Below are 110,435 nucleotides of genomic sequence, written 5' to 3' on the forward strand. Positions count from 1 at the left end.
TTTGTTTAAAGATAGATAGAAATTAAGATTTTTCTAACTATATGGTTAATACAAACGTCAAACATCGTGACAATTACATGTAAGGTAATATCTTACATGTAGACCCACGAAAGGCTAAAGACACACCAGACAAAATGTATTTTCGTATTATTTATTCCAGAATACGAATAAAATTTGAACAAAGTATAGTAAAACACTGTTCGGCTTTAGACGCAGTTTTATAAGGAAAAGTAGGAGAAGTTTTGAAGGTTCACTGCTGCTTTGTCGACTATGAGAAAGCGCTCGACACCATCAAACATGACAAACGTATAGAACTATTACATCTTTTGGGACTTAACACTAAGGACATCTATATCATTAAAAATCTTTATTGAAATTAAATTGCTCACATCAAGAGGTACGGTGAGTCAAAACATAACTATTTCTAAGGGGGTCTACCTATACACTGAACAAATTTCTGTAGGGGCATCTTTGTAAAGGAAACAGAATTTTAAACATATTGAAAGAAACATATTTAAATAATAAGTGGAATCCTGATGTAGAGACTAAGATCCGAACTGAAATAGCAAGATCTAAATTCATAAAAATGAGAAAAATTTGAGAAAGATGAGAAAGAGAACTAAAATGCGACAGAAGGGAGATGAGTACAGAGAAGTCTTAAGAAAAGAATTTGTAGAATATTATCAACAAGAATATTCCGACATGAACACAATTAATAAAGTAATGCAACGCTCTTGAAACCAGGACTGACTGTTGCAAAGAAAACGAAAAATAAAGAAGACAGAATAAGTGATAAAACAAAACGGTTAATGGAAAAGAGACGCACATTTCTAAGCGAAGGAAAGCGAAACACCGATGGTTTCAAAGAATTAAATAAACAAATAAAGAAGGGAGTAAAGGAATATTTAAGGATCTACAATGAAAACAAGGTAGAAAAAATAATAGAAAAGAACCAAGGCCTGAAATGCTTAAGATCAAACTTAGGAAAGCCTATAATAATCTCATTGAAGGATAAAGATGGAAAATAAATAAGAGAAAAGAACGAAATTCTAAAAGTTACGCAAATGTTTTACCTTAATTTATATTTCTCAAACAAGAACCCAGATAACACTGCAAAGGAAGAACTTAAGAGAAAGATAAAGAATGTCAACTCAGAAATACTCCTTAATATAGAATCCGTCAAAACAAAACAAGCTATGGCACAACTAAAGAACAATAAGGCTCCGGACCCAGACGGAATACTTGTAGAAATGTTGAAGGAGGGGAGTGAAATTATTCTCGAAGAAATGAAAAATTTTTTCAACGAATATCTTCACAGAGGAGAAATCCCAGATGATTGGAATGAAAGTTTGACAATACTTCTCTTCAAAAAAGGAGACAGGGGAGATGGGAAGAACTTTAGGCCAATCTCAATGCTGTTTCAAATGTACAAACTGTTTATGAGAGTAATAACTAACAGGTTAGCGTCGAAGCTCGATAGCTATCAACCGGTAGAGCAGGCAGGATTCCGAAAAGGTTACAGTACAGGGGATCATCTTCTTACAGTCAGAACGCTAATAGAGAAAGCCAATGAATATCACTTGAATTTATACATTGGCTTCGCTGATTATGAAAAGGCATTCGACTCCATAGAACTTTGAGCAATAGAGAGACCTATAAACAACTGCAGGATAGACTCCCGATACAAAATGCTCATACATACTAATTACAAAAAAGCTAGAATGAAAATACAAATAGATGCGAAAGCCAAAACTATACCAATCAATAGAGGAGTTCGCCTGGGAGATGTTATCTCACCAAAGCTATTCACACTTGGACTGGAAGACGTGTAAGAAGACATTAACTGGGCGGATAAAGGAATAAATGTTAATGGAAGAAAACTGAGTCATTTAAGATACGCTGATGGCATTGTAATATTTGTTTCGTAAGTTTCGACGAACTACAGACCATGATGACGCAACTATTTCAAGCTTCGGAAAAAGTAGGTCTTAAGATGAACTTGTAAAAAACAAAAATAATGAGAAATACACCGAACATTAGACAAACAACGTTGAACGACATAAATTTAGAAACAGTAAGCGAATACATCTACCTGGGACAGATATTAAAAGTTAACAAAGAAAATCAAACTGCCGAAATTAAGAGAAGAATAAGGTTAGCGTGGGCAGGATTTGGAAAACTGAGTTGGATCTTGAAAAGTACTAAAATAGAACAATATTTGAAAACCAGAATTTACGATCAGTGTGTCCTCCCAATACTCACGTATGGTTCACAGACGTGAACGCTCTCCAAGTCTAATATGGATAAAATAGTAAAGGCAGAAAGAGCGATGGAAGATAAACAAATGGATTAGAAGCAAAACCAAAGTAAAAGACGCAAGAGAACATGCTGCCAAATTAAAATGGAGCTTCGCAGGACAATGCCCGACTAAGGGATAAAAGAAGGAACCACGAAATAGAAGAATGAACACCATGATTAGGAAAGAGAAGCAGAGAAAGACCACAAATGAGATGGGCTGATGACATTAAGAAGATCAGAGGACACAAGTGGAAGCAAGTGGCGCAAAATAGAAAACACTGGATTGATTTGGGGGAGGCTTATGTCCAAAGTTGGATTACTTAAGGCTGAAGAGAGAAAGATTTTAAAATGCTTTAGCATCCGATAGTTTGTCACGAAATGTTACCTATTCTTTAAGCTACTTTACCGGGTAGATGGGTGGACGTTTAAAATAGAAACTAATAGAAATGTGACTGTATGGACGCATACTGAGAATACCTTGTAATACAGAGGTAATGAGATAAATGGGTTTAGAGATGGACTTGTTAAGTGCTTCGTAATAATAAGTACAGTCTGCTACAGCTTATAGTGGAAGACAATATTAAAGATAAAAGAAGGTTGGCAAAAAAAACTTCTGGCTGTGGGTATGGGTATGTTCTGCAGATGTATTTAGGATGGACGAAAATAGACTTCCAAAAAAAACTGTTGAATGCAAGAATGCAGGGGAAGAAACCTATTGGAAGAAAAGAATCAAATGGGAGACAGTAAAAAAATAAAGATAACGGTAAAAATGTTACTGAAACCTAAAAGATCAATAACATAAACTCCTGTGTTAAGGGTAACAACAAGTAACAAGGGAAAATCTAACTATAGGACGAACTGTCCGATAAGGATGTCCATCATATGAAATAGTAAACCTGAACAAACACAAATAATTCTATTACTATCTATTAAAAATCTATTACCCTTCTGTTACACTTGTACCCAACCGCCTGCTCTAATTAATCACCACATTAACACAACTAATGATATAGTTAAATGTTTAAGAAAACATGCGGTGAATGTTATAAAATATTCATTCATTTAGTAGGTTATAAGAAAACCAATTCTTAATATTTGTGTTAAGAACTTTCACTTTGAATGATGCATTATTTTCGTAGCGTACGTCTTGAACGTTGGAATTTTCCATGATATATTTATCGTAGTTTGCAATAAGTGGTTAAAAATGGTATCTTCTAGTGTAGTTTTCTGTAATATATTATCAACTAAAGAGGGCGTCCAATAAAGTATATTTTGTGGGCAACACTTGTTACAGTCTACTTCACGTTTATATTTATGGTTGGCAGGCGAACAAGTTTAATATGAGTTGATTTATTTTATCGATATTAAATAGATATTTTTATTTGATAAGTTGCTACACGGATTTCTTTTTCTTGGAGCAACCGTGAAGATTGTCCATCATAATGCTAAGCTTTTTTGAAAATCTGCTATTTCCTGTTTTTTAGCATCTTAATGCCTCCCAGAAGAGTTTAACGAACGAGTCTGTACCGAGCCATGAATCTTTATAGACCAGGGAACTAATGAATTTCCCATGACACTTTTTGATACAGATATCTAACATGTGCTTTTCATAAATTTGGTGATAACAATAGTAAGAAACAGAATATGTAAAAGATTAAATGTCCTTTTTTACTTATAAAAAATATATAAACTAAAAGAATTACTGAAAAAGCATAGAAAATCTTTAAAAATGACACTTTGTAAAGTAATTTTTTTTCATTTGCTGCTTCAAATTATTGCAAAATTAGCTTCAGAAGACGATTTTTTGAAAATTATTAATAACTTTTCTAAAAATGCAGAGAAACTTTCATTTCGCGTGAGAATAAGGACAATATTATAAATATTCAGCTTTAAACATTAGCCTTAAACATAAAGAAGATTCATTTAATATTTATTGCAAAGTTGACATTGTTTATTACAAAAAGCTTTTATATAAAACGTTGTTATGCCTAAACTAGTGTCATTTTAAGCATATAAACAATTAAAATAACTCAGAGGCAATAACATGTAGGTAGGTAATTTTTTTATTCGCCAAGTTGGCATTTTAACACGAATTAGAAAAAAACATAATGTCCTAAGACTCTTATAACCCGAGTTAGCCATTTTTTTCTCAAAAATTCACCACGAATTTTTTTATCAACAATAAGCAATTTAAGAAGAACCATTTGAAGGATTAAGAGTTCAAGTTTAGGTTCAAGGGCTCCGGTTATGACCTAAAGATAAAGGATTTAAAAGCAAAACGATTTTACTATGTCAATAACTGAATTCATAAGTTAGAATTTATAAAAGTCACAATATCTCCGGTTCTAATCAACGTAAAGTGATGTTTTTTTTTAAATTGGGGTTCTTCGTGGCATTGATCATAAAAATGCGTTTAGTTAATTTGTGAATTGTTTATTTAACCGAGTAATTTGTTTAAATATTCTTTACGACCGACTATCGGAATATTGTGAAGACATAATAGGTAAATATCAGTGTAGGTTTCGTAAAGAAAGATCAACGACCGATCAAATATTCCTTCTAAGGCAAGCTCTGAAAAAAACATATGAGTATGGCATTGATACTCATCACCTGTTTGTTGATTTTAGATATGCCTATGATAGTGGTGAAAGAAACGCACTGTACAAGGCCATGATAGAATTCAGCAACTTGGTAAAATTGGTGAAAGCGACCCTCTCGAGTGAAGTGTAAAGTTAGAGTGCAGAACGGAGTTTCCAGAACGTTCCAGTCTCAAATAGGACTTAAACAAGGAGACAGCCTATCATGGCTTCTATGGAGACTTATCCTTGAACAGACCAAGACCCACCATAGGTTGTGGAGCCAATTATGATGATGATGAAATTGTTTAAACAGATTAAAATAAAGATTTGTTTTGCAAAATTTTACTTTTCTCTTATTACTAGTAGTAGAAAGCGTTATGAAATGATAAGCAACTTAAATATTTAAGTATTATAGTTAAAAATAATATCCTTTAATAATAAATTTTACAAAAAATTTATTTTTTATTTGAAATTCAAATCTGTACGTGTTAAGTTTTCTTGAATGATGGTTATTATTTTTACAATTACTTTTAACACTTATGCCACATTGAACTGAAAATTCTTTTTGAAACTATACAATTGGGATAAAATGTAATAATTACATGTATCAAAGGCCATTCGGAAATAAAAGGCAATGGAATCGTTGACAATTAGGCTAATTCCCCATCTATGTTCGGAGAAAAACTAAATAAAAATTTAATTCCAGGGACAGATATTGATACCGTTAGTAGACAATAACTTAAAAATAATGGGCATTCACATTACAGAGAATGTAAGACTGGCTTAAACTTTTATCATTGTAACCCTAGGATACCCACAAGAAAATGGTTTTACACAGAATCTAATCGACATTTTATAAAGACCATTAATCGGCTGACAGGAAATCATGCTCTTACGCCATCTTACATGCATGGAATCGGCTTATCAAATACTCCCAATTGTACTTGTGGCAAAATGGGCAATCTAACAAATATTATATTAGAATGTGATTTACAAATTAATAATATATACGACCTTGATAAGGAATTAATAAATTCGAATTGTTAATCTTAATCTTTTAATATTTTCAAATAATATGGAAATTCTTCATTGCATTCAAACATGTTAAAATATGTAAATACAAATTGTAAATAGTGCATAGGCATAATCTGTTAATATGGTTTGAAAAAAAAATTAATATATAAAATAAACAAATTAAAACATATAAAGGATTTAAAAAAAAATGAAAATAAAAAAACAAAAAACAATAAAATATTAAAAGAATAAAAAAACAAAACAAGATTTATATACCTACAAAAATAATATTAGGTTTATGTAGTATTAACATTCTTATAATAGGAAAAATTTTGACTATAAATCTGCAATCAATAATATTTGAAATTCAGTCGACTTTAAAAACAAACAAAAAATAGAGTGGCTAATTGGCTCTGCCAAAGTCATTTATCAGAAAAAAAAATACAATTACTTTTTCTCAAAAACAATACAAATATACTTTACACAAATTAACTGTTATAAACTTTGTATAATTATAAATAAAATTTATGAAATTAATCTATTTATATATAATTAATATATTACAATTTACGTACATAATTTTACTATTTCTATTTATAATTATACAAAATTTATAACAATACATTTGTTTAAAATATATTTGTAATGATTTTCAGCCAAGAAAAGTAATTGTAAGAATAATAAGCATAAATCAAGAAAAATTAACACACATATTTGTTTTTCAAATAAAAAATTAATTTTTTTGTAAAATTTATTTTTAAAAAATATTATTTATTACTATAATACATAAATGTTTAAGTTTGTTATCATTTCATAACCTTTTCTACTAATAATATTAAGAGCAAAATAAAATTTTGCAAAATAAATATTTATTTTAATTTAATTAGTCGGTTAAATAAACAATTCACAAATTAAATAATTGAATTTTTATAATCGATGCAATGAGGTACGCCAAATTAAAATTTTCGTTGATTAAAACCGGAGATATTGCGACTTTTATAAATTTGAATTTATGGGTTAAGTTTTTGAAATAGTAAAATCAAGACGTAAAAACAGCTAACTCGGGTTCGAAAGATCGCAGGACATTGTATTTTTTTTTTTAAATTCGTGTAAAAATGCCAAAATTTCGAAAAAAAAAAAAATTACTTTCTATATGTTGATGCGTTTTATTTTCTCAAGTTATTTTAAATATTTATAACCTACTTAAGTGCTTATGATGCTAAATTCGGTGCCCACCGAATTTATCAAAAACAGTTGTTAGATACCTGTATCAAAGAATGCCATGCAGAAGCCTTTTTATTTGCTAATTTGTCTATTCTATTATCAATCAACTCATTTATCGACCTACTTGATTTTGCTCGTGAAATTAAATTGAAAACGGCCAATCTTTTGGATTTTATACTACATGTGTTTAAAATTAAAATGTTTGATTGAAGCCGGACTCCAACCACGATCCTAATTATCTATACATCTCGAAGTGTCAATTGTCAACCTACTGAGCCATTGAATGACACTAAGTATGTAGGACTGCAAAAATACCAACTTGTAAGGCTCTTCAACCATAAGTTTTGCCTTTCACCTATTAATCTTTATAGACATGCCGAATTTATCATTACGCAATACAAATACAAACAATCTACCAAGTGGAAAGATTCTAGAAGAAGTAGAAGAGAAAAATCAAACAAAATATTGTGGAACACGGTTGGATGTTCTAGATCGTTAGAAAAAGCAACGGCAATCTTTGTGACGATTTGAAATTCAGGTAACATTTCTTTGCTAAACAAACTTACTATGAGTTCAAATTAAATGTACAGTATTGTGCAAATTAATGGAATCATTGTGACATTTTTCAATATTTACAGTTGGTAACACTGTTCACACATTTACGCTTGATCAAGCATTGAAACAAAGCTACATTGCTACTAACAAAGTGACCATAGCCGTTATGATATCCAACCTCCGATAGGAGATGGAACTTTAAGAAGAAGAAAGCATTGAAAACATAACCTTACTTTTCTCTGCCTTTTATTAGTAAAACATCAAGTCAAAGAATTGTTTTGGGGATGTTTTTCATACATGGAAGTTGGATCTTTGGTACCAATCGAATTCATGATAAACAGCCAAAAATACAAATCCATGTTGGAACAGCGTTTGGACACAAAACTCCAAAAATGTTAGCCCCAAGGAGGAGCGAATCTTTAATGATGGATTTTTAAAACATAAAAAGATTAGTGTTTTGAATTGGCCCGGTAATTAGCCAAACCTCAACCCCATTGAAAATTTATGGGCCATTTGCAAAGGTAGACTGCGCACAATGCGCAGTCTTCTGGAAGACTTCTGGAAGAAGAAAGAGAGGAAGACCCCGAAGGTCATTCAGAGATGAAATCGACGAGGCTATGGAGAAAAGAACCCTGCGAGATGGAGACTGGAATGACAGGGAAAATTGGAGAAAACGGTTGAGTGAAGGAAGACAGTGAAAACTGTGGAAATCCTTAGTAGTAATAGACTGCGCACAATCGACTGTAATACAAAAATAAAAATGAAACAAGTGGTCATTCAAGTTTGGTTGTTTGGTTTCGAGCTGAAAGGATATCTGGGAACTGTCAGAAGCTCGTAGAATTTAAGCCAAAATGGGTGAAAGTAGTAATTGCAGCCAATTACAGCTAAAGGGGGACATATTTCCTACTAAATGATGTAACTTTACCCTTATACTTTTGTTAAAATATAACTTTTTTCTAAATAAACTGTTTTTTTCATTAAGACAGCCTATGATTCCATTAATTCGCACAGTACTGTAAATTGATGTCTTTAGATCCAGGTTAAGTTATTTTTATGCATTAAAACTTCAATTTAAAAATGTTAATTCAAAAGTTTCAACTTTATTCATCTAAACTATACAAATACCTTTATATAAATCTGAAAATTTCATAAAAACTGAGCTAAAATATCTTCTTGTTTAAAACATTCAATATTGCAACCATAACAAGAGTGTTATAGAGGAAAACCGTAATATACGAGTAAAAATTGTCCTAAATAGTTTTCGGTAATGTGATACTTTCCACAGAACATGATATTTTGTGTTGAGATCTTTACCAGGACGTTTCTAAATAGGCAGAAGCAAACAAAAGGCAGTACGCAAATAAATAATTATAACTAATGTACAAAAATTTACAAAAATACAAAAATTCGTTGTTTGAGGGCGACAACTACTATACAGAGTAGGTGATTTATTTATAAATTTAGCACAACATATTAAGACTATTCGATCGTCCAAACATAAATTCAGATGCATGTGTCTCCCAAAATTAATACTTTTTGTTAACTAGATCCTTAAATGTCTTGTTGGAGAGTAGTAAATTGACTTTAGGTCATAGCAAAAGAATTTTCTACAAATTTTTAACATACAACAATTTAATTGTCATATAAAAATATTTTTGTCGATTTTGTTAATGACTAAAATATTGCTCAGAATTAAATTAATTTGTTTTACATTTTAAAAATGTTTTACCAAAACTTTTTTACAATTTTTGCAGCAAAGCCCTTTTGCTATTCAAAAATTGTTTTATAAGTAAATTTGTTCTGAATTTTTTTATTTTTTGGAATAAGCTGCAGAATTATAACAAGCAAAAAATCACCCACTCCTGTATGTATCAAGATTAACCTCGTTAAACTGATCTTTTTACATATTATACAGGGTTAAAAATATAAACTTTATGTAAGTTTAGGACTATTGTATCTTTAAGTAGGTAGATTGACACTATTTTGTGAACTCTATTAATTAATATCAAAACAATTTGTTAGACATTTTTAAAAATTAAATAAAAATTTAGGGTAACCAATTGAAAAATCTACCGTCTTAAAAGTAAGAGATCCCCTCCACCAGAATCGTTTCTAATGTTATGCCATATTACTGGTGACGTCACTCTCATTTTTTGAGGTTAGACATGTCTTGATAATAAACAAAGCGAACATTTTATTCCGACAAGGGTTGTTTTTATAAATTGGGATTGTAATTCCAATATATTTATAAGATTTTTTGCTATAATAATGCTATTTAACGAAAGAAAAATGTATTCATATAAATATAGTACTGAAAATTAAGTTTATTTCGAATCAAGCTCTGGACTTAACCTCAAAAATAACGTTTTGACGTCCCCGCTAATGTAGCACGTTGGTGGAGCAATCTTATAACATATTTTTTTACATTTTTTTATAAGTTACATATTCCGGCATATTAATCAATAAGATTTTACGTTTATGAGACTTTGTAAAAATACAAATACTTCACTTAAATATTAAGTATTTCTATCACAAAAAATGTGTCACAAAAACCTGAGAAAACGTACTAATAATTTTTTTCACAAAAAACTTAAATCATAGTAAATAAATAAATAACAAATAGAGACAGTCAAGCTAGACTAAGAGTATTTATAGTTATAAACATTAAAAAGTGTGCTTAGTTTAGTTTCAAAAGTTGATATCAAGTGATAGTATCAATTAGTTATAGGTGACGGTAAGCAAATCTTTTTTATACCAATATTAGAAAGAAATTATAACTAAGACATAAAAAACACAATAGCGAAAACTGGATAATATAAGTTTTATACGACCATGCTATGCAGTTTTCGGTGTAAAACGGAACATTGCAAAATAAACAGATATATAAAACAAACATAATCAAAATTAAGGCTTAAGAAGCCAAAAAACTTGAATACTTGCCCCAAAATATCCACAATAAGGCTAGCCCTCCAATTGCGTTTTGTAGTCGCGCGATTGTTTAGTCGCAAAAACTGAACACATTGTTTCAAATGCAAGTCAACCCATTTGCGACTAAATCATCACAGCGATTAAGAAAACGCAACTTGTCTTATTTTTACCGCAATTTTTACCACTTACCATTGTTTAGTCGCGATTCTGAAGCCAGCTAAGCCTGGTGTGTCTTCAAGAATATTTAATTTTCAATTTTTTTAAAATGTCAGACAACGAGGAATATGCTGGAAATGTTGGGGGCATTTTTAGTACTATTGATTCTGATTTTAAGTAACATTGTTCAAATAACATGTAAAACTGTCCTTTAAAAACTCTTTGATCTGTTAACGGATGAATCCAATAACGATGCTTTCTCGCCCGACGCAAAAAAGTGATTACACAAGTACTTTCGAGGTCATTTACTGGAAAACTGATGTAATTTAGCGATTTATAAATCGCAGTGAAGGATTTTCTATGACAGCGATTTTTTTGTCGCCTCGACTAAAAATCGCAAGTGGAGAGCTAGCCTAACAACGAATCAAATTATCCTGACGAGATTTCGAAACGTTCGATCACAAGAATCGTGTTAAGAAGAATTTCAAAGACTGAAAGAATGACTATTATATGATTTTAATCTATAACAAAGTGGTTACCCGAAATTTCAGGGAACGAACAACTTTTTGTTATGCTATGCCAATTTTGTTAAAACATTCAAAGAATAAAAGTTGTTGATCCAGATACTCTAAAATATTCTACAAGATCATTTGACCCAGCATTTATCACATATAAATTAATATTAAAATATGTAATAACAACTTTAGAAACTTTATCGTCAATTATTATCGGTACAAAAAGCTTGAGGGTTCAAATTAAGGGTTGCGCCCTAGTTTTCTCACCCCCGTCCTAGCCAAAATGTACGACGTAGCAAAAAAATTAATCTTTATACTGATTTGAAACTTTGTGTAAGTAATTATGTCAACTTATCGAAAATGGGGAAACAGTTTTCTGAAAATTAAAAATTTTCCCTGCTCCTGGTACCAATATCTTTGTACGGCATTAGGTCGCAGGTTATTATTTTTGTATTACTTACATAAATTATAAATGTCGTACAAAAATTTTGGCCAAACAAACTTACCTCCTTGAGTGGTAAGTTTATCTTACCTGTGACTCACACGTATCGATAAGAATTGACGACATAGTTTCTAAAGTTGTTATTATATATTGTAGATTGTTTTAGATGTAATTCATGCTGGGTCCAATGACCCGTTAAAAATCTCCCATGGACGTGTTGACTAAAATAAAAATTGTGATTACAAAAGGAGAAACAAGCGAAATGAAGAAAACAAGAAAGTTTTGGGGCATCAGAGTAACTATAGTAAAACTAATTACATTGGTAAAAAACCCTCAGAAAGAGGAAGTCACGATAAAAATGATACGTGGCAAAAAAGTAAATTCAAGTGTGACGTAACAGACAAAGGAAAAGTGTTTGGCACTGCAAGTAATTCATCTTTTTTTTATTACTAATACTGTCAGGTAATGAATATATATATATATATATATATATATATATATATATATATATATATATGAGAATTAACCAGTGTAAAATAAGACGATAGAAATAAAAATACCAATGTGATTGGCCTGGGCACCATTCAGTCAGTTTAAGCTACGCATTTAAAACCAAAACATCCAGAGGGAGATCAAAATATACGAGAAGTTCCCAAAGTAGAACAGATCAAAACATACGAGAATTACCCAAAATAAACGACTTTACAAGTATTAAAGATTAAATAGAACACAATATATTTTGGCGACCAAAAAAGAAAGAATGAGGAGAAGTACTTTCTAATTTAATCAAGGTTAAATATGAACACGTGAATATTGAGATACAATAATTATTCATTCAACAGAATATAATCAGGAGACTTAATAGAACAAAGTATTCAGTAATGTCTAAAAAGAACCTCATTAGAATCCATTCTTGAAGTTTCCGTTAAGACATTCTTTTTTAATGTTTCAAGTGTAATGTTGATATTGTAGACAATATAGTTGGATCTTTCTAATTTCTCTTGTAATGTTTGAAATTAAACAAAGCACAAATTTTTTAACAATAATGCAACATAGGGGTGGGGGGACATTGTGTTTCAATATATTAAACATTGTTAACCATTTGGTAGATTATTAGTTACTGGGGACCTTTAAGCAGAGACATAAGAAAAAAGTAGGTCCCTTAAGCTAGCGGGGACACATGAGCGGAATCCAATTTAACCTACGTAATATTTTTTCACCAATTTTTCACTAATTTATTACCACCCTAATAATTTTTCACCACCAAACCAACCTTAAGGGGAGCGATTCTGCTGGCTTAAGGTTCAAGCTAGCAGAATTCAAAAAAAAAACTTTTTGTTGATGGCATATTTTTTCACCAATTTTTCACTAATTTATTACCACCCTAATAATTTTTCACCACCAAACCCCCCTTAATGGGAGCGATTCTGCTGGCTTAAGGTTCAAGCTAGCAGAATTCAAAAAAAAACTTTTTGTTGATGGCATATTTTTTCACCAATTTTTTACTAATTTATTACCACCCTAATAATTTTTCACCACCAAACCACCCTTAATGGGAGCGATTCTGCTGGCTTAAGGTTCAAGCTAGCAGAATTCAGAAAAAAAACTTTTTGTTGGTGGCATATTTTTTCACTAATTTTTCACTAATTTATTACCACCCTAATAATTTTTCACCACCAAACCACCCTTAATGGGAGCGATTCTGCTGGCTTAAGGTTTAAGCTAGCAGAATTAAAAAAAAAACTTTTTGTTGATGGCATATTTTTTCACCCATTTTTCACTAATTTATTACCACCCTAATATTTTTTCACCATCAAACCACCCTTAAGGGAAGCGATTCTGCTGACTTACGGTTCAAGCTAGCAGAATTAAAAAAAATATTTATGATCTACCACAGTGTTCTGCTAGGTTTTTACGAATTTATTACAACTTTAGTAATTTTTCACCCCTTACTACCCCTTTAACAAAAATTAAATAAATTTGTTTTTTCAAAAATACTTGAATACATTTACACGGTGTGTGTGTGCGTGTGTGTGTGTGTGTGTGTGTGTGTGTGTGTGTGTGTGTGAAAAACACTTCTGTTGTAATAATTGGTATATTTAATTAAAAATTACTACTTACCTATTACTTATTAATTACTTACTAAAAGTACTACAAATTTCACTGGACTGATAAGTCCGAAAACGTTTTGAGCTTAATCCTTTAGGATTTTTAAAATTTAATTAAATATACCAATCACAACAGTGTTTTACTTCAATGTTCGAGTTTTTTAACTATATGATATACAGCCAACTCACGGGAATGATCTCTTTTTAAGTTGTAAAATTTTGTTAAAAAATAGGTAGTGTACAAAACAACAATATTGCAATGTTTAGCATATAAAAAAGTTGGTGAAGTTGGTGTTTGTGTAAATTCTAGCATTTAAAGATGTAAACTACTTTCCTTATTTGAATTTCTAGTATTTATGGGAATTATCTTCCACACTGACACATACGGATTTCAAGATTGGAGGGTTATTGGAAAACAGATCCACTATTCAGCTTAAAATCTTTTTTGCAGAACATCGGAAGAGATCTTTTTCTTATAATTTTAAGGTGCTTAGGTAATCTTCATCCATAATCCAATGGGACCGAATGTTATTCCTGAAGATCGGTTTTATAGAATAAGAACAGTTATAGACTTTTTAATAATAAAATGACTGCTCTGCGTTATCCAGTAAAATAATTATCGCTAGATGAATCGATGGTACCGTGGAAAGTTAGACTTAGTTTTAAACAATATACTAAACAAAAGACATAAAAGACGATATCAAGGTTAGAATTAATTCGTAAATTAATTTATAAAAAAGCAAAGAAAGACGGAATATCGCACGCGAACATTTACCTATAAATAATTGCTAATAAATCGGACAAACGCGAAACGAAAACGAAAAGATGCAGAGTATGTCCTATCCTAAAAATAAGAAAAAACCCAATTTATGAGTGTGTGGATTGTGCCGAGAAACCAGATCTCTCCGTGGGCGATTCTTTCAAACATTTTCATAAACAAAATAAATAAGTTAATATTTTTTTGTAATAACCTTTAATTTTTACCTATATTCAACTGACAATGAATGAAAAATCGACAAAGAATTAAAATACAAATATCTTTAAATTTTTAAAATGCTGCTAATATAAATTTATTTTACTACGCAAATAATCTATATCAGCTGTTCTGACCAACCGGTAATTTCGGTCTCATTTGAATATACCTACTTAAAATGTTTTGCAATATAAATTCTTTATGTTATACACCTAATCTTAAAATTATGTTTTGACCAATCGTTAATACTCTTCTTATTTAAATATTATTAAAATATTAAATACCTAAATTATTTTTCAAATTTTCATCTACCTAATGAATGCAAATCTTTTAACAATAGGGTGCAATAGGTGCGTACGATCCCGACGACCCTCCTTTACAATCAGATAAATAATGTAATAGACGTAATAAAATTATTTCAATTTGAATATTTCTTACCTGGTAATTTATTCTATGAAATATAAAAATTTATAATACGACTCGAATCAGAGTCAATTTTTTAAAACGGGTAAAATTTATAGTTTTTGGAATAAAATGTTTTCATATTTTTAATATTTAAACATTGAAAAAATAAATATTAGTTAGTATAGAATAACATTTGAAAATGTTTTTCAATTAGGGTAGTTGAGAAAAACATGACTAGGCTGGTAAAAATATAGTAAAATTCTAGCAGAGCACTCTTGTGTTTTCAAAAAGATTTTTTATTCACCTAGCGTCAATGTGTATCTTGTTGAATGTTTCCCATTATCTGAAGCTTAGGGGGTCAAAAATTATAAGGGTGGATCAAATTTAGTAAAAACCAGGCAAGCAATTTATATTTTCAGTTACAAGTAGAATGCAGTAAAATTATAAAAATAGATTTTTTATCACCTTAAATTTTAAGGTAGTAGAATTATTGACTCCTCATAGAGGGTAGTTGAAGGGTGAAAAATTACTAGAATGGTAATGTATTAGTACAAATCTAGCATAATACTGTAGTATCTCATATTTCCGAAAAGATTTGCTTTGCATTCAACCAGCGTAAATGTGTACATGGTGGAATTGGTGAAGTTCGTTAACATTTAGTAAAAACTAACCAGAGAGTTTCTTATTTTACTTATAAATAGTATTTAGTAAAATTATAAAACAAAACTTTTTCACCTTTAATTTAAACATAGCAGAACTATTGACTTCCACTAAGGGTTAGTCGAGAAATAAAAAATTACTAAGTTGGTAATAAATTCGTAAAAACTTAGCAAAATACTGTGGTATATCATAAATAATTTTTTTTAATTACGCTGGCTCGAATATTAAGCTAGCACGAATGTTTCCAAATAAGATTGGTTTAGAGATGGAAACTTATCAGGGTAAAAATACTTTTTTATGTCAGTTATAAGTAGAGGATAGTGAAATTGTAAAAAAAGATTTTTTTCACGTTAAATTTTAACCTAACAGAATTATTGACTTATCACAAGGGGTAGTTTAGGTGTGAAAAATTACTAGGGTGGTAATAAATTAGTAAAAACTTAGCAGAATACTGAGGTATTTCAAAAAATACGTTTTTTTCTTATTTTGCTGGTTCAAATATTCAGCTACTAGGAAAGTTTTCGAATAGGTTTATGGGAGCAAAATTATCAGGATGGTCAAAGTTTAGTATAAACTTAACAAAACACTTTTTTATTTCAGTTATAAGTAGTGGACAGTAAATTTAAAAAAAAATTTCTCCTTAAATTTTAATCTAACACAATTATTGACTTTTCACAAGGGGTAGTTAAGGGGTGAAAAATTACTAGAATGGTAATAAATTCGTAAAAACCTAGCAAAACACTGTGGTATATTATAAATATGTTTTTTAATTCTGCTGGCTTGAACTGCAAGCCAGCAGAACCGCAAGCCAGCAGAACCGCAAGCCAGCAGAATGGCTCCCCTTAAGGGTGGTTTAATGGTGAAACAATATTAGGGTGGTAATAAATTAGTGAAAAATGGGTGAAAAATATGCCATCAACAAAAATTTTTTTTTGAATTCTGCCATCTTGAACCTTAAGCCAGAAGAACCGCTCCCATTAAGGGTGGTTTGGTGGTGAAAAATTATTAAGGTGGTAATAAATTAGTAAAAAATGGGTGAAACTATATGTCATCAACAAAAAGTTTTTTTTTTTTTTAATTCTGCTAGCTTGAACCTTAAGCCAGCAGAATCGCTCCCGTTAAGGGGGGTTTGGTGGTGAAAAATTATTAGGGTGGTAATAAATTAGTGAAAAATTGGTGAAAAAATATGCCATCAACAAAAAGTTTTTTTTTGAATTCTGCTAGCTTAAACCTTAAGCCAGCAGAATCGCTCCCATTAAGGGTGGTTTGGTGGTGAAAAATTATTAGGGTGGTAATAAATTAGTGAAAAATGGGTGAAAAAATATGTCATCAACAAAAAGTTTTTTTTTTGAATTCTGCTAGCTTGAACCTTAAGCCAGCAGAATCGCTCCCATTAAGGGGGGTTTGGTGGTGAAAAATTATTAGGGTGGTAATAAATTAGTGAAAAATTGGTGAAAAAATATGGCATCAACAAAAAGTTTTTTTTTTGAATTCTGCTAGCTTGAACCTTAAGCCAGCAGAATCGCTCCCCTTAAGGTTGGTTTGGTGGTGAAAAATTATTAGGGTGGTAATAAATTAGTGAAAAATTGGTGAAAAAATATGCCATCAACAAAAAGTTTTTTTTTTTGAATTCTGCTAGCTTGAACCTTAAGCCAGCAGAATCGCTCCCCTTAAGGTTGGTTTGGTGGTGAAAAATTATTAGGGTGGTAATAAATTAGTGAAAAATTGGTGAAAAAATATGCCATTAACAAAAAGATTTTTTATTTTATTATTCTGCTAGCTTGAACCTTAAGCCAGCAGAATCGCTCCCATTAAGGGTGGTTTGGTGGTGAAAAATTATTAGGGTGGTAATAAATTAGTGAAAAATGGGTGAAAAAATATGCCATCAACAAAAAGTTTCTTTTTTGAATTCTGCTAGCTTGAATCTTAAGCCAGCAGAATCGCTCCCCTTAAGGTTGGTTTGGTGGTGAAAAATTATTAGGGTGGTAATAAATTAGTGAAAAATGGGTGAAAAAATATTACGTAGGTTAAATTGGATTCCGCTCATGTGTCCCCGCTAGCTTAAGGGTCCTGAAAAAAGTAGAGATACACTAAACATAAATCAGTTTGTTAATTTAATATATCCAAAAGAGTAATTAAGTAGATGTGAGGAATATATAAATTTATATTACAAATTTGAATTTTCATTTAAAAATGTTTGTTTTTTGACTAGTAGAACCACAAGTTTTTAGTATGTTGTATTGCTTTAATACTTAGTTTATTTTAAGAGTATGACAGTACAAGGAACTGAAATGAACTGGGTGTTGTGGTCCATTTTTTTAATGAAACAATAATTCATTACTATAAATTTACACTGGATTTATTATTATTATTGAAACACAATGCCAAACGATTATTAGAAGGGAACAAAACTGTTGCCAAATATTGAGATATATAACTAGAGGATATTTTTTGATTAGTGTTGACCGTTAGAACAGTGAAAATAATAATAATACAAAAACAATTTCTTTACACGTTTTGAATTTTAACATTATATATGATATAATTATTAAAAACATGTTTTAAGCAATAGCTGCATAATTTTGTATGTTATTTTCTGTATGCTTACCAAATTAGCAGCGATTTAAATACAGTGCTCGCCAGCTAGGCAGATGCTTATATTCGTACGGCTTCAATACAAGCCTTATTACAAAAATTGATCTTACATTAAATTAGCACTGACTATCAAATCAAGCTGTCACCTCGGAAAACAAGGATGTTTTGTTTTGTAATGTAACGTTTTTTGAAAGCATGGGGAGAAGCGGATAACAAAAAGTTATCAATTCTCATATAATAAATAAATATTTTAACATATTTTGATTTTATTTTCAAAGTTCTGAACAGCACAACACTAACTACAAAGTCGTTGGGAAGTTGTATTCATCAATAAGAATAAAATATATAGATTTGTTCATATAAAATATATACATAATGCACGGCCATTTTGACAAATAAATTGCACATTGTCCATAAATAGGAATATTTTGAGATTTTTCTTGAGGTACCTGTTTTATAGCACGTTCAAAGACACCAGATCAAAAATGAAATCATTTGACTTTATTATTATCAAGTTGGGTTGTCTCTATTTAAAAATTGTCAAATCTTCTTTTTAAGTACTCACATTTTCAATGTAAGTTTATGTGGTTTAAACAGAAGCCCTACTTAATAATGAATTAGAAAATCGCTTGAACTTTGACATTTAATTGCACAGTTCCAATGGATTCTTGTTAGTGATAATATCTAACCATATACAAAAATATACATACTTGTTTTTTTACAAAATATTGTTAACAGGTAAATATAGAGAAATAGCAAATGTTTAGTGAGAAAAAGTAAGTTATCACAGAAAATTTCACGTTTCACTCTTTGTGAAATGTTATGTTTATATTTAAATAGATTACTTTACTTTTATAGGTAAAAAGTTAATACCTAATCGTCAAATTTTTTAAAAACGTTTTGTTTGTTGTAAATCAATTTTGTATATGTGAACCCATCATGTAAATTTCTGTATTGTTTCATTTTTGTTCTGTTTTCAGCTTATTAACTAAAATTCATTTTATTCGAAGAAGTACTAACTTTAACGTCAATAAATAGTACAGTTTCTTTGACAATCTAGGTTGAAGAATTAAAAAAAGAAAAAAACTTTTGATAAAAATTTGTAACATTTTCATAGGTCTGAAAACCAATGTTGATATTAGACAGGTCACAAGGAACATTTTTTAACTTAAATAGTTTATAAAACAAAAAATGAACAACGTGAAGAAATATTATTTGAGGAAAGGGAAGGCAAATAAAGAAGGAAGCGAAAAATGGACTAATAAATCCATTGAACTGATTCTCTGATATGCAGGACTGGCTTATAAGTCATAATTATTTTACTTAATGAGTTTAATGACTAAAAGAATTTCCACAGTTTCAAGAATAATATATTTATAATACGTTTGCTGTTATAGAATCTTCAAAAAATTGAAGAAAAATAAATTTAACAGCCTTGTCAATATAAACATTAAAATTATGAAATAACTGACTTGCTAAAACTAAATTATTAATAAAATTAAAACTTTAATCTCAAATTTTATATTTACTCTATTTTAAAAAAAGCTTTTAAAATAATAAATGTAAATTATTACTAAAGTGCCATTTTACTAAAAATTTATATTTTTAAATTATAATTATGATGCATGTACTTTTTTTATGATACCAAATATAGTATGAATGCTAGAGGTAGACATTAAAAAACAAAGACAAATTATTTCTTTCGAAATTGCAAAGCAAATAGAAGAATGCAAAAAAGAAAGTGACGCATGGATGTACAGTTTGTCCATTTTATATATAAAAAAGATTTATGATTGGCAGGATTCCTAAAAAGTATAAGTTAGAGAAGAAATGTCTTCAAAGCGAGAAAGGCAAAAATGACCTGTATTGTAAAAGCTTATCTTTGCTGAGTAACCTGTGCCATTGAAAGATAATATAAAACAGTGAAACAATGTTTAACAAGACAACTTGTAACAGACAAGGAACAAATAGTGATCTTTAGGGCGTAACTATGTAATATATTAATCCCTGTAACCACTGGTGTTATATCTTGATCTAAATAAAAATGACTAGTTTGAAACATTAGTACAACTCCGTCACAAAACGAAATTTTATAACCTGCTATTAAATACTTTTAAGCTGAAACAAGGTCTTCAATCTCTTCCAATCCTCTTATGGATCTGTTGATGCTTTAAAAGATGTGCCTTTTGTCTAAAAGCTTTAGCGCAAGTGTCGCACCTGAAGGGCTTTTCCCCCGTGTGCGTTCTGAGATGAACCTTAATGTTACTTTTGTTTAAGAAACCCCGATTGCAAATGTTGCACCTGTGCACGGGCTTTTCTTTACCTAAAAGTCCTAATGTTTGATCTGTTTGGAACACACTCGAACTGGCTTGCTGTTGCTGTTTCTTCTGGGCTCTGCTCCTGGACTTTTTGGGAGCATTTGTGGTGGTTGTTGTATGAGGGTAGTTTTGGAGCATATCGGGACTTCTTATCCTGTGATCCTCACTTAAACTATGGATATACTGGGGAAGAAACCTACCGTTTACGGTGACCAGGAGATTATCGGTTGTTGAAACTACATTGGACGGCGGACTGCTGGTGGAAATCATATCGTTTCCATAGTTTGTGGAACTGGGAACTTCTTGCTTTATAGGAGGGCCATTCTGTAGCCTATTTTGCAACAAAGGCATGTAACCATGCGTCAAAAGTGTTTGTAGTGTGGATCCACTTTGCTGAACTTGAACGTTATTTTGCTGTACCGCGGGAATAACGAATTCTGATAGGCCGTCTTGAGTAATAAGTAAGCCTTTTTGCTGATCATCTATCCAAGCATCTAAGTCCATCCAACTACCCCTAGAACACGAAGGTTCTTCACTATCTGGATTATTATTCGGAACCGTTGTGTCAGCTATTGCTGAGCCTATGATAGCAGCTATATCATCTATGGACGATATGTCGTAGTCAGCTACTTCAGTTTTTATGTTCGTGGCAGAATCCACGGCATGCTGACTGCAGTCTTCGTATTTTAAAGAAGACACTGAATCTGGGTCTACACATTCTGTATAACTGTCACTAGAGAAAAATGCTTTACTGTCCTGATCACTGGCTGAGTCCGCATTAACGTTACACGTAGAACTAGATACTATATTCTGTTCACTAAAGTTGTTATAATTACTGTTGGATTCTTCTGGAATTCTTTGGGATATGGTATGATAATGATGCCCTTGTATGCCATTTATACTAAGGTTGGCAGTATATCCTGTGAACGGAGGCAGAGGTTTCAGCTCTGCTAGACTAGTATTGATATTTTGCGCACTGAGTAACAAGTTATCCAAGGCCTCTATAGTATCCTTGCTTTCCATTTCACTGTCATCCTCCAATGAAGACTCTAGGAGAAGCTTGTCGGATCCTAAGTTGCTGATATGACCTTCGAGAATCAATTTATGTGCGTCAATGAATTCCGGTTGCATGTTGGTGCCCCAACAAGAGGAGATGAATAAGGGATCGACCTCATCGACGTGGGTACCGTTGTTGACTGCCATGCTTGTACTCTGAGAGAGGCTCGGATATTTCATTATGTCCATTAAAGGTTATGATGGTAAGACTAGGTTTCGTCAAGGCCGCGGCATCTGGACTAGATAGTTGCTAAGTGGCCATATAAACCTGCAACAAAACAAAATAAAATCAGTATCTTGAGTTATTACATGCATAGATATATTCTGCATACATTATTGATTATGCATACATATATTTACATAGAAATATATAACCGTTTATGGATAGATTAGGACAGAAGAGAAGTCGCAGTTTAGTCTATGTTAATCAAAATACTAGAAATTTTAAATTAATACGTTATGTAACTCTAATGGCCTAAATAAAGTTTCTCAAACATGTACTATAAATATTACTACTTTATCTCTTTATTGGCAAACGGTTTGTGTACAAATCCATACGCATAATCAGCTTTTGATCTATAACTAGGCCAAATGCCAGATTTATTTGCACCTATTTAAACGCAATGCAGGTGAATCAAATGATATGCTTGAATTTCAATTTAGATAGCATATTATTACGCAAAAAAATTTAATAAAATTATCAAATCTGAAAGAAATGGACGCCCTGAAACAGAAATCGAAAAACGAATCATAAAAGGAAAAAAAAATAATAGTCGCCCTAAACTCACTACTCTGGTCAAAAACTATTGCTAAACATAAAGAGATACAGCTATATTAAAGCATTTTTAAAAGCGTTGTACTTTGTAGATGCAAAACCTGACAATTCATTAAGAGAACGGAACAAGGGACATTTTCCTTGTTCGGGAAATGGATTTTTGAGAAATGAGAAATAAGATAAATCATAAACAGAACAACCACCCTTAAAGAAAAAATACAGAAAAATCAGCTTATCTGGTAAGAACATGGAGAGAATAACAGACTATCGCATACTTCTTCTTCACTGGCTTTACAACTCGGGGTGAGTCTTCGCCGCATCCACTATCGCCCTCCATCCTCTACGATCTTACGCTTCTATTTCCCATTGTTGTACCCTAATTGTAGATAAATCGGCTTTAACATCATCCTTCCATCTTTTTCTCGGTCGGCCTACTGATCTTCTACCATCTGGTCTTTCAAAAAACACTGTCTTTAACATTCTGTCATCCTCTGATCGTACCACGTGACCTGTCCATCTTATTCGGTTTGCCTTGATATGTCTAACTATGTTTTCAGTTCTATACAGAGTCACCAATTCAGCATGGCGGCGTCTTCTCCAATCCCCTGTGAATTCATCTCTTCGAGGGCCAAATATTATTCTGAGAGCCTTTCTTTTAAATACTAGAAGCTTATTGATTTCCCGCTGGTTGAGAGTCCATATTTCACTGCCATATGTAATAATTGGGCGAATAATCGACTCGTACAGTGTTAATTTAGATTTTATTTTTAGCAGCTTCGATCTTAATAATGTTGGAAGGGAGTATAATGCTCTATTTCCCGCAGCTATCCTTGCTTAGACCTCTTTTTCTATGTGGTTGTCCGCTGTGATTATCGCCCTCAGGTATTTAAACTCCTTTACTACTTTAAAGTTGTGATCATTAATACTGATGTTCTGCCTATCGAATATCGATAGACTATCGCCTACCGAAGGTAATATTGAATTGGCAGCCCCCTAAGTGGAAGTGAAAAAACGAGGAAGAACGAGAAAAACATGGCTTGGTGGTGTTCAAAAGGCAATATCAGAGACAGATCTACAACCAAGGGATTGGACCGATAGACGTGAATGGATACTGGGCAAATGGATATTCCGAAAAGACAATCAAAGATAGCTTCTTCGATCATGGACAGGTACATAAAATGATAGACGGCTTCAGTTTATTTAAATATTGGTGACAATAATGTATTGAAGGTAACTAACTATTAATATGTACTGGAGAAGGACTAAAAATATGATTCATTATGTAAAATTAGGGAATACCATATTTGATTTAAATTGTTAATATTTTCTGATTTAAAAAAGGAGACAATTTAACACATTTCAAAGTCCTCTTCTAGAAGAATTTTTTCGTAAATAATATTTTGAAATCGGAAAAATTCACTTGTGACTCAAGGAGATAGCATAGCCTTGGCGGGTAGACACCCCCTAGAGTTGGTAAAACACAATTTTGAAATCTCAAATGGAAACCCCCATATTTTATTGCAGAATTGGATTCCTCATAACAAAATAAGTACCTTTTATAAAGAACATTTTTTTCGAATCGTTGAAAGATGGTGTTAGAATCCAAAACGGTTTTCTTTTTAAGATTTTAAAGCTACTCCCCGCCCCACCACTAGAAAGTGGTTGTGCGGGGTCGTGTTTATCGCCATTCGATAGATTTTGAAAAAATGTTTTAAACAAGTGTTTTTTGGTTTTTTATTTGGAAGTATATTTCTCGAAATATTGAACCGTTTAAATAATTTTCCTAGGGTATTACGATTTACGATAAATCGGGTTCTCCAATTCTAACGCCATCTGTCAACAATTAAAAAAAAAATGATTCTTATAAAAGGTACTTATTTTTTTATGAGGAATCCAAATCTGCAATCAAAAATATCCCATTTGAGATTTTAAAGTTGCCCCCTCACTGCCTTAAAAGATGTCTGTCCACCAAGGCCTCGGTAACCCAAACTTCTTAGTGGTACTATCTTTCGAACCTGTGTTGGGAACATGCGCTGAGAAATTTTCAACTTTTATAAAATAACGAAGGCTTGGGGTTCACTGGCTCTTGCTCTATAAGATCCGAACAGTTTTAGTGTTCGTTATAGCAATTTTTAACTGGTAAATTGTTAAAAATTTAGCATATTTGTCAGTTAATGGTAAAAAATAAGGCAAGAAAGCACAACAAGGAGTTGACAGAGGAGTTGTCACAGGAGTGTCATATAAACTAACTTTCTGAATAGTAAAAAAAATGTAACTGTACCCTATTGGATGAATCAATTCTAGAATTACCGAAACTATTTGAAAATAATATATATAAAATATATGTTTATATATATATATATATATATATATATATATATATATATATATATATATTATACATTCTTTAAATATATATGATAAAATTACTAATTTCTACATCAACCAAATACTTAGTGTATGGGCGGCTTTAAAATTTCTTTTAGGTAAATACCAATAAATACTTTTTTGAAAGTTTTTACAACTTTTGTAAATAATATTGATATTAATATTTAAGGTTAGAAAAGGACTAAAATCAATTATACTTGCTTTTTAAACATAGATTATACAACAATTTAATGTACTAAGTTTAATGAATTTGTCAACAATATTTTCAAAATTATACGTTCTATACATACCACAATAATATTAAAATTTATAGAACACTCACTTTTTGATAATTAAGTATACAACTTATAGGTGACCACACATTTAATATCAAAGGCATTAATTAATTTTAAATATTAATAAAATAAATTGGTCATTTATATCTTCCGCGATAGGTTGGTAGTGGGCTTTATTTTTTATATATTGTTTAAGAGGATTATAATACATACATAAGTTCACCAGATCATAGAAGCCCATGACTTCAATTATTTTCTTCCAGTTCTTCCTATTTTGTTCTAGATATCTTCAATCATTTTTTCTTTTTGTGTCCTCTGATCTCCTAGCTGCATGTCAATTAACCATGTAGACCATGTACTAGTAAAAACTAAGCATAGTAAATCGAAAAATCCAATAAATATTTCAGAGATTATCTAAAAGAGAAACTAACAAACCAGACAAAAGTAAAGGTAGTAAAAAGCAGATGGAAACAACTAACAGAAAGAAACTATCAAAAAACTAAGTTTACAACACAAAAGATCACCAAAATACTGCTATTTTGAAGACTCTAAAAGAACAATTAATGGCGATCATAAGCCTAAAATAAATGTTAATAAAAATGATATAGATAATAAAAAATTTGTGCCGACAAAAATTGAACAAAATAAATCAGTGTCAGTTGAAAAAACAAAAAAAAAATGTGGGTGGAAAATTTGTTAAAGGATTTAGAAGAAAAAAGTAACTATCTGGATACCTAAAAGCTCAACAAAGAAAATGCAGCGTTAAAATTGACAACGACAAACACACTTTACAGAGCTATATAGACTCAAAGAAAGTCGTTAACAGGAAGGATTCGCAGCAGAAGATATGAGGAATAATGAAATTAGAATACCAACATATGATAAATATTTACATTTCATTAAAAAAGTGAAACAGAAAAACATCTGGCCGAGATGAAATAGCGAGCTGATTAAAAACTTACTCAATCAGAGAAAAAATTGGGAAATATCAGCAATGATTGAGAGAAAGCATTCTCTTTGTAGACTTTAGACAAGCCTTTGACAGTATGGAAAGAAATAAATTATTTAATTAAATGAAAAATCAAGATATACCAGCAAAGCTAACCAGTTTAACAAAAATAAACCAGTTGACAGGTGATTCCCTGTCAACCACATTTTTCAATATAACAGTAGAAAGAAAAGTGAAGGCCAGCGGGATTAAAGGAACTATACCACTTAATACAAATAGTAGCACATGCAGATGGCATAGTTCCTATAGGAAGAGGTAAGGAGCGATTAAAAGAAGCATTAACAATCCTGGCACATGGAGTACGCAAAACAGGTCTAAAAATTAACGAAGGAAAAACAAAATATCAAGTCAACGCTGGAAGAGAAGATAACAATACAAGATAAATCAAGCTAGAAAAATGCGCTTTTGAAAGATTTCAACATTTTAAATACTTGGTAGTAATTGTAGAGCTAAAAATAAGAGAAGCGAATATTAGCAGGCAACAAAACATACTGAAAGTACCATATGCTAATGACGAACAAGAACTTATCCAAGAATACAAAATCGAAAATATACAGACGAGTAGATACATACGCAGCTGACACAATGTGAGTCACAGAAAATCTGAAAGTCACCAGATGGAAGCCTGAAACTGAAAGACCAATGGAAAGACCTAAAGAGAAAAGGGAGGACCAGGTCATAAGAGATATCAAAATCCTCCAAATCTGAAAGTCAGAAACAAGTGTGACCTATGCACAAAAATGACTGGAAAAAAATTGTAACAAAAGCCAAGTCATAAATCAAACTGACAATACACAAGAAGAATGCGATAACCGAATCAAAGAGCTCTAAGTAAGAGGGGCAAACATTCCATCAGGAACGAAACTCCTCAATGAAGATAATAATTTAAAATTTGATTAAAGTTCTTTAACTTCATATATTTATGTACATATAAAGCCGGTTCGAGCTATACCACATTTTATTTGATGTAGAAACGCAAGCAAATTTAGTACCAGCCAAATCTTTAGTGGATTCTCTTTTTGATTGAATTTTTTGCACCATTTAACCACTGAATTATGTGAATAACTGTAGCATATTATATAGCTTTCATGTTCGTATAAATCTCCATTCGGTGGAAAAAAGATTATCTGTTCTTGGTTGAATTATTTGTTGATTATCGATATCATTTTGTTCTTTACGAATAATATTCAGAAAAGAACCAAATGCAAATATTTTGTATTGCATTATTATGTATTACTATTACTTAAAGCAACAACAGCTAAAATATATTCAGTTTTTGACGAAGTTAACGAACAACACCGTTATCAAATTAAATGTGATTCCATTGAATAATCCTTGTAATTGCATCGTAAATTATGAGGAAAACTAGGAAAAACTCAAGGTTGTATTTGTTTTACTACTTCTGTTCCGATACTGAGATTTCCGTTATCATGTATCATTAACTAGTGAATAATATGACAGCTTCTCCATTACTATCAATGAATTACTGTATTATTTTATATTAAAAGATCTCGCTTCGATTTCTTGTCTCTCTATTTTGGACAAGACATTTAACAACTACCATCACAACATTAGTAGTTCCTCCATTCAGAACAAACTAGTTTTGTCTGCTGGAGAGCACAACATAAAAAATTTAAACGGGAATCATTTCATATACATTCCTTTCCTAAAGATTTATATATGTGATAAACAACTGAAACGAACACTAATTTAACAAATAAAGAACCGTTAGCTACATACATAGTAAAATAATCCATAAAAAAACAGTGTTGTCTAATGTTATAAAAATCAGGCAGTTTTAGAAGAACTAGATGGAATTTACGAATAACATTTTATATAAATAATGCAATCCACTTCCAATTAAAAACGCATTTTATCTAGTGGCTATATCTTTACATGATGACAATTTTTCGATGTAAAATATGTATAGGAGCGTCTTGAGCTTATATCGCTACTTTGGAAGAAGGCCGCCACATCGACGGCCCTCAAAAAAAAGTGACAAATGGATTTTGATAATAAAAAGATTTTAAATATTCTATATTTTGGTGTAATAACGTCATAAAGCTTATGCCTATGACCGTCAGATGCTGCAAGTGCTGTTTGAAAATTTTGTACAATAGTGTCATATTTTGAGAAATACCATCTTTTCTTACAAACACAATAAGATAAGACAAGACTTTCTGTAAAGAATAATGCATCATCTTGAGTCAGTCTTGTAAGGAAGTTGAAATTATGTTTAAAGTAAGTCTTTCTTTGAGTTATGTTAGTACTTTAGAAAATTATTAGAACTTTTTGAATTTTTGAACCCAACTATCTATAAATTATTTCGATTGATGATTTTCCTAAAAAAAATGAATTCAGTGGAAATTATTTCAGATTATACAAATGTCTCAAGGATTTAGGGGTAGACTCATGCTAAAGTTAACTTCTGTCAAAAACAATGAAGAGAGTAAAGTATAGATAAAAAAAAAACAATTGTTTTAACTATATTGACAGTATTTTTTAGTTTTTACACTACAGCATTTTTTATATGGGACATAATCTACATTTATAAAAGAACACATGAAACAATTAAACAAGAGTCAAGAGTAAACAAATAAAGAAGTGAATTATCTCCAAACACCGACCAATTTTTTTTTAGATAACGTCACAAGTATAGAAGTATGGGATTGACTATAACTTTTTCAGGTCGGTTCCAAAATATTAGCCTGTTCGTAGTTATGGGCAAAGTTTTTTATTTTTAAAATTTATCGATTTTTTAAATGGCCATTTCTGAAAAAATTGAAAATATGACAGTCTTCTTCCGAGTTATCGATATTTCGTGACGGCAAATGACATAATAACATACCCTCTCTTCGTCGCATTGGTGTGTTTTGTGTGTACCTCTCTATTCGAAAACAGTGTGATTAAGTTTTTAAATGCGAAAAATGTTCGTCATCGACATTTATAGGCAAATAAATTCTGCTTATGCTGAGACTTTAATGAAAGAATCTTCAGTGAGGAAATGCTACATTTCATTCAACCAAGGAAGAACCAGTGTGCACGATGGAGATTTGAGTGGGAGGCTATCTCTTGTGACGGAACAGTTAAAGGAAAAAGTTGATGACAAAATTCAAAAACACCGGCGGTTAACTTTAACCGGTCTGCTTGAGTCTTTCTACAAATTTCTCTATCCCTCTTACATGAAATGGTAACTGAACACCTTGGCTATAAAAAAAAATTGGGCTCGGATGGTACCAAAACTTTTGACAGAAGTTTATAAGACAAAACGAATGGGAAAAGCCCTTGATTTCTTGACCCAATATGACAGTGATGATGACAAATTTCTCGACCACATCGTAAAGGGAGACGAAATAGCAAAGTGGCTACTATTTTTTGGGACCGTAACGGGTTTAATTCACGTAGAGTGTATGCCTAGGGTGAAACAATAAATTCAGAAGCATAAAGGGTTTCGCAGTAAAGACAAACAATACAGAATAAACGACGTGGTATGTTGTCAACAAACTTGTTTCTGATTCACGACAATGGTGACATATATTGGCCACAACTCAGTAAAAGCTTTAAAGTCTACAATGCGAATTTTTCGAGCATCCTCCCTACAGCCCAGACCTTGCACCTTTTGATTAAAATGTTCCCGAAACTGAAGGAATTCTTGAGTGAAAAAGGGTTTGGAAACAACGATTAGCTCAAAGATGAAGTAGTATCTTGGCTCAGACAACGTAGCGTAGAAAAGATCCAGAAGAAGATCTCTAGTAATTGAACAGAAATAGGTAAAAAAAGTACCATATATATATATATATATATATATATATATATATATATATATATATATATATATATATATATATATATATATATACGGATTCGTTCGAGTTTGGGGTCTCAATGTGCTTACTGCCCTTTTTCGTGACGTACCAGTATCTTGCTCTGTAGAAATACAAGAACCGTCAAAATGGTATGACGTCACATGGTATGCGCCAAAACGGTCTGAGCGGGATGGGTTGGGGCGGGAGTCTCTGAAGCAGAGGTCGCCATGTTGTCGGCAGTCGTTTAGTGTCATCGCGAGTGTTTAAGCTATTAGGCCATTTCAATTTTAATGGCTTTAGAAATGATTCTTGATTTTAAGGAGTGGATGGGAGCTATGGTTATTCCCCTGAAGATGTCGAAAAATGAGTATTTTGTTGTTGTCATGATAACAACTACTTTTCTTAGCTTACACAGTTTAATATCAGGGAGGTCCTCCAATTGAGGGATTATGACCTATAATAAAATATCTAGTCATAAACATTCAAAAGTTGCTAAATTAAGATTGGTGTGGAAAATCAACTTTGATAAAATACGCGAACAAATGGACAATCAAATTAAGGAAACGTACTGTATAAAAGGAAATTTTTACCTCTCAGCAAAAAAAAGCCTATAAAGCAACTAATAAGCTTGTATTGACATAAATTTGTGTGTTATCGGAATAATCTAACAGGTTAAATATCAATATCGTACAAATATTTCAATTAAATGCCCTCAGAGCAATCAAAAACGAGGAATAACAATAACCACACATTTTCTTAAATTACAAAATCTCTAGAGAATTGATTCTGAACTTAACTGCTCTAAAAAGTGAATAAATAATACAAATTAGTACTAAAAGTGCAATAAAGTCGTTAGATAAAGGTGCTCTGCTTCAGAAATTCATTAAATCAATTCACAGTATATTTGTTTTTTTTTAAATATTATATAGTGTACATAAATGTTCTGATTTTTGTGCACAAAACAATAAATTCTGTTGGTATATATATTATAACGGTAAAACTAAAATATATTCTAGCCTCATATACCTATATTCAAATAAATCCGACAACATAGCCATCCGAGTCCGCTTTGGTTGGATGGAGGATGTGGAGGTACTGATACACTTGCTTCTGCGCAGGATATCGTGCAGTACTTCGGTACTTTGGATGTATGCGTGATGGTGTTTTCTTGTTTTTTATTGTAGGTTATCTGGCTGACTGATCATGATCCTGCTGACACACTTACAGAAGTAGACAACGAGGAACTTCATACAATCGATCGATGTTTTATGTATGAGAGTTTAAACTTGAAGTAAAAGTAGAACCAAAGGTTTTTAACGACAAAAATATTTACTATATTATTTAAAGGATCGGTAATAACGTATGTCATAGGTTACTCTATGTAATCGTTAGGTTAGCGAATAAAGTTTTGAGAAAAATTTCACTTAGATACAGTGTATAAGCGTTGATTGAATATTCGAATATTTGGATATTCAATCAACGATATAAGAGACAAAAATTAAATTTTTGTCTCTTAAATTCGGTGCACATTACAGTTGAATTTCTAGTTTTTCTCTAATATTTGTCGGATCTTAAATGTTTGATCTATCGTTGACCTTTCAGCACGAAAACCGTATTGGTAGTCGTCTTTCATATCTTCCACCTAAGGTGTGAGTCCCTTTATGTAGAAAACTGCTAGAACTTTATATGTTCTGCTAATAAGCAATATGCGTCTATAGTTTCGAAATTCTTCTTTATTTCCTTTCTTATGTATAGGTATACTCCATTTGCTTAGCTCGGGCATATTTTGACAGATTCATTGTCGGAAACCTACAACACAACCATTCCTACTTCTCAGTATTAATAGCTCAAGTATCCTACTATTGCAGACGGCTTTCTTTAAAAAAAGAAGAATTATTCTAAATAGTGGAAGTGTATACTAAACCCTGGGTAGTATATTTAAAAAATATATTTTAGTTGTTATAATTTAACATAAATATTTATTATATGGTGCAAATAAATAAATATTGATTGTCGGTAATTCGCAAAGTTTTATTTTATTTACTATTTAGATTGTTTACTATTAATATTGGCTATGAGTACGTGTGCTTGGTTGTATAGTAATTTCCAGCCACTTTTAGTTTGTCAAAAAGTAACTAACTTCGCAAAAAAACAATTGCTAAATTCACTAGACAGTTCGGACTGGGAATAGCGAACCGAGTATACTATGATGTTTCCATTCCATTCTTTGGAATCTTTCGTTACAACGCGGACGACGCAGTTTATATCCAAAGTAATCTGATTTATATGTTTTTTTATGGAATGTATAATTTCCATTTTTTTTTGTTTTTTTTTTAATTACTATTTGTTTGCTAATGCTTTTCTTGGTGAATCTTGGCAGTTATTATTGGTTTTCAAAGTGATGCAATAAGAAAAATTTCAAAAGTTTTCTCTAAGCCAGGGATCCTCACTAGGATTTCTTTGAGAGCCTAATAGTTTGAATGAAATTTTCCTCAGGGCCGCAAATACAAGTGGTGGTATGAAATAACTTTAAAAATATATGACTATAACACGAGTTTATTACAAGTTACGTAAAAACAATATAGTTATAAATTATATAGACTGTTTTGCATGTAAAAAGTAGGAAAATGTCTTTTACTTGACTCCAGGAATGTCAAGTAAATGTTAATGAATTTGTTAATTCTTTGAAGTCGACGGGCGAAATCACATCTCTCTAGAATGGCATCTATGTTACCAGGTTGGGAAGAAACTGAAATTCTCAAAATGTTTTCAACGTTCTCACTAGTTAGCCTAGATCTGTACTTGTTTTTTATGAAGTTCAGCTTACTAAATATAGATTCACAGACATATGTAGATGCAAAAATACACAAAATTTTCTAAGCACAGTCAATTAAGTTAGGAAATTTGTCATTTTCAACTGCTTCCCAAAACTTATAGTGAGCTTTTTCCTTCTTTTTTTCTTCAAAAATACTTTTGAGCTCTGTATCATTCTGAAGATCAATTAACTCATTTTTCAAATCCCTAGCTTCGAATCCAAAAATAGAAAGATGATCTTCATTTGCTGTTGTTATTGCCCATGGATTTTCCACCAAGCTAAATGGTTCTTGGAACTTCCTGAACTCAGTAAACCTCACAGACATTTCATCCTTTAGGTCTGATAACAGCTTCAGTAGGTCAGAAATCTCTTGACCTTCATCAGGATTTCCATCAAACAGTGCTTTAACAGAAGGAAAGCTGGAATAATCTTCATTTGACAATTCTTCAATATACATATTCAGCTTCTTCACCAGTGAAAATACAATACTCATCATTTTCTTTACAATGTTATTATAGTCTCCTTGCAATTTGGTCAATGTTTCATTCATAATGCTCATCAGTGAGAAACGCTACTTTAAGCCAGCAACTAAAATTATGAATATCAGGAAACTCTTTATTTTTTGTAGCCAAAAACAGATTAAATCTCATCTCGAATGCTGAAGAAACGTTCCAAAACTTTACCCTTACTCAGCCATCTCACTTCTGCTAGCTAAGCAGCTAAATTTAGCAGCTAAGCTTTCTTGATGAATGATACAATGGAAACTCAATAAATTATCATTTCCCAAGTGTTTTTTCAACAGCTAAACAAACCCTATATTTCGCCCCAACATTGATGTGCAACCATCAGTACACACAGAAAAAACCTTTTTCAAATCAATGCTATGCTCGTTAAAAAAATTTACAGTAAATGGTTTTAAGGTCCATTTATTTTTTCGGGCATGCGTATTTACGAGGTCCACAAGGTTTTAAAACATCTTTACTGGCCGGCCAGTGCCACTGTGGTGGGGGCAAAGATGACTAATGCGAAATGCGGTACAATGAATGGCGCCGCTCTACACTACTGTAATCTCATTAAATACATAAATAGAAACATAACTATATTATAAGTCGCAAATTTTGTTTTACTGCCCAGCAGTCTGAGAGCCGCGAAAAATCGCTCCGAGGGCCGCATGCGGCCCGCGGACCGCATAGTGAGTATAGCTGCCTAAGCGATTCAGAACAATGAATTCCACTCAAAATCAATTTAATCTGCCTGTCTCGTTTCTACTAATTTTTCAACTAAACTAATACTGACCGATTGAGAATGATAAACACTCTAAAACTAATACATAATTAGCTGAACATTATATTTGTTTACAACCAAAATGTATAACATGTTATCTTTATTTACGATTTTTTCATAGTTATCTCCATGTCAGATACCAAATACAGAAAATTTCCTTCTTCAGATATTGACATTTTGTTGACAATACATATCCTATCTATAATGTTAATTAGTCGTTGATCATTTATCTATTTTTCTTCGAAAATCTTAATATTCTCACTATTTTTTTGAAGTTAGTAACATTGGTGATTCATTGAAATGTTTGTGAAATATCGACTAAAATGATAATTTTAATCAACAATTGGGTATTTATTCTCCTAAAGTTATATAAATTATATGCTATTTAATACCTAGTAACCAATATATTGATGACAAATTTGAAATATTTTTCATTCTGCGATTCTTACAAAATTTTAAATTTGTCAAAACTTACCATAAGCTTTTCAGTGTATTTATAATCCGGTCAACTTAGACATCAAAATAGTTGGCAAATAACAAAAATTGTCGGAAAGCCAAATTTTGGTGGAGAGCTAGAGTTTACCATAACAAATAAAGTCCCCATCAATCTCTTGTGTGCAACAAAAGTTATTCGGGGTCAAAGGTCAAAATTTGAGATTTTTTGGATTTTTCTCGAAAACGGTAAGTTTCATCAAAAGAACCTTAAATCAAAGTTGTAGATCTTAACATTCTCTACAAAAATAGTCCTTACAATTTTTTTCCTAAGAGTTACCATTCCTGAGATATCGCGATTTTAAAAGTTACATTATACATTATATGCACATATAAGCCACGTATATACATATCAGGCACTTAAGACAAGTATAAATGCCTATTTGTGTCTCTTTTATATATTATACTATTCTGAAAATATTTCTTCAAAAGATAATCAGTCCCAAACTGAATTTCCTCTATCCACGTGGCCTTGAAAACCATTTGGCTATACCATTGTTTAAAAAAGAACAGATTGTCTATTCTTAACAATGGCTACAGTATTGCGCGTAGGTCTTGTTCATATTATCTTTTTCTTTTAGTGCTAAAGGTTCAGTTCAAGTGAATAAATTGTCCATTTTTACATAGAAATCGTGAAAACATACAAAATATTTGACTGACTGCTGTAAAGTTTTTACAGAACTTGATTCCACACCGCAAACTATAATTACGGAAGAAATTCGCTTTCTTCTTGCGGTTTATGGAGCTCCAAAAAAAATTAGTTATCTTGATAAATACCAATACTTGACTTTTGTAAAAAATACGCGAAACAAGAAACAAGTACAACTATCATGTCTTCCTCCAACATCAGCATCTGCTTTTCAACATTTGTATCGAGTATATTATCAAGTTCAAACATGGCTAGGCAATGAACTGAATCCAGAGGACTGGGGTTGGAAATTAATAGATAATACTCTGGAACCGATTAAAACCTTACTCCCACCTGCTCCAGAAAAACTTAACACTATTTTTTGCAATTGCAAAAAAGATTGTAGTGCCAAATGTGGATGTAAAAAAAGTCGGGTTGCTGTGTTCTCTAGCGTGTACCAATTGCCAAGGTCAGTTTTACTCAAATGTGCAGTTTAGTACAACAAAGGAAGACTCCTGTGATTTTAATACAGAGACCAATGACTCAGTCACATTTGAACAATTTTTGAACATCCAGCAAGAGGGAGAGGAAGAAGATGAAATCGAAGAAGACTTGACTGTTGAAGTAAACTTTCAAGAATATGAATCTGATTAAATTATCTAAAGAAATCAAAACAATAGTTAACCTAATAATCAATAGCAATATCAATAATCAATATCAATAATAAGGTAATATCTAGAACTTGACCGGTATTGTTTCCTTAAATTATTCTAAAATTGTCAAAACAGTTAGTGGAGTAGGCCTACAGGGGAAACCACGGTGAAAAAACGCGCCGAGTACACTACCTCACAGGTGGTGTGGAAACGTGTGCATATCATGTATAATGTGACTCTTAGAATCGCGATATCTTAGGAATGGCAACTCTTAGGAAAAAAATCGTAAGGACTATTTTTGTAGAGAATTTTAAGATCTACAACTTTGGTTTAAGATTTTTTTGATAAAACTGAACGTTTTCGAAAAAAATCCAAATTTAAATAAATTTAATATTCTATTAGAACAAAATCCAAAAAATCTCAAATTTTGACCTTTGACCCCGAATAACTTTTGTTGCACACATGGGATCGATGGGGACTTTTAAAACTTTATTTGTTATGGTATACCCTAGCCCTCCACCAAAATTTGGCTTTCCGGCAATTTTTGTTATTTCTAAAATCTATATAGCCTGGATTATTATAAGTGCTTGGGTGGTTGTAGATGTAGATGCACAACAGTGGGATAGTTTACTGCATGTGCTGTTTTCATAAAATAATTAAAACTAAAAAACAATATTAATATGCTATTGGGATTGTTTTAATTTTCAGAACGGAAAGTGAAAATAAAAATGACCTAAATGAAAAAAATATTTTGTTTTTCTGTCAGTCGTCGATAAATAAAATTCTTCTGAAAGCTCAACCTTATCCGAACATTTGGATATTCAGTCAAAGATATAAGAACTTTAATCAAATAAAAGGCAGATATCGAGCACAGTTCTTTTATTAAATCTTGTTCAAGTACTTTCGCTCATAGAGCATCTTCAGGGACATTTCGTCAAAATTAGGGTATCCAATAATATATGGTGAATGTCATAAACATTAACTGATACATTTACACAACACGAGAAAAAGAACAAACAGTTTATGATAATATCATCAAAAAAGTGTAATAACAGTCCTGATATATTTTTTTTACGTTTGCGGTGATTTAACCATAGCAAAGTAGACGCAGTAGCACAATCAACATTACAAATTAAGAATATTTTCTCGAGTTTTGAAGAAGATGCATTAAACATCGGTCTAAAAATAAATGAAGAGAAAATAAAATACGTGGTCGTCTCAAAACAAGAACGACGGCGAATAAGGCAAAACATTACTATAAATGATCACAACTTCGAAGTGGTTAAAGAATTTAAATATCTAGGAGCAACAATCACAAATGACAACAAATTAGAGCGAGAAGTTGAAACGAGAATAATGGCAGGAAACAGATCTTTCTTTGCAATGCAACATCTAATGAAGTCAAAACTTCTTTCACGATGTACAAAAATCCGGATATATAAGACCATAATACGACCAGCAGTCGCGTATGGAAGCGAAACATGGACGCTAACAAAAAGAGAAATAAATTAATTGCTGGTGTGGGAAGGTAAAATTCTTCGAATGATATAATTATGGCCCTTGCAGAGACAGCGTGACAAACGAATGGAGGGGCAGATACAATAACGAGCTAGAGTCTCTATTCGGAAAAAAAAATCTAGTCAGATATATAAAGGCCAATAGACTTAGATGGGCAGGGCATGTGATACGCAGTAACGACAATCGCCTTATAAACAATGTGTTCTGGGAAAGGCCAGAGGGAAGAAGATCTGTAGGGCGGCATAGAAAAAGGTGGAAAGATGCAGTCAAAGAAGATCTAGAGAAAATGGGAGTGCAACAATGGGAATTATTGGCACAGGACCGACAAACATGGCAGGCAATAGTAAACGCGGCAAAGACTCACGAAGAGTTGTAGCGCCATTGATAATGAGAATGATGACGATGATGAAAGGATCAACGAAACATAACAGACTCTATCAAGAAATCTTATCACGTTTACTTCGTTTGAAGCTTGGTGATCAGCAAACACCTTCTTAGTAGAAAGTATACTTTCAGTGTATCCAGCTACTAAGTAAATACAAAATGTACACGTAGCTCTTTATCCTTCAGCATTTTTATGACATGGAGGAAACCAAAAAACCATGGAGACAACTGAAAATTTAGTATTCTGATTTATCGTCTGCTAAACAACCTGGACATCATGGGCCAAGAATCCCCATTCCTCAACCTTTATTTCACACCATCCAAGAGCAATGATCAGATGAAAGTTCAATCGGAAAAACCGATGAAGATGAATTCAATCCTGATATAGAGTATAGACCAACCTTAACAGTTTATCCAAGCTGAACTACATGACTTAGTGAGAGACTTGATCTGATCAAAGAATGCTGCACTTCACGACTTAACGATAAAAATCGAACCACATTTTTGTGGCATAGCCATCGTGAAAAAGAGTTCGTGGAATATTTTTCCTAAGATGGTTTACTGGTGTATTACTATTTCTGAAGTAGTCATGGAGCTGACGATTACGATTCCACATCAATTCGGTTATTTGTTGATCCTGAGAGGTTTGAAGGTTGCACAATGGTAATACTTATGCCTCGGTACCTGTTACTTACTCCGTGCATCTCAAAGAAGAGAATCTTGAGCTGTTGCCAAATAAAATAAAGTATAGCGAATATTGTTGACAACTTTGTGGAGACCTCAAAATAATATCCATGCTTTTGCAGCAGGTCAACAGTATGGATTCGCAAAGTATAATATCCATATTTTTTGTGCGAGTGGGACAGTCGAGCACGAACAATAGAACCTACGTTACGTTAAGAAAGATTGGCCATTCAGAGAAAGACTTGTATTGCGACAAAAAAATGTCCAGTGTAATGTATTAGTTGACCCAAAATTAGTTCTTTGCCACCTCTTCACATACAGTTAGGATTTATGAAGCAGTTTGTTTACCTATGCGACAAATTTCCTTTATTTTCTGAGCCTCAAATTTGAACTATAAAATTAAACAGATTGTACCAGAATGCAATTACCCTGAGGGAATCTAAGGGATGGAGTTCTTTCGTAGAAGTATAGACAGTTTCCTTGGAAACAGCCAGTCTTGCCCCAAGATTTTTTCGAAAATTTCGGAGCTCTCAGCGAGGAACAGAGAAAGAGGTTGCATCAGGACATAAAGGACATTTAGAGACGTTATCAAGGAAGATGGGCTTGAAGAGGTACTCGCTTACAAAAATTCATAAAAAAAACTACAAAAAATTTAGGGAGAAAGATTATAATAAAAAACAATGATTGTCAAACTTAGATTATACTACATTTTTTTAACAACTTAATTTCGCAGTGTAATTTTCTATTAAATATAGTCTCACTTAATATTTCTCAGTATTTTTGGCAGTTACTATGAAAAATTGCAAACACACTTTACATGAAAATCTGACGTGCTGGAAAAAACTAAGCACATATTCATGACCAGCACACCCCATTTACTATAGGACACCTATTACACTTAAAACACTTTTTCATGTGTTTTTCACTTAAAAAATGTGTGTTTGTGAAATTAGCCACTCTGTATTTTTACTAACAAAAACAAAAGTAGGACTCTGTGATCATTGTCATGGATCGTGTGACTCTACGTGCGAAAATGTACAGATAATTTTTATTCACCAACAACATAGCCATCAATAGATCTATGTTTTCCTGTAACGGTTCTTGTAGTAACGATCCTCCAAGTAATCTGTATTTAGCGTCATAAAAATTTAGACGCGCCATTTAAGCGCGCTTTCTTTTTCATCTTCCTTCTTAGACGACAATAATTGTTTAACCTACTAACACCATAATTTTGTGCGGCACTATAAATTTGTGGTTTCTGCAGCTTTAGGAAGATTAGTGTGAAATAACATTATACGGAGATGTCTCTACAGCGTATAAAAATATGGTGTATAAAAAATCGTCTGTTTATACCATATTAAATACACTAATCAATTTCAATAAACAGTTGAGTAAACTAGACATGACCTTATTTATAACAGCATTTATAAATACAGAAAAAAAAACTGCATTATTAATAAAAGAAGAAATTTATGAAAATGTGTAATAGTAAAGTATATTTCACGAATATGCGACTTACTGTTTACTTAACTGTTTTGGATTATCGCTAGACACTCGACAGCTAATGGACTACTCTACGTACGTAAGTACGAAAGATAATTGGTCTACTAATGAAAATATGAAATAAGTAATTTCTAAATTGACTTAAAAAATCCTTTTATAATCTTTTCTTACAGTATTATATATATATATATATATATATATATATATATATATATATATATATATATATATATATATATATATTCAATCTTCACTGCCTTTCCTCACTCAACCGTTTCCAACCTCACTCTCATACTCATGGCGTCATCTACTTCGTTCCTCCAGGATGTTCGGGGTCGTCCTCTTTTCCTCCATCCTATGGCCTCCATTAAGTTATTTTCTTGATCCATCTGCTGTCGCTAGTTCTTCTTTCATGTCCATACCACGTTAGTCTTTTTTGTTCTATATTATGTTAGTATGTCTGTTTCTATTGATGTTCTTTGCTTTATTTCGTCATAACTTCTCCTATCCATTCTTGTTACTCTGCAGCATCTTCGCAGGCATTCCATCTCTGTTACTACTATCTTACTGGTGTTTTTCTTGTTTATAATCAAAATTTTAGCCCCATATGTCATAATACTTCTCACTAGTGTTTTATAAATCTGTGTTTTTGTGTTCATATTTAGGTGTATATCCCCCTATACTGAGTTAAGTTGTCGAATTGCTGTTCTTGTTTGTCCTACTATTTGCTTAATTTCTTCCTCTGTTGTTGCATTTTTCGTGATTATAAACCCCAAGTATTTCAATTTATCTTTTCCTTTGATTGTTACGTTGTCGCCAATCTGTAGATCTTCTATGTCTTCTTCACTTGTAGATAGATACTTTGTTTTTGCAAGGTTAATAGTACGAGGTTAATAGTACTTACAGTAATAATAAGAAGTTAGTTATAGTAGATCCTTCTGATACAATTCATGAGCGCTACACATTTTAGGAAATACTTGTATGCCTAGCAGTTTTACCTTTTTTGCTCAATATTAAAGGCAGTTCTATGTTAATTAACAAGGTTTAGATTTTTGAAACTAACAACTGGTTTAAAAACACAATTGCACCTTGATCTTGTTGCAAAAACACTCGCATGTTATTTGTCAATTAGGGCGTCTTTACCCGCCACAAATTGGATGTTGTTTAGTTCGTCAGCAGTAGTTAATTGGAGAATTATTATTACGTTCTGTTTGTTCTATTAATTATTAATAAATTCTTCCCAGTCCCTGTAATAACCTCTTGTAGGCCAATGTACATTCATCCCAAACGATTAATTTGCATACCTGTAAAATCTTCGCTATTTCTCTATTTTTGGCGATGTTGCAAACTGATGTTTCTTTAATTTGTATGTTTAATGTTAATTTCAAGGCAAAATTTGCAATTCGTCGCCTTTAAGTTGCTGATATTCCAGATGAAGCCAACGCCAGGGCTACAGCGATCTGATCCTTGTCAATAACAATACAATCAGTAATATTTTTTCTGTCTATCTCCAGCATCAAGGAAGTAAATTCCATCAGATCCAATGTTCACAGCTTCTATCAAAGTACCACACGCAATCCTTTGTGGTTGATTCAATTGTAGAAAATTTGTATGAACTATTTCGACACATGCTTCATTCAGTGTTGAATTGTTATTCTCTTTGTAACTGTTCTTTTTTATAAAGTCACAAAATAAATAAACATCATTTATTTATCTACTGTCAAACATTATTGGTGCGTCATAAATTTTTTTTGAAATAAATATTAAGCTACTTAAAAACCTATGTCTTGATATAAAACTAAAATAAAAAAAAAAAAAATAAAAAGAAGGCCAAACAATTGAATTAGCATACTACGTATCTGTTAATATTCGTTAAATTTAAGATTTAATTTTATTATATATTTTATTAAATTTTATTCGATTTCAATATTTTTTATTATACTTTATTTTGTATTTTATTTTACTCTATTTGATTTTATTTTGTTCTATTATATCCTAGTTTATTTAATTTTATTCTAATTAATATTATTTATTCTATTTTATTCTTTAAATTTTATTTATTTTATTTTGTTTCATTTTATTCTATTATATTTTATTTTAATAAACAGGTTCTGACCTATCGATGAATTTAAAATCTACATAATGTTGTCAAGTCTCCCTTTAAGAAAGTGTAGCATTTTAAGGTTGTCGTTGGTGATGGCTCATTGTGCTGCGTTTTCTTTCTTGAAATAAAATCGTTGTCCATTCACCAGCTGAACTATGTTGAGGAGAAGGATAAAATATGTTGAAACTTCATCGTTATTATTTGTCAATCATCTCAATCTATCAATTCTGACATTAAAGATTTATTAAAACCATAATATGACAGCCGCCTTTATTACAAGACTCTTTAATAAAGTACAAAATACTGTTTAAAAGAGAGATATTGCTAACATGTTAAACAAAGCTTTTATTTTGACAAATGAGATTCAATATTTTTGTATAATATAAAAATAACCTATAAATGTCAATAAGATCCTATTTGTTACTTATATACCTAATTCTAGATTAAAAATTAAAATAAGATCATTGAAAAAAATAAAACGTTGAATTTAATTAAATTGTTATTTAAAGAATATTATAAGGCATAATACTCATCTTACGATATGAAAGAATCATTACATATAGCTAGTATAGCTGGCGCAAATGATGAAGGATTAGAGTTGTTAGAAATATTATCGGTATAACGTAAAACAATAATTATGAAGATTTAAATTGAGAATAATAATAATAATACTAAAAACAATATTCATTAAATAAAACAAAACACAACAAATTTGATCAAATATCTATATTATAAATATAAGTGAAGTTAGTCTCTTTTTCTTTCTACACGTAATTTGACGGGTTACGTCAAAATAAGGGATCTACAAATAAAAGTTCTCTGGTCTGGTCTGGTCTCTTATTGACCCAAGAATCTTAACTTTGGTTCTATATTACAGTATGGTCCCGGTAATCCGAAATAATTGGAACCGAACCCATTTCGGATTACCGAATTTTTCGGATTAAACAAAGTTTCTTAAAACATTCTTTTAATAAAAAATAACATAAATAATACGTCTATCATTAAGTATAGTACTTTCGTTTTGAACGTAATAAGAGCCTATGATAATAAGGAAGTAATGAACCCTTTAACAGAAGAATACATTCATCTGAGACGTACGACTAAACACCGTCTTTGAAGACAACAAGTTGGAGTCAATAGCCGAAATTTATCCCGGGTCCAGCTCTTCTCAAATTTCATTCGCCTTTATATTAAGGACGCTTATGAATGGTGACGAAACGTTCGCTGCTAGTACAGGTTGGCTTAATCGTTTCAAGAAGTGTAGCGTTTGAATACATAGGTAAATTTGCTGACATGATTGATGCAGAAAACTACTCACCTCAGCAAATATATACTGCTGATGAAACGAGCCTTAACTTCAAGGCATTGCCAAGCAAAAGTCTGGCTGCTAAAGAAGAACTAACCACTCCAGGTTTTAAAATCAGCAAAGAACGGGTAACCGTTTTAACATGTTGCAATGTTGCAGGCGCTCACAAACTACCTCTTATGGTTATTGGGAAGTCGGCCAAACCAAGGGCATTCAAAAACATTAATCTCAATTATCTACCTGTGTACTACAGGAACTGGACATATCATGGATGGATCGCAAAACAAACGAACAAGTTCTCGAACAACTAGGAAAACAATGCGAAGTTTTAAATTCCATAAAAATCAGGAAATTGGAATATTTGGCGCACATCATGAGAGGTGAAAAATACGAACTACTAAGGAATATAATGCAGGGTAAAATCAAAGGCAGAAGAAGCGTAGGAAGACGTAAAATCTCGTGGCTACGCAATCTCCGTGAATGGTTTGGATGCAGTTCAATTGAACTATTCAGGCGCGTATTCAGAACACGTCGCCGCCGCGCCAGCGGATACCATGTCTTTAAGAAGCTGGCGTAATGTAGCTTCGAGGGAGAGGAATTGTTCATTAAAGCAAAGAAATTTAACTGATTTTTCCAAAAAAAGTAAAATTTATTACAGTTAAATACTTAAATAATATTTTAATGTCATTTTTAGATATATAAACTAGCCTTTCTAAGAGTAACTGCATATTTATTTTCCCCAAATCTATTTCCAAATTTTGTTTCGGATTAACAGGACCCTACTGTATATTCCATTCACGAAACACAGAAAATACTGAACATATCTACAGAACATTTTAAACACCTTTATCGTAATTTTTTGTTCTATGTTCAATATCCAAGCTTTGTATTTATATGAGAGAGAACAAAAAAGAATAAATGATATAATACAGCAGTTATACGCTTTTCTTTATTTATATAGCTTTAACAAATTATAATGAAGTTGCGATTTATCAGTACCGTTAGCAGTGCTACCACCCACATAATACAATTTGTCGTGTCTGATGGATACATATAAAGTATTTTTTGTTCTTAGACACCCTGTAGCAGTATAAAAGAAGATCAAAACGGGAGTAGGCCATCGGAGAATGAGACCATCGCATAGAACTTCACTTTCTGTGTAACGGTGTCGTCCGCGCGACGGAGCATTTCGCGGTTAACGCGATGTGACGACACCGCGAAGTACCGCTAGGGCAGCGCCGTTGCCACGTCTACCGGCACCGGCTGGAGAAAGTATTTTAAGAAGGTACGGAGGAGTCACGATTGCGAAGTGTATTTGTTTTTAAAATATATTAGCGGACGAACAAGGTCGGTTGCCGTAAATGCTGCGGTCATTTGATTGGATCTTGCTGGTACTTCTTGGGTACCTATACAAAGATTCAGTTTTATTGTATTTATTTAAACAAATTATACATCGAAATAATTGTGAAAAAACTCACTTTATTCGGAGTGTTGCCTTTTTGATAGAAGATTTAATTAATTGTCATTGTTCTTCTTTCATTTCATTTAAATCCAATTTTTTAAGTTTTTTAATCGTTGCCAGCTTTGTATACTTTGCTAACGTGTCAAAATCATTATTTTCTTTTTAGTTATTAGGTTTTTTCATATATACATCAAAATCCTATCAAATTTTTTAGAAGAACTTGTAATACGATTTGTTTCGTTCAGCAAAAAAAAAGATGATGGCTTTTAAAAAAAATTTCCTTATAGTTTCCATTCTGCATATCGCATATCCTCTAAATTATGTATTTTAATGTATAACTTAAGTTTATTAATCCTAGAATGGTATCGATATTTTTTAGGTAATTAGTGGTACCGTGGTGTCATATACGACACCACAGACATTTTTTTAATTTATACTAAGAAATCAAAAACATACGTATTTTTTACATTTTTTATTGTGCAAGGTTATAAAAAAGACTCTAAAGAAGTAGAAAAGAACATGTTTATAACAAAAAAATTTCTTCGGTACAAGTTGGACAGATTGGTCTTCTGTGTTCGGCACACAGACAAGCTTTACAGCGGACGCACAGGTCTCTACTTTTTCTGTTGGCAGATCGAGGGCAAACTTGACATCTTTTGTGGGTTGGAGGTTGAGTTTCTTGATTTCTGAGTACTGGCTGGTCCTCTTGACCAAGAACATCCAAAATCATGAAGCACAACAATCTGAACAAAGTCTGTTCTATTTGCGCTATAAATAACATAAGCATTAATACCTGCATCACCAAGCATGTCATAAAAAACTCTAAGAGGCCACCGACGAGTTTTTCTAGACACGGATTTAGAATGACACAACTGATCATAAGTGTCTACTCCTCCTTTTGTAGAGTTATAAAACAAGACAATCTCGGGCTTGCTAGTGTCTTAATCAATTACACCATAAGTATGAAATGTTGACAGCAACAGAACAATTTTTTTTGGTTTTGGAGAAAATGATACTAACGTCTTATTCTCGTCAAAAGCAAAGTCAGAACTTGGAACAATTTTTTTCTTTTTAAGAAATTCTGGCGGAATGTCAGACTTGTTTTTTCTTAAGGTTCCAACCATTGTCAACTTTTTTTGTAAAAGCTTTTCTGCAAGATCTAAGGACGAAAACCAATTATCCATGGTGACATTTCTATTGGTGCCAGAGATTTTTGCATAGGCGAAGAACGTATTGGGTGGGCAAAGTTTCTGATGCATCTCGTCTCTCTCTTCCCACATATACATATAAAAACACAGAATAACACAAAAATACACAGAATACATAAAGAAAGTCTTAGAGTCGCACAACATAACGATTTTAATTCCATATTTGTCTCGTTTATTTGGAATATAAACTTTAAAAGGACTTCTGCCCCGAAAACTGAGCAACTGTATGCGCCAGGAGTGTAATTAGCTTCACAATTTTCAATAAATTCATTCCTAAGAAATCTTATAGGTGCAAATTTATCATCACATTTCCTTTCATCTCTAGTTGTTTTGTCATCAAAACGAACACAATTAATCAAAAATTCAAAGCGTTTTTTTGACACTGTTGCTCTGAAAATTGATATTTCTTTTTGTTTTAACCATAAATCGGAGGTACTCAGGTAGCTAGTTTTTACAACACCACTCATATATAAAAGACCGAATAATGCCAAAATCTCTTCTTTGCTTGTAACAGTTGTAAAACTTGGAGATTGACTAAATTTAGTAGATCGTTTAGAGATTTCTTGGTTTGTGTATTGAGTAATATAGTTTATCATTGAGTCGCTGAAAAATAGTTTCCAAGCCAGAATCTCTTCTGGTGTATTTGAAGCGTGATCCTTTGGACCTGGTAGACGAAGCACTATGTTTTTTTGAACTGTGCGAGTGTTTTTTGAGAAAAACGGAGTTTTATACCACTTTCCATATACTACTTTTCTTTTTTGATCGCTATCTTGCTGCGAATCTTCACTCTCCTCTTCACTAACCTCTGGTTCTGTTAAAATGGTATCAGAATGTTAACTTTCACTAAGTTCTTTGTCTTCATCCTCACTCAAACATTCAGATTCTGTAATAATTAAAGGGACATCTTCATCACTCTCACCAGCCTCATAAGCCAGCACAATTTCTTCTAACTCAGCCTGAGTCAATGCTTTGCTTGTTGAAGCCATTTACTTCTATATTGAAAATTATAACGGGAATTATTGTACTGTGGTGTCGTATGTGACACAAAAGAGGTAAAGGTACTGAGAATCTAAGCCTCCCCTCTCTAGGAACGTGCTGACTGCGTCTAATCGAAACTGCGCGATGTCGCTGGCGACACCAGTGTACAAATCTAGGGTTAATTTTAACTTTTATGAGGACTGGACACTATCAATTAAGGAAACACCTCTACAAAATAGGTAGATAAATTAACAGACAATATGTTCATCCATTTCCACTATATTATATTTACATTGTAGTATTCTCTCTTAATAAGCTTCGTTCACTTTATAAGGATGATATCTGAGTCATCAATGTCCAATGAGAGCACCTGTGATTCTCTTAGTTTACTATTCTGAAGCTCTAAGAGTACTTTTGGGTAGCAAGAAGATTGTAATACATTTTTTGATTGCCCATGAGCTGCCATACTTACTCTATAAGCTGGACAATAAGTCCTATTTTTCATATTGGGATATCTTTTAAGATTCCGCTTCTTGTTTTACCGAAGAATGGTCAGTTAAAGCGAGTATCCTTTGACAACACTAACAGCAATTTCGTTACCACCAAATTCTTTATGCCCTGGCACTCTCAATAAATCCACTTTATTGTGCTTATTTAGTTGTATAAAAGAATATTTGTAGTTCCAATCTGTTATGAAATCACCAGTTGTTTTTAGAGCAGCTTAACTGTAGGAGGCAATAAATATTGGAGGTCAAATTGCTAGCAGTTCTGCTTAAAATATTGTAGGAGTGTATTCCAGAGCCATTGATAGGCTAGTGGTAGGAGCAGTAAATGCTCTTTTTATTCTCTTGAAAGTAGCTACTCTCGTCTGTACTGAGCTGCTTAGATCTAGTTTTTTCTTACCTTTTTTCAAATTATTAGTCTAGTATGTAGCTGGCCTTCATCTTTCTCTGTTGTCAGTTCTCGGACATCATTTTCTTCGTCCACTCGCTATCATTTATTCTAGCCACATAGCCAGCCCAACTCTATTTTAGTTGTTTGGAAACTCGTTTGATGATGCTACACATTTGGCGCATTTTCTCGTTTTTATTAATATCTCTTAAATAATTCCGGGCATTGAATTTTCTTTTTTCTTTGGGTAACTGTTAATTTGTTTGCCGTACGATACGACTTGCATTTCGTGTTGGTTAAGATTTTATGAAAAAACAATTCTAAGATTTCGTATTTTTGTGGAATAGGAAAATTTTAAGTTTATTGTGCTCCGTGTAGAAATTCATTACGAAAATCTTAGGTTTTTCTTATTTAACATTGTCAGATAATATTATCAATTCCTTTAATATTTTAATTATAGTGTAATAAAGTTTTTGAATTTTGTAAGATGTTATTTAGAATTTCTAAATTTATAAAACGATAACTTGTACATTACATGTTTCACATATAGGTGATTCACTTTTAAATAATAAATATATAAATAAATCTCATGTGTCCAATTCGTAAGCGTGTACCACCAACTGTTCTCTTCTGCTCCTGGTTAAAGGTTCCCAAGCTGTAACGTCATTTTTAATTTGATTCCGTAATGTTTGAGAAGATTGCCATTTGTTTTTCCTCTTGCACAAAACTGGATTCTTAATAAAAGCTTTTTTATCACTCGCGGTATTTCGATACTAGACTTTTTCTATATCTGTACATACATCAATTTCACTCGCGCATTGGTCCGCTCTTTTGTTGCCTGCAATGTGGGAAAGTGTCCATATCTGTCTGATACTTCTAGAATTTCCTTGAGCCTGCATGAGTTCAAGTTTTATCAAGTCCGTGTCAGACGATCAAATATTTGATCAAACTAGTTTGAGCAAACTGACGTCATGACGTCATAATTACAGTTTATTCAAATTTTAAAAATCTAACTGTCACACGATCATTCAAATTTAATCAAATTGACGTATGTCAAGGAAATTAATTGTCTTTTTTGCTTATTTTATTAGTTGCTTGGGCTTTATTTACGATTCTAATTTTTCTTATATACAAAGAAAATAAATAGGGTGAAAGGATTTTTATAATATTATGGATGTTTGATATTATATAAACAGCTTCTTTCTCGGTATAAATCAATTATGTAGAAACTTGTTGCTGGCTGCAAGATATTTTAAATTTTTATTTTATTTTTAACAAAATAGGAAGACAAATAAACCACACACTGTCAACCAAAGAAAAAAAGAAAATTAATTTAAATACGTAATGTCCACGGTTCGTGCCTCTTCCGCCTAACCAATGAACATTAAGCCCGAAATTGTACTCTCGTGACGTAATTCTTCCCCTTCAACCAATCAACACTGCAATCGACCTGGCCTCTACATTCAGTTTCAATCGCGAATAAATGGGTTTTGTATTCTTGTGTACTCTGGTGACGTAACTCAAGCATCCCCAACCCAGTCGGAAGAGGCAACCGTAGTAAGTCTACGAACCGGGCGTTATGTCTACCTGCTGATTGTCATTTGACTTTAGATAATTTTCGAACAATCAAAATTAAAGTTTGATCAAACTAACCTTGAAAATAGAAGATCCTCTATTTTTAGAGGATTTGATCAAACTCAGGATGTGACGTCATATGGTGTCAATTTTTTGGTTTGGTCAAACTAGTTTGATCAAATATTTGACCGTCTGACACGGACTTCAGTTCCTCAAGAGAACCTTTGGGATAGATCTGTATAAGGGTTAGAAGGACGCATACTGAGTTAGAGAACTGAGTTAGGAATGTCATCAGAATTTATATGCATGATAGCTTTGAGCACTGCATAAATCTCAGCCTAGAAAATCGTTAAGTAGGTTCTTCTTCTTATTATTGCGCATCGAATTCTCAGGTCTGATCTTGTAAAAAATGTTTTCATCTTCATGAGTGGGTTACACTGGCTGTTGATATGTGCCCCCAAATATTTTATGGAAGATACCTGTTTTATTATTCTATTAAATGTGAAATTGATATGTATCCCTTCTTTGGGAGACGAAATTGATATGCACATCCACATTTGGATGCATCTGAGATGACTAGCCCCCGGATTCAGAGATGTCGTTACCTAAGCATCGGTGTATTTTCTTTCTTAAGTAGATGATATAACGTTTGGTTGATCAATCTCTCAATTGTAGGTTGATTTTAGTTAGCATATCGACTAACCCCATTAGGTCAGAAGTAATTCAGTTGGTCATAATCGAGAACAAATGTGGGTAAATGATTTTGGATAAAAGTTTTAGCAGACTCAAGGTTCTCGTTGCTTTTATTGATGTGTGTTCTGATTTGTAAATGTTTTAATATCTATTTTACTGAGAGTTTTACATTTTATTTAAAAGCAATATTTGTCTAAACTTTTAAATGCATCAAAAAGATTTTATTTTATAGTTTGCAAATAATATTTCGTAAGCATTCGAAAAAAATAAATAATATTGTTCAACTATTGTGAGTTATTTGTAAATTCATGTAAATTTGTTAAACAGTATAAAACAAGTAGTGTAAATAATCGTAAATCCTGTATTGATTCAATAGTAAAAGAATTTATTTAACCCAGTTCTTTCAAACCGTTTCAAACGCAGACAAAATGCGGGTAGGCGATTTAAATATGCAATTAACAATGACACATTACCATTAGTAGGCCCTTATACATGTCTCCGTCAACTATTTTCTTTATCTCTATAACGGATCGTCGCTCTGGATTCAGACCATCGCCAGATTAACCACCGTTACATGCGAATTGTTTATGTAAGTCAAGTATAGTGAGTTTGGTCATTGTTTGCAAATTATTTATCTTATTATGGATGCGCCGATAAAGATAGCTGTCGTCGAATGTTTTTATTTGCAAACGATGTTTATTTATGGTTAGAGTAGGTGAAATTATCTACGAGGTATTTGTATTCATCACAGCTTCCGATATAACTAGTAATAAGTAGCAGTATAATGATCTAGAAAAAAATATGCAGACTTTAAAAAATACGACGATTGTTTAATTGAAATATTGAACTGTCGAAACTGCATATTTTGACATATATTTCTACTTCGTGTTTTAGTACACCAATACTAATCGCCGACCAAAATTTGTTGTAAACAACTTTAACTACTTTCCTGAGAGCGCAAGAAATTCTGTAATGATAATGTTGAATGCAAATTCTTCTGTTCATCCGTACGTACTTGCAGAAATTACCGAGTAGCAACTTTGTCACGACTTGAATTATGAGCATGGACATGTACCTTGCTGTTCAACATCTAAAAAAGTTCTTATACTTACGTATAAAAATAACTTTATACGTATATTTGCGGGCATCACGCAATTTAAAATTTGTTAAAGTTATATATTGCGAATCATCCGTATGAGTGTCGTATTTTTAGATGTACTAAGGAAATTTGAACTCAAATAATGTTATACCAATTTTAAATTCAAATGACGACAGTTTGTATAAATCGTGAAAAATACTATAGACCCAATTATAAAGTTAATAAAAACTTATTTACCACAAGAGATTAGTTTCAGAACAGTACCAAAATATAGAATGTTCGTATAGAACTTTTATGCACATAAGAAAACCAGTGGATAATTTAAACATTTTTATAATGTCTTTTTTACCTTTTTTAAGAATCGTAACATGTATATATTTCCTTCGCAATTAAATCCAGTAGTAATATATCGTTTTATTAGGTCGTAACCATATCCGTGTATCTCGAACATAGTAAAGTTGCAAAACAACAACTTCTGCGGGTAGATCCGCTTCCTGGTGTACTCCGGTCGACGGCATCCTCGTAGATTCTCCGTCATTGAACCGGCCTGGCCAATGCACTAAGTGTTCTCGCATACTTCGAAGCCAAAGAGAAAGTGTTCTGTCGATTTGTTCGAGAACCCCACGGAATATTTTGCAGGCAATGACTTACAGACGTTACTTACATACTGAAGTAACCTCATTTTTAAATTGCAATAATACTTCTTGCATTTCAATAAAAGTAGAAAGGTTTTCCTTACGTTAAATTTTATTGTTAAATAAAACTTTTAGAGTTATGGGTGATTAAATAGCTTGTCCTTTCTCTCTATGTGAATGTCATATTTTATGCATGAAGGATTTTTACGCGCCTATAGAGCCACATTGCCAAAGACTTTATATTTTTCAGCGTCCATTGGTTGATTTTATGGTTGAGTATAGATCCAATTATTATTTTTATTATTATAACACACGAACACATAATAGAACAAATCATGAATTTCTACTACCTCGGAATATATGTAAATAGAAAGAAGTGAATAGAATAGAAGAAGAAATCAGAGGAAGTGAAAAAATAAGTCAAAAAGGCAGCCAGATTATCGGAGTACTTGAGGGATATCATATGGAGGAACAATTATATGAGCGAAGAGAGGAGAATCCGGATATATAAAGCATGTGTAAGACCGGTACTAACATACTCAGCAGAAACAAGAGCTAAAACGTCGTTTACAAAACGAGTGATGAGATCTACAGAAATGAAAGTATTAAGACCTATTTGAGGAATCTCTCTTAGACATAGAATAAGGAATAAGGATATATTATAAATATATTAAATTAAATATATTAAGATAGTCAAGATGGTCAGGGAAGCCAAAGAGTTATGGATGCGAGCAAAATGTGAGGAATTAGAAGAATTGCAACGAAAACATGACGAATTTAACACACATAAGAAAATAAAAGAAGTTACAGTACACAAAAGAAATATACCCATAACATTAATGAATAATGAAGGTTATACACTATCCCTAGAAGACGAAGTAATGGAGGAATGGGAAAACTACATTAAAGCATTTTTTAAGGATGATCGAGGATCACTACCTAACTTAAGTGCAAATACAGGACCATCAATCTTAAACGCTGAAGTGGAAAAAGCCATACACCAAGCCAAAAACAACAAAGCCAGTGGACCAGATCAAATATACAGCGAAAGGCTAAAATTACTCTCAAATGACAATATAAAAGAACTCACTGTACTTTTCAATCAAATATATGATACCAGTGAAATTCCATCGGACTAAATCGATCTTTATTCCTCTACCTAAGAAACCAAACGTTAAGAAATGTAGCGATTGTAGACTCATTAGTTTAATGAGCCATGCCGTTAAAATACTGTTGCATATTCTTCTAAACCGAATTAACAACAAGTGCGAAGAAATAATTAGTCAAGAGCAGTTCGGGTTCCGGAGATGCCTTGGAACTAGAGAAACACTATTTTCTATGCAAACACTCCTTCAACGATGTTGGGAGGTAAGAAAACCCGTATATATGTGCTTCATTGATTTTGAAAAGGCATTTGATCGCGTTCAGCATACCAGACTAATTACCGCCTTGCAGAGCATCCAACTAGATGAGAAAGACATCAAACTTATTGCCAAACTTTACTGGAACCAAACAGCCATTATTAATACCAACAACAGAGAATCAAAGCCAATCAGTATTGAACGAGGCGTAAGACAAGGCTGTATACTATCTCCCACGCTCTTTAACGTGTATTCTGAGAATCTATTTAGGGAAGCTTTAAAAGATCAAAAAGGAATTATCATAGGAGGAGAAATAATTAACAATATACGGTACGCCGACGATACTGTGATTCTAGCAGAAAACATCGACGATCTGCAGGAGCTAATCAATAGAGTTGACATGGACACAATGGAATGCACAAGCAATGCACAGGAATGCACAAATTGGGGACTCTCGATAAATATCGATAAAACTAAATACATGGTGACCAGTAAAGTGGATATCGGCGCAACCCAACTGATATTAAACCAACAACCGCTGCAGAGAGTTCAGAGATTCAAATACCTTGGATGTTGGATTACCCAAAATCTAGATCCATCCTTCGAAATTCGATGTAGAATTGAACAGGCAAGAAACTCATTTCAAAAATTCAAGCCTCTATTATCCAATAAATCCAACTCATTAAATTTGGAAATCCGTGAAAAGTTTACAAGATGTTACGTGTGGTCTGTACTTTTGTATGGATGTGAAACTTGGACTTTAAACGCCGATATCATGAATAAAATCGAGGCGTTTGAGATGTGGTTGTATCGAAGGATACTAAAAATTCCATGGACTAGCAGAACTAGAAACGAAGAAGTTCTTCGAAGAATGGGACATCAACGAACTCTATTAAATATTATAACATATGGGGATAACAAGACATAACATAACAAGACTCCGCAGATGGGGAGATAATGTCCACAGAATCAAGAAAAATCACAAAAACGTATAAACCCAATACAAAAAACTACCAATTTTCCGATTAGGGATACCGCCGGAAGAGGACCCAATACCTCTCTTCTCTCTTATTTACCCTTTGTCTATCCACTTCTGGATGTAGACCTCTTTCAATGCTTTCCATACATATTATGTGGCGCGCCAATCTCATCCACCTATTCCCAGTCACTATTCTTGTGTCGTCTATCCATCTCTTTTGATATCTTCCTGTGCTTCTTTAGTCTCTCTAGTTTTTACTTCAGGAGTGTCCTTGTCATTTTTATTGGGGATACCGGCAAGATTTGAGACTTCGAGAATTTCGAAGCAATATCTAAAGATAATCTCACGCATTATTTTTTTACTGTAAATCCCTAACATTAGCGCGAAAGTGAAGGTAGGCCTGGTAACATAAATACGGACTCACCCCGTGAAGGACAAGAAATCCTTTTACGTTATTTTTTCGCGTGACACCAATTTTTTACTACGGTACGACAAAGGCGCATCTCTTCAGAATCCTGACCAGAATTCAGGCATCTCTTACGACAATAATTACAATAAAAGGTAAGTCTTTGTTGTTAATAATTAAGCACTTATTTCTTAGTGCTTTAATTAACCATCTAATTCTGTTTCCTTAAAGTTCGGTTTTTATAGTTTTGCTGTTGTTAGTTATTTCGGAATTTTAAAGACGGTATTTAAGCAAAATATCGTCTAATTTCACTCCTGTAAAATTGAAGTGTCATTTAGCAATGCATTTGAAGATTAGTTTTTAACGTAACCAAATGTAACGGAATGGGAAGGAAATTTCATCGCAAATAAACGATGTTGTCGTACCTATTTTGGAAACAATTTTAGCAGTCATTAACACAAACCTAATATTGCGAAACATGTAGAAAATTTTGCATGAATTAGACTTGACCCCGTTTGAGGGAAGCATGGCAAAACATCTGTGCTTGAATAGAAATAAGAAATAATTTGTTGGAGAAGACCATATTTAGGAGAAATTGGAAAACTGATAAGTGATTTTTTATCTAAATGAAATATGGATTAAAATTAAAAGTTTGGCAAAATAAATCGTCCGGCGTTTACTGAAGATTTGTCTACTGTATTGAAACTTCCAAGTGGTACAGGTCATCGTTTGGTTATAAATTATATTGGAGAAGGTAAAGGATGTGTTGCCCAAGATTTGTTAAAATTTGTTTTAAATTCCATGAAAGATTACTACAAAGAAACAACTTACAACATTTTTGAATATTATTTTGGTCAAATTATACCTTTCCTACCGATTAATTCTGTTTATTGTAGGTATGGACAATCCAGTTACCATTTAACATTAAAGCAACCACTCCTAACAGTAACTGGTAAAAGAAAGAGCTCTTTGACTGTTCAATAACCATGTAGAATTTTTATTTTCCACCTTTTACGATCTTACAAATTTTCGAAAGTGAGGACTTAGTGATTTGCGATTTAGAATTTTAAATGAGAAGCTATACTCTTAACGTATATATACAATCCAAATTGCTTGGGTAAATCGCGTCATTCTTTTTAAATCCTTTTTTCCTGTAAATCTCATTCAAGTTCCCATTGAACACTTTTAGAATTACATCTCAAAAATAAACATACTCAAATCGTTTGTTTGTACAGCCAGATACCTCTACCGAGATAGTTACTATCTTTCTCTGATTTCGCTATAGGAAGAATTTCCATTTTAGATCGTGAGGGGATCACAAGTGATGTTTGAGTGTTTGAATACGCCTTCGGCGATAAAAATGTATCTTTGGCAGTTTTTGTGATTGAATTTTGACAAATCTGTTATAGTTTCCTTGTTGTGCTACCCCTCAGTTTCCATGGATTCCTACTTTGGTTCAGAACCAGTCCTGGAATGTAATTCACACAGTTATTCCTTATTAGAGGGATCCTCATAGATTGTAGTCATATGAGTCGTCTCATAGTTCTGTTAAAGAAAATTCTTTCTTCCCATTCAGGTTTATATATCAAGAAATAAAGGTAGAAGGAATACTAAAAAAAGCTTTTAAAGTTATATAAATTACATTAACCAAAATTTAAGAAGTAAGCTGTAGATTAAGTAATTATTGGAAGAAAGGGCACAGTGCTAGAGAGTACAACAGTACACCACATTGTGAAATCTGCAGCGAGGACCACGAAACAGACTCGGAAAATTGTCCTGAGTTCAGGAAGCGTGTAGCCGAAAAATAATCTAGAGAAAGGGGCTTAAGTGTACCGGTAAGACCCATATTAAGCCTTTAAATTCGACTAGGAATGACTCTAAAGGTTTAATAGTAGTGAAGGTGAATTTGGGAAGATGTAGAGCGGCATATGATATGATTAAGATCAAGGGACAGGAATGAAAAGCGGACCTTGCGTGAAAAGCGTGAAAACTTGCCAGAGGAAAACGGGATTTCTAATCTTGAATCTTGGAACCGTTATAACAGTGACGACATTATATCTCCCCTAATATCACACTACTGGAGTATAAGAGTTTGATAAATAAAATAATAAGAAGCTTAGAAGGAAAAAAAAACTTAATTGGTGCTGGGGATCTGAATGCAAAATATATTTCATGAGGGGCGCCGAGGAATGACGAGAGGAAAGAAATGTGGAATGAAATCATTCAGGCCCTAAATTGGATGGAGTCAACATAAGAGTCAGGTAAGTCAACGGTAAGGCAATCTTAATCAGGGGGAAAGTCAGACATATATTGACGTCACAATCAGGTAAATAGAAAGTAGGCAATCTGGGACGTCCTGGATGGAAAAATATTCCCTCATAACAAGTACATTTTGTTTAAACATGGAGGAAACATAACAAGCCCACGGAAGGGAGGCAGGTCGAAATATCTTGACAAGAGAAAATACAAAGAGAAAATCCAAGGGCACGCCCGAAGACGGATACGAGTAGATAAAAGATAAGGCAGAAATGTGCAGTCCCCGAAACATGTGGATGAGAAGCAAACCTCATCCTGGCGGCCGAGAAAACTGAAGTTATGATCCTCAAGGGTCTAGGGGCTGCAGACCATATAGTTTTTTTCCTGGAAGGAGAAAGGATCTTATTTGTCAAAAAAGTAAAGTACTAGGGATTAGTTTTAGATAGGAGGCAAACTTTTGTCAAGCACGTTATATACGTCGCTCGCAGGGAAGAGAAGAGTACTGCGGTAATAAGAAGGATTATGCCCAACGTGGTAGCACCAGGAACTGTCTACCAGACCCTATACTCTAGGTGGCTCCAATATAGGAGATGCTAGAGAAATCCCAAAGAAAAGCACTACTAAGGGTAGCACGTGCATACGGAATATCATCAACGGTGGCTATACAAGTGACCGTGGGTTTGTTATCCATCCACCTTATGGCGAAAGAAAGGGTAGAAAACTATGGGGAGGATAACTATCGTATGAGTAGTTCGGCTGAGGGGCTGTACTGAGGTTGGTAAGCAGGGAACTGTGGGTGTATCCATCAGCATTACTCCTCTAGGGGAGCTACGTGCAGATGGGATCTTCCACCCTAAATCCTATTCACGCAAGTTCATCCTTAATAGGATACAACCTGGAATAGTGTTAAGATTTACCACCTCTATCCCATAACAATAGATGAAATAACGAAAGAACGAAGTTACGGTGTTGCGTTTTTCAGCTCATCATTGCGACTTACCCGAATAAACTAATCTGGGATGAAAGGAAGGAATATGTAGCGAGAAACAATACCATATTTAAACTTATACCTTTTACCCTGTACCACTTTATTAGGTGCCCTGTTCATTTTTCTGTATAAAGACAGTTTTAATCTTCTGCCTTAAAACTATGCTATAGTGCATTTTCAAATAAATTATAATAAAAAATATTGAAGAAAAACTTCTCCTCTCCTTTTTCATCAATAAATCGATAACTCTCTTTGCTCTTTTGGCAATTCAAAGTAGTATGTATTATAAACCAAATAAATCAACTTGTTTAGTATGCGGAAGTATCGAGGCAAAAAAGATACCCGCCTTCAAATCTTTGCACCATTGTATTTCGTACCTATTGATTTAAGACAATGTTCGTATCGAGGTTAACTGTTTTGCTTAAAAAAAAAACAGAAGACTGGATGGATTAGCATACAATTGAAGCATGCTTGACTAATGCAAAAAATCACTAACGCTGTGATTTTAAACAGTTAAAAGCACACTTTGTAGCCCACTTCAAGCAACGCATAGCCGGAACGATTGAAGCAAAGTTTGAATTATATTATCTGGTTTTTATTAGTACCATAAATGTTTAGAATATGAGATAGTTACGAGGGCGAAATGAAAAGTTATAGGCATATCCGTGTTGCCCGGTTTTAACATTAGTTACAACTGAAGGTCAAGAATATATGGTCCCATATATTATGTATCCCATATTGTGTAGACGGTTAAATTTGGTTACTCACAGGAACAACTATTTAATTGGAGCTTTCATTCCAACTAGAAAATGTAACTTGTGATTTCGATCAGTCGATTCACTTAGCAGTACGATTTATGTCCAAAAACTAATATTATGGGATGCAGGTTTTATCTGTTTCAGAGTTGACGAAAAAAATTCAGAACTTAGGTGTTGGTCTTACAAAATTTCGTGAATCTGACCCACTCATTTGGTGACATCAATCTACGGGTACACGTAAACTCATCACCAATTACCATAAATACCCTCGTACATAGTACAAACTCATCACCGCCATAAAAGTAGGGTTTTCAAAATAGACCCTAAGAGATTGGTAAACTGATCACTGGCCTACCTGCACCCCGGATCAGGTATAGATCATAAAATTACAGCAAACGGCTAGTTTTTGGTAATTTCACAGAATAATCCAAATTCAGATATCTTAAATGCAACTGCAATTTATTGGTTTTTATTTGGGAATTCCACAAAATTCTATTGATAGCTACCTAAAATCATGCGAAAAGAAAAATTTCTCTTCATTTGCCATTGTTTTTTCAACATGGATAGTGAACTGCTAATTGAATATGTCCTGAGCCAACGCGGACAAAAAATAATGGTTATCAATAATTTCAAATTTCAATTGCGAAAGACTCTAAAAAAATCGAATTGCCTTTTTGTGGACTTGTGCGATGAAAGGGTGTAAGGCTAAATGTCATAAAACTGGTGAGTAGAAATTTTATACCGTTTTTGTTTAGTTGTTGCGCACTGGTTTTCGCGAATTATCCTGATCAAACACAAAAAAATCACCGTAATTAAGTCCTTTAAGTTAACTGTATAAGATGTTTCTTGTAGGCAAGGCATAATATTACTTTGTCGCTGTAGATTACCTTTTCTGATATTACATTTTGAGATTGTTAATTAAATTGTTAAAGTCACATTGATATATATATATATATATATATATATATATATATATATATATATATACAGGGTATCCAATTAAATCGGCACCATACACCATATGTGAAACCTTTTTATTTTTAGTTTTATTAATTTTGTTATATAAAATAATTATGTTACATAAAAAGTTTTGAATGATCTAAAATCTAGAATACAATGATCAGATATTAAATTTTTTTAGTTGTATACGCGGTTTGTCAAAAAAAATGAATTGTGGATATTTTCATGTCTTAACAAAATTCATGCTGTTTAACGAACCGCGTTAATGACTGAAGAATACTAATTCTGATTCTGATTATTGAAGTTCTAGATCATTCAGAACTGGAGAATAAATTTTTTTTCATAAAACTAAAAATAAAAAATTTTCCATATGGTACCGACTTAATTGGACTCCTTTACTCTTTTTAGTCTACCAAGCTTTCGCAAATCTTTATTTGCATCATCAGGGTGCTACGGTAAACAAAATTAGTACAAATTACAGAATAAAAATTATTTTGTATCTTACACTAATTGAGGTTAGTTGTCATGATGTTTATAAAATGATATGAACAACTCATCTGACTCCTACAAATAATGGCGAAAACTAACCAAAAATGTAAAAAAATTGCTTTTAAAAGCACTCTAATTGTGGGATCTTTATACAAGTCATTGAAAGATAAAGTACAGGAAACTGTACACAATAATAATCTGTCACAATAAATGCATTGCTGATTACATCAAATTTAAAAATTTCCGCCAATGATGCCATAAAATGTAAAGCTTTGCACGTGTAAAAAATTAAGTTTCCTTCGACTTCAATGCACTAATAGCACACTCAAGTTTTTAACTTTTCTTATTTTTTAGACATTTTATATCCACTTCCTGTCCAAAATCGTCTATTATTTTCAAAATAGTTAAATAACACCAAAACAGTAAGAGTTAGACCGAATGTATGCTTAACAAATCGTTTCGAGAATTCAATGAGAAATATAAAAATGCAATGGAAATCAAATATCAAAGATGGGACTACTTCCGATATAAACAAAAATAGTACATGTTGACCAATATTTTCATTTTAAAGTTCACTATCGAAATACTATGTTACTAAATTCTTAAATATCAAAACAATTTAGATTGGTAGTAGACGTCTAATAGGCCACACCGTGAGACATATTAATATCTCAGTTTAATTTTAAAGCAACTCGCTTAAAATAATTTCTGAATTTATTAAATTATCACATAAACGAGAAGTAGAACAGGTAAGAGGCAATCTTTCGCATTAGAAACCAGGCAAAAATCCCGGTGATGAGTTTACCTATCTGCGGTGATGAGTTTACCAATCTCCAAAGGATGCCGGTGATCAGTTTACTATATCTCCGAGGGTCTAATAATTTTATGGGGGGCTATATAGTGATGAGTTCGTACACGTCCCAATCTACTAACGAAACTACTGAATTCGACTGATTCGATATTACTGAAAACATTTAATTATCTGCAGTGTGTTTTCATAACAAGACATGGTCAAACTAGTTTTTGCAATAGTAAAATTTGTTGAAGTATTTATTGTTTTCTTCTAATAGACGTTTTTAAAACTTTATATGGAATACAGTATAAAATTAAAATAGTTAATGTTTTTAGGGTCCGTTTTTGTTTCGGGCATGTGTTTTTCCAAGGTTAATGAAGTTTTTCAACATCTCTGTGATGCTTGATTATAAACGTATTCATTCAGATATCGGTTTTATATCAAGATCTTCATTTGGCCAAACATTTTTAGAGCCATATACGGCGAGGAAATGTTTTACATTCGATTTAAATAATCTTAAAGCCCACATTTTCCTTTTAAAAATGTGGGCTCCTTCCACCAGCACATGAACAACAAATTGTTGCAAATCAAGTCCTTTGGATTTTCATAACAATTTTTTAAATTACCATCCAGGTATATTTAATTTGTATCCTTGTATATTTGTTTTAAAAACATCTTAGAATAAAACGTACATTAAAATAAAAATTTGTTGTAACCAGATTAGGTATTACCTAGAATTTAATGTATTTCTAATTAAAGAGCTATTAAAGATTAAAACAAGCGTAGATATTTATTGAATTCCATAGCGTCTACTTGAGTTTTTGACCATTCTAACAAACTTATACCTTACTTTAGCGATACTCCCAAACCGGTTGCAAATAATTGGTACCCTAATAAGTTTGTCGTAGTTGTACTTGTGATTGGAAAGAGTTTGTGTATTGACAGCGAAAATGGTGAGACGTGTTTTAGATATAAATCACGTAATATTTCATTTGCACCCTTATTTTACTGCTGACTAGCCAATAGAGGCCTTCCTCTAAAGACTAAAGATCTCCCTGAGGGTTGTAAGTTTAAAATTCGAGACATTATATATAAAATGCGTAAAAAGAAAGAACATGTTTCTGTAGAGATGGTGTTAAAAATTCAAGGACATAAATACATTTAAAATTTCTAGGGTAAGTCTCTGAAGGGTTTTGAAACAGATTGGGTCTAGGTTCAAAATATCGTTCAAAATGAAAAACCAAAAATATTTATAGTAAATGAGATTATACTAGCATAGTTTTTGGACATACTGTGTTAAGACATTGTGAATTCAATCACATTGAACATATTTAGAGAATATGAAAAACTTATTACGATAACAGCATGTGATGCAGCAGTTTTGGAGACATGCCAAGAAGCCTTGAATACTGCTACTACTGCCATTTGGAAAAACTGTGCAGAAATGTTAAAAGTTAATAAAACATGATATAGGTGCCACCAGGCAACTATAATTTGCGGGATGCAGTTAGCATCCTATCATTATATTTCTTTATTTGATATTGATCTTATAGTAGACAAATTTCGATGAGGACTGGATATCTGCAGTTTTTTGCGTAATAGGGGTTGCTGCTACGCACGGCACAAATTTCGAAATTTACGCAATGTGTCTATATACTTTTCCAACTTGACTAAAGTCATCATAACATGTCAAAACATCCCTTTATTTCCAATAAATGGATTGGATGGATTATGGATTTAATCCATAATGGTCAATTTTGGAAAACTTGATGCTGCTATCAAGTTTTATTTCAGTCCATAGGTTTTCGAGAACAATTTCATGAAAATTAATAAATATCACAAGTATCAAATTTAGCAGCAACTCAACTTCAAGTAAACCAAAAACAATTAACATCCCACATTATATCTACTTCAAGAGCCCTCCAAAACCACTTTTAGACAACTAAAGTTGTCTATAAACAAAGGATGTCTATAAACAAGAAATAATAAGTCTTCATGGTCTACAAATCCACTTGTGCTTTTAAAACATAATACTCATACTCCTTCACCAGTGAAGAAATCACGGAAAGTCTCAATGAAATGAAAATAGGAAATTTTTTTTTAGGAAACAAAAATGAGAAAATATTTGTTTTTTTTGAGATTAATTGCAGTTAATTATTAATTTTTTTTTTGGCAAATGCCCTTTGATATATTAGGGGATAGATTTGGCAATCGTCAAAGCAGCAATTGACAGATTGTAACAGATGTTTGCAATTAATCTGGAATCTCGTTACTGTTTCATATCAATTAAAAATTACAGAATTCATAAAATAGTATAATCAAAATGCACTTTTTAAAAGCTTTCTCTCTTTATATTTGAAGCATACAACATATGCATTATAAAAACATCAAGAAAATATTTTATTTCATGGTTGACATTTGCGGCTACATTCAGCTTGTACTTTCGGTAAACTCAATCAGTTGTACTATAAAGTTTCTGTTGTGAGTGGGCGTTGAACTCTACTATAATTATTTAAATACTACTGTTGCTCAAAGAAGTTTAGAAGGTGTAATCGAATTCTTTATAAACAAATTTTAAAGAAATTTTTATGAATTCTATTTACTATATCTACTATTCTTAGAATAATGAAGAAGGTACATGGCAGTATTAATAGAGAGATACTATTTTCATTTCGATTTACTATAAAACATTTAATCTGTTTATTACATCAAATATAAAATTATTGATTGTGTCTTTCAATGTTTTAAGCAATTCCAAATTTAGTACTAACGTTATAATTGTTTTTGTGATGTTATTGTGAGAACCACTGTATAGGAAGTTTTCTCATCATAGCGAATTTGACACAGAGGTTCGTAAATGCTTCACAAACGCCGCTATTGCCTTTTAAGCGAATCCTTCTCAAATAAAACTTGGACAATAATTTAATGCTTTAAAAGATATATATTAGCTATACGGGTCTAAGATTCTAATGTTTTTTGTTAATATCAGATAAGGGAAAAAATTGAAGATAAGATAGATATTGCTAAAATTGTTGAAATTTAGTCACTAGCTTGTAGATTCGTAAACAACATAATAAGCGACAATAATAGTTGCAAAAAAGTTCCAAGACTCGCTTGGAAAGGGATCACGAGTGCATCGAGTTTATTGCAGTAATGATATACAATAACATCCTTACATGTATATGATTGGCTCTAGTAAGTATCGTTAGGCTAATACATGCTTCATATCTAAATTTATGTAAACCAACTTCTTGTTGTTCTCCGTGTTCTTCCTTTTATATTAGGGCCCTTGGCCTCTTCCTAACCAATTTAGAACTTGTATTCGTATCTGTGATGTTGACTGAGAGCGTTATAGTTTATTTTTTATGTTTCGTGGACCTGTAGAAGGCATTTGACAGGGATAAATTAAAGGATGTTAGCCACTTATTACGCAAGGGAGATACCGCTAGGAATGCGGATAAAATATTAAAAAGTAAGAACGTAAAAAGGAACAAAGGGGAGAAAAATAGTATGGTTATAACAGCAAATATACTAAGATATTAATTGAAGATGAAGGAACAAGTAATACAATAATTGATGGAGATTAAATATTTGGGCGTCACATTGTCTAGCTACGGAAAGCTCAAAATAGAAGTGGAAGATCAAGTGCATAGAGCAAACAGAACCGCAGATTAACTGAATTAAACAATATGGAGGAATAAAAATATCACGAAATAAAATCGCGAATAAAAATATCGCGTGGCAGAAACACGACCCGACACAGAAAGATCAAAGAGAATGTTAGAAACAGCAGAGATGAAAAATCTTAGAACAATTGATGGTAGAGATTGTGCAAACACTCCTCACAACGGCGCAATAGACGAAATTTGGTTTACAATAGAACCTTTCTGCCTTTACGTGAATTTTGACTCCGCTTTCGCGCAGCTTCATGGTCAGGAGTGTTTGCACTATCTTTAAGACACTATGGGACAGAGCTGGAAGTACAGATATATGACAGATGTAAATTGAAAAACATCAAGGACTGGGTAATAAAGATCAGAGTCGTATGGAACGGTCATATAAGCAAAATAATAACAGAGTAGTAAAGACGGCGAGAGACGGTCCTAAATAGGAAGATGATCAGTGAAATGACCACAAAACGGATGGAACAACTTACTGGAGGCACATTGAAAATCAGACAGTCATGTTTACATAAAAAGAAGAAGACTTTAGTTTGACTTTTGGGTAGGAGTTTGATAATGTTATATTGCTTTTAATTATTTTTTAAGTTTTTTTAATTTTTCCCATCTAAAATCGATGTTATCTTTCTCTGTTATACGATTTTTTACAAGAGATATTTTAAAAAACTACAACTCCAAGATCTAAATCTTCCGAACTATATCCGTTTGAAAGATCAACACAATATTAGGTTTTTGCAATCATCATTCAATCTTCGCTTATCCACTGCTGGACATAGATCTCCCTTATAATTTTCCATCTATTTCGATCTTGTGCCTCTTGCATCAAATTCCTATGACAACGTTTTAGATCGTCAGTCCAACGTGTTGGTGGACGACCTCTGTTTCGGTAGGCATCATCTCTTGGTCTCCATTCCAGTATCCGCTTTGTCCATTTATTATCTGTGGTTTTTGCAATGTTTAAACCAAAATTGTCAATAAAACTGTCAATGTAACAATTTACAATTAACATCGGAAGCCGTTTTTAAAATTCTTCTTCTTCTTGTAGTGCCTATCAGTTTCGGATGTTGACGACCATCATGGCAATCTGTATTTTGCAAACTGCGGCTTTGAAAAGACTTGTGGTTGTTGTGTTGAACCACATTGTACGTAGATTTTTCAGCCAGGATATTCTTCGCCTTCCTGGTCCTCGTTTTCCTTCTAATTTTCCTTGAAGAATTAATTGCAGCAACCCATATGTGGTCGATATAGGATATCTTCAGGATTATACGATAAAGACACATTTCGAAAGCCTTAATTTTCTAACAGGTAGCGTCTGTGACAGTCCACGACTCATTCCGTACAACAGTATAGGAAAGATATAACATCGTAGTAACCTGATTTTTGTGGGTACTGATAAATCGTGGCATTTGAATAGCTTAGCCATTTTTTGAAACGCAGATCTTGCTTTCTCTATCCTAGATTTTATTTCTAGGGAATGTTCCCAATTTTCATTGACGTTCGTACCAAGGTAGTTGTATGTTTTTACTCTTTCTATTGGTTGACCATTCACACTGACTCTTTCAATTTGCTGTTCCTTCTTCTTCTTCTTCAGGTACCATCTCCGCTACGGAGGTTGGCAATCATCATAGCTATTTTAATTTTTGAGGCAGTAGCTCTAAAAAGTTGTTTTGAACAAACCAAACCATTCTCTCAGGTTCTTGAGCCATGAAATTCGTCTTCTTCCGATGCTTCTTCTGCCATCTATCTTTCCTTGCATTATGAGTCGCAGGATGCCATACTTTAATTGTAAGTTCAACTTCCTTCTCTTTATCTATTCTTCTCAGTACTTCATTGTTCGTAACTCTATCTACCCAGGAAACCCTCATAATTCTTCTATAAGTCCACATTTCAAAGGCGTTAAGTTGTCTCATTGTGTCTAGATTTATCGTCCATGATTCCACTCCATAGTATAGTACACTGTATACGTAACATTTTGTTAGGCGTACCATCGGTGTTAAATAGCTTTATGAGTTCAGCATATGCATTGTCAGCTCCAGGAGATTTGCCATCTTTTATTTGCTATTTCCACTTCATTTGATGTGATTGGTAAGTGGTCATTACAGTTGTAGGACGGAGGGTGTTCGGACCTTCACTCGGTTACAAATATTTTAATTTATTTTAATTAAAGAAATTAATAAAATCAAGAAACAAAAACATAAAAAACAACATCCTGAAACAAAAAAAAGCATAAAATTGTATTTTTTAAATTTCTTGTGAATGCAAAAGTTTTTGTGTAGATATCTTCAAAAACTGTTTAAAAATACCAACTTTGACAAGATATACAAAAAATTAAGAAGAAAATCTCTTTGAAATAATCAATGTTCAAAAGCAATTAAAATAATATATTAATTTGACTTCATCTTTAAAATATCAAACATTCAGACCTCACCTTAAATAATTTTAAAACATTTGTCCCATTTTTAAGCCTACGTTTATATATAAAAAGAAACCGTATAGTTTTGGATATAATAATAGCCATGCTTGTATTAATACATAATAATTATTGGTGATCAATTATTTTGTCAGTCGTTGTAGACTAATGCTATATTGTATACTAAAAGGTATTTAAGTTACTTTCTCTTTAACCTTGCCTGACATTGAATATCGTTGAGAGCCGCACTTTCAGAATACCAGAAGTGTGGATTGTTGTTTACAGTAACTCGCATATTCGCCTGCTAGGTATATAACCAAAAATGATTTTATACGACGCAGTTTTAGAGAAATTGTTGAATTTTCAAAAATTATAATATTGTAGGTTTAAAAATATTCTAAATCCTATTTATGGGAAAAATTTATATAACAACGAGAAATAAAAACTTGTCTAATTGATTTTGTCGATAAGTTATTATTAAGTTGTAGTCTTTTAAAAGATCTCTTGTAAAAAATCGTATAAAAGAGGAAGATTGGAAGATAACATCGATTTTAGATCAAAAAAATTAGAAGGACTTAAAAAGCTTCTTGCAAAGCTCTTGTTAGAAGGACTGTAAATAAAACCAATATAACATATCAAAGTCCTACCCAAAAGTCAAACTAAAGTCTTCTTTTTATGTGAACACGACCCCGACGCATATTAAAGTGCACATCCATGTAATTTTTTGCTATGCAATGACCGAACAATATTTTACTTCTGTGCCGTCAACATCAGGGAGCGCTCATGTGATACTAGCATTTTATAAAATTAGAGATCAAATCCTATTCATGCAGATCAAACCTTTTTGCAGAAAATAAAATATTATTTTAACTTTAAACACTTTTTAATAACTGAATCTTTTTAGAACTAGAAACAATATTGTGATTTTTACAATGAAACAATTTTTAATTTAAATGTGTAGAAATCTACAAATAATGTAATTATGTTTATGTAGTCGCCCTTTACAGGAATATTTTAAAGTAGGTATACTAACCGTGAACAAATCTCTTCTTCTTCTTCCTTCTTGTATGTAGGCTTTAAAGTCTTTTTCTTCTTCAATATTAGCCTCCTAAATTGTTTAAATTATCGCACCATCTTTTTCTTGTGTCTGATAATACTTCTTCGTCCATTTGGTGACTTATGTCGTGCTATTCGTACTATCCTATCCTCTGCCATTCTACTAATGTGTTCGTTCCACTCCTGTTTCCGTTTTGTCACCCATCCATTTCTGTCTTCTATATTTCATGCTCTTCTTATGTTTTCGCTTCTCTCCCTATCCAAGAAACTTTTCCCTGATATTCGTCGGAGTATTTTTCATCTCTGTTGTTTCTAGTAGTCGTCCCGTTTTAGATGTGTTAGGTCTTGTCTCCGCCGTATATGTTAATATAGGTCTAATTGGTGCTTTATAGATTCTTGTTTTTGTGTCTTGTCTTAGGTGTTTGTTCTTCCGGATTGTGTCATTAAGAGATCCCGCCGCTTTACTTGCCTTTAAGCTTTGTTGTTGTACCTCTTCTTCAACATCTCCTTAACTAGTTATAACTATTCCCAGATATCTAAATCTTGCTTCCTGCTTTATTATTTTCCCATCAATTTCGATTTTACATCGTAGTGGGTATTTAGATGTTGTCATACATTTGGTTTTTTCTGCTGATATTATTATATTATATTTTTTGGCTGTTATATTGAAGATGTATGTTAATCTTTGGAGCTCGTCTTCTGTCTCGGCGATTAATAGGACGTCGTCTGCATAACCTATTATTTAGATTTCTTTGTTCGTCATTCTGTAACCATGACCTTTAAGTACTGCTTGTATTATTTCGTCCATTATTATATTTTAAAGAGAAGTGGACTTAACGAGTCACCCTGTCTGACTCCGCTTTGTACTGGTATACACTGTGTGAGTTTTCCATTTATCTGTGCCTGTACTCGATTATGGAAGTAGATGTTTTCGTTGGTTTGTGTAATATTGATTGGTATGTTTCTTTTATACAGTAGGTGTAAGTTGATTTTGTTGGTTAGGACTTTTGTGGTAATCTTATGTGCGGTGTTCAGTAGACTTATACCCTTATAATTGTTGGGGTCTTCTTTATCTCGATTCTTGACCATGGGTATCAATTGGTAACAAACCTCTCATATGTAGTTGTTATTCCATCGTTTTCGTGGTCATGCCACTGATCATCTTCCTATTGGAGACCATTCCTCTTCGTTGTTACTACTCTATTTGTTGCTATTTCGCTTATCTGATCTCACTAATAAATTAATAACAGTGTTTAATTAAGTTTAACCTGTCAAAGGCCTTCTTCAGGTTCACGAAACATAAAACATAAACTAACGTACAAAAAAAAAACAGAATATTAGTATGAGCGAAAGAAAATCCGAAATTAAATACTGATGAGATAGGCAAAAGACCAGTATTGCAAAACGTTCTCATAAATAATGAAAAGTGACATTAATGACCTTTATAAATAAATATGACAAGTAAAATAAATATACCAGAAATAAATTATTGAAGTAACTAAGCAAATTAAATACCTAAGGATGACTGAATCGATTGCATAACTGATTTAGTCATACGGCAAAAAAATAACACACCCTGTAACACATGAGAAACATACTAATATTTATGAACAAAACATGAAAGTATATATGGAATTAAGAGTTAATAGAGATATATGGTTGACCCAAAATATCACAGTTACTTAGGGTGCAGAGAGTGAAATCTTTTTGACAAGTCTTTTGGATTCTAAAGAAAAAAAATGTCTTAAGAATATAATAGAAGATAGAAATAGGGAAAAAAGATGATTAGTGAAAGGCTGAAAAAGACTAATTAAGAATATAGTTCATGACTGGTCGTATATATGAAAAATACGGGAATCGTAGGAAAACAAAAAAAATATATATATGAAACATGAGTAATTACTGAAAAAAATAACGCAGATAATCAAGAAGAATTTCATTTATTTTCAACTTACGGAGATATATATATATATATATATATATATATATATATATATATATATATATATATATATATATATAAACATACTGATTTATGGAACTATTAGAAAATTTAGAATATGGATTAAGTAATTATCTCTGGTGTAGAGGAAGCTTTAGAAGAAGATGGCTGGATGATTTAGAAGATGGCATAAGAACAATAAAGACTGGAAAGTTCAGTATAAGGATAGAAAGAAATGGAAAAGACTCATGACAGCAGTAAAGACCCATAGCTAGCTATAAATGACTAATTCGTCTCATCCAAGAATAGGATTTTGAACGCCATAGCGTCAGCTATAATCCCCAGGGATTGCATTATTATGGGATTAATGAATAAATGAATGAATTATCTCTGGACAGAGAAATGATTTACCATTCAACTTACATCACGAAATTTTAGATATCGTTACCAATGATCCCAACAGAACAGTTGTTGAATTATTAGACAACTTGGTGAAGCTACCACGGACAACGGATTGGATAATCTTAAAGCATCAGATAGTATATCCATTTTGGTTAAGAACAAAGATAATTACATTGAATCATTATTCTTTACTAGTTTTTATATGATAGGTTATGCGAAAGATAACGATAAAGAAGAAGAATAACTTTTACTGTTTCGGTAGACCAGAGGACAGAATTATCTTTAGCAGGGGCGAGGTTACTTAGAAATCTTCATTAACGGAGTTGTCCGCAATGTAGTTAACGCTTTGTTTTTGATGTTTGTGTCACAATAATATTTTGTCGGCAAAATAATAATAAATTAATTACTATTTAAATGGGAATAAGCCACAATTAAAGGTTAAAATACGTTTATTGACGTTTCAATTTCAACTTCGGAAATCGTTGACGTTAAAAACGTCAATAAACGTATTTTAACCTTTAATTGTGGCTTATTCCCAAATAAATAGTAATTAATTTAAAATGCCACAAGAAAATATCTTCAGAACAATAATAGTAATAAATATTAAGAAAATAATATTTTAAAAATAAATTACAATGGACCCGCATCTTTGACTTTCTTTGAATTGATAATTGAACCTAGATTACATTCCTCAGCATTTAATTGAAAAAGTGGGAAAAAAATGCTTCCAGCTTTATATGGGAGCCAAAACAGGATGAAAAATTGGATAGAACGAAGAAATCAGGATCTACAAGAACTGTATATATCACGTAATCCACGTAAGACCCATAAATCACGAAAAGAAAATAAGGACGATCAAGGCAAAGATGGTTTGATAATGTACAAGAAGAGAGAAACATAGGAGTTCACGACATTAGAGAAAAAACAACAGAGGTGAATGAAGCAAATTTGTTTAAGGATAGGTTCTTACAAAAAATACTTTGCTAGTATCTTCAATTCAATCAAATTCATTCGTCGCTGCAACATTTTTTCAGCATCAAAATAAGATTTTATTAAAAAATTCTTTTACAAAATTTTGTTTTTATTAGAAGAAGGAATTTTTGTCGTCTAATATAATAGTTTTATAATAAACTTTTAACATTAATGACATAGTTTCAACAAAAAATAATAATCTTAGCTATATCTACATTTACTTTGTGTATAAAAATATCTATAAATACCCATTGATGCTATCGTAGTTAATACAGTCCAACATAAAAAAGTCATTTCATCCTCGGATAAACAATCGCCGAAAGTTTTTTCTCAAAAGAAAAGAATGCTTTAAAGACAACAATAAAATCACCATCGCAAGAAACAGAAGAAAGACGTGGTACCGGTTAAAGTAGGTCAATGGACTACTTACACTACCGTCCCCACTCTTCGGACAGTAATTGTTGACTCCGGGTTCCCCTTATCCCTTCCACTAAAACCCCTTCTCGAAATCTGTACCCAGACCGAGAGACCGATTCTTCGCGCGTATTTCGAGTTCTCGTAGAAGCGGCAACGGCGCACAAGGTGGGATGTGCTGCAGGAGCAACGAGAATTCGGTTTGGTTCTGTCTCTACGGGCATCGTTTCCGGGTTTAAGGTCATGAAGGACGCAACTGTCATTCCTGCAGATGCAGTCTTGTTTATACAAGGCGCAAACAGTATTTATTATACAGGATTAACTATGACAATTGGTTTTTGTCGTTTTTACGTAATTTTATAAAAAAAGTGTTGCGTTTCTTCTTATATTATTAAGTTTTCTCAAATTAATAATATTTATAAAACTTGTTAGGCTCACAAGACAAACATTGATCCAAAAGAATACTATGGAATATAATAAAGAGAAGACAAATCAAAAATTAAAAGTACTTAAATGTCTGTGACATTCGTTAATGCGCAGTATAGCCAAATTTTCTGACGAAATGCCTCTGAAGATACTCTGAGACCGATAGTACTGGGGCAAGATTTAATAAAAAAAAACTATGCTCGATATCTGCCTTTTATTTGAAAAATTCGTATATTCGAGCATTCAACCATATCTTATTTTAAATAAACATTTAATGAAGATGTTGTTAACAGACATATATTCGCAGGCAATTTTGCCGCTGATGCTTTCTTACTGCAGGATAATCTCACAATAACCTTAAACCTTCTTGAGGGTGCTCTAGAAAATCTTCAAAGATGGTTCCTGTAATGGAAAAAGAAATCTATGAAACAAACTATCAAAGTAAATCTAGACTATGTAAAGACCAATGTCCAAAACTTCCCCTCAAAAATTTGAAACTCCTCAACTTATAAGCACAACATACTTATAGGGATATCGAGAGTAGACTAACATGGAAAGAACATATATTAAAAAAAAAACTCCTACTATATAAAACAATCATCAAACGAATTTCGGTTGAGGAAATCGAAATTTTAAGTAACAGTAAATCCAAATCCAATATTGCTATTATCCACAGATCCACTATCAGATCCTTCCTATGGTGGATGTTCCGTGGTACATATCAAACCAAACATTACACAAAAATTAACACACCATATCTAACGAACTAAGAAATCAGACTAAGACTATCAGAAATCTTAGATCTAATGAAAGAAAGAAGGAAACATAAAGGCAGGAGTAAGGCAAAATACAAGGAACTACAGAGATTGATAGGAAAGAAAATAAAAGAGGCCAAATACACCTGGCTTGCTAATCAATGCAGTGAAATAGAGGCATATGCTAAACAGTATGATAGCTTTAACATGCATAAGAAAATAAAGGAAATGACAAATACACTGAGAAAAAAGAAAGATGCCCTTCTGAAAGACGTAAATGGAAAAATCATTATAGAAATTAAAGAGAAATTAAAAAAATGGAAGACATACATAGCAGATCTGTTTGAGGATAATCGACAAGAACCGGAAGAAATCGACAGCGAAACGTGGCCAGAGATCATAATAGAGGAAATCGAACAAGCAATACGAAACGCAAAAAACTGTAGGTCCAGACGAAATACCTGCGGAACTACTGAAATGTCTAGACGATGAAACTCTACCTGTACTTCTGGACCTATTTATTGAAGTATATAAAACTGGAAAAATCCCACAGGAATGGTTGGTGTCCACCTTTGTAGCAATACCAAAAACAGTATATGCCAAAGATTGTTCAGACTATAGGACAATATCACTAATAAGCCATACCCTCAAAATATTTCTAAAGGTGATTCATACAAGATTATATAGAAAACTAGAAGATGATATGGATGATACTCAGTTTGGGTTCCGCAAGGGACTGGGAACGAGAGAGGCATTGTTTGCTTTTAATGTCCTCTCTCAAAAATGCTTAAATATGAACCTTTTAGATATTTATTCCTGTTTCATCGACTTCGAGAAGGCATTCGACAGGGTCGAACATGAAAAACTAATAGAAGTACTGAGAAACAAAGATATAGACAGACGAGACTTACGAATCATTATCAATCTGTATTGGAATCAAAAGGCCAATATAAAGATTGGAATATAAAGAACAAAAGTCCGAAAATATAGATATGAAGAGAGGAGTAAGACAGGGCTATGTTCTGTCACCATTACTGTTTACCGTGTAGAGTGAAGCCTTATTCCAGGAAGCGATAGCGGATCTGGGTGATGGAATCTCTGTAAACGGAAGAATAGTAAATAACATAAGATTCGCTAATGACACCGTTATAATGGCAGACACCCTGGAATCGCTACAAGACTTGGTAAATAGAATTAACGAGTATTGCATTAGATACGGACTAAAAATAAATAAGAGAAAAACTAAATTTATGATTGTCTCAAAAACGCAACATAGAAATGAAAGATTAATGATAGAGCAAACCCAAATAGAAAAAGTAGAGACATACAAATATCTGGGAACCTGGGTTAATGACAAAAATGACCAAAGCAGAGAAATCAAAGTCCGAATTGAAACTGCAAGGCAAGCATTTATGAAAATGAAGACAATGCTTACCAACAGAGACCTTCAGTTGCATCTCAGATTGAGGGCTCTAAGATGTTACATATTTTCTATCTTACTATACGGAATGGAAGCTAGGACATTGAAGAAACAACACATAAGAAAAATAGAAGCGTTCGAAATGTGGTGTTACAGAAGAATATTAAAAATTCAGTGGGTTCAAAGGATTACCAATGCTGAGGTACTATGACGTCTAAATAAGGAGGTAGAAATTATGAACAGCATAAAAAGAAGAAAACTAGAGTATTTGGGTCACATAACCAGAGGAGAAAAATATGAGCTGCTGAGAATTATTATGCAAGGAAGGATCCAAGGAAGAAGAAGCATAGAGAATGGTTTAACTGTAGTTCACTACAACTTTTCAGAGCAGCAGCCAACAAAGTGACCATAACCGTTATGATATCCAACCTCCGATAGGTGATGGAACTTTAAGAAGAAGAAGATCTAACGAACGTTATAAAAGAGAGAAAAATGACAATATTAATCTACTTCAATATTAACCATAGATCAATAGAAAATCAAAGAGATGCTATACAGCAGACCTTCAAAGGTAGCAAAAAGGACATCATCACGCCATTTAGATTCTTAAAGTACTGTAGTAATAAAAGTAGCCTACAGAATAGTATTTGGTAACTACTAATAAATGTATCAATAAAGAAATATTTAAATGATTAGTGTCTTTTGTAATAACTTAACATATTTGTCTATATATTCTCATTTTAACTGTAACAAACTTACAGACTAATTAGGTACTGATTTTAATACTTCGTTTAGAACTAATTTCTTAATTAAGTTTAATTTTATCATAATTGCCTCATTCTTTAAAGGTAGTAAAATGTTTTGCTAAATTGAAATGTATTGTATAACTGTATAACAGTAGATTGAAGTACAGTTCCATTTTTTGTTGATCGTACCTGTAGTATGTTACAGTTGGTTCATAAAGCAATAAAACGTATTCTTTTTAAAACGTATGCAATAAATGAATTTTACAGGGTGCTTCACATAGATTGCATATATCTGAAGATAATCCGATTAGAATTATGAAAATTTTTCTTTCTGCGTATTTGTGTTTGCGTATGTTTACTGGAAAACATAAGCATATACTGGAATACTAGAATACAGACTGGAAGTCTGTCTGTTCATTGGGCAGATAGAAATCAAGTTTAGGTATTAGTCTCTTCGTTAACCTTTTTTATAAAGAGTTTGTACACATGAGAATCAAGAGGCTGATGGTTCTATAATTTTTTAATTTATTAATGTCATTTTTTTGTATAACAGAACTATCACAGCGTTATTATTTTGCAGTTTAGTTTAGTTAGTTTTTATTCCGTTTTTTTTAATTTTTTTTTGTTCAATTTTTATGTAATTATTATATATTGTTTATCTATATTTTTTTAATCTTCACTTTTCTATTAATCTATATCCTTACCCACCCCCAACGAAGCCTCCGAATTGAGCAGCGTGGTCTTCCAAGTCTTGGTGAACGATCACCTTTTTATCATCTACTTTTGTTAGTTTTTTCGTAACAATGAGAGTCCTTTCCTGTATCAGGAAATTGTGTTGAGGTTTTTGACTGGTATAGAAGTCTTTATAAAATCTTTAGTTATTTTCAGAATGTCTTGTTTATCGGTTGTTCAAATGTAAGATTCATATATATTATATCTAAAAAATATAATAAATTTAAGTCGCTAAAACATGCAAAAATAATAACATTATTAATAATATAATTTATTAATAAAAATTACCATTTTGTGTTTTTTTTCAGCAGAAATTAAATTTAAAACATTAATCGATTTGGGCAATGTGGAAAAAGCAAGACGCTTTGCCACGTATATATTTTTCCTCTTTGTATTATTGAAATTAACCAACAAAATTTCTTTTTTATTGTGACATTGAGAGATTTTTTAATAGATGATTTTCATATCTTCTTGCACCTTCTTTAACACAGATACATCGATGAAAATGTTTCTTTAATTTGATGATTATGGTTAAGGTGCAGCTGAACTAATGTAATTATCGCCTAAAAGCAATAATTTATTGTCATTTAATAGTTACTACAAAGTATTTTATTATTTACCTTGAATATAAATTTTTCGCAGCATAAAACTTCTGAATGCACTTCCAACGAATAGTTTCGGTCCTTAAACTCTCAGTTTAGAAAACTTTGCATTGTCGACAACTAATAGAAGTTTTTTATCTTAAAAGCAGTTCAGCCAAGTTTCAAAAACGATAATAGAAAGAAAAGTAAAAGTGTAAACAATTGCTCTACCTATTTAAGAATATTATTAATTATGTGTGTGTGTGGTTGAGATATTAACTGCAAAACCTATGGTTTCATTCGTCTAATCATGTTTGACTTTGATTCATAAGGTAAAAATTAAAATAAAATATATTTGAAATTGATATTATTAATATTTTAAAAACAATTGAACTACGTATTATTAATTATGGTAATTACTACTACATGGTTCTATATATTGGTCCATGGTATAATATACTAAATGGTCCTTTCGTACCGGATCGGTTTTTGATCGCTGTGAGGTACTAGGAAACCTCGTGAAATTTAACTTGAAAGTTGAATGTGGTCGTTTGACAATCTTTTTTTTTTATCTTAAAGTTGAATACTATTACTAAGACTGGGGAAACTAATGAACCATAACTTGTAACAATTACAGCCACATATAAGAGTGAAGCGGAATCAATGCAGACAAAAGAAACACTACAGAATCAACAAGTTAAACACATAAATTACGGGACTAAATTTTAGACATTGAAGGCCAACTGTGGGTCTACTAGACACTAAAATTGGAAGCTATATCTTTTGTTGATATGATAAAATGACCTGTTTAGCGACGGAAAATCTTTAATCTCCTCTGTTCGATTTTATATAGTATATAGATCTTCTTGTGGAGAGGCAGGTTAGGTATAAAAGTCTAAATATCTAAAAGTCTAAATATAAAAAAGATGTCATCTTTAATTTTAAAAATAATTTTTTCTGTAAAAGAATTCGGAGATATGATGTGGGTATTAGGAGAACGTTCTAAAAATTGCCTGCTTGCATCTAAAATATATTAACAGCGATATCCTGAACGAAGGAAGCTAAACGCAAAAGCTTTTGAAAAATTAATGAATCGTTTTGTTCGCAATGGCTAAGTTGCACATAAAAATGAGGGAACCAAAACTGTTATAAGTGAAGAAACGGAATACTACTGAGAATTCCCACTGCATACAGTTACATTAAGAGTTGACCTTCGATGATTATCATCGCAGATTAGTTTTTTGTCATAGGTCTCAGCAACAATTGTCAAAAACTTACGTTTTCATGTGTGTTTTACAATTATGTATATCAAAAGACTCCAACAAAGCCAGATTATATAAAAAATAGAATAAGCTTTTAACAGTATTGATTTACAAATATTAAGAAATGTGGATCGGTCATATAAATAGCTTAGCAACAAACTTACATTAACGTTAGAGGTGAACATTTTAAATGTTTACTTTAGACTTATTTCCTTAAAATCATATTAATTTTTACATTCATTTCATATTGTTATGGAACAAGTGGACAAAATAAAGTACTCAGGTGTCTGGATTACTGAAGATCTAAATGCGAAATCAGAAATTCGATTAAGAATAGAGCAATCAAGAGCAGCCTTTTTGAATATGAAGGAATTTCTAAGTAACCAAAGTCTCAATCTGAAAATCCGATATCGTATGGTAAAATGTTATATCCACTCTATTCTTCTTTACCAATTTGCAATGGTTATAGCCAATCTTTATTAGTGGAGTCGACACTGGAAGAAAAATATTAATTATTTATTTTGTGGTGTTGAGCTCCCGCAGTTTTAGCCTAAAATGATTTGGCTATTTTCAACCTGTACTAAACAACCATAGTGCTAATATAATTATTCCAAGAATTTTACGTTTCTTTATTTTTTATCACTTTCGTTTTATTGTTTTTATCATTCCCTTCTTTTCCTTTACTTTTAAAATGTTCTTTCAACTTTTTAGAGAATTTTTGGTAAACTTGCCAATTATTACCGGTTTTAGGGTATACTGTCCCCGAAATTTTGAAAATCTATGGCAAATTTTTAATTTTACTTTAAACTTTTAAATATTTTTATAACAGTAAATAAACTCTTTTATGTTTAACATTAAAATTAATAATTAATAAGATATCTGGAATAGAATTCTTGTGGTGAAATACAAATAATCTAAGCAGATATTTCATAACATATAGGTGATACTTGTATCCCCAAACAAAAAAATTTTTACCCGCCTTTGAGTTAAGATAATTATGTTATTTTTAGTATAGCTAATTTGCGGTACTTTAATGAAACAATCCAGTTACAATTAACGAAACACACCCATTAAAAAAACATTCACGAATTGATAAAACATAACTTTTGCTGAAAATTATCATAGGTGATGATTAAAAGCTCATTTTAACATTTTTTTATTAATAAAAACCCAAAAAATATTAATAGAATTTTAAGCATTTGCAATTTAAATAATACTTTTAGTTAATTAGGACTTACAGCTGTGATATGCTTTTATATTTTTCTCTATGGAGTATAATTATGTACTTTCTAATTCTTTAATTTTCTCTAAAATCTTGTATAATATCTTTCCACCAACTCCTTTTTGCTTTACTTCTTTGTATTTGTATGCATACCCGGCGATTTTCTTGATCAATTTAATGCACATCTTGTTTGCTTGGTGGAATAAGTGTCACAAACGGGGTTATTTTCCTGAAATATATAGCGAGACTTCAATGCTACATTAGACAAGAAACCCTAAAAGTTCATATTGCACCATAAGTGATTAATTTTATGACTAAATTTCATTATACTTTTTAATGACTATACTACATTTTTTAGGGTTTTTAATTGGAACTTCTATGTTTACCACTCCTTCTATGTCAAAGTCCTTAATGTGCAATATACATTGCATCGCAACAGTGAAAAGAAAAAACCTTATTCATTTGTTTTAAAACACCTGCTTTTTCTATATATTTTCCTTAATTTAAAAATAAGCAAGAAATTAACACCAGCACAATGTTGAACTAAAACCTGCTTTTTGAATTAAATTTTTCCGGTACCGAAATAATTTCTGAGACCAAATTGGCTATATTTATTGTATACAGGGTGAGCCATGAGGAACTTTACATACTTCTACCATATGTAAAGTCCCTCAGGGAGCATATCATGTGGCCACTAAAAAATGTCAACTCCTCTTCTTTATTAATTAACAGGTGAGTGTATTGTCATTTGTGTAACAAGTGATTTGTGTAATTGACCATTTATTTCATTTTACTGTAGTGTTTATACGGCTCATTTGATTTTTTTAATTTTTGCATGATACAGTACACTACTATCAAGCATTCGACTGGTATTAGCTAAACTAAAAAATTCCAGGACTGGCTTTGGAAAAATTAATTTAGGGATTCGTATTAAATATTACACCCTGTATATATTTTTTTTAAAATGCAATAAGTGATTTTCAAACTACATAAATAGCCAATGAAAACGACATATGCAACAATGTTGTCGCACTTTTATTAAATTTTTAGTGAACGATCAAATCTTACCAAAAATAGAACAACCATAATGAAGTATCAAATTATAAGGTAATTAATTTAAACAAATGTTATAAATTTTAAACATTTTAATTGAAATGATAAACTGAGTCACTGCACAACAAAAAACAGTAACTACTAACAATAACGAAGAACAATTTAAAAAAAAAAACTAAAAATATGTACATAGTTATGATAAACCCATAAATTAGAACTGGAAAAGATACAATAATGGTAACAAAATAAAAATAATTCAAAATAGATTTTCGAAATGGAACCCTGCAGCCTGTACACATTTTTGTTGCCGAATTGTTAATTGACGTATTGAATTACGGATACTCTGGGGATCGTTTCTAATAGTATTACAACAATGTATAATTCTATCAATTAATTGTTGTCAGTTATTAATATTCACTGCGTAAACTAGTTGCTTCAATAGTCCCCAAATATGGTAATCAACGGGATTGAAATCAGGGGATCTAGAAGGCCACGAAATAGGACCTGCACGTCCTATCCACCTGTTGCCATAAACATTATTGAGATGTTGTCTCACTGCCAGTAAAAAGTGTGGGGGTGCCCCATCATGCTGAAAATACATCCCTCGGATAGCAACGTTCGCGTTGGCAAGCAAATTCGGCAAAATATTTTGTAGAAAGTTCAAATAGACCTGCCCTGTTAAAGGACCATCAAAAAAGTGAGGACCTACTAATTGGTTAATTATGACACCAATCCACACGTTAACCGAAAACCTTAACTGAGAACGACGTTCTCGAATAGCATGGGGATTTTCTTCTGCCCACACATGTGAATTTCGTGAATTATTTATCCCGTCTCTGGTAAATTGGGCTTCATCTGTAAATAGTGTCCTGTATAGCGTTGGTCGATTATTGTTAATCCATCTACAAAATTCCAACCTATCGATCTCATCTCCAGCATGTAGTCGCTGAACCATTTGAATGTGATATGGGTATAGATTATTTTTTTGTAAGACTCTACTTACTTTTGATTGAGTAACATTGAGTTCTCGACTTACTTGTCTAGTGCTTATTGTAGGGTTCATAGTAACGGCGTCCATAATGTCATCTTCCTGCGCTTCATCTACAAGTCGCTCTGTTGTTCCACTATGAAAAGTGCCATTTTCTCGCAAATAATTAAAAACTGACCCAAATGTTGGATGACTGGGAGTTCGACGATTAGGAAATCTCCTGCGATATTCTCTACTAGCAGCCCTACCATTCCCATTACAGAATCCATAAACAAATATTATGTCTGCATATTCTGTGGTCGAAAACTGATGTGGCATTTTGAACGAAAGTAACAAAAGCTCTACCAAAACTAACACAATATACTTAACGTAGATATGACAGAAGAAATATGTATTCTTGTACACATAAATAACAATTGATAATGACAATAATGACAATGGGTATAAAATATCAAGAAACGTCAAACGGTCAACGCCAACCTTCATTTTAAACTTTTTTAGATTTATTTTTATTTAGTACAGTTGATGCAATATATTATTATTTGACATAAAATTTTATTCATTTACAATCAACAAAAACTAACACATACAAGAGGTTTGACTTTTTAATCAATTTAATTTATTATTTATCGAAAATAATGCCCCAATACGATCTATGAGTAAAAATTTAAAATTGAAAAACAATTGATTCTATCGTAGAGATAATACAAAGTGACAGTAAAGATGTTAATTTTCTACGTATTAGATTATGTTGTAGGAACTCATTTTAATTAAAATGTTTGAAATTTATAACATTTGTTTAAATTAATACCTTATAATTTAATACTTCAATATGGTTGTTCTATTTTTGGTAAGATTTGATCGTTCACTAAAAATTTAATAAAAGTGCGACAACATTGTCGGATATGTCGTTTTCATTGGCTATTTATGTAGTTTGAAAATCACTTATTGCATTTAAAAAAAAATTTATGCAGGGTGTAATATTTAATACGAATCCCTAAATTAATTTTTCCAAAGCCAGTCCTGGAATTTTTTAGTTTAGCTAATACCAGTCGAATGCTTGATAGTAGTGTACTGTATCATGCAAAAATTAAAAAAATCAAATAAGCCGTATAAACACTACAGTAAAATGAAATAAATGGTCAATTACACAAATCACCCTGTTAATTAATAAAGAAGAGGAGTTGACATTTTTTAGTGGCCACATGATATGCTCCCTGAGGGACTCTACATATGGTAGAAGTATGTAAAGTTCCTCATGACTCACCCTGTATAAGAAACATTTTTCATAAAAAAACATACAACCAACAACCATCTTGACAAACCTACATTCTGACCGGATATTTTTATTTAAATTCTACGTTTTAGCAGAAAACTTTCTTTTTTCTATGACATAGTTTGCGCAGCAATTAACTTCTGTATTATAATAATAAAACAGATGGCATCCTTCAAGTAAGACAAGAAAAATAAGGTTTTTTATTCTTGCGGTGAAACCTGCATTGGAAAGAATATTGTATCCAGTGACGTAGACAACTAAACTTATTAAGAAACATTTAAAATAATGCTTTTATTAAATTCTGTGTCACTAAACAAGTAATGTTTAAATAAATAAATGTTTACAAAGCAACACGAACTTTTATATAACTTAATAATTGCAATTCCCTTCTCTTCCTCGGTCCTAATCCCTTATAGAGATGTGGTGACACCATCAAATTTTTATAATTTTTTTCACACTTCCTATTCATGCTTCGCTGTCCTGAGCCAGTTGTTCGGCTTCGTGTAACACTCGGTTAATCAGTATTTTTGTTTGATTTACCCAACGGCTTGGAGATCTTCCCCTAGGTCTTTATCCTTCAACTCTGTTTCTTCTCTGTCTCTTCTCTTTTCCATCGTACCTGTTCTTCTGACAATGTGTCCAAAATACTGCAAATTTTAGTTGTATTTGTTTACGTTCTACGTATCTCTCGTGTCATCCTCCATCGTTTGTTATGACATACCCCAGGTATATAAAACTATCTTTTCTTCTATCTTGTACTTCAAAGGTTCCAATCTCTTTAATTTGTTGAAGATTGCTCTGCGCTCTGTCTGCCAGCATGATTTTTGTCTTACTCCTATTTAGCTGGAATCCATACTCTTTGCTTTCCTGCTGCAGGTGTCTTATTATGTTTTCCATTTCTTGTTGTTTTGCAGCAAAAAGTCTGAGAGATTATGCAGCTCCACCTGATACCAGCTTATATTTTGTAATTAAAGGAATGTGTCGTTTAGTTATGCTGTACATTTATTATATTCCACTATACTGTGGAATGTTTCCGCTAGAATTTATCATAGATGCTGCCATTTTACTTAATTGAAGGCCTTTGTATAATCCAGAAAGCATATAAGCATAGCGGTATTAAATTCACGAGTTTTTTCGATTAAAAGTCTAAAATTATGGGTATGTTTTTTAACTTGTGCCTTTTCCTGAAATAAATTTAGTTTGGTATTGTTATTGTCTGATATCTTGGGCAAGAGAAAAGTATGTAGACTTTCGTGTATTACAGGATGTGAAACCTTATTTACGTGTGATTTAAGGCTACCATTTTGTAGTTGCTGCAGTCTAGCGGGGTTTCTTTTTGAAGACAGGAATGAAAGTAGACGTTGTCTAGTCGTCAGGCTACTTTCCAGTTTCCTGAATCTTTTTGCAGATCAGGTGCATAACGTGTACTCCAACCTCTTCTGCCTCTTTTAAAAATTTTGCCGTATTCTGTAATTCGTCAGGACATTTTCGATTCTTTAGTGTTTTAATTGTCTTTATTAACTTAAGAATGTTGGGTTTTCTGTCTGTTGTGCACTCGTCGTGATTTGTATCTTGAGAAACATCTACATACAGTCTATAGTATTACCTCCATACCTCTGCAATCTCTTTCTCATCATTTTTAATGTGCCGATTTTCATCCATTATTGTTTGTGCCATTGGATTAAAATCTCTAAAATCCTTAATGTCTCGCAGTCTCGAATATGTAAAGCTATGTAGACGATACAGCGATTGCAGCAAAATACAGGTACATAGATGAAGCAGTCAACAATTTAGATACAGCATTGAACAACATAGAAAAAATTGAGTATCCAATGGAAAATAGGAGAAAATAAGCGGTCCTCTTCAAAAAGAGAATTGAGAATCCAGAGATACAGCTGATGGTGCAAAAAAACCACATGACCTCCATCGAACGGAAAAGAGAAGCTAAATACCTGAGTGTCACAATGGACCCAGAATTATCTTTCACGCAGTACGTGGACACAACCATTCACAAAACAATAACAACCAGAGCTGCAATAAGAGGACTTGTAGGTAGATAACGCAAACTACGCATAAAGACCCAAATAAGACTAATAAACCATCATACGGCCTATAACCATAGATGCATCTCTCGCATGGGGACATATAAGTAACACAAAGCAAAAGAGGATCCAAGCAGCCCATAACAACAGCCTACGAGAAGTAGTAAATGTACTCTGGCGTTGCTGAACGCAATGGTGGAAAAAGATAGAACATATTTTGCTGCTAGAGAATCACCCAAGCCCGATATTGCGAGAGATAATAAGGTATGATGTGTTCCATCGTTGGAAGTACAAAAGACCCAAGCAGCAAATCCTGGTCAACACATAAGGGCTATATAACTCTTAACAGAAGATATCTCATAGCACCGGCATATTTCCCTAATCGATATTTTCTTTTCAGACAGTCAGACAGAAAAAAGGCAAAGTCCACCTAAAAAACTGATAAAATCCAAAAACCGGACAAGAAGGGGCCTACATTCTCGAGTGCCGAGTCACTGAACTTTGCGTTGCCCAGAACGGGGACTTAAGGCCCGAGCAAGCAATTTTAGATTGAAGATAAATCACTAAAGAAAGCAAGAAAAGAGCGCCTAACGCTAGCTTACATTGGTCGGGTTAGGATATCGAGTGTGAGTTATAATATCCAGAAATTCCATACGACAAGCACTATGCTGATAGATAGTCCCTATCGCGCATCCCAGTTCTATAGGTGGAAAGGGATAGTCTGGAGTATTATGGTGCAGTGGAGTGGTTCCTGTTTACACGAATTAATCCTCCTCACCACAATGAATTGTAATTCCCGAATGTCATTCTAAGGGATGTGTAAGTCTCTCAGGCTGGGTTTTATTAAATTGCTTGGTAAAGACGTAAAGATCATGGGGTTCATACCGTTTTGCATGCCTCTCCAGTTCTTCACATTCTTCATTTATGTGTTTATTTTTTCTCCCCTACATAATCTTTTTATTTTTTTGTTTAACCTACACAATTTTTTTTGATGGCGTTCCGATTTATGAGATATTTACTTGTTCTTCGATCTCAAAAAGTTGCAGAAGAGAAGTTTAAAATATTAAATTTTTGGGTATCTAAATGAAGGCTTATAGCTTTTATAATGTTTTAGGAACGTAATCACTAACAACTGTGGAAGGCGTATTTATGTACATATGATAATTTTAAATAGGATCATACGGAAATTTACACTTCATTTGAAAGCTCTCGTGGGAGCTTCTGTTTTTTGTTGTACTTTTTTAATACATTCCTCTAGGTTAATGCAAGCAGGCAGTAACAGCAATGGTCACCAAAATACCAAACGAAAAAGTTGCTCTCGTACGTCAAAAAGCAAAGAGTATTAAAGAACTGGACCAAAAGGTATCTCTAGGAGAAAGTAGGTATATTTAATAAATACACCAATATATGGAAAAGCAATATCTTAGTAACTTGTACACAAAAATTAAAGAGATCAAAATATGGGAGGTAATTGATAGAAAGATATTTTAAAACCAGATGCAATTTTCAAGGCAGCTGATGAAAAAATATAGGACTAAACAAACAAAGATTCATATGGAATTTATTAATATTTTGAAAATACATAAAAGGATTTCGAGAGAAACTTTATAATGGCACTTAATTAAAAAGACCTGGCTGGTGTGTATGTCAAGATTGTACGACATATCTGAGGTAGTAACAAGCAGCGTAAGGGCTGGTGTGGGAGAATATCAGGACTCATTGATTAGTCCTTATCAATTTTCATTATTGTAATATCAGATACTACGGAAACTACAAGTTAACATTCCTTGATGCTTAACGTGACGATATAGAGTGATTATAACGTTGTGGAAATAATAAAAGGGATTTTGAGCAAATACTGGAACAGTTTAGGCAATGTTTTGAAGAAAGAAGAACTTAGTAAGACAAAATAGAGTATTTAGTATGTTCACTTGAGGATGGAGTTCCTACTACAAATGATAACTTTGGGCATTAGAATGATTGTGGAAAGTATTTAGAATCATGGAAATAGATGAAAATATCTTGAGTAGAGTTAAAACGAGATGCAGTATAACGTAAATACACTTAATTTTTGACGTTAAGGTACTTAAAGAATGTAGATGTACGAGTAAATATTATAATTAAGAATTAATATATTAGGAGAACTCTAGTGGAGACAACAATTGATGTCAAAATGAGACGGTATGGGTTAAAATAATTATAACACGTTTAGCGTCAAGATAGTAATCATTTAATATAAATAATTGCTAAGTTACTGGAAGAAATAGGAGGGGAAGGCCACAAAAGACCTAATAGAAGAAGACAAAGAGAATTATGAATGATAAAGATCTAAGAATGACCTTTAACTGATGTAAATGATGCAATGATGTAAAAACTTTGTTTTAAATACACGTTCTAGTTTATTTCCACAAATATATAAGAACAAAAATGACATTCCATTAACAAACCATTTCAGAACAACATCCACTACCAATAACAGCACAAGTTGAGAATAATTTGGTACAGTTATAGCTAAACTTTAATAATATACAAAGAACCTTAAGAATAAATATTTTCGCGAATTTCTAGTACCGTTATTGTTAAATATTTTTCTTATAATAGTAAAACCCACTGCCCACTGTCATAGTTACTGCACAACAATAAAAAATTCGATTCTGTTCAACTCGATGGGGTCAGTGCACACATATGAAACGCACTACAATTGTTGCTAGCCTGATTTTATAAATGACTATTCATAAAATGTGAGTGCTAATAAATGATATCATTAACAGTGCATAGTCGTTCACGATGTTGTTGCTATTTTAATGTACAGGTAATAAAAGGAGATATATTGTCTAATGCAGATGCAGCACAGTGTAAAGTTGCAGGAGTTGATGAATCATCTGGTGCTTATAACGGTGTACTGGATGCAGTTTGACCACTGTTTCACAACTATATATTTTATTTAATGTTTGATTGCATAATAGATATTATTTTACTCTTTTACCATTGCTCTAGATAGATATAGCTTATTATATAACTATGTTATCATTTAAAGTATTTTCAGAAATTAGTTTACCTTTCGATCGGCATTTAACTACTACTTATAAAAAAATCATTATTATCTAAATATTTTCTCTCTCTGTTAAATGTTTCCTTTCCTAAATTTTCTTAAACGTTTCTTCTTTGTTTGATTCAAAAATAATGAAAGTACATAACTATGCTATGAGCTCTATAAAGCCTTGTACTCCAGTCGTCAGAGACGAAAATGCCACTGAACACTGAACCTCTAAAAATCATACGAATAAGCTGAATTTTGTCGAGAATATTAACTTTTTTACTTTTACCACTTTTACCTCCGAGCTTCCCCTTAAAATCCCCCATGGAGGGGGAAGAGGGGAGAGGAACGCAAAAAAATCGATTTATCAAGAATCTATACACCGTAGAAAAAAATGTTTTAAATAAAAAATGTAGCTAACAAAATTGTAAACAAAACTATTTATAAATTTTTTTTTGTGTAGAATGAACCGTTCTCTTAGAAATAAGACAAAAATTACGCGCGCGAAATTAATGTTCAATAAAATTTGTATAAGCTCGACGGTAAAAATTCGATATCTTTTAATTCAAGTGACCTATCGACCAAAATTAAGATGCGTTTTTTTAAAGGTAAAGAGTTCGGGTTTCGTATGCAGATTTTGTAATTTAATTACTATTTAAATGGGAATAAGTGACAATTAAAGGTTAAAGTACGTTTATTGACGTTTCAATTTCCACTTCGGAAATCGTCCTCAGAATACAAACATTAGTAAATTAAATTTTTTTTTTGTTACTTAGTGAAAAATTCTTCTAATAAATTAATTTTATCTGACTCATCTATATTGACAATTCGGACATACATTATACATTTTAAAGTAGACGACTTTAAAATAATATTGCCAATATTGTTGAGTTGCATTCCTGGGACGACTTTACTTATAAGATAGTTCATTCGATTACATGAAATCAACCTTAACTTGAGAATGTCCGTCAGAAAAGATCATAGTATGTATTTCGTCTTTAAAAAGACAAACACATGCCATGACGACAGTAAAATTCTCCTGTTAGTGATTCCATAGTAAATTATGAGGGGAAAACCAGGAAAAAAACTCATAATACTATCCCGACATGGTAAGTATTTGGTCGTGCATTTAATTTACCTTCAATAAACATCAAATTCTGATTTTATATGTTTGTTATTTAAAAACATAAATGATGTAATCCTCAATATGTTACTGACTTAGCAATACTGGTATTTTTCTCTTAATAACTTCCTCTTTCAATAGGTAACCAGATCCTACTACATTCTGCCGAGGAATTCGCGACACAATTGGTCTCATTTAGCATAATTAGAGCCGCTTCTTTGATTTTTCTCTTTTTGCCATCCGTTTCTTTTAGGACTATATTTAAATCACTTCATTGAACCCTATGTTAATTATCCCATGCGTGTTTACATATTTGAGATCTATCAAATTCTGTATTTTTAATATAGGATTGATGTTCACTTATTCTAACATTTAATGGCCTTGATGTGTCACCTAAATAAAACTGATCGCATTCACAAGGTATTTTATAAATGCAATTCTTTGTCCTTTCTTGTTCATTGTTAGATTTGGTTTAGGACAAAATAGATCTCAACGTGTTTGTTGTTTTGAATGTTGTTGAATTTATTTAAATAATACGAGGAAAATAACAATACCATACATAAAAGGATTATCGGAAAAGCTTAAAAGGATAAGAAATAACGGATACAGTCAACGGACTGTAACGTTCTGACCAGCATCGTCATTTTTTTTTGATGTAATGGTTTCTCAACTTAATTTGAGGATTATCTTAACTTCAAATACAGCAGTTTCGTTTGTTGACGTAGCCATTCAATCAAAAGTGAGCTTCATCTCTAAACCAAATTCGCTTATGAAAATCGGAATCAACAGCAATCTCGTATTGGACCGACTCACCGAATCTACTAATCTACGCCTTGCTAGTGGATGATGTACCTTCAATTCTTGCTGAACTGTTGAATTCCTGCTTTTAGACGAATCATGTATTTTTCGACAATATTGGGTATTGTTTTTAATTGGCTTATTGGGTATTGGCTTTTTTTGTCGAAAAAATCTTACAATTTTGAACATTTGATTTTATTCAATGTAAATCTACATTCATCGCGAAACAATTTTTTTTAAATTATGTGTCTCCATAAGCGGTCTCTAAAATGTCATCTTTCTGCTAGTCTCTCAGCATCTCCCTTTACTTCTTGATAACATTACAAGTTATACGAACGGAATTTATTTCTATTCAAAATGTTTACGGCTGTGGAATTATGAATGTCAAACTGATAATTTTTCCAATTTCTTGGTATCAGCAATATTGTTTGTACAGGTACCATTAGGACTTACGGTTCCAGCATTTTCAAACTTTTATAAAATCTGGTTGGTTTCTTCCATCCCGACAGTTTGGATGGTGAAATAATTTTTTCCCGGTTGGTAATCCAATTTCATCGGCATACTGCCGTATAATATAATACTTTCAATCATTCATCAGTGTAAATTCAATCACTGTTTGGTTTTGCGGTTATTTATGCAAGTACTACAAAAGTTCACTGAAGACAGACTGACTACTCCGAAAACGTTTTGAACTTTTAATCCATTTTGATTTTTAAATTTGATTTACTAAATATACCATTTGCAAGAGAATTGTTTTATTTCGATGTTCGAGTTTTTTAACTATATGGTATACAGTTAACTCCCGGGAATTATCCCTTTTTCAATTTTATAAAATCCTTCAAATTGTTGAATCATTTGGAGTTGGACTATTGTGATATATTAAGATAAATAAAGAACTGACAGTGCGTGCACTATTGCCTGTGTCACAGCTTTATTATTGCTACTTTCTCCTCAACGAAGTACATTTTATCAACTTTATTGCTCTTTAAACAATAAATCATAAAATAAAAATATTGATAAATTAAATATTGTTAATATCTAGCTTTATTGTGACCAAAGCCAACCCGTTATACACATTCTACAGTACGTGTGGCCTAACTTTTATAATATAGTCCGTCTAGAAAGTATCCGGAATTTTATATTTTTCCTAATTTTAATAGATTTCCTTTTTGTAACATTTTAAGACAAAAGTAATGCATCAAGTAGGTTGTGCCGATAGTAGGTTATGGACAAAATCGCATGACAACACCATCTGTCAAATATTGTTGTTTGTAAACAGACTTAAGATTTGTGAAATAATGTCGCAAGTAGAAAAAAGAAACTTGGTGGAATATTTGTATAGAAAGGGTGTCTGAAACGTTAAAAAATTAGTGCAATTGTCTAAAAGTCCTATCAAGAAAAATGTTACCGTTCAAATTTCCAAATTTCCCACTAAAATAATGGTTTGGGGAGCAATATCTCAGCGTGGTGCTATACCTCTCTGTATAGTTAATGGTACTGTTAATAGTGCGAAATATTGTGACATCCTAAATGGCTTTCTTCTTGAAACGGCTCATGTTTTATATCCAGAGGGGTGGCGTTTTCAGCAAGATAATGCAAGATGCCATACTTCTGCTTATACTCAAGCTTGAATGCAAGAACACGAATTGGCAACAATTCCGTGGCCAGCAGCATCTCCAGATCTTAGCCCCATTGAAAACATATGGGGACTGATGAAGATTGAAGGGGAACAAGCAGCGCCACGAGATAAAGAAGGTTTGATTCTGTCAGTTTTACCGACCTGGAACACCATTACCGAAAATTATGGCCTTGACCTAGTTTCGGGTGTACCTGGACGTTTAGGTTTAGATTTAAATGGAGGCTGTATAAGTAAATGAGATGAATTATTTGTTGAAATTTTATATTTCAAGTGATAGAAATAAATACCGTAAAATTATAATTCTGCTTGTTTTTCCGGATACTTTATACTTTTAAATATATTATACTTTTGCAAAATTCTTGGTGTATTTAATACAGACTTCAGTTCTCTATAAATAGCTTCTCATGACTTCTGATGTAGAACAATTAGGGAAGCATAAACTTAACAGTTTAGAATTTTTCATTGAGTTTCCTAAAGCTCGTTTGATAATTCACCACCCGGTATATTTCAATACAACAACCACCGAGTATGAAAGTACAAGACTGAATTTTTAGCAATAGCGTTACCAAAATGGTTCTCTTTTCTTACTAAATATATAATCTAGCAAAGAAGAAGTGAACTTACTCTAACCTAAAATGTAACATTTGTGTAACTATCAAAACTAATTAATGTTTTAATTATTCTACTCAACAAGTTTATTTAAAAATACGATATATTTGGTAATGAGATTTCCATCTTGAAAATAATTTTCAAAATATTAATAAATGAGGTGGACCAAACATAACCTATTTTTATTTAAAATTGTAATTTATTTCCATTAAACAAAGTAGTTGCTGCATTCTACCTAACTAATGATTTTATGATATATATATATATATATATATATATATATATATATATATATATATATATATATATATATATATATATATTGTTTCTTTTTATTGCTTCTTTTATTTAAATCGTCGTTTAAACTAGCTATCTCCGACTCAAACCATCACACAACTAGCAATCTTCATATTCAAGGGCATTATTCGTTTTTTTTTATATAAAAATCATCTTATTCTTATATTAGCGTTACCAAAAATAACGAATTATTCATGACTCTTTTTTAGATGTCGATGTATTTGGGTCAATTACGTGGGTACCTACCTAATATATGTAGAACTGTACCATGCTCATGAATATATACCGTGAAACTGTTCTCTGAGCTATTAGTGATTCTCGATTCTCTTTAACACATGCTTCCACTCATGCATTGGCGTGCAATATTCAAAAACATCTGTAAATTAATTTTTTTTATATAAAACAAAGGAGTCTTCACAGGTTTTGTCAATTAATTGCGATATTTTTAGAATATACATATTATTCCGTTGATATTTGTACATAATTTGTACATTTTTGAGGAACGCATTGGCCTGAAGATGTTGGACTTGAATTTTATGATTTCTCCCAAAATAACTTTGTAGATAATGTTCATATTTGGACTCCCTATGAACTTACATATACCTTTTGCCTCAATATATTTTTTCATAATGGCTGAATATCTTTGGTATTACGGTTACGGTATTTTGGCAGCTCCAAAACTGTAGGTAATCAAAAATCGTTTATAATACATATTTCCTTATCTGTTGATAGCCGATTCTAGAGGGACCAAGTAAAATTACTCACTATATTTTGTGTACTTTATTTCAATCTTAATTTTTATCTCTTTCTTATTTTTTTTGGCTCTACGACTTAAAGTGAGTCTTGGCTATCTTTACTATTTTCCTCCACTCTTGCTACTCTTGTGCAATAATTTTCTATTGTTGTACTCCCATCTTACGTATATTACTCGTTACTGCAAGCTTCCATCTTTTTATTGGGCGACCAACTGACTGAAAGAAAAAGGATCTTACAAAAAAAGACCTAGTGACCAAACAACAAGTATTGAAATATTTTAATATAACTCAATTGAAACAATATATAGAATACGAAGATTATTAACATATAAAGCGAAATAGGTATTCATTATTGAAATTTGTATACAGAATGAATTAAGACCTACAGATTCTAGGGGTTAGAAGATGGAGGGAAGTTGCCAGGAATCGACAGGAGTGGCGACTTCTTTGTGAGCAGGCCAAGATCCACAAAGGATTGTCGAGCCACTTATGATGACGATGATACAGAATGAATTACTAAAATACAGCCCACAAGTATTACGAGAATTACCAGCGTAGATTTTTACCTTATTTTATAAAAAACATAACTTACCACCGGAATAGACGAAAAAAACAATAAAAAAATAATTTATAAAGCAATAATAGAAAGTATTGGATTGTACGAAGCGGCGCCGAACTCTGGGAAATAATTCAAAGAAAGAAATGAAAAATTAAGTCTATGGAGACTATTGGAGACGATGTTGCGAGCTCACTAGACTTGATAGGGTGATAAACGAAGATATTCGAAGAGAAATGGAAATTGATCCAGACATAATAGACACAATTAAAGCTAAAAAACTAATTTAGTATGGACACCTTCAGAGAACTCCTGAAAATAGATGGCTAAAAAAGATAGAAAAATGGACACCGTCCACTAAAAGAAAACTATGGTAGACCAAGAGAGTCTTGAAGAGGACCATGAATGTCGAAGATGCAATGACCGTTAGAGATTTAAAACTGAAGATTGCTTCGACTCTGCCGATTCAGACTCGCACACACTCACACTAGCATGATAGTCAAAGGGGTCCTCTTTCTGCTACCGAAGTATCTTCGTCGTCGCTGGGGTCCCCGGCCGACAACGGAATATTGTACCTGGCGACTGTGGTACCTATACCTGGTGACGTACCTAGGCGACTGACGGAACTAAAGTAACATCGAAGTGGTAGCGTCCATCACTGTCAGGCTATCACAAACACATTTACACTGGGCTACCTGTGGCAAACCGCTTCTCAAAAGCGGTTCCAAAAGCTGACGAGGCCGAGCCGTTAACACAAACATCCAATAACAAAATTCTAGTGCAATACACTAGTTATGAAGTTGTATGTTGACTTAAAAACGGCTTGTAGGAGCAATAATAACTAGAGACTCGGTCCTTGTCACATCTAGCTCAAAACACATACACTACACCCTGGAAAAAACATCTCATCCAAACAAGCCTTTTAAATTTGATTTAAGTAGTGACTTCATCTCAACAGCCGCCAAGATGCTTCACAACACACACCACTACCACAGTGTATTCTTCGGGCTGATTTCCTTTACCAACAACACATTCAATGCTAACCTGAAAAGGATCGGAAGATACTAAACGGAGACTCACACCTATTCATCCTTTTCAAAATAAAAATTATTTTCCCACAAAATTAACATTATAGTAGTCGACAAAAACCGTTGCAAATTAGGATGCTAACTGCTGCTACTGCAAACTGACAGCAGCGGTAGAAAACTCGTTATTATATATTACAAAGATTATCAAAAAATATTAAATTTACCTGGAACACCAATTATTATTATTATTACCAATGAAAATTATAAAATTATGAAATAAATTAAACCAAAAATTACAAAACACACTAACTGATAACAAACTAGCGCAAACGACAACAATAGAATTATAATAAATATTTTTCTAGTAACGAAAAATTTCTAATAGTGTTCAATATCAAAGATACTTTTGCTAGTTTTTGAAATATAATAGCACCACATATTCTTCATGGGCGCCACTGTAGATACAGCTACAATTAAGTAGGTATAATGAATTGAAATAAATTAATAAGAACATACTTTCCGCTTGTAATATTATTATTTTTGCGCTTAATAACAAAGCTAATTGGTCCATTTTACTTCTCTAGGCGTGTTTTAGTTGGTTTTGTCGTTAATGCAAATAATAATAGTACTAATGATAACATCAAGTAGGACAAAGCACAATTCTTTAGGTATGGAATTGTGATCACGACTGGCATGGTATCACGAAAACAATAAAGTAAGAAAAGAGATAAGATAGATTAGACGAATAAATATCTGGTTGAGAGTAACAAATGAGGAAAGTTATTGGTGTGACCGTTAGTACAATTGCTTTATTTATTTTATAGAAATATAACTGGTATATAAGAGACTTATTATAGACCAGGGGATATCTGTTTTTGGGTTGGGTAAATCGCGTGTGATACAACTTTTTTGCTTTAATCACTTCGAAATATTATTGAAAATGATAATTTCACTATGGACATTTGAAGAGCTGGACAAATTTTTTTCATTTTGTTAAAAGAATTAATTTTTTCTCATTTCGTTGCTATATATATATATATATATATATATATATATATATATATATATATATATATAAGTAGTTAGGTATTATTGACTGACACGTTATGTAAAATAATAATAATAACATAATTTTAATAACTTAAGTTTTAATGTTTTGTAAATTTGAAAATGGATTAACCTCATGTTGTAAGTTTTTATACTAGTTTTATACAATGCTATTTAATTTTAATTTCATTGCATTTACTGATACCATATTTTAGCATATCCTGAAGAAGCAAATAAATTTTGCGAAAGCTAGATAAAGAACAAAGAGTTTCACTTTCCTGCCCTATTAATGACTGCAACCCCAAAATAAAACTTTATATTATATATATATATATATATATATATATATATATATATATACTGACAGCAATGAATTTAATAAAAATTTTGTCACGAAAACAACAAAAAACACAAAAAACTTGTGTAAATAAATTTACTATAAGATTCGATTGATTGAAAATTGAAAAATAATTATTAATATTGCAAAATTATCAATATCAACATTGTTTTGAATCATATCAATCTTATACGATTGCCCCAAACAAGCAGTGCAAAGATCGACACATTTCATCCAATTTTTAACGCAAATACTCATAACTGATTTTGAGCAATTTTTTTCCAGTTGCAGATAATGGATTTTACTTAATTTTTCAAAAGTAATTGTTCTGTTATTTGAACCGGTTTTAATCCATTTTTTTGAAGCTCTCAACCTCAGTCCTATGAGGAACTCCAATTTTATTTGAAAGCTTGAATGTGTTCAAAAATTTTTTTTCAAAAATTTAGATTGCAAAGTTATTGTGCGAAAAATGCCTGATCGATTGTGCTGAAATTTTGTGTAGCGTTTTTTATACTAAAAAAGTTTCTGAGTAAACTTTGAAGGTTCTATGTGGCTTTTAAATACCTGAAAAGGGTTATTGAAAAAAACATTGATTTTAATGTATCAATACAAGGATTTAGACATAGCAGCATAAAGTATGTTGGCAAATTCTTTCGTTGATCAACAGTTCAGAGATTGCACAGATATTAGTAAATAGCTGGAAAGCTTTCAAAATGTAAGCATATAGAAAAATATGTAGATCTGAGCAAATGGCTGTGTGACTATTGGCCGTCTTCAATACGGTCCAGCCAAGTTAGAAAAGGAGCATGTTAACTTGGGAAAGGACCACTACAGGAGCAATGCGACCAATGCCACAAATTGGTCGCATTGCTTCTGTAGTGGTGTTTTCCCAAGTTAATATGCTCCTTTTCTAACTTGGCTGCACCGTACTGAAGACGACCAATAGTCAGAAATACGTATATACGCTTGCCTTCCATCGATATACCATTTTTGGTGTTCTGTTTTGCGAGACATGCCATTACATTTTACTTAAATATTCAACTAAAATACTAGTAAAATCACAAAAATAAACAACTAATTAAATAAACAAGGAAAAATACAAGTGGGTAAACTATAATACGAAGCACTACAGTCAAATTTTTATAGATGTATCGAAAAATTGACTAGAAAGAAGAGATTGATGAAATGAAAAACTGTGAGATTTACCAAACTCTGTGTAAAGTAGTGCTTTATGATTTACAATTGGCTCTCCTCTATGAGCTCATTTATGATGCGAATTTACTATCACTCACATCTAATAGTATCTACCATTTTTTTCTTAATTATTAATTCGATCATATCTGGTATATTTCTTAAATATATAGCTATAATCATATTTTTTTAACCCGAAGCGTCTTTCACAATCTTTTTTTTAACTATATCTAGATAATATTACGTTATGTATTTCTTATCGGCATTTAATATTTTTAGTAGTTTATTCATAGATATTTTAAAATATTTCAGGGTAATTTTATATTTTACACATTTGTATAATCTAATTATACTATCGGAATTAACCAATGTATTTTTACTCTACGTAATATTCCAAAAATGGTTTTAAAGCCGCATATAATGTGTAAAAGCGTGGAAATAGTTCACCTGCTTTCTAGAGTGATATATATCTTTATATCTTGGAATAAATCATAAGCTTGATCATTCTGTAAGATTTTATCAGAATATTGTATTATTTTGCGACATGAGTTTTCAAAAAGTTTCTGTTTCTTAATAAGTAGCTTAAAAATTGTCTGTGAAAGTGTAAATAATAATAAGGTCTTGCAACTGGTCTATTATTTTTTTAAATATTTATAGACGTATTTGCATAATAAAACAAAAACAAAGTACATACTGAAAAGAATCGTCCTAAATGAAATAATGGAAATCTTTCAACTTCCAAGTTATTCCAGAGCTCATCGAACAGCAAATACGAAAGGTGTAGAATATAGAATGAGAGAATGTACCAGATATGTTAAGCAAGGAAAGTCAACATTTTCTAAAAAAGAAAAGATTAAGGAGGATGGCAATATGATTTTAGACATGATTCAAGCAGAGTCTCTGTTGCTACTGACTTAATTAGAGACATACAACAAATTAGACAAAGGGTTAAGTGGTGTCTTTGTATTAATGAATTTGCATAAAGCTTTCGATTATACCATGACATACTTATTTTAGTGCTTGAACACATGGTATAACGAGATTTGCTTTAGTTTGGTTGAGGGACTCTATTGGAGTGGCAGAATTCAAAAAGTGCTATGTTACAATATGCTATTGCATTTGTAGTTGCTTAAACGTCTATATTTGGACCAGCACTTTTCTTGATTTATATGAATTCATTATCCAATTTACTGGTGCAGTCCATGTCGTATCTGTATGCTGATGACACTGGTCTTTCGTATGCCAATAAAGAAAATTAGAAACTGATGTAGGCAAGGACTTAATAGAAATATATGGGTGGCTTATGTATCACAGCACTTACAAGTACTTACGAATATTGCCCTAAGACTGACCGAAGGTGTACATGATTATTATATAAAGCAAAAGGGGTACTTTTCATACAGGAAGAATGCAAACTTCTGGTGCGAAAAGAAGCGTATACTCAAATGGCCTGATCTTGTATAAGTTGCCCATTAATATGAAGAAAAGTCAACTGGGAAGATTTAAATTTGAACTTTTGAACAATTATTTTTTCATAACTACTTTAAGACCAATCGGATTTGGATTTTTCTTATTGTATACCTTGAATTAATGGAAAAAACCTTTCTGTATTAACATAGATTACTTAATTAACATTTGTAAATAAGAACATGTTATTTAAACTTTGTAAAGCTATTATTAATTTAGTACTCATAAAACCAACATAGCTACGGCTGTTTTTTATTAACATGTATTTGAATTAAACTTGTATATTGTGATATTAATACACTGAAAAGTAAACATGGGTTTCAACAAATGTAAATTTTTCTTGTTGCGAAACCTAACAACCTATAGTATTCCAGATAATTCAAAATCTACAAGAACTAGGCTATTATAATAATGATAGTGCAATTTGGGAATATAGCAACGTAGTGTTGTATTTCTTGGACATCTTAAGCAATTACTTAATAAAGTACAAAGCGCTGATAGCACTGCACTAGTCGCCGAGACTAAAAATGATCTCCAAAAATTAACGCACATTTTCCTTACAACAAGCAAAAATACAATATGATAATCTTAGCAGAAAAAAACCCAGAGAATCATAAAATCGAAATACCCACTGTAAAATCGAAATCGACGGGAAAATAAGAAGGTAGAAAATGAAGTTTAAATATCTGGGAATAGATGTAACTATGCAGATATGAAGATATTGAATCAGAAGTTTGGACAATAAATCTTGAGAACTAACAAAGCCCGGTAGAGTCTGGAAGAACAAGCACCAAGACACAAGCAAGGATCTTTAAAACACCGATAATACCTATAATAACATACACAGCAGAGACGAGACCCGGCACATTCAAAATAAAACAACTATTAGAAACGGCAGAGATGAGAATACTCCAAAAAATATCAGGGAAACCGTTCTGGATGGAGGGAGAAGTAAGAACATAAGAAAGGTAAGTAACGTAGACAACATATATACATGGTCGACAAAAGAGAAACAGGAATGGAATGAACACAGTAGTAGAATGACAGAATATAATATGATGGTAAGAACAGGATGAGACGGATCACCAAATGGTCGAAGAAGCGTTGACGAACCAAGGAAGATATGGTGTGATAATTTAAACAATGCAGGAGGCTAATATCGAAGAAACAGGCCTTAGAAGCCTATATATAAGGGAGAAAAAGAAGTAAAGGAATCAACAGTTTTTGCAAATGCTGTATTAAATTTTTGTTAAACTTCTAAGTGTTTTTGGTTTTAACTACAGGATTTTTTACATTCAGTAGAGTCTTCCGTAATATTTAAATCAAAGCTAAGGTTATAAGGAACGTATTTAAAGGTGATCAAGTTAAAAACTAAAATACTTAATTTAGCAGATAAAAAAAAACATACTTTTGACCAAAAGAAAATAAGAATAGACGATTAAATCTTCGAAACTGAAAACTTCATAAGAAATATGAATAGATGAATATAAAAAGGTTATGAAAGATAACAAACAAGAAAAAAATAATCGTATGATGGACACCACACTAGAAACTCTAAAAAATTCCTATTATACATAAAATAAATTTTCAAATCTACATACATGCAAAAAAATCTACTTACCTTCGAGTATTACAAAATACTGCTGCGTTCATTTAAATATGTTTTAAATAAAAATAAACATCACAATGACTACTATCTATAAATCTTAAAATAAACGGTATAAATGTGAGACACCAGGCGTCCTTCAGTTACATTGTCAAGGAAAATCGTTGCTCCGATATTATTTAAATTATTCTTTCTCAATGAAATTACCTATATTTATATATATATATATATATATATATATATATATATATATATATATATATATATATATATTTATATATATACAGGGTGGTTGATTAGCGTGATAAAGCTCATTAGATATAATAGATATAATTAGATATAATAATAGATAGCAATAAAAGTTAATAAAAAAATGTAGGCACTTTGAAGTTCACGTTACAAAATTAGTTAGAATATTACAGGGTGTTCCATAACATAGTGGCATACCAAACTTATGTTTTTTTTAAATGGAACACCATTTATTTTATTTTATATTCGAAATCTTCACTTTCCCGTCACAACAATATAAAGTTTTGTTATGTTATACAGGTAATTTACCTATTAAAGTTATAACCAATTATCTATGAAAATCGTAACAAGTTCAACTCTCTGTATAATTAAAAAGAACCACAATACCAATGATCTACAGCTGTCATATTTTTTATCGATTATCAAAATTTGCAAAAATGATTTATATTGCTAATTTTCTTTATATCGAATACAGGGTGAGTCAAAATGCAGAGAAACATTATTTTCTCAGTAATTTGAAATAGCACACCCTATATTTTATGTCACTATCGAAAAGTACCATTACCATACTTCAATTTTTATTTAATATTCCATATATCTAAATTTATTAGTTTTTGAAATATTTTCATGTTTCAAAGCAAATTTTTAATTAATTAAGTGTGTAATTTTTTACAAATTTTAGGTAACCTATGACTGACTTATCTAAAACTGACAAATCACTATAACTGTTTGTGTAAAAACTTAAAAAATATATTTAAGATGAATTGTATTGTTGCTGAAATGGTAGATATGATCTAGATATTGGGAGAATGCAATAAAAATGCGTTATTATCAGTAAGAATTTATCATGAACGGTTTCCTGGGAGGCGACAACTTACAACAGTAAACTTTGAGTTGCTTTGAGGTTCAGTTATGTATGAAAAACACGAACCAGCAAAGAGTACTGTGACAGAGGAAAACGAAATAAATGTGTTGTTTGCAGTTACTAAAAATTCAAATACAAGTATACGGAGTGTTTCCAAAGAAAAAGAACTAACCTACTACTCTGTACAAAGAATTCTTACAAAAACAGAATGTACCCTTAAAGTTTACAATTTAATCAATAATTAATTCAGTGAGATTTTGAAACGAGAATCGTATTTTGTAACTGGGCTTTGGATAAACTCAATTAACAGATATTTCTTCGATGATGTACTATTTGTAGATGAAGCTACGTTTCATAAAAATGGTTCTGTTAATAAAAATAACTTTTATTATTATGGATTTAAGAGACTTGGACTCTTTGCGGACGCGAGCGCCAAAAAATTGATGCCTTTGAGATGTGATGCTGGAGAAGTACGCTGCGCATACCTTGGACAGCTCATAGGACAAACGTTTTTATTCTAAACCAACTCGAGATAAAAAAAAGGCTGTCAACAATATGTCTTCAACGTATTCTGCAATTTTTCGGTCACGTGGGTCGCAGAGGTGACGATAGTTTGAAGAGATTCATTGCTTCTGGAAATGTTTAAGGGGGAAGATCAAGAGGACGATCACCAACTGGATGGTCCGACCAAATTAAGAATTTATCTGGAAACTCATTCTGCGAAGCTCTCAGAGCAACTGAAGATAGAGACCAATGGAGAAAAATTGGACAAGAGAGAGAGAGAGAGAGAGAGTTATTATTATGCCACAACTCATCCATACCACAAAGTTATACACAGTCAAACACTAGATGGTCGCTGAACGTGTGGGGAGGTATTGGTGGTAACCATGTCGTGGGACCATATTTTTTGGTCAGAAAAAATTCTGAATGATGGAGATGTGTTTATATTTTTAAGGAAATCGATTGACCAGATTATTGGAAGACAGTCCACTTCGTATACCACCATGCATTGAAAGGTGAACTTGATTAGTTTCCTGATAGATGGATTGGAATAAATTTACCAGTAGTGTGGTCACCCAGATCCCCAGAATTTATTAAAATGAACTCATTTTTTAAGGATATGTTAAGAATGAAGTTCTCTAATAACAAGAGATGAGATGAAATACGGATATGAAATATATTTCGAACTGTTGGTGTACAAATGTTGGTAATGTAAGTGACTCATTCAATGACCGTAAATTTTTTGGAAGGTCGTTTTGAACATCTTATGTAATTCAATATTAAAAATATTAATTGGATTTGGCCTCCAGATATTACTACAAAAATTTCTCTATTTTATCGACTACGAAAAATTGCTTGATCGAGTAAAACACACAGAACTTATAGAAACCCTAACACAATAAGGTATAGACCATAACACGGTGGCCCTTATTAAAATCTATATTGGGATCCAATGGCGTCAATTAAAATAGACAATCGTGTGACAGCAGAAATGTTTAATATTTTTTAATATATATTCTGAAAAGATCTTCCAAATCGACCTCGAAAATATTGAAGAAGGAATAAAAATCAACGGAGAATATGTAAACAACTTAAGATGCGCAGACGACACCGTCATTATTGCGGACAGTGCAGTTTGCAACGATTTTTGAATGCCATAACCAGAGACAGATAGCTTGGGGCTGAATATAAACACAAATAAAACCAAAAGCAATGGCCATTACACGTGCACCAAATGCCAAAAACAAACAGATAGAACCCGTACAAAAATTCCAGTATCTTGGTTGCTGAATAACAAACGATCTTAAATACGAAATTGAAATATGTGCTCGTACAGAGTATGCTAGGTCCGCTTTTCAAGGAATGAAAAAATTCCTAATAAACTTTACCTTATCGTTGGATATCCGATACCAATTTGTAAAAACATTCATTTATTCCATATTGCTATACGGAGGGGAAACATGGACGCTCGGAATCACAAGTATGAGACGTGTAAAAGCCTTTGAGATGATTTTTCGAAGGATGCTGAAGATCTCTTGGACAGAGCACGTGACCAACAACGAGGTGCTGAGAAGTAGGTATGGGGACTGAGAGAGAACTCCAAAATATTGTAAAAACCAGAAAAAAGAGTTATCTAGGACATATTTAGAGAGGACAAAAATATTTCATACGACTGATAATGGAAGGGTAAGTGGAAGGAAGAAGAGGTCCAGGAAGAGGAAAATGCTCCTGGCTGAAAAATGTAAGAGACTGGACACGCATGGAAACACATTCGATACTAAGAACAGCTCAAGATAGAGAGCAATTTGCTGTAGTTATAGCCAACCTTTAGTAATGGAGAGGGCACCTTGAGAAGATTGATTGTATATAATAATAAATTATTTTTCTTTCTTTATGATTGGGGACGTAGTCCTAGAAAAACGTCTTCCAAGATGTTGGGTTTTCTTGAGATTGTGTTCTTTCAAACTTCAAAACACTTATAAATCTACCAATTTTCAATACAATAATTTTCCTTCGATTACACTGGTAGTAAGTTGGAATATCTGCTTAATGAGTTAATTCACCACTATAATTATTTATCTTGAACTAAAACGCTTAAGAAAAATATTGAGGGATGGTTATGAGGGATGAGAACTATAGAATTATCGAGCGAGTGTGTATTTTTTGGAGAGTAGCGCTAGAATGTCTTGAAAATGTCTTATGTATTCATTTTGTAACAGTCTTGTTAAATAAAAGAAAACAAACTAATTTTATGTTGGAGATATTCCAATACTTTGTTTCTTACATTTATTACCGGATTATAATCATTAATGGTGAACTGTCAGTTTTAGACAATTCAGTCATGGCTTACTTAAAATTTGTAAAAATTTAAACACCTAATTAATAATTGGCTTTGGAAAATGAAAATATCTCAAAAACTAATAAACTTAGACATATGTATGTTATTGGTACTTTTTGATAGTGACATAAAATACACGGTGTTCTATTTAAAATTAAGTACTGAGAAAATAGTGTACTTGCGTTTTGACTCACCCTGTATCCGATAAAATTAAAATTAGCGATATCATTCATTTTTATAAATTTTAACAATCAATTAAAAATTTGGCAGCAATAGATCACTGTTGTTGTGCTTTTTTTTTTAATATACAGGGGGTTGAACTTTTACGTTTACAATTTTTATAGAAAATTGGTTATAACTTTGTAAATACCCTGTATAACAAAACTGTATATTGTCGTGATAAGGGAATGAAGATTTTGTATATAAAATATAGGGTGTTTCTATTTAAAAAAAAAACATAAGTTTGGTCTGCCACCATGTTATCGAATACCCTGTAACATTCTAACTAATTTGATGCCTACAATTTCGATTAAGACTTATTGCTATATATATATATATATATATATATATATATATATATATATATATATATATATATATATATATATATATATATATATATATATATAGCATGTGATGTGTGTGTGTGTGTGTATACATAATCTTGAGCCACTGATGTGTTTTTGGTTCTTTCGCCATCATTATATCTCTTGTTTCATTCAACCTTTAGAGAATTCTTCTTCTATCTGTATATCTATATTTTCTTGCAGACAATTTTGGTGTCCAGGTTTGCGATCTATTTCTCATCTTTTCTGTCCATATCAATACCATATGGTTTTCCTTTCGATTTAATGCCTCTCCTACATATTTAAATATTTTCTCGCAAAATAAATATTTATAAATGCTTTATGCTAAATTAAATCGCTATTTTTTTCTTTTATACGGTATGGTTCTGGTTTTACATACAAATATTTGACTTGATACCTTCTTTTCTATAGTTCCTTTGGTTTTATGATCCTTCTCAAACGAGCGTAGGCGCAAAATTTCGGGCCAATGCTTTTTAAATGCATTCATTTTTTTCGAATCCTGAGAAAACTAATAAGTATTTTTGAAAAATTTGAACTCAGAATGAAAGATTACATTATTACTGAGGGCCGAAAGTCCCTGAAAACTTCTATAATGTTTATTTTAATAAGTTACAGGGGTGAAAAAGAAGACAAAATTTAGTGTAATTATTAATTTCAAATATCTCATTCGAAAACACTTTTTGTTCATTCTAAGCTACTTTCGGCACTCAGTAACAATGCAATCTTTCATTCTGCATTTAAATTTTTCAAAAATATTTATTAGTTTTCTCAGGATTCGAAAAAAATGATTGCATTTAAAAAGCATTGGCCCGAAATTTTGCGCCTACGCTCTTATGGCATTTTACAATTCTAATACCCTCAATTTTTTCTTGACGGTTTAAATTAATCAAGTCCATTTATTTAAAATTTGTTTATTCATGTGATTCTGTTTTTAAAACTATAGTTATTATGGTTCAAGTTACAGAATTATTTTATAGTTTAACTATTCAATTTATTTCAATTAAAACCAATAAACTTTTCTCTTCAGTCCCATCATTTAAATTACCAAATACCTGAACCATTTAATATAAATTGTGAATGAAGATCATTGATCTTTCTATTGATAAATTTAATATATTCATGAGACTTACCTATTAAATAGTATTTATCCAAATCCAATGAGAATAATCGAAACAAAACATTAAAATCCCAAAACGGGTCACTGTATCCTCAAATTGAAATCACTCTATCACTTCCTGTTTGTATTGTTTATAAAAAAGACCGTTATGGTATAAACGATGCAGAGAAAAATATCACATTATCGTTTGGGTCTAGTCCTCTGTTTGGCGAACATCACTAAAACCGAAGACGTCAAAAAGTATGTCACTATGTCAATCAAGAATGGATGTTCTTAATATCCCTCGTACAAAATTTATCACCACGATTTCTGTGGCAATAATATCACTTTTCTTAACGAAGTTTATTTACAATCAGGGTAAATTTGTTTTATTTAAAAAAAACTACCCTTCCGAATTCACAACACTCCTACCCCGGGTGAACCCCAAAAATATTTTCAAATGAGTAGCGCGCCGAGTTGACTTACGACGAGTAAATCCGAAAGAAATCTTTCGGGGTACGTACTACCTCGTAGGGTGTAAGTGGGGTAAAGTTCGACGCGATGGACATGCACTGCGTACCAGAGGTCGTGGAACTGGCCATCAGGAGTCCAAACGAAGAACTCGGGCCGAAAACGCCCCCTCCACAACAAATATAACTGTACCTGTAGTAGATCTATACTGAGGTAACCTACTTTTTGGTTAAGTGGGGGGCTCTTGAAGATGAGAGATTTCGGTGTCTCTGTGTACGTGCGACGGTGCCAAACGGATGATAAGTCTTTGATTAGAGGAAATTTAAATAAGTGGAGAAATTTGTTGAATATTTTATTCTTCAGAGGCGACCGTTTATTCGGATATGTATAATTTATATTCAGTACCTGTAAAGACAACTTTTCAAATGTTAACTATAATTCTGCGTGCATATAAATGATTTTCTTAATGTTTATGTACTAGTACCTGCATACGTTGTAATAATATGCAATAATAGATTTTAATAATAATAAATAAAAGATGGTACTTAATTTTGTTAATGTTTGGTTTTTGGATAGAAATTTATTTTATAGTTTTTGTGCTTCTGTCCGTCTAGAAACTGGCTAAAGGTTACGTGGAAGAAAATTATAAAATAAGAAGTTTTTACTTTCTATATCGAAAAAATTAAAAAACGTAATTTTCGTAAACGGTGAAAATTGTGCTGCTTTTAGGGTTTGTGTTATAACTAAGCATTGAATTCTCCAATAAAACATTGAAAACTACATAAATATTTGAAATATTTAGCGTTAAACTTATATTCTGCACTTGAAGACTATTAATTAGTAATTGTGTAGGGTTTTGTTAACTTTATAATTAAAAAATATGTGGTTTACGTCTTAGCTTGTGGAAATAAGATTTCTTTCCGGACTGTGAGAAATCCACGGAGCTAAATTTTTTTTTATTAATAGACCTATATAACGAAAACCTGTACGTTTTCTGTAGAGATTTTGGTGTCTAATTATTAACAATTTATTGTACAAAATGCCATTTTTTCGATATTTGGCTTTTAAAGAGGTAAAACTACAAAACTTTATTTTTTAAAACATAAAACAGCTTTAAAATGGCTATTTCTTAAATTATAAATTTATAAAATTAATTTGTTGTTTCGAAAACTGCAAAATAAGATAAAATTATTAATTCTTTATGATTATTGTAAAAAATCAATCTATATAGTTATTTTTACTCGCAAAGTTGTGTATTGTGGTCCTTAACAAATCCTCCCAATGCGAAATACGAAATTTATAAATTAAGAAACAAGCAAAATGAAATAATATTACGTAGAGACGAGTTAATACAGGTCGTCGAAGAGTTTTACGAGGAATTATATGAAAGTAGACGTGAAGATCAAACAGGAATACAAACAGCCATTTCAAAGATCATGAATCAAAGTTCCGAACTAATGCCAGAAATAATGGTAGATGAGATTCGACAAGCGTTAAGAAAAATAAAAAGTAAAGCCCCAGGAGAGGATGGAATTGTAATAGAAGCTATCGTAAATGGAGGAGATATGCTATTAAATAAATTAAGGAAACTGTTTAATCTACGTTTGCAGAAAAAAGAGGTGCCTAAATAATGGAACAATGCTATAACCATCCTTTTTGCATAAAAAAGGAGATAGAACGGATCTAGAAAATTATAGACCTATCAGCCTGTTGAACCATACATACAAGCTTTTCACTAGGTTAGGGACATTAAGATTGGAGAAAAAATTAGATTTCTACCAACCGAGAGAGCAGGCAGGATTCCGATCAAATTATGGTACCAATGATCACCTCCATACAGTAAAGACACTCATTGAAAAATCTATAGAATACAACAAACCTCTGGTACTCACTTTCATAGATTTTCATAAAGCGTTCGACACGATCGAAATAGACAGCCTTATAGAAGCAATGAATGACAGCAGGATTGACCATAGATTTATTTACAAAAATGCCACTATGACTGTTAAGATACACGATAAAACCCGACCAATAAAAATAAAACGTGGGATAAGGCAAGGAGATACATTGTCACCGAAATTATTCATAACGTCATTAGAGTATGCCTTTAAGATGGTCAATTGGGACCACAGAGGAATAGCAATAGATAGCGAACAGCTTAACCATCTCCGTTTCGCAGATGACATTGTCCTTATCATAGATAATTTAGGAGAAGCCACAGAAATGTTAAATGAATTGGACTTTGCATGTTCGAAGGTGGGCCTCAGAAGGAACTTGACAAAAACTAAGTTTATGACAAATATTAGGTCCCCCATAATTATTATATTTCTTCATGTAAGAAGAATGAGTGGGGAGCCTTTGGAAAACTGAGAGACACACTTAGGGCCAACATACCAATTAGCCTCAAAAAAAAAAGAAGTATTTGACCAATGTGTATTACCGGTCATGGCCTATGAGGTGGAAACTATGACTCTAACCAAGACTATGGCTTCGAGTAGTCCAAAAAAGAATGAAACGGTCTATGCTAGGAGTGACGTTGCGGGACCGAAAAAGAAACGAAGATCTACGAAGAAGGAAGAGTACTGCTGATGTTATAGAACGCATAGCGGAACTAACATGGAACTGGTCAGGCCATGTAGCGAGAATGTATGACTCATAATGGACAATTAAAATTACAAATTGGAGGCCAAGAGCAGACAAACATAGACGAGGAAGACCACCTACACGTTGGGCTGACGACATCATGCGTATCACTAAAAATCGGCAACAAAGAGCACAAAATGGCAAAGAATGGTGGAGTTTAAGGGAGGCCCATGTCCAGCAGTAGACGTGATAAATGAAGGCTGGATGATGATGGTGATGAACAAATCCCCAAAATTTTAAATCATCAATTATTTAAGTTATTCTATTTGTTTATTCCAGAGACCTTTTTTACAATAACATAAGATAGAAAATTTTGGACATGCGGTAATTCTATGCATACCAAATGAAAGAGTTAAACTATCACCATAGACTTATTTACCAAAAAAAAAAGAATAAAAAAAATTTACACCGCAAAACCCTTCTATAAAATTACGATTACTTCTGATTAATAAATATTTAGAATAACTTTTAAATTATTGCTCATAGACAAAAACTTTTTTTAGATTTCAACAGCTCTTTTTTACAAAAAATTGAAAGAAATACAAAGTTATTCTGGAACGATTATATAAAAAGTAGGAATAATTTTTTAGTTTCTAACTATGTAATTTGTTTATAATAATTAAAAAAAGTAATTGGTTTCATTTTAAAGATAAAACCTTAAATAACATTTATTATACAAAATTATATCGAGAAATACAAAAATAAAACTCTACAAAACAATAATACGCCCAGTCCTAACATATGGTTCAGAGACCTGGACTCTGAACATGTTTGGATGGAAAATAATGAAAACATGTTTGGATGTTTCGAAGAAAAGTACTAAGGCGAATCTATGGAGCAGTGAATGACAACTGGTCGAATCCAATTGGATTCATAATGACGGTATTAGATTTTTATTTCGATGCAGGGCAACGGCAAGCCGCTTATACGTATTTCAACCTCTTTAGGTCTCATCAGGACGACATATGCTGTTGCTCTGACCATGATGAACGGCATGCAGAATGCATATTTAGATTCCCTTGCCGACTAATTCATCAATCTGTCTGCTTTGCAAGGTTTAGTAGGAAAGCAAGTAGGAAATCTTAGGTTTTCTAGTGTTCCAATTGGATTCATGTACCGAATTAAATTTAGAATGGAAACTTTCACAGGCATTAGTTGTACGCTGAATTGATAAACTGTTTTCCTCCCACATCTCAGGAGGGAAGTCTGCCTCTTAAGAAATATAGTTGTTCACCAAGTCCTTGTTGCAAATTGTTGTGCGGTTTGGAGTTGTGCTGGTAATATTTCACTAAAGTCTAAAGCAAAACATTCACCTACGTCTAATGGATCTAGGAAAGATAGTCCAAACATATATCTAAGGTACTGCCCGTTGTCATTGTCCCTTGAATACTCAGTAGTCAGTTCAACTTTTTGAATTTTTTTCCACCATGATTGTCCGAGATGAAATATACATCCTCCTATTTTCGCAGATAACACTCCACTTAAGTAGATAGTCTATACAGATCTGAGCTCATCCCCTAAATCGCAACCCCTAAAATCGCAACCCCGGTCGTAACTGCCAAACGGCTTAACGTAGGATGACGTACGATGGCTCGTTGGAAAGGGGATGAAAAAATGGGGTTGAACGCAGTATGTGTCGTGCGCGTCGGAGCATGCCGAAAGGGCATTATTAGGTATCTTCGTTTCTATTGGTCCGATCGTGACGTACGAGGGCTCGTTGGAACGGGGAGGAGACGGGGAGACAAAAAACAAAGATGGCGGCATTGCCAAATGGGCGCTAAAACGTATCTTCGTTGGTATTGGCCTGATTTTGTGGGGTATCAAATGAAAGCGTT

The 110,435-nt window shown here is 32.2% G+C and overlaps 1 protein-coding gene across 2 annotated transcripts; it reads right to left on the reverse strand.

Moving 5' to 3' along the window:
- Positions 1-20,030: 20,030 nt before the first annotated feature.
- ich (zinc finger protein ichor) lies at positions 20,031-106,070 on the reverse strand. 2 transcript variants are annotated; one of them, XM_072520886.1, is made up of 2 exons: positions 105,521-106,070; positions 20,031-22,094 (listed from the first exon to the last, which is right to left on the reverse strand). In XM_072520886.1, exon 2 carries the CDS (start codon positions 22,013-22,015, stop codon positions 20,585-20,587), a length of 1,431 nt encoding a protein of 476 aa, XP_072376987.1. In that variant the 5' UTR covers positions 22,016-22,094; positions 105,521-106,070; the 3' UTR covers positions 20,031-20,584. The 2 variants fall into 2 exon arrangements, with proteins under 2 accessions (XP_072376987.1, XP_072376988.1); XM_072520887.1 differs by lacking the exon at positions 105,521-106,070 and adding an exon at positions 25,280-25,338.
- Between the last annotated feature and the right edge of the window lie 4,365 nt (positions 106,071-110,435).

Source organism: Diabrotica undecimpunctata, chromosome 1 (assembly GCF_040954645.1).
Source record: "Diabrotica undecimpunctata isolate CICGRU chromosome 1, icDiaUnde3, whole genome shotgun sequence".
Classification (NCBI taxonomy): domain Eukaryota; kingdom Metazoa; phylum Arthropoda; class Insecta; order Coleoptera; family Chrysomelidae; genus Diabrotica; species Diabrotica undecimpunctata.

Bases quoted from the DNA above. Each gene is read 5' to 3' on its own strand.
- ich (XM_072520886.1), bottom strand. From the start codon at position 22,015: ATGGACATAATGAAATATCCGAGCCTCTCTCAGAGTACAAGCATGGCA.